Here is a 144,179-nt window from a genome sequence, read left to right as displayed (position 1 = left end):
TCTACTGACTTCAATGGGATTTGGACTGGGCTTTAACTAAACAACGAAAATTTTACCCCACCTCAATTTATGTTTAGCTTCCTAGCTATAAATGTTATGTCTTTCATCTTTATTCCCTATATCTTTTTTCATGATTTTTCTTGTTATTTTAAGGAAGCAGTAATATATACAGCATCTATAAACATAGATTTTACAGAATGTAATATATACTCCCTGAAGTCCAATGGATTTTTCTGCATGAAAGAATGAATATTTTAACTATCAGACACTTTGTTCAGGGTTCATCCAGAGTACATAGCCACTCATTACCTTGTGGCCTGGATTCAGTCAAAGGTATATTTAATACAGATTTTAAATTATTGTTTTAACAGTATGAAACTATAACTAATGCTCCAGAAAAGAGATGTAGGTGTTACATGTAATAACAAATACTTTGTTAATGGAATGTCAAGCGGGATATTCAAACTTGCAAAATATGGGAAATTCAAAGCTCACACAGACACAGAAAGTGGAGAGTACAAACCTATTAACTCATCTAACACATCTACTGGGCAATGCAAGGTTATTCCCTGTAGTACATTTTCTAGTGCTTAGTCTCAGAGTTAAACAACTTTAACTCGACTCCCTTGCATATGTGCATTATGCTAAGGCCTTTCATTACAAGATCACATGAAACAAGGTATATTAGCTTCTCTTTTGCAGTATGCCAGATTAGCTTCTGTCTTTGAATTATATCATCATTGGCATGCTCTTCATTAGCTGTTTTTACTATGACACAAAGTACTATATGTTATATAATGTATTCTGCCCTATGCTGACTTTCATTTTCATCTTGCAAATGTAAAGATATTTCCAGAAAACATTGCAAATGATGGCACCCCAGAAAGGCCAAGCAGGTTAGAGAGTCCTTCAACTATTCTGGCCTAATGTGGAATGCTTAAATACTGAGTTTCTGAAAGGAGGGATTCGTTAGTCTTTGAGAGAGAATACGTAATTTCACATACTTCAGAAAAACTCTCACTGAAAAGTGCAAGCTTTAATGATCATCCCTTTCATTTGGAGCAAATTCAGGGAGCAAAGACAGTAGTAACACATTGGCTTCTTGAGGACTGGTGGACTATTCCATTTGCTTGCCTTCTCTCAAGGAGGTATTGACTATCTCTGCTAGTGATTGTCTCAGATAGCCTCCATATGACATCACCAGCCAAGAAAGTCAGAGGTTTTTCTTTTATTTCCCCAATTGATTCCAATTGTGATAGAGACTGGTGAGGGTGGAGTGTGCATGGGTTGTCTGTTTCTGAGATTCTAATTTCTCTGATCCTGTACATCCCCGGGTATGTTGCTACCTTTTATCTTCTTTGGTCAGTTAATCAGGTCAGTGGCTAAGGAAAAGGTGTAGTTGCTACCTCGATCTAACGTCACCTGATATATTACGAATTCGGATATAATGCGGTAAAGCAGTGCTCCGGTGAGGCAGGGCTGCGCACTCTGGTGGATGAAAGCAAGTTCAATATAACATGGTTTCACCTATAACACAGTAAGATTTTTTGGCTCCCAAGAACAGCGTTATATCGAGGTAGAGGTGTATTACTCTTCTGTCAAGTGGACTTTGTTTTGGTAGTTCCCAAAGGTGAACTCCTGAATTATTTAATTGGATAAAACTCCCACTGATTTCAGTAGGAGATTTTACCAGAGTAAGGTGTTCAGAATTTGGCCCAGTGCTCTTAATCTTTGTGAATACAAAGGCATAACTAAAATATGAAGATTCTGCAACTGGAAATCCTGAGGAAGGCTATACATACTCCTATTCAGATAGAACTAGGTAGATTATTTTTCTTAATGATGACAATCATTCACCTAATTGTGGTACTTATAACAGGCATGAAGGAATTACTTTCACTTCCTATTCATGAGGATAATGAGTCCTCAAGGATAAAATCTAATGATTCCCCTGCAACTACTTCATTTGGAATATCTATCTGCTTCCGTTTGATTCAATGTGACTTTATTGGCATGACAAGTAAGGGGGCTACCCTTCTCAGTTGGAGCAGCAAGGAATGTATAAGGGGAGAGTGCTGATGAGGAAAACATAGTACGAAATCCAGCTCAGTGTGTTGTGAACGAATTAAACTGACATGGCAAAGAATGTGAAAAGATACTTTTCAATTGTTTATATACCAATTCCAGGAATCTGAGTAACAAGCAAAAATATCTGGGAATTCTCATTGATGAAAAGAAATTTGATATAATTGGCATTATTGAAGCCGGGTGGGATGATTTGCTTGATAGAATGTTAAAAATATTGATTACAATCTGTTCAGGAAGGATAAAATGTGTAAAAGAAGTGTGCGTGTTAGGGGTGGCACTCTAGATTAAAGACACCATTGCCTGTTTTAAAGATACTGGTAACTCAGAACCACAGGATCTTGAATGCATATAGTTCACAATGGTAACTAAAAAGCCCAGGAGGGGGTGTTGGTAGGATTCTTTTACAGACCACTGAATCAAACCAGAGAAAGGGATGAGTTTATTTCTTAAACATCTGCTTGTAATGTGTGGAAAGAAAATTTGTGTTGCTATGGGCCACTTAAATTTGGGAAATGTATGCTGGAGGTCTCAGTCAGTAGTAAAATATCATTAGTAAAACATTTCTAATGGTACATCTACACTTTGAGCTGGAGGTGTAATTTCCAGCTCAAGGAGACATACACGGCTAGCTCTGATTGAACCTGTGCACAAAAAATAGAAATGTAGCCTCAGTATATTAAGCAAGCTGCCCAAGTACTACCCTCTCTGAGGGCTGGTCTACACTACTGGGGAAAATCGATCTCAGATACGCAACTTCAGCTACGTGAATAACGTAGCTGAAGTCGAAGTATCTAAGATCGAATTACTCACCGTCCTCACGGCACGGGATCGATGTCCGCAGCTCCCCATGTCGACTCCGCAACTCCGTTGGGGTTGGTGGAGTTCCGGAATCGATATAAGCGCGTTCTGGGATCGATATATCGCATCTAGAGGAGACACGATATATCGATCCCCGAGCAATCGATTGCTACCCGCTGATACAGCGGGTAGTGAAGATGTAGCCTGAGATTCCAGGTACATACTCAGGCGGCTAGCCCTTCCCACCATTCACACCAGCTTGGTACTCTTCTATTTTTAGCATGCTAACTCACTCAGAGCTAGCATGGTTATGTCTCCTCAAGCTGAAAATTACACCTCCAACTCAAAGTATAGTCATACCAAGAGTTATAGATAATTATTTTCTAACACAAAAGGTATTGCACCTAGCACAAAGTAACTTCTTTTGCACCTCATTACAATGAATAAAGATTAATTAATTACTGGTTATTGGTGGTTGCCAAGTGATCATGACATGAATTGTGATGTGTACCCAAGTTATGACTCAATGCTGCCCTCAGATACAATACATTTCTCCCTCACTGATAAAATCAGCTATTATAAGCACAGTAATTAATATTAAAAATGCATAGTGATGCTTGCCTGCTTATTAGCATGTGGAAGTGGACTCTTAAATAACGTTATTCAACATGTCAACATGACCACAGTAGTGTCTGTGATCTTGATCCTACAATGAACTCCATGTGGGCAGGGTCCCATTGCTTACTTCGAGGTCTGTTGGTACATAGTTCATTGAAAGAACAAGGCCTGGTTGCTTATTCAGGCATCAGGGAAAAATGTGCACTCAACTCTCGTTGAACTAAATTGACCCAATGGCAGGTATACCACTTAAGCCTTCAATTTCACCCACTGAGACCAGCCTTAAATACGGCCCTCTTGGTCAAATTGTTTTTATTAAGGATAGAAATAATCTGAATGGAGATCCATAAGAAGAGGTTATCACTGAATCCCTTTCTTGTGTATGGTGCCAGAAATTATGTTATATCTTTTTGTTTCCTTATTTGTATTAATATGCCCCTTGTAATAGCTAAATATTTATGTACAAAGTTTGTTTATATATGGTTGTGTGTGTGTACGCACATACACACACACACATATGCACAATTATAACACATACAATTACAGAGTGCACCTTGCCATGCAGATCAACAAATGGTGGTTTGGCCATGCTAGTGTGAGAAGCAAATTTCAAAGCTGAAAGTCCTTCACTGAGAATTCCATGCCAGCAGCCTACAGGCATTGAAACCTAGAAACCGTAGTTTGAATGTCTCAGCTGACCTTAACTGTCACATTGGAGCATGAGGAAAAAGGCCATTCCTCTGATACCTAGGACCTAAACCATATAGGATTTTATATATCTATATTAGCACATCAAGGTGCAGCTCAGCCAGAGCCAAGGGTTACATAAGAACATACGAATGGCCGTACTGAGTCAGATCAAAGGTCCATCTAGCCCGGTATCCTGTCTACCAGCAGTGGCCAATACCAGGTGCCCCAGAGGGAGTGAAGCTAACAGGTAATGATCAAGTGATCTCTATCCTGCCATCCATCTACACCCTCTGACAAACAGAGGCTATGGATACCATTCCTTACCCATCCTGGCTAATAGCCATTAATGGACTTAACCTCCATGAATTTATTCAGTTCTCTTTTAAACACTGTTATAGTTCTAGCCTTCACAACCTCCTCAGGCAAGGAATTCCACAAGTTGACTGTGCACGATGTGAAGAGGAACTTCCTTTTATTTGTTTTAAACCTGCTACCTTTTAATTTCATTTGGTGACCCCTAGTTCTTGTATTATAGGAATAAGTAAATAACTTTTCCTTATCTACTTTCTCCACATCACTCATGATTTTATATATCTCTATCATATCCCCCTTAGTCTCCTCTTTTCCAAGCTGAAAAGTCCTAGCCTCTTCAATCTCTCCTCATATGGGACCTGTTCCAAACCCCTAATCATTTTAGTTGCCCTTCTCTGAACCTTTTCTAGTGCCAGTATATCTTTTTTGAGATGAGGAGACCACATCTGTATGCAGTATTCAAGATGTGGGCATGCCATCGATTCATATAAGGGCAATAATATATTCTCCTTCTTATTCTCTATCCTTTTTTTAATGATTGCTAACATCCTGTTTGCTTTTTTGACCACCTCTTCACACTGCGTGGACATCTTCAGAGAACTATCCATGATGACTCCAAGATCTTTTTCCTGACTCTTTGTAGCTAAATTAGCCTCCATCATATTGTATGTATAGTTGGAGTTATTTTTTCCAACGTGCATTACTTAACATTTATCCACATTAAATTTTATTTGCCATTTTATTGCCCAATCACTTAGTTTTGTGAGGTCTTTTTGAAGTTTTTCACAGTCTGCTTTGGTCTTCACTATATTGAGCCATTTAGTATCAACTGCAAACTTTGCCACTTCACTTTTTATCCTTTTCTCCAGATCATTTATGAATAAGTTGAATAGGATTGGTCCTAGGACTGACCCTTGGGGAACACCAGTAGTTACCACTCTCCATTCTGAGAATTTACCATTAATTCCTACCCTTTGTTCTCTGTCTTTTAACCAGCTCTCAATCCATGAAAGGACTTTCCCTCTTATCCCATGACAACTTAATTTATGTAAGAGCCTTTGGTGAGGGACCTTGTCAAAGGCTTTCTGGAAATCTATGTCCACTGGATCTCCCTTGTCCACATGTTTGTTGACCCCGTCAAAGAACTCTAATAAGTTAGTAAGACACGATTTCCTTTTACAGAAACCATGTTGACTTTTGCCCAACAATTTATGTTCTTCCAGGTGTCTGACAATTTTATTCTTTACTATTGTTTTGACTAATTTGCCTGGTACCGACGTTAGACTTACCAGTCTGTAATTGCCAGGATCATTGGGACCTGAACTGTCTTTTTAACAAAAAAAATGATCAATTTTGGTAATGGAAAGAATTGTACACCCCTTAAAAAAGGAACTGGAGCTAGGAGACTGGTTCAGTGACTGATAAGGAAGGGAAAAGAGTCAGTGACCTCCTTATTCATTGCACAGGATGGACCTGCTCTGGGGATGAATTGGTGTTGTGGAAATAAATGAGGCTGTTTTCTGTAGGACCCCAGCCCCCTTTGTTGCAGAAAGTGGAAGGTGTGTAGTGAATGGGGCAGTGGGCTGAAGGACAGTTTCACAGTTAAGGCAGTAGAATGCTTCCCTGGAAATTTTTATTCTGTCCCTACTGCACCAAAATTTTCATACTTAGTAACTATTTTGCATTTCTCACTTTCTGAGATACCTGGGGTCTGATTTGCAGAAGTGCTGGATGCTCACAACTGGAACTGAAGTTGATTGGAGCTATGCTTTGAATGTTATAAAGTGATAGAAAAATGCAAAGTAGTCTGAAGACTCAGGACCCTGGTGTCTCAAGTTAGGCACCCAAAATTAGCAGCCACATTTTACAATTTGGCCATAATCTCTCCTTGTCTCAGTTCTCCAGCTGTTAAACAGGAAAAACAATAAAACGTATTCATAGAATCATACAATATTAGGGTTGGAAGGGACTTCAGGAGATAATCTAGTCCAATCCCCTGCTCAAAACAGGACCAGCACCAACTAAATCATTCCAGCCAAGGCTTTGTCAAGCCGGGCCTTAAGAACCTCTAAGGATGGGGAATCCACCACCTCCCTAGGTAACTCATCCCAGTGCTTCACCACCCTCCTAGTGAAATAGTGTTTCCTAATATCCAACCTAGACCTCCACCACTGCAACTTGAGACCATTGCTTCTTGTTCTGTCATCTGCCACCACTGAGAACACCACTGAGAACAGTCTAGTCCCATGCTCTTTGGAATCCCCCTTTAGGTAGATGAAGGCTGCTATCAAATCCCCCCTCACTCTTCTTTTCAGCGGACTAAAAAACCCCAGTTCCCTCAGTCTCTCCTATAAGTCATGTGCCCCAAACCCCTAAATAATTTTAGTTGCCCTCCAGTGGATTCTCTCCAATTTGTCCACATCCCTTCTGTAGTGGGGGGACCAAAACTGGACGCAATACTCCACGTGTGGCCTCACCAGTGTCCAATGGAGGGGAATAATCACTTCCCTCAATCTGCTGGCAACGCTCCTACTAATACAGTCCAATATGCCATTGGCCTTCTTGGCAATGGAGGCTAGTGACTCATATCCAGCTTCTCATCCACTATAATCCCCAGGTCCTTTTCTGCAGAACTGCTGCTTAGCCAGTTGCTCCTCAGCCTATAGCAGTGCATGGGATTCTTTCTTCCTAAGTGCAGGACTCTGCTCTTGTCCTTTTGAACATCAGATTTCTTTTCGCCCAATCCTCCAATGTGTCTAGGTCACTCTGGACCCTATCCCTACCATCCAGTGTATCTACCTCTCCCCCCATCTTAGTGTCATCTGTGAACTTGCTGAGAGTGCAATTAATCCCATCATCCAGATAATTAATAAAGCTGTTGAACAAAACCAGGACCCAGGACCAACCCCTGGGGCACTCTGTCTGATACCAACTGCCAACTAGACATCGAGCCGTTGATCACTACCCATGGAGCCCGACAATCTAGCCAGCTTTCTATCCACTTTATAGTCCATTCATACTTTTTTAACTTCCTGGGAAGAATACTGAGGGAGACTATGTCAAAAGCTTACCTAAAGTCAAGATATATCACATCCACCACTTTCCCCATATCCACAGAGCCAGTTATCTCATCATAGAAGGCAATCAGGTTGGTCAGGCATGAAACTTGCCCTTGGTGAATCCCTGTTGACTGTTCCTGATCACCTTTCTCTCCTTCAAGTGCTTCAAATTGGATTCCTTGAGGACCTGCTCCATGATTTTGCCGAGGACTGAAGTGAGGCTGACTGGTCTTTAATTCTCTGGGTTCTCTTTCTTCCCTTTTTTAAATATGGGCACTATATTTGCCTTTTTCCAATTGTCCAGGACCTCCCCTGATAGCCACAAATTTTCAAAGATAATGGCCAATGACTCTGCAATCACATCAGCCAACTCCCTCAGCATCCTTGAGTACTTCAGCTTTTTCCACCTCATCAGTCACTATGTTGCCTCCCTCATTCAGTAAGGGACCCACACTTTCCCTGACCTTCTTCTTGTTGCTAACGTACCTGTAGAAACCCTTGTTGTTATTCCCTCCCGGGTGTTGTGAAAATAAATTCATTAATGCTGTGAAGCACTTGGATAATATGGTCAGAGAACCACAGAAAAACTCACAAGGGAGTTAATAGTTTTGTATTCAATGTAGGGTTTGGATGGTGTATGTTAAATAAGGCTTGGGGCACACATTGATTGGACTAGATGACCTCCTGAAGTCTCTTCCAACTCTAATATTCTATAATTCTATGATTGAATGAGGAGGATTAAAAGAAATATTGAATACCTACCCATTCACTGCATGAGGCAGGGATTCTGTGGGAACATGTGTTCTTGTAATTAGAGTCTTACAATGCATATCCACAAGTGGGACAAATTCAGGTTTCACATGCAACCTTTATTCTGACATATATCCTAACTTGAGTGCTTGACTTTGCAACCTTAATGTTTTCTTAATGTTCCTTTTTGGATGTAAGTATAAAATATACAGTAACAAACATTTTGATCAAACTGCTGTGATGGTTCTACTTTGTCGATATGTAATTTGAATCTCTTAGAGTCAGAAAACTAAGGATGTCTTTGGGCAAGAGTTTATTTTAACAATGAGAATCATTTTGAGAAGGGACTTCATTCTATGATGCACCTTGCAATGGTGACACAAAGGTTTCAGTTATGTTTTGTGCATGAAAGACTCACCGGTACCAAAGTACTCTGGAGCATGAAAGTGTACATGCACACACACTCACACAGATATGGAAGGGGCTTATTAACAAAGCTGCTTAAAACAAATCTAAGACCCCCTTTAAAGTCATGTGGCTGAGGCCCATATCACATATGGCCCAAAATTTTGTTTGTGACCTACTGCCTCACACTCTATTTTTATATGGAGGGTGATATATTGAGTCCAGAAGATGGGTGCTGAAGGGAAAATAATAATGTATCTACAACTGGTGTGACTCTTTGTGGAGAGAATTAGGGAAATAGTTTCCAATTACATCTGAGGATGGAGGAATCTTCAATGCACCTTAATCAGGGCCATGATAAAGGGTGACATCCTATTTCAGACTTAGCACCACACAGCACTAGAATTTGAACAGGAAATCACACATTAAAATCTGTGGGAATTCCTTGTGGCTGCAGGTTTTGTAGCATTTTCCAAACTGGCCATGATTATTGTTATTGGAGGATACTAGCCTCTTTTGGGAAATATCATATAGAAGGATTTACTTGGAAAAGTTTCTGGAATTATTTTCTGTACAGGGCTTTGACACACATGGGCAGAAAGCATAGCAATATAGTTCCCTTGAGCCTGCTTCCACTGAAGTCAATATAAAACTCTTACCGATCTCAGCAGTGCAGGATCTGACCCATAGTTTCAACCTCTAGTTCAGAAAAATGACTGTGTAAATATGTGCAAGAAACTTTGTATCAGCACTTTAAGATAAATGAATTAAAAGTATTGTCTTCATATCGATCATTTTTAGTCTTTTTAAAATTTTGATCAGTATAGTTTAAGGCACATAACATACGTACAGATATATTTGGGGTATATGTAATCCTTTGTAGCTGCATGAATAATGGCCATGTTAATTTACTAATATTTCACTTGTTCATTAATATGAATTTCCGCTTGAAAACTTAAAAAATAAATTTTAATAAAATTAAAACTAAATTTAAAAACATTATATTGTGAAAAATATATCAAGAAAGCTACAAGTTAGATATGTTAATATAATTCCCTAAACAGAATGAAAATCTCAACTTCAGCAGTGTCAACAAAAACATGTTTCTCTTCAAATTTAATTTCCATGAGAAACTGTGTTAAATTAAAACCTTCCAGTGCAGTGTCCTTCCATTTTTTGAATTTTTACTACCTAGAGATCAAACAGTTTGACACAGCAAAAATTCAAGTGAGTTAGTAAGAAATGCTGATTGGTTTGTTGGCTGGTGGCCGGGGGAATGTTATGACCAAGTAATTATGTGTTCTGGACAGATGTATTAACCAGGCTTCGGGCTGGAGCCACTGGATATTATTTTAGTCATAAGGTTAGGGGAACTGAATTATTTTCAAAGCGCTGGCTGGCTGACACTGTTTTAGTGATGCCTGTTCCAATGACTCTTTGGCAACAACTTCCAACGATGCACTTATGACACAGTAAACAAGAACTACATTAAAGGTTTGTTTTTTAATCATAAAGGAGTTCAACATTTCCACTGAGCTTTTTTTTTTTTTTTTTTTTTTTTGCTATTTATCAAGCAGCATTGAAGGCTTTTATAAAGCTTCCATCCCCATTTTTCTTACCAAAGGACTGAAGCCATTTAACAAAAGTGTTGTAGATCTTCTCTACAAAATAATAAAAATTCTTCAGAATTCAAAGTTTTTATCACTTCACTGATTGGACCTTATCACTAAATCCACCTGGCCAAACTTTACTAATTCACTCACCTGAAGTGAGTAGTAATTTTTGACTGGCTTGTATAAAGTAAGGTTTCGGGGGTTACTTGTTTTTCATTATCATATTTCAGGTGAGTGAATTTAGTCTGGTGCTGGTAAATATTAAAACTATTTCGTGAAGTGCTGAGATCCTTTATAGATGGGAACAGCTAAAGGAGAGAAAAGGAAAGAGACATCTACCTTAAATACATTCTAAGATGAAGCTCTGCCAAATTCGTTACCTCTTTCATTTGTCTCCCCTCAAAAAAGAGTTTTCTTTATGTAAAACTTCATAAATTTTAAATAGATATGCTAATAATTATAAGACATACTGCATATAATGTTTGACACTTCACAATGCACTGTAAAATATGTGTGATATAATGACAAGGCTATCAAAAATTATGATTTACAGCCTCAAAAGAAACAAAAAGTTCATTGATTTTTTCCCAAGGTATTTAGTTCTCTCAACTAATTTGAAAATAAAAATTGACAGATTTTATTTCTTTTAAATGTAACTATATCACTGGTAGTTTTCTAGGGAAACAGACTAGAACAACAATGGCACTTCAAAATAATCTGTAGTAGAAAAGATTCCATTGTTCTGACTTTTCTCTACTATGATGGATTATGAATGCAAACTGTTAGGTGAGGTCATTTTGAACATTGCCCTGGAGGCAGAATGTCAAGTGAAGCATATATGTCAAAGCTTTTTTTTATTGGAATTAAAATGGATTCACCTGAAGTATTAAGGCTTATTTCTCAGGCTGCAGTATCTGGTTACTATAAGATATGTAATGATGCATACACATAGCCTGGACAATGGTTTCCGGATCATAAGAATGGGTTCTATTTTCGGTTCTGTCACTAACTTCTTGTCTGATCACAGCCTCTTTGTGCTTCACTTTCCCTATCTGTAAGATGTAGCTGATAAAACACTTTGAGATCCAGAGATGATAACTATGTTGGTGCTAGTTATTAGTTGTTAATGTTATGTATTTAATGAACAAATTCTGAAGAGTGGAGTGAGAAATGAGATACCATGGGTAAATCACTTAATAGCAAAAATCATACAAGAGAATCAGGACAAAAATTCTGCTCTGAGATCTGCATGGGACCCAGTTATTCTGCTTTCCTTTCATCCAGGGATGTCTCACACCAGTGGGAGTTCTATATCTGTTAAAAGAGAGGGTCTCACAATTCAGTGGGCCCTGTAGAAGTGACACTGACTGGGAGTTGCCTTTCCCTATGCTCCTGCTGGCAAAAGTGGGATCTGGCAGCAAGCTTGCTTTTCATCTGATTCCCCTGCCAAAATTCCAAAAGCTACTGAGCTTTCTAGGGATAGGGATTGTGTAAACGAGCCCTGAATAATTGCTAATTTTGTTTGTTCTTCAGGCCAACCATGCATGTAAGGAAAGCAGAATACTGGAGTCAATATCCACTATTAAGATCTGAGAGCAGGATTTAGATCTGGGTAAGGAAGGAGAATGTGAATTGGGCTTTCCTGTAAGCCATTTGTTTTTTAGCTTTCTTGCTTTTATTTAAACACTTTTTAATAAACTGTTTCATGTTGCCAGTGCTACAAAAACATAGTAGTGAACATATCCTGTATGCTGAATATTGCAGAAAATACAAACACACTAGTTCCACTGGGAATCTTTTCATTGACATCAGTGGGATTTGAGTCAGGCCAAAGTGCCAACAGACAGAAGCGGGGAAGGGCTTAAGTCATCGAAAGTGAACAGATCAAATCCCGCTACCATAAATAAATGAATATCTGTTTGATCTATGTGTATTTAATAAGTACCCAAGAGCAAATTATGCTTAGCACCCTTCCTCCCAATAAATTAAAATGAGCCTCTCCTGAGCTGGTGATCTTGGAAAATTCATACAGCTTTTTGAGTTATTATTTAAGAAAGAAAATGATTAATTTAGCTCTGATAAAAAATTATTCTCTTGGTTAACACACAATTTCTTTACTAATACTTGACTTTCAGAATGGTAACCTTAAAAAGTATTATAAAATATGGCCCTGATTTGACCTTGCACCAGTTTGACACTGGAATGACTCCACTGATTTCAACAGTAATTATCTGATTTACTCCAGGAACAAACTATGAAATACTGAGATCAGAAAACATATAATACAAATACTGTACATTAATCTAAGGTAAAATCATCTTATTCATACTTTGGCTACATGTTAAAAACAAACTAGATCAGGATGTAGTAAAGTTAGATTTTAAAGACCAAAAACTGATAGGTCCTGTGATTTCAGAGCACTTTTTATTACACTGACATTTATGGCAACTATCCATAAACACTGCAAACATTATAGTACCATAATGTGTTAGCTGACTGATAAGTAAACAGGTGCAAATGATACAGACTGGAAGATACACGTTTGATGGTAAAAATGTTGTTAAATTGCATTATTGTAGCATTCAGGAACCCCATTCCGGGTCCAGGACCCTGCTGCGCTAAGTGCAGTACAAGCGGAGAACAAAAATGCAGTCCCTGTCCCCAGGAGCCTACAATCTAAGACAAGAGACCACAGATGGATACTGACTGTCAGGGGAGTACAAGGAAACAATGAGACAATATTGTCAGCATGATACAGTGGTCTCTGTACACTAACATCCCAGTCATTGTCAAGTTGTTTATAAAATTCCCCGATATGAGTGCTGCCACCCAAAATGTATGGGCTGCAGTTTGCAGCTAATGTAAACAAGAGCATCCTGTGCCTCCCAGCAGCCATGTACTTCTGACTGCATCTTACAAGTTAGATATGCCTGTTGGCTGGCAGACCCCTTAACTTGTTCCATGGGCTGGTGTAATCCCACATCATCTTTTCTAGGGGAAGATCCTGCCTTGTTACTCCACTGTGCCTTATTTCCTCTCGCTTCAAAGCTTGAGGGTTACAGAGGTCAGTATTTAGCCCTTTAAAACAAATACTAACTGTAGGTAGCCAAGAAAAAGGGTCTGGTATGTTTAATGTAAATAGAGAGTGCAACTACTGAAATCAATGGAGTTACTAGTGTGAAAGAGAAGAGGAGATTCAGGCCAGGTATATTTCTATTTTCTACATACAGAATTATTTGCACACAGAGGACTTGATTCTGCTCTTGCATGCTCCAGTTTCATATTGTTAGAACTCCAGGTACTGTTGCACAGTTAGTATTAATATACACTGATATGAATGAGAGCAGAATTAGATCTAGGATTTTCCACTCACACCACAAGAGTGCTCCGTTTTTTTGTTTTAAAGACAAGGAGGAAAGAAAGGGGCAGGATTTGACGATTACTTGCCAGCTATGTTTATGTGATATTTCAAGTAAAACAAAGGAAACAGTCTCATCCTTTCTAATTAGTAAATGTTTGTAAAGCACTTTGAAGATGTGAAGTGCTAAGTGTTAATCATTAATTTTATTTCAACCAATCTATAATATTTCTGCATGTATGACCGCAGAATAAGTTTCAATCAAAATGTATTTGAACTACCAAGACAAAATTGCTTAAAAGCTTTTGATCTGCTTATACATCACATCTCTGCAGACCTTTTTCTTTCAACCCAGAGTTACATTCAAAAGCAGAAAGATATACAGCTGACATTTCAAACTGAATGACACTACGATAAACTAGGGTTTCTCTAGAAGATAAAATACATCATAAATCGGTGTAACACTTACCTCACTTTAAATATTACTGTCTCCTTTTATCAGGTAACACTATATAACCTCCCCTTGCCTCCTTTCTTCCCATATTTTATTTGGGATTTTAATTCCGAACAATGATCACAACCAGAATTTTTTAAATTAAAATAAAATATATGGCTTTAGAGGTTTAGGTTATCCGATAAAAAGATTTAATTTAAAAAAATACCGATTCTTTTGAGTCCCTGCTAAAAGTGATAATAACTGAAATGTATGGTGTAAATCTTATTCTGTAGGTGTCTTTTTAACAAAATAATTATTCCTTTCCTTAAAAAAGAAGTCCACTCAACTGTTGGACCTCTTTATTGCAAGTTTCACAAAATCATACATTTATTCAAACTACTTTAGGGCAATAGAGTGGAATAACAACAACTACTTATAGGGAAATATTCCAGTCTATAGAAGCAACTGATTTTTTAATTTCAGAACACTGTACATGTACATTAACATGACACTTTATAAAAACACACAAATCCTGGCTTCACTGAAATCAGTGGCAAAATTAATGTCAACGGAGCAAGGATTTTACCCAGATCTCTGCCCCAAGGATCTTGCAATCATATTCAGATAGACAAATATAAAACAAGCAAATAATTTGTACAGAAGTAAGTAAGGGGCAATGTAATCCTAGACATCATCACTGTAATGCTTTATTAATGGGGTGCGTTTAAATGACGCATTAGAAAGACATTTCAGACTCCATCTAGGGTTGTTAAGCAGAGGAGATCTCAAGAACCATTAATTATCTGACTGTGGTCAATACTAAAATGAATCAAGGTCTCACACTGTGATCTTAGGTACGTGTTGGCTTCAAACCATGAAAACTCATTTGCTTGTGAGATTAAAAAGATCAAAAACATAATTCAAGATTTTGAAAGTGGGAACCTATAAAATAGTCACAAAAGTCCATATAAGTGGCTTGATTGTCAGAGATTCTGAGAACCCACAATCCACCATTGATTTCTCACAAGTTTAAAAATATTGGCAAAAAATGTTGTCAACTTCCTATCTGAAAAAAAATGGGGATAATATGCCTATTCCTGAAATGCAGTCAAGAAAATATGGTGAGAATTAATTAGTTAATATTTGTACAGTCCTTTGTAAATCTAAAGCATGATTTAAAAGTAGAGTAGTTATTATTATTATTATTATTTATTAAGTATATACTGGTTTGCTGAAAGTGGAGCGAAAGTATAAAACACTCAGGGCTGCCTTGCATCTACAGTAAAACACCTTATGTATAATTAAATCAAGACATTTTTGACCATGTAAGATATAGATATGTAAGCATGAGTTGTTGAAGTACTAGTTTTTCTTATATTGTTGCATCTAACCAGGAAACTGGTTGGAATGTCTTTGAATGAACTAGCCAAATTAATTGTTAAGATATTAAGTTTTTGTGCTTATTTTATAAATCATTGCAGAAACTTTGATCACTTCAATAATAATGATTTCTGTTTATTGCTACCATTCAGTTCTTTAATATTAAATTGTCACAACTGGGGTAAGTAATAAAACAAGTGCTAGACTATTTTCTGAATACAGATAGTTGGATTTGGTTATATGCAGAAAGTCAAAAGTTTTATACACAATATTTTTTCAGATCCCTACCTGGTTGGTTAATTTTGGTTCCCCAATTGGCTGATGCTGTGCAGTCACTTTATGCACTACCTAAGCCAGTTAGAGGAAAACAATGGTCAGAGACAGGGAAGAACTGTGTGCACTCCCTATTACAATGTAGAAGGGAAGAGGTTTTTTTGACACTACTCAAATATTTATGTGGGCTATAGAGGTCAATACTCATCTATGGTAGCTCATCAAGGATGCTGAAAAGAAGTGTGGGCTATACATCAAGGCCGTCAGAAGAAGAGCCACCAGTTCCTTCCTTTCCTAATCCTAATACTTTTTTTAGTCATTTATATAAGTAGCCTAATTTTCAGAAGTGCTGAGCCCTGAGCAGTTTCCTGTGAAGTTAATGGGAGCCACTGGTATAAGGCGTTTTTTGAAAAACAGACCAAACTTAGTTAGGTGACTAAATAGGGTCTTCAGGCCCAGCTTTAGGCATCCTTTTTGAAAATATTGGCCCTGCATCTTTATTTATCCTATCTAATGAAGTGTAAGTCACCTTGTTATCCATATAATGGCAAATTGTTTTTTAAAATCTTGTTAGCCTCTTGGACTCAGTGATACCCTGTTTCAATGAGTTCCATAGGTTGATTATGTATTATGTTAAAAAGGTTTCTTTTTCAGTTTAAATTTCTCTTCAGTTTCATTATTATTATTATTATTAATAATAATAATCACGTTTATTACATTACTGCATAGAGGCCAGCTAAGAATGCGACCATCATTAATTGTTCCCTTGTTCTTGTAATAGGAAAGAGGGGTGAATAGAAGTTCTCCTCTTATTTTCTGTGTACCATTCATTAGTTTATATACCTCTATCATGTCTTCTCTTCTTCATCAGCTTCTTGAAAAGTTCTACCAGTTCTAACAGATTCCCTGTTGAAAAGATTGGGAATACTCCAAAAACCAATGGAATCTTACAAACTAGTGGAACTTTGTAAATGTGCCCACTATATTGGCCCCCTGCTGGCAGGAAGAAAGTTTGATTTAATAGGTCAATGATCTCTAAGCCACTATTCTTATAAACAAATTAATAGCTGTTTCATATTTTTTTTTAATTCAGGACCTTTCTGTCCCTTAATGTCGTTTAGCTATTTTCATGTCATTACTTTAGCATTTGCCTTCCTAATATCAACAAAAAAGATAAAAATAGACTGCAGCCAACAGAATTCAGGAAGAATTTTAGACAGATGGGAAGAACTGTGTGCTTGCTGTGGTCCATGCTTTAAAACTAACACTGATCCAAGAAAGACTGGGGTCATATTTTTTAGGATTAAAGACTTTTGTTGTCATCTGATAAAAAAATACACAGGAAAAGCCTTTTACTCTCACATTTCCATCTTTCTTAGATATGGAAGTAGTAAAAATACATTAGGAATAGTGTACAAAATCTTTCACCTCTAGTTCACTAGTGTGGATTTGGCTCAGGTTTGTAGTGGTCAAAAGTTCAGTGGCACCTAGCCATTCTTCCATCATTACTATTAGTGACTGTCAATGATCTCCAGGCCTTTCTTACTGGAAAGGTATCCACATCTCCCAAACCATCACAATCATTAGGATTATATGGCACCTTTGGGGCCACTCTCAACAAAATGACTAGTGTAAAATAAACATGGAGATTGAACTATTGTCTCTCCTATCAGAGTGCTCCCTCCACAAAAGGGCTGATGGCTGATGTAAAGAGGCATGCATTGTTCAGTAGGTAAACAAAGGACTTGCACTGTCTGTTTGGCACTTTTCATACACTGTGTTAAAATGTATTTCCAACTTACTATATCCACAGAGAAGCAGAATTTTTTGTTTCAGATATTAGTACAATAAATAACAGACAGTGCAGTCTCTGTGATGATTTACAGCCATGTTTTCAAAAGTGTTGTTTCTTTACTTCATTCAGTTTTGCTCATGTTCAGCCTACATGCAGATATGCTGTATGTATTCCTCTGACTCTCATGTACATATAGGTATGTGGTGTATAAACCAGCATTATACACATGACCATTGGAGAGAGCCTGCTGTCAACAAGGCCAGGAAATTCATCATATTCTAAAAAAGAAGCAATAAGTATATTTATTTGAGGGATGTTCATAAGAGATGTTCTTGCCTGAGAGAGGTATGTGTTTCTGCTTGCCCTCAGCTTTCCAATTCTTCATCTCAGCAACTTTCAAATCATTAATCATGTATATTTATAACAGGTGGAGAGGGAAGGCTTTAAAAATGATTGGGTTCCTTTTGGACCCTGGTATTTGGGTAGCTGACTTTATTCAAAACACTTTAGCCGACACTGTTTTTGACATAGCGATTTCTGTAACTAAGGCCCAGTGCTGCATGCCCAGTGCACACAGCAACTTTTCAGGATCAAGCCTTAATGTGTAGTCAGCTTGTTCATGCTTAGAGGATATCACAGTCCCATGACTCCAGGAGTATTTTATGGATGACTGTGTTTATAAACAGAACTGATAAGGTATTTTCATATTATTGATCTTATCTTCTAAAAATAACACTACTTGGATAGAAAGCATTAATCATTAATACACTAAGTTGTTTCTTGATTTCTCTATTTTTGTGAACACCTACTTTTATGCTGGAAAAAAAATCTCTCAAAATTTCTGAAGACAATTGTGAATTGAGTGGACAAGTATCTGCACTATGCTGGATACATGGAAAATAAAGTTGTAAACATATTGGGTTATGTATGCTGATATTTTTTGTTCAGAATTAGGGGAAAGAATATCTGATTATTAAAATATTCTTCCCTTTTAAAATAGAAATAAAGGAAGTTACTCTTAAATATTACAACTGAAGTGTTTATATTTTGCATTTTCTAAGTCTCTTAATTCTATAAATATCACCCTCTTTTCTTTTCCAACCCTTTTAAAAAAATCTGTCTTCTAACTGCTTTGTCACTTCTAAATCTTTGAAAATTTAACAAGGAAACACGGGCTCACTTTACTGTTAAATGTATTACTGAAGTGAAATGTTAAAATACCATAACGGTATGTTGGAAGCATTTAATTTTGATAGGCATGATATACAGCTAGGGAAGTAAGTGTACTCAAATAATTATGCTGTCTTTGAAAGACTAGGCTATTTAAAAGTGGATTAGCCAATGAGACTGAAGTAGTAGTTGTCAAATTTTCAGGAAGTAATTAAACAAGCAGAGGTCCTCTCTTTTTACTGGCTGTTTCTGGGTTACATAGGGATTATGAAGAGAGACAAGAAAAATGACAGACCAGGCTAAACAGCCAACCCCTACCCCAAAGAAAATTGCTTTTTTCTCAGTAGATCAGCTTTCTCATCTACAAATAGTTAAGAAACATTTTGCAATATTTTGATCATAAGTGTTTCAGAAAATGTGTCCTTCTGAAAAACAATAATCAGATATGGGATTTTAGATGCTACATAGTGGAATATGTGTCCCCAAAAGAATTATTCCCTGGTTCTTTTTTTGGGGGGGGGCATATTTAATCTTCTGCTCTTTTGGTTGGCTGTCATCTGGCACTTTGCCCTTCATTTCAGAAATAAGGTCCTCAATTGTTTCTACAGCTGTTGTCAGTGCTGCATAATTCCTTGCAAATAGCTGATTCTGTGCACAGTTTCACATCTTTCCTAGGATATCTCAAACTAGCAATGTACCCTCCCTTGCTTCACAACATTCTGTTTTTCAATTTACACTGTGTAACAGGCAGTAACTGCCTTTGGGTTCACAGCATAAGCAGATCTAACAGTAAAGAATTGTTCATCATCATCATCTTCCCATTACACCTCTGGAACTTAGGGCAAGTCTTTCAATGGTTCCCCAGCTGTGCCCCAGGTTTTCCCGCTCGACTTCCACAGCTCTTCGCCATGTTGTTTTTGGGAGGCCTCATTTTCATTTGCCTTCAGGTGGCCATCTTATTGCTATTCTGTTGATGGAATCAGTTTCCATCTGAAGCACATAACCAATCCATCTCCAACGTCTCCTTGCAATGAGGCTCCTGTCCTCTTGGCTGCACTGTGTCAATAGATCTTGCTTTGAGATTGTTCTGGGCCAAAAGATAAGGAGGATTTTTCTGAGGCAGACTGTATGGAATGTTCACTTGGTTTTATTCCTTGTTTGCATAGATATGATTCAAGAGCCACTCAGCAAAATAATAAACATGGAATTATTCATCCCCTTGTTTAAATTCATTGTTAGCTTAGCGCAGGTACTTAGTGCTGTATAAAAACCTAAGATGGGGATTGTGACTTCAGGACAATGAGAAAATTATTAATTGTATGCAGGGTATGTGTTCTGGGATATCTCTAATAGTATAATGCACCTTGAGGTGTCTTTCAATAGAGAGAAAAAATGGCAGTGCAGTAGCAGCTGTGAGATACCATGAAACCTCTTGCTCCTTTTTCCCCTCCCCACCTGCCATACCAAACACCTCTTGCAGTGAATGGTGCGGTTGTAAGTATAGGGGATTCCGCGAGGAGAGAGGAAGGAAATGACCTGAAATTCAGCTCAGGTTTGAGTACTTTGGTCATACTGGTCTGAGTTTGGGATACATAATAATGGAACCAAGCTCAACTTGCCTAGTTTCAGAATTAATTCTGGAAGTTTTGCATAGCCCTAGTCCTATCGAATATATTCTTTAATAACTCTGAGACATTGTATGTACTGTGCATACAAAAAATCTGACATTTTTCCAAATCAATTAAATAAAGGCCAGAACTTGGCTTTAGTAAGTAATACACTCAAGGGATTTGTTCCATTGTAACTGAGAGAAGAATCTAGCTCCAAATAAATTAATGAATTTGGCAATGATAGTGCATGAAAAGCCCCATAGTGTAACAACTCATGTTTCAATTCCAGTTGTCACCTGTTGTGTACAGGGTCTAACCATAGAAGATACATCCTAAATTTGTATTTACCAGTTTTGTAAAAAGGTGGATCTTCAGAAATAAAAGTAAATTAAAAGAGCAGCAAATAACTGTAAAATTATATGGCATACTATACCAGTGAAATCATAAATAAAAGTAGCCCTGATGACTCTTGTGATGTGGGAATCTACATAAGTAACTCAGTCCCCTTTGCAGGTATTATTTTAATCAATCATTTTAAGAAACCAATAAGAAAAGGAGATCAGGGCTCAAAGGGGAAAATGAAATTGGAAGCAGCAAATTATTAGCGGCTCTCAGCATCTCCATAACTAAATATTGTCAGCTTCCAACAGGGTTGCTCTGAAGGTGAATCAGATAAACAACCATAAGAGGTGCCAAGGTAAAAGGTACACATAGATGCATAAATTCTCCCATCTTTCATCCCGTATGAGTTATTGTAATTGGGTCATGCTTGGCACACCAAAATCTTCATGGGAGTTACAGGAACTGCCAGAAAATCCAATGAAACTTGATAGCTGCTCCCGATTTCCAAATAGTCTGTGTAAACTGCAGTCTTGGATTCTGGTTTTAGTGTTTTTTATGTTTGGTTCCTACCTACTGAAGTAGTCTGATTACAGAGAGATTTATCCGACCAGGAAATCAAGTAGCTATTTAAACTGCTAATGTAGCACCTCCGGTGGTAACTGCATATTAGGACTAACTAGTTCATTTTAGATTCAGTGAGAACTCTGAATTTGACTCCATATAAGCTATTTTATATTGCATAAATAAATAATTCCATGACATTTAAACCTGATTAGCAGATCAAAATATTATATTCTCCTTAAAATAAAAATTAGAAATAACAATCTCTCTTTCTTCCTTTTCAGCCTCTGGAAAAAATAATACACCATGATGTTGACAACTTTTCAGCAAAGCCAAATAAGGTAACACTCCCTGTGGGGTTCCCCAGGAAACTGCATTTTGGTCCCACTCCTACACTGTGACCTCACCTCTGTTTGGGTTGGAAGCCACAAAAACCATATGCTGGGGAACCCAACATCACTTGTCTTTGGGCACACTGGGGCTGCCCCTTTCCACAGACCACTGTGCTCTGTCATCAATCCCCACTCACCCAAGCAGAAGGCCCCCGTCCAACACCACCCAGCAGAGCCATGATGGGGTGCCAGCAAAGAGAGCCCCCTTCCGCTCATATAGAGTACTCTCCTGAGGAGGAGTAAGTAGGGCATGCCCCCCTCCCTAGTGCGTTTGAGTGAACACTGTATTAAAATGAATGGAGCACTTAAACCTGTGATTTTCATCTTTCTGCAAACCCTGGCAGACATCACTTCACCAGTTAGTCAAGTTATGCTTTTAAGCTTTTCTTCATGGTCTTGAGGGTCACAAGGTGGTGGCCCTAATTGCTATTTGTGCTTCTATGACTACTGCTTGAGTGTATGGGGCAAATTGTTGGAAGGAGGGATGCAAGTGAGTAATCAACCTAACTGAAATAGTTGGTGGGCTAGTAGTACACCACAGAATAGCAAGGTTGCTCACCTCCCCACAGGCCTGAGTTAAGTTTCTATCTATCTAGAAGACGCTTACATGGTCCCCATCACTGTAGTATCTGAGCACCTCAGTCTTTTAAATGTAATTAACTTAACAACAAGCCAGATATTCTCCACATTTTACAAATTGGGAACTGAGGCACAAAGAAATTAAGTGACTTTCCCAAGGTCACAAAGGAAGTCTGTGGCAAAGCAGGGCACTGAACCAAGACCAACACCCCAGCCACTGTGCTATCCTTTCCTCTGCTGATATGTTGATTAAGATCTGGGAGTGCAGCAACCAGACCCAGGAAACTCAGCTGTTGAACTAACTACTGATGACAGAGACAGGATCTCTCTTTATTTCCTAATAGTTGTAAAAAGGCATTTTTCTTCTGTCTCTTGGGTGCTTCTCATTTTTGTGGGAGATTAGGTCCTTTTTTTTTTTTATGATGTTAATTGTAGCAGTTATGATGTGACGTGTTTGTGCTGTTTCTGCTAGAAGATGGGAGCAGACACATGAAACTGAGGAGCCAAGGCTCTCTGAGCATGAGCAAAATGCAAACCCAGCCATCAGCATATACTTACCAGCATGGCATACACTTGTGGAGATATGGTGCATCAGCCAATGTATTAGCTAACATCTCTCCTAGCTCTCTGACTGTTATGGGATGGAGATCCTGTGCTGTTTGCACAGGAAGAAGAGGCTCTCTACACCTTTTTTCCTACCTTTCAAGTACTAACATAAGGCAGGATTTAGCCGTAAGGTTTTAGGAGTGGATCTTTATTTAAAGAATGCTCAGATAACAATCCTATCTTCTTATTAATTGCCTCTTGATTGAATATGCCATACCTTAGACTACTTGTAGTAAGTTCCTGATTAACAGAACTCACTTTATTAAATAACATTCTGCATTATCAATTATGGTGATTGGAAGTCACTGATACAGTCTCTTTTCTTATCCAAATGCTCCTATTTATACTATAATTATCTCTATTGCAACACTGCATGTTAACTGACAAGCCCATTTATAAGAATTTAACTGTACAGATTTCTTATCCATGTTAAAGCTTGGCATTCAAAAACTTTGTTCAGGATCAATTTTCTTTTTAAATTTTCTAAACAATTTGCTTCACTTTAAGTGTAATGGTTTCTCTGTGCTGTAACTTGATTGTGTTTAAGTTGTTTTGTTTAAAGAAAAACTTAAAGCTAAATTATTACTTTTTATGTTTTATTATTTTTAAAATGCAAAGATTTTCAAGATCAAGAAAATTAAGGCATAATATAATTATTGTGCATACAAGTAGTAGCTATTTTTCATAAGATTTTCTACTATTTGTTTAATTTGAACCTATAATATGTAGATTGGACCTGGGCCTGGGAGCCAGGTAATCGGCATTCTTTTATCTTCACTGTCACAGCTATTCCGTGTGACTTCTAGCCAGTCACTTATTCTTTCTGTGCCGCCGTTTGCTATCTATAAGTATGAAATAATAATACTTCCAAATTCTTTCACCACATGGTGTTGCGAGGACAAATTCATCAACATTTTAAAGCACTTTTTGCTCCTCAGATGAAAGACACTATCCAAGTGCTAAGTGTTACTATTACATTTTATATATTACATATATACATATATACTATGTACAGCATTGTTTGTGGTCATTCAGACCATAGGCTATAATGATTCTGATGAGAGACATGTAAGTGGGAGGATGCAATGAATGTATGTCAAGAACAGCACACAAACTATATACCAGAGAGGTGTATGAATGTGTATGCTGTTGGTAATGGCAAATTACCTACAGAAAAGGAGTTAAACCATTAAGGCTAAAATGGGAGTAGAACACTTAACTCCCTTTGGCTTCTTTGAAAAGCCCAGCCTCAATGTATGTTAAATAATGTTAAGACTGTAACCTTAACTCAAACAATGGGCCCTATAGTGCCAAAGAGGGCTCAATCTACTTTTCAAAGGAAGGTTTTGGTACACAGAGAATGGAGGATAAAAACCAATATGTAACAAAAGACAAAATGGTACACAGGCAATTCAGTGAAGCTCTTTTTTGTGGTGATGCAGAAAATATATTACTTGTAAAGTTTCCTACAATTTAAAATATAGATGTTTGTGGTGGGTATTTTAAACTATTTTCTATTTTTAAAAACTGATACAAGAGTAGGGGACTAATATTGCTCCCTTTGGTTAATTTTATCCTTGACTTTAATGGGAGCAGAACCAAGCCCAAGGTTGAGATGAATGTACAAGGGGTGGCGGGCGTAGGGGGGAGCTATCCCACAAAGGAGCTGACCCTGTCAGCACTTTGCAAACAGAATTCCTTTTTGTTCCAGTGGAAGTTTGGAACATGTGGGACTTGCAGGATTGGATCAAAAAGAGAAAGATTTGAAAATTGCTCTGTCAGTGCATAATAGTAACATTAATGCAGCTTGTAGGTATTCTGGATAGTAGCTTAAATTATATATAATTATTGCAGCATAACTTGGAAGAATTGTTTTGCAATAATCCATGTATTAAATTATCATGATTGATTACAATTACTTCACATATCGACAAAAGGGATTTGAAACAGAGAGAGAACTGTATTTTTGGTTGGCATGTAAAGTAGCATTCTTCTTGATTAGTTGCAGTTTAATGTGGAAATGTAGGGCCACATTCCTGCAAACATTTGTGCATTGGAGTAACTTTATGCATGGGAATAGTTCCATTTTGTTACCGGTTGTGTCAGTGAAGATATTAATGCATATACATTTTTACAGATTTGAGGTCTTAATTATAGAATTGTCATCATTTTATAGGGGTAAAAATGAGGTTGGGTAAGAGACAGAGTGTCTACATATCTTCCTCTCCAGGCAAGATCCTGTAGTCCTGATTAATAGGAAACAAGGAATTGCTATATTGGGGCAGAACCAATGGTCTGTATAGTCCAGTGTCCTGTATCTTACAATGCAGTACCAGCTGCATCACAGGAAGATGGAAAAACCCTGCATGAAGTGGTTATAGAATAACAGTCCCCAGAGAAATTTTCCCCTAACACTCAATAGTTAGTTTGACTTATGCCCCAAGCAAGGTATGAACATTTGTATCCTTTCCAAAACACTTGTCTATATTTTAACCCTTATTATAACATCCCTGCGTACTCTCCTTATGTACAGAACTGTCTAGTCCTTTTCTGATGCTCTTCTATTCATTGGCATCTTGAGTATAACAGACTAATTGGGAAATAAAGTATTTCCTTTTATCAGGGTCAGTTGGTTTGTTTTTTGTTTTCCCTGGATGTTCCCTTGTTGTATAATGAGACGAGGTGAATAGAAGTGCCAGTCTAATTCTCTATACCTTTCTCTTGTCCCATCTTATTCCTGTCCCCTCTTCAAGCAATCAGTCTCTGTTTTTCCAGCCTCTCCTCCTACGTTACGTTTTCCATGTTTCTAATCCTTTTCCCCTTGTCACTAAATACTCCACACCCGCATTTCTCCTGAATCTTTCTCTGAGCTAGAGCAGAAATAGAGGGTGGGCGGAAAGCTCCTCCTGAATTCAAATTCCTCTATGAAAAGGCAAGATTCTAATCCCACAGTAGTAATGGCACTAATCAGATTTCAGCTGCCAAACAGCGCTTCGTTACATTCGTTCTGCAAATAGGGAAGCGCAGTGAGGATTGGCAAGAGCTGGTTCCATCCCAGCTGCGCACAGACACGCTGTATCGACACGCATGCGTATGCACTGCCAGTTGTCTCATGTCATTTGTGTTCTGTTTTTCTTCTTTCTGAAGCACTATTTATACAAACGGCTTTCTTCTTCCTTTCAATTAGGTAACCAAGATTTATTTGCTTTTCTGTTCTATCATCCATACACGTAGTTAGAGTTGTAGCTCTTGTCAGGTTTATTTTTTAACTTATTTGTTTTTATTTCTGATGAGGCAGCTTTAAATCAAATGTCAGTGTCAAGGAGACGGCTGTCACGCTAACGTCATAAAATAACCAGACCTCTCACTATTTGATTTAATATGCCCTGTGTAACGTGCGGGTGCTGGAGGTTGTTTTAATACGTTTGAAGCTCATCTTGATAGGTGGACATTAACATTAAACAAACAAAACACAAATGCCTTTACACAGCAGGGAGTCATGATAGCCGTCGGCAGAGTTGGATCTCGCTGCAAAATAACAAACGTCTCAGATCCAATGTAACAACCTCTTATCACTAAAATAGAGAACCCTCTCCAGAACAGAGCTAAAATGCCGGGAGTGGCAAAGAGATGAACACAGAGTTAGTTGCCTGTGTCAAGTGTCCTCAGATTTCTGAGATAGGTATAATCAAGGGAGCAGAACAATCCTTGAATCCGTGTAAATCAGTCTATACAATTGTTTAAACAATCTTGAAGATGCTAATGTATGCTGGGCTCTGTTTTGATATTCTGTTGCTTCTTAGTGCTTTGGAGTCGATTTAAAGTCAGACGAACGAATTTTCTCTGGGCTGCTGCAGCTGAACAGGGTTTCTACGAAAGGAGGGAGCATCAGCCAGTGGAAATAATAATAATAATAAAATATTGCTAGCAGAGTGCCGGGATTTAAGTGCATTTAGAAGATCTAAATACAAAGGAACTTTGTGACAGCGTTTGGCATAGACTTGGTTGTCTAAACAACTGATGGGTTCCCAGAGTAGAAGCAGACTGTTTTCCAGGAGTGCCATATATGGGAAAGGGAGGGGGGCTTTATTGTACTGTCAAAATGCAATGAACAAAAATGAAAGCATGTGTGTAGTGAGGGAAGCTGTTAAACATTTAATTTAATTGTGTGTCATTCTAGGTGACAGAGGGACATTCTAGAGGACAGAGGAGATCTCCAAGGAAAGCCGATGTCGCAAGAGAGGAGAATAGTGACAGTGGTTCCAAAGAATAAAGGTAAAAGTGATTTCTCTCGACCATGGTCTCACGCAGAATTTTCGGTATAAAAGAGTTAGCGCGAACGTGAGTTTGCCAGCGAAGACTGTATATAGTGATCTCACCTATTGCTGGTGCTAGACAGCTTTAATATTTAGAACAAAACTTTCCCTCATTTCACCCTATCCAAAAGAACCACTAACTAAAGGGGAAGAAACTTACAAAGTTATAAATGTTGCATTTGTGCCTGACAGCCAGAGCCCTGGTTGGCTGTGTGTCCCCAGCATCAGTGACAAAAATAAGAAATTCACTCCCTCTGTAAAGCTAGAAACTTCACTGTTCAGTTAATTGACTGGCATGGAAAAAGTTTGCTCCAAAATAGTTTTAGAAAGTAGCTCCATGGTTTGCAGTCTACGATTTGGTGCATAATCAAAACAAGTTTATAGCATAATTATAGCGTGCAGGGAGCTTGTTAAAGAATGAAATGTTCCTTCATGGAAATAGTATCTACTCTCTATTTGAGCTTGTTTTCCATTTTCTTCTTCTGTCTGACATTTAATGTGATGATCCATTGCATAAGGGACAGGTAATATAATATGGAGCAGCAAGACAAACTTTTATTTTCAAATTGGAGCATAACCTTAAAACTTGCTCTAAGTGAATAATGGGAAAGCATTCGGAGTCTACATGATGTCACTTGTCTGTACAGACAGTACTGCTTGCCTCGGTGCCGCTGAGTATATGTTTTCTGATCCTTTGAAGGGGGAATTATTGCCAGACTTCGGTTTTTTTCGGATTCTACGTTGCTCTTGTCCAATATATTTTACCCTAAACCATATAAATAAAACTGGTGGAATCAGAGATCAGAATCTTTCTGCTCAAAAGCCCCAGTGTAGTAAACGCTTTCCCCTCCTCCTTCCCTTTCCCTGGAAATTAATGTAGGATTTGAGAGGGGAAAATAACAAAACCCGGGCCATGATATTTTGCACACGTTCGCTTTCTTGATCTCCGGCTTGGCAGGCAGGCAAGAAGAATACTCGGTCCTGACATTGATTTCTGAGGGCTTGATCCTGCACTACTGAAGTTTTGGCATTGACTTCAATAGGAGTAGGATGGGACACAGAACCTATATGCAGCAAACATTGAGGCTTCAAAGATCCGAAACGCTGCAAACATCGTCCAAATGCAGAATATTCACCTGCCCCTTCAACGCTGTGTTCAAATGTTTTCCTGCCTGAACAACGAGAGAATGTTCTCTGTACTCACCACACTACAATTTGACTTCAGTAAACAAACTGCTTGAAATACATACACACCGTTATTTCCTCCTTTGTGTTCACGGAGCTTCATTCTCAACAGCTGGGTACGTGGGGCACTGTGGACCCCCGTGGCTGTGATGGGTCCTGATGCCAGTGATTGATGCGCACCTTGAGCAAATCATTACTAAGAATGGAATTAGTTCTTCATTATCTATAAACATTCAAACTGGAGCAAGTAATAATAAAATCAGGAAAGAAGGCATTGAGCAAAATAACATGAAAGATCCATTCAGATATAGTGTGTACTCCAAATACACTTTTAATCTAGCTGTAGTAACGTTTTATTAGTAAATGGGAAGCAACTAGCACCCACAGATTTGGCATTAATGACCCAGTCGGTGGATGGAAAATATACTGTCTAGCTCTACCTTATGGACGAGACCCCCTGGGCAAAGGGCATTGGTCAGCAATAAAAAAACTGTTTAGAAAACTGGCTGCTGGTAATGGAGGGCAAGGATGGAGGATTTGATTTGTAGAGTAAAATCTTTAGTCTAATAATTTTTAACGAGGAAAGAATATATTTAAAGTCAGTAACCTCTCTAGTAGCAGAAAAATAACTCCTGGCCAGACTGGGATCTCCCTCCGCAGACTCACTCTCCTCTTTTTGAATCAAGACACTTCTATGCTAGGAATAGAATTTCACCCTAAAAAAGCTACTATTTTAAAAATAACTGCACCCAAATCAATTGAGGCGATTTTTAAAACGCCCGTTAAAAAGTGTCAGGACAGAAATCTAAGCAGCTGGTAGATATTTCAAGTAGAACATCTGTAATGTTCTTATTAACATCATTCTCAGCTGCAAAGAGTACAGAGATGTTACTCTTCTGTAGCTGATCCTGTGGCTTTTGCAACATGAAAATTATTGGTATTTTATTTGTTCGCAGTCAAACGAAGTAAGCACTGATTAAAGATTTATTCACATCTGATTTCTGCCTGAAAATAATAGAGTAATAACAATGTGGGCTAGCTGTTTATTTCGCAGGGTTCCCGCCACACACACACTCTTCAATTTAGAATTTAAATATATATTTTGTATCCAGATTCGTTGAAATAATTTAGCTTGTGTCCATTAAAATTAACCGTTAAAATTAATTAATTAATAGACTTATTCTGTAAAATACATGGAGACTGAACAGTTAATTTTGCAATGCTCCTGGAGACATACTACTACTACCAATAATAATAATTAATAAACCCTTCCTATTCTGAAAGCTCTAATTGTTTGGAGGATGAAAATAATTTCGGGCTGTAAATATATACACCTTCCAGTATTTTCGAACGAGTGGGTTAAAAAAAGAGAGCACGGATCTTGTGATCAAAACTATGCCATAAGCCATTTTTCTTTCTGATGGTCTACATAGAATTCAAAGAGAGTATTGAAGGTCGCTGTTAATAGTCTCATAAAGTTAAAAATTTCCTGCGTGTGTTTGTTAAACGTTTGAAGTGTAAATATTTCTACGTCGTTGTTCTGCATTACAGAGGCAAATGAAAATACTAACGCTCTTGAGTCTCCTATTAAAAAGTGGCCGTGAATTTTACACTTGTTTAAAACACTTTATTTGAAGTACAAGGGGACGAAAAAGTGTCAACGAAATGGTCTGTAATCAAATTAAGGGAAAAACTATCTGCTGCTTTTAAAGGTCCCGCTTGCCCTTTGGGATTATTGCTGTGTTAAAAATGAAAAATGTGGTTTGCAAAAATAAATACATACCTAAATAAAAAATCTTTAGTGCACCGCCTTCCTATTTTGGTTTCATTGCTCTAGGCCGAGACATAACAAACAAACGATTACAGGTTGGAAAACACACTTGAAAACAATAAAGTCACATTACGACAAAGCTCTGGGCAGTATTAATCTGGTGTTTGGAAAGCGGCTGACAGTTGAGCTTTTTTTCCCCCTAAATTGGTCTTAAAAATAAACCTGAAGGTCCCCCCTCTTAAAAATATAAAATAAAATCCCGCTCTGCTTTCCTCTTGCAATCAGTGTGAGCATAGAAAGAGTTGTTTGTTCTTTCCATTCATACTCTAATCGCAAAATCCCCCTTCTAGTGGGAACAAATTATTTTAACAAAGTCCACGTGAAAAGATCCTATATTTCTTACGCATTTAACGCTCTCAGGCAGCCGGACCTAACGTATTGCACCTTGGTCCCTACTCTCATCTGGAAGAAGTGCTCCGCACTAAGCAGGATAAAGAACCATGCGTTTCTAATGGGAGGTTTTTTTAGGGCGCGCAAGGGTTTCACCTTATTGAGCCACTTATTGTAGCAAATTAAGGATGAAATCATGCGGCCTTTACTTGGTCCTTACTCACGCAAAGTTCCTAGTTGTCTCAGTGAAAGCTTTGCTTAGTAAGGATCACAGGCTCTGGTCCTTTATATGGAAAAAGCCCAATATATAACATGTTTCTTCTTCAGAACCCCAAATGTGCCCTTCCTGCGTTTTGTATGTGACTGCTGGGAAATTGTAATAATCAAAACTGTCTTTTGTAGACCTTTGTATTTGGGGTTCTTTTTTATCACGAGGATCCCCCTTCCCCGATCTGATAGTGGAGATTTAACTCTTGATTGTCCCGAATCGGAGACCCTAGCTTGTCCTCCTGCTCTGTGAAGGTGAAGAACCTTTTCTCCCCTTGTCTAGGAAGGCAGCCCATGGGGTGGGGAGGAGGTACTTGTAAGGTTATCTGGTGTCTGGCACCCTGATACCTGGCTATGCTTGCTTGAGATTCCTCTTATCTAAAATTCCTGACCTGGAGACTTCAAACAACCCATCCGAATGGAAGAAAAATGCAGGGTTATTTTATATATTCTCATTTCAAATAAACAGATAAATACTCGAGACATCGCCAGATTACCCCGTCCATTTACACATGGAAAACAGAGACGGGATGTAATTGGCTCTGATAACTGCACCAGAAGTGACTCTAGAATGCATGGGCTGCGCGGCAAGTAATCTGGTGCTAGTAGCTCTGATTTGCTGTGCAGTTAACTCCAGCCGTGCCGAAACGGTTTGTCCTGCTGTCCTACTGCGGCGGGAACCTAGGCAGTGATTTATGTGCTGGTGACACAGGCGAAATGACCATAAACCTGATGTTGTTTTACAATAGTTAGACCTGCAAAAGATCTAAGCAGGCTCTTAGATCGCAGTGAGAGCTTGGTTTTTCTTTAATCCAATCTGAATTTGTACCTTGACAAATCAAATAAACAATGTGAAATCTACATCGCTGGTGCCTAAGTAGGTCAATTTTTTTCCTGCGGCGTGCAAGTTATTTCATGGCTTCTGCAGATTGGCTCAATGGAGCATAGCATAATAAAGGTAAAGCACAAGGGAGTTTGGGGGAGAGTTTTCAAAAAAGTTATCATCAATATCACCTGAGAGGGACAATAATTGCAATATAATTTACCCTATCTGCAGCCACTTAAATGGTACTAGTTGAGACCTTACATTTGTTCTGAGATAAAAACAGAATAAATGGGCTTTACATGTGAAATTTATCTACCGAATAGTCTTCAGAGATAAACTATCTTTTACTGCTCAACTATGCTGTTCGGATTCTTTTGTGGCTTACATCTGAGATCAAACAGCAGCTCCCAGGGCTTTCCCTAATCGCAGTGAAAAGATGAATGCGAGCTGTCTGCTTGGAAAAGGAAAATGGTTCCAGTAATTCATTATTACTAAATTTCACTTTCACTGAGAAGGAAACCAACAGATTTGCATCTCAGACCAATTTTGACTGACGAGGCCTTCAGTGGGATCGCTAGATCTCAGTTTAGCTTGTCTTACTCTCAGTGATTGAAATGTCCTTTCACCATCATTAGCACTGCACACAAATAGCATTCTTTTTTTTTCTGTTTTGCAATTTTCTCCTAATTTAACTGAACAGTTTCAGTCCAAAAGTCCTGTGCCCGAAGGGGTGACATGATCTTTCTCTCTCTTCCTACATTATTGCCTTGCAGATGAAGAAAGGTGGCTCTTTTCTCATGCGGTGTCCTGTATAGAAAGAGTGCGTTCTCTTTCTATAAGTGGTGAAAGCCTGCGTTGCATTCCTTGAGCAACCGAATAATCCACCTTATCCAGTTCTTGGGTGGCTTTTCGCAGCTAGATTCCTTTTAATTATTTTCGGGGCAGATCCTCAGCTATTGTAAACTGCCATGGCACCATTGGATTCAATGGACGCTTTACATCAGTTGAAGATCTGCTGAGACTTGAGTTGCTACAGCATTGCCAGCGACAAGAACATTGGAAAGGAGTCATGCCCTGACTCCGCGGGAGAAAAGTGTACCAGATCCCGCCGATTTGCTTGGGAAATGGGGGATTTTGCCGGTGCAGGGAGTGAACAGGAGGAGCAGGGTAGCAGGCGGCGATGGAGCTTATTTCGCTTAAGAAGAACGATTCCCCTGCACAGGAGAAGCAGCGATGCGGAGGTGCAGTTGTGGTATCATCTGAACTGGGAAACAGGACGACAGTCGTGCACGTGTAATTACATGGATTCTCTGTCGAGGAGAAGCGTATTGGAAATCATTCATTGTTAATGGATTTATTTCAATGTACATGGCTTAAAAAGTGCCCCAACTCTTAAAAGAGTGAAATATAAAGCGAGAAGTCCTGCACCTTCCCCACTTCAGTTAGGGGTTCCCCCTTCTTTATTCTCCAGGAAATGCCCTTCCCAGGCTTAGAGTTTGAGCAAGGACAGGTTGATTAATTTTTTCTGGGTAACCCTTTAAATCTCCAAAGGTTGCATTGCTTAACTCTGCTTTATTGCAACTTCTCATGTCTCTGATGCTACAGCAGATAACTGGCACAGACCCTCTCTTCTTAAAGGTATAGTACTGTGTGATAGGGAGGTAAAATTCACACCGTCAGGAATATTCTATGTGTCTTCATAGGTTAGAGAAGACCACAAGGGCAATCAAGTCTAACCTCCCTGCCACAATGCAGAATTTGTTCTGTCTAAACCCTATAGAGGAATATGATTGGCAACAATGTAACTCTCCTTTTGATTCTCTTTGAGAGTTCAGATATCTACAGGTAACTTACTTGTAAATTAGTACAAAACCCATTACATAAAAAAACCAACACAAAAATATCCTGTGCAGAGAGCCTAAAATATACTTGGGGCATAAGCATTATTCTGCCCACCCATTTAAAAGTTCTAACAATGTTAGCATTTTTCCCTCTAAAATTATACACCTTTCTAGAAGAAACGCTACATAGAAAGAGCCAAAGACCAGCAAGATGTACAAATAAATAAATAAAAATCCTTTATTATGAAGTCCGTCTTCTGTAAATGTTTTCCCTCTGCTAAGGGATACACACACACATTTGAGCGGGTTGTGCCTTTTAATTCTCAGTGATATTTGTATTGGAGAAGACAGGAATTCAAGAATAAACTGCTGAAAAATGTTAAATCTGGGAACTGTGAAATGCTTTATAATATCATTAGAACTGATCAAAGTTTACTGGAGATTCCAGTCAGAAAAGGAGTCTTTGTATTTCAGTCATCTGTAAATTTTACCTTAATTTGAAACATATTTGTAATTGAAGGCTACAGTTCTTGCTAAATATAATGCTCTGTTTTTCCATTGAGAAGATTCAATGGCAAAGAAATATATGTGCCTTAGAGAAAACTTGTGCACTTCTGGGAGTCAATGAGAAGTTTTTGTCTGTGGAAGGACTTCATCATCAGGGCTTGGTTTATCAAACAGAATTCACACCATAAAACTGTAACAGGTTTGTGGCATCAGAAGAGCACTGGGATAATATTTCCCCCTCCAAATATGAAAATAATGGACTTTGATTTGGGGTTAGAATAGAGGGCCAGATTTTCAGCTAGTGTAAATCAGCATAGATCCACTGATGTCAACAGACCTATTATTTAAAATATCTTAAGATCTGGCCTATATGTATATTACTACCAGTATGAGCTAAATAATAGAAATACATGAGGAGGTGCTATTCATGAGTTGGTTTATTCTTATCTGAAGTAACTAAAACTTCCTTTATTTGGTTCCCCAATTGTATATACTCTGAAGATCCTCAATAATTGCATTGCAGTATGAGCAAGAGAGAGAACAAGTGGCACACCCAATGTGAGCTAGCAGAAATAACAGTAGATTTCATGGTCATGACATCACCACCAGTTAATATTTAATGGCTGTAATGTTAGCATCATAAAAGCCAACCAATAAAATTGCACTCTATATAGTGTATTGCTATCACACAAAAATGAAAATGTGCAGAGAAATGGGTTCTTGGGCTAAATTCAGATCTGGTGTAAATGTCTGCCACTCCATTAAAGCCAATGAAACTGCACACTGTTCCACCATTTCTGAATCTGCCCTCTTGACTCTATAAGTACAATTAACAAATAAGAACCTCTAATCCCATACACTGTCTGAATGCAATTTCTGCTCTTGTAAACTGCATAAAAGTCACACACTACTTCAAAAAACAATTGCTTAACTCTCATTATAGTAATCACAACTAATCCCCAAAACACTGTCAACATGCACTTTGATTTTTTTAAAATCTCATCTACATTGTCAACCAGTTCCCTCGGTCTCTTTCTACATCTGAAGATCTGAGACCTAAATGGTAACCCCTTGGCTCCCTGTTACAGTGTGATCACAGTTATGTATATTTCTCTCTCTCACACACACACACACACACACACACACACACACACACACACACACACACACACACACACACACACACACACACCCAGTTAAATATGCCAGTTTTAAAATCAGAGGAATCCCATTTTCTGTTTCCAGGATCATTAAGTAAGATATGACAACTACAAGCCCCAAAATTCACCAGTTCCATTCCCCAGAATCTTACTGCATAATTTAGACAGATATCACAGAAAATAATGAATGCCAACTATGGTGAGTAGGAATCAAAAATAGAGAATATGACAGAGAAAGCATTATCTTACAAGGAAAGCAGTTTATATAAGTTGTTCCTCTTTGAAGATTTCTTGTGTGTTATAGCATTTATATAGATAGATGTTTCGTTGCATATCAGGTACCACAGAAGGAGTGGACAGTACCACTGGAAAGATTAGAATCAGATTGGTAGGGATCTGAAGAGGAACTTGAAAGGGAGAAGCTACTTAGCATTCATGAAAAGGGGATGCTGTTACAGGAGCAAGGCACAGCACCTAAAAAGGCACATAGCACTGAGAGGTGAGGGAGAGGAAATAAGAGCTGAGGCATTACTATTTTTAGATATTTATAGAGGACAGATGGGGTGCATCATTGTAATTTCTGTGCACTGAGGCATGCATAGGACAAGGAATAAACTGAGTAATCAATAGCAAAAATTGAACCTGTGTGCTCAGATACAGAAATTAATTTGTTTTGGCTTGTTCATTCTTTTTGTGTTCAGTTTTGCAATATTTGAGCAATTGAATTTTACTTGCATGAATGCTTGTAGAGACCAAATTTTATACATGTATGCCTGAGCTCTTTGGCATAAGACATTTTGAAACTCACATTGGTATTTGCTCTGGAGAACACCCCCCCACACCATTACTTATTGTGAATGTGATGACAGAAAGTTAAATTCTGTATCCAGATAATTGCTCTTACAGTGGTTTCATATTTATAGGAATGATGCCTTGGGGAAGGCCTGCATGGGCCAGAAAGGAAAAGGCTTAACAATGTCTCTCTAATTGTGTTTATTCACTGTCTCAAATTCACACTGGTTTCAAACCTTCTTGGCTCCTCCTGGGTATCTAGTTGAGGAACAAAAACACCATGTGACTTATATAACCAGTCATGACAAACGAATACAGACTGGATGTAGCCTTAGGGCCTTTATTTTCAGGTTAACCACATTTCTATGAAAATGTCCCCAGTTTGGAAAACAAATATTTGGGTTTTACCCATTTTTAACCCAAATTTTGCAATACTGTCTGGAACTCCCTGCACCTGGGTCCTCCCTTGCAGAGTCCTCACCGAATGGCACAGTGCAGAGTAACTTCTGCTTGATGTTGGCTCCTTTGCAGAGGGGGAGCAAGCCAAACAGTGGGCTGGGTCCTGGCAGCTGAGAAGGGCTCCCTGCCAGTCTCACAGTGGTTGATGGAAATGGGTGATAGTTCCTGACTGCTATCCCTGCTGGACAGAGCTCCTTCCTCACCCCAACCCTTCAACTCAGCCCCATCTATTTCTTCTGTGTAGCAGAGAATGAGATCGGCCAATAGCCAGATCCCAGTAGCTAATACTATCTGACCACTTAAGCAACAGACCTACAGGTAATGGAAGACACCCATCAACTCCCTTCCCATTGCTCTTTCATTTTCAGTTTTTGCTGATTTTCATCCATTTTTAATATTTTTTATAAACACCAATAAATCCCCAGGAAATGTTAAACAAAATGAAAACCAAAAGGCCTTATCTCCAGTGCATTATGGCTACTTTTGTGCCATGCTACCACTATCTGTCCCCCATGTACTCCCCAGGAAGGATCTCTCCAGTGCAAGGGAAAGCCTATGGTTGTGTAAAGCTAATTTAGGGGCTGGAATGCCACATGTTCTCTCCATTCCCAGACTAGTAAGGGGAAGGGGATGTTGCTGCAGAAATGGGGGATAGGCCCACCAAAGTGATCCTAGGCTGTGTTTTTGATATTCCCTAGCAATTAAAGGCTGGCATAAATTAAAGGAGCCCTCAGGCTCCTGTAACCCTGCCAGGAGGAATAGCATGCACAGAGCAGAACCAATATTAGGGCAATGCAGAGGACAGAGTTAAGCTACTTTTGCACACTGTGTTCTGACTTGTGTTCTATGCATTCTGTCTGTACCCAAATACCTGATTCATTGAGTATCAAATACTCCCAGTAAACTCTTTGCCATCATTCTCTAAAAGTAAAACAAAAATACCCAAGAAAAAACCCCAACAATACAACTTACAAAAATTAGTCATGTGCATTTGACTAGTGAATTAATTAGAAGAAATTACAATATACAGTCACTGCTCTGGGCCACAGCTTTCTCCTTCTGTAAAACGGGAATGGTGATAAAGAGCTTTGAGGACAGTGCAAACAGAAGTATGGTCCCATCCTGCAAGCTGTTCCAGATTCTTGAAGAACCCTTGCACTCACCCAAATGGAACTACTTGCAGTTAATTTGGCCTAGCTCCAGAAGGACTCAGGCTACTATCCATAGACTGGTCCAAACTCTGTTTCTTTGTGATCATATTCCTTGTATAGAGGCTTTGTCCAATTTGTTCTCATTTCATTTTTATTTATTTCATTTTATGGGCATTTCTATCGCATATATCAATGTTCTATCATTCTCATTTGCTTTCAGTGGCCACCTTTTGAAATACAAAACATAGAGGGCCTGATTCAGCTCCCATTGACTTCAATAGGATCTGCATAGGCACTATAAACCCAGCTGCAGCAAAGCACTTTAGCACATGCTTGATGTGACGAGTTTGATCTCAGAACCCCCCTTGGGACTGTCACCTAATGTGCTGAGGCTACCTCTGAGCCTGTTTTCTCTGCCAGTTTGGACCTGTAGAACCCTGCATTGTTGAACTAGATATGCCACTCCGCTCCATCACAGACCCAGGTTCTGAACTATGTGCCCCAAAGCTTCAGACTTAAGTGAAAACAGCTGAAGAAGTGCTCCTATCTCCAGCACCCAGATACCCAGCTCCCAATGGGATCCAAATCCCAAATGAATCCGTTTAACTCTGTATGAACAGGGTAAACTCATAAATTGTCCGCTCTCTATAACACTGATAGAGATCACAGCTGTTTGCTCCCCAGGTATTAATCACTTACTCTGGGTTAATTAATAAGCAAAAGTGATTTTATTAAGTATAAAACCCTAGGACTTAAGTGGTTTCAAGTAATAACAGACAGAACAAAGTTACCAAGCAAAATAAAACAAAACAGGCAAGTCTAAGCTTAATACATTTAACAAACTGATTACAGATAAAATTTCACCCTCAGAAATGTTCCAATAAGCTTCTTTCACAGACTGGACTCTTTCCTAGTCTGGGCCCAATCCTTTCCCCTAGTACAGTTCTTGTTAGCTCCAGCTCAGGTCACATGGTAACTAGGGTACTTCTCATGACTGGAACTCTCTTTGTTCTGTTCCACCCCCTTACATAGCTTTGGCACAAGGCGGGAATCGTTTGTCTCTCTGGGTCCTCACCCTCCTTCTAAATGGAAAAGCACCATGTTTAAGATGGATTCCAGTACCAGGTGACGTGGTCACATGTCCTGTGAGACCCCAAGCCTTCATGCTTCCTGGCCTGACTCACAGGAAGGCTTTCAAGTAAACAGAGCTATTTACAGCCAATTGTCCTAGTTGATGGGAGCCATCAAGATTCCAAGCCACCATTAATGGCCCACACTTTGCATAATTACAATAGGACATCAGAGTTATATTTCATATTTCTAGTTTCAGATACAAGAATGATACATTTATATAATTATACTCAGTAGATTATAAGCTTTGTAATGATACTTTACAAGAGACCTTTTGCATTAAACATATTCCAGTTGCATTATAGTCACACACATTAGCATATTGTCATAAAATCATATGGAGTGCAACGTCACACTTGAGTCTCACTGGCTTCAGTGGGCCTTAACCAGGTGCTTAAAGCTAAGTATTTGCTTTACTGAATAGAGATGGGGTTATTCACATGCTTAAATCTATAGTTAGGGAATTTACTGAATAAGAATTGGATGCTGAAAGTTGAGCATATTTTCCTGTGAATAAAATATGCTGAATAGAGGCTATGAACATTTTGTCACAAAAATCTATATGTGAGACTCTTTTTACCATTCAGCATCACATAAGGTAGTGTGACAGAGCTCAATGTATTATTTACCAGTCTTGTTTGCTGTAAAGTTGGTTGATGATTGCTATAATATTTACCATAGCAATGGATTATATGGCATTTTCATAGCTTTTGCTATAGAAATAAATCCTTCATCTTACTCTGCTGAGGCCCAGCTGTGGGACATAATGTGGAATGAAAACTCATATTCAAGGATGCAATTAAAATAGTAGATGAAAACTCTTGAAATAATTAATAGCATTGACAAAAGGGATGCTTTATAAAAGCACATCACTATTCAGCATTCTAATTGTTGATGGTCGAGAATAAAAAGGCTTATGTCTGCATGTGAGTACAATGGAGATAAATTTGTGTCTAAAATGAAGTACATAGTCCTTATCCGCAAGTATCGTTGTGACAATTCACAGGAATGGAATTTCAATATATTGTGGGAAAATAGTAGTAAGCCATGTATCTTTCACCATTGTAGAGAGAGAGAGAGAGATCTTCATTAAAGATAAAAGATAGACAAGAATGATAAAAATGGGGCAAGATCTTGAAGTTATTTCCCCTGGTATTTTCCCAAACTTTAAAATGCTTCTATCTGGCAGCATGGAAACAGCTGGTGGATGGCTTTCACGATTTCAGTATGTTATTAACATGTACTGATAATGTGTACAGTTTGATTGCTAACAAACTTAGTCCAAACCTCCTATGAAGAGATTTAAGATCCAGATGCAGGCTCTGACTTTCCTTTAGGAACAAGAACAGAGGCGCTTTCAGAAAGACTAGGAGATTTGAAAACAAACTGTTCAAGCCCAGGCTGAATATATCATTATTTATGCCTTGTCCTGTCAAATTTTCAATGGGACTTTGGGGAGTAAAAAAAATGGGTGAAAGGTGAATATTAGACATATTCCACAGCATAAGGGAGGGGGAAATTATATTTTTACCCCACTTAAGCTCTTGAGCAGAAGCTCTAACACCTGATGATGTGACTGGTGGCAAATACCTCTCTCGAAGATTTTATTTTGTAAAGATTCATTCAGAGACCATCTGGTAGTCAGATTGTCGGTCAGAGTGTGCATCATACTGGTCAGATATACTGCTGATTGGAGTGCTCTGTTTGAGCCACAACATTCCCACAACATTCCTAAAGATGACTTGTTACTGCCTGTGAGAATGTGCATCAACTTTCTTTTGATCAGAAGAAGGGTCAGTCTTATAGCCCGGAACTCCAAAGTATGTATGTGAGATATGGATTCTTTTGGCTTTTGATATTGGGTTATCAGCTGAGTGCGCCTATCAAAGTGTATATCACTCACTTTTTCTTTCACATTGGCCAATGTGACACTGTACAGAATATGTAAGCACTTTATAATATTAACATCAATATTACAAAATTGCAACAAATCACGCCAGATATGCCATCTAAGGTATCTGTGAAAAATGTTATAATTGGCCAAGTATGCTAATCTTGTTTATATGTTTGTATCACCTTTGTATTATGAGTTATACATATGGTATATCTATGCGTTTCTTGGTGATACCCTCAGACAGATTGGCATCAGCGCTGAACCCGCTGGGTGGCATATCAAGAGTCATCAGCTGTACAAAGAATCCATTGAAAGAAGCCAGGGGTTACACCTTATGAGTCATCAGGACTCGAAGGGGCATGCTTCTGGACAGGGGACTCCAAGGTTTTTCCATGCCATGTGCTGTGAAGCTTGGGACACAGGAAGTACAAGCCACATAGCAAAAGGAGTATAAAGGGCAGCTGCATCATTTCCATTTTTCATTCATTCCTGTTTCTTACCTCTGTAGCGACTTTTTTACAGATAAAGCTCTGAACAAAGGACTGAATGACCCATCCAAGCTGTGGGTGTATTCCAGAGAGATTTTAAAGCCAGCAAACTCACCAATACTGCTAAGAACCTGATATATGGACTTTGAAGTCTCTGTATGTATCTGAGTGCTTTATCGTTGAACAACTTTTTTCTAGGTCTTTCTTTTTTCTTTATAATAAACCTGAATTTTAGACACTAAAGGATTGGCTGTCAGCATGGTATTTTGGGTAAGATCCAAACTAATATTGGCCTGGTAACATAGCTGACCCTTTGGGGTCAGAAGAACATTTTGAATAGTGAGCAGAATTTTTAAATAACTTCTCACTGTACTGGACCCATGTGCTGCTTGGGAGCCAGAGAATTGGAATGCAATGAATCGGGCTGTGTGATTTCTTTTTTCATTCTCTTGATAACCAGGGGTGGGGGATCAGAAACACAGTTTGTGACTGGTTGGTGAGTTTACAGTGTTACTACCAAAACTAGTGGTTATCTGCTATCCCTTTTGCAGCCTGCCCTGACCTTGTCATTTTCAGTGAGCGCTGTCCCAGTCATACAAGGTCACAGCCAATGCACTGTTTTGTCTGTCTAGTTTCACAGAGTTTAAGACTAGAAGGGACCATTAGATCTAATTTGACCTGCAGAGCATAAGTCATTAAAAATTTCACCCAATGACCATTGTATTGAGCCCAATAACTTGTATGTGTGACTTAAGCATATGTTGGGTTTGGCAGATCTTCCAGAAAAGCATCCAATATTGATCTGAAGACATCAAGAGATGGAGAATCCACCACTTCCCTTGGTAGTTTGTTTCAAGAGTTAATCATCCTCGCTGTTAAAAGGTTTTTTTCAGAGGGTGCAAGAAGTCTGGTTCTATAGTTACTGGGATTATAGCAACGTTAATCTACTTATATGGTATATAAAAAAAGAAACAATCTTCAAACAATGAAAGGAATGCTGCCAGGGAGACAGATACTTAAATTACTAATCAGTTTTTACTCACTCCAAACACAGAGTGTATAATCCTAACCCATTGCAGACAATGGTAGTTTTGCTATTGACATCAGTGGGGCCAGGATTTCACTTGAGGAGATTTTTTATGCAGCATAAAAACAACTCAAACTTATTGAGTTTAGTTCCTACTTGTTGTTAGCATACTCATCCTCGAAAGTAGCACAAATTCTACATGAGATGCTTCAATGTTGCTGTATTGTACAAAGTAATGGATAATCCTTTAAAACAGATACAATTAATAATCTTGCGTGGGTGATTTTAATTAGATATTCTTGGTATAAAACAACAATTATATGAATTTTTTGGTTATTAAAGTTATTAACAGAAAGATGCACTGGTTGCAACATTTATTTGTATGATTTTGGTAAGGAGAACTACGTCTTATATCTGTAATTTAACTTACCAATACTCATTGTAAAATAATTTTACATTTCTTACATTTATTGCTCTGTACTCTGTAGATGAACAACAAAATATATAGAATATAGTTTGTATTTTAAAAGGAGCAAGATTGTTAAGGTTATTTATGTGTTGTGTATTCTAGGCCATTATCCTCTCCACATTCAAGCTCACTACTTTCATGATGCCCATAAAAAGTGAACAAACAAAACAATATTATAACTTAAAACTAATCCTTCTTCTAGGCTTTCCAGGACATTCTGTCTTCTCCATTTTGTCTCTTACGATCCATGTTTATTCTCCTCAGTAACATTAAACATGACTCTTTTTGGAGGATCAAGCCTTTATACTGTAAGCATTTCAAGTTTTTTTCAGGAAATTCACTCCTATCTAGAGGGCCACTACAAGGCCTGTGTGGTATTTAAATCCTCAAATTAAGTCTTAAGTACTGTGAATATTACACTGTGGCTTATATAGCACTTAGTACATTGTCAACACTTACATAATAATAATGATAAATACCAATAAAAGGAAATAATATTAATGGGTTTATAAAAAGGATGGTTGAAACAGAAGTTGCCAAAAGAGTTAGATTACTAACTAAAAGTTCTCTATTTTATTAATTGTTTAGACCTTATCAGTAAAGGTGAAATTAGTCAATTCTGATATTTCTAATAAGACTTTTATTGTACAGTTCTAGTGTGGAGTACTTTTCCTATACACAAATCTTTCATTGACACATCACATGAGAAATGGAAGGCACCTGCCTGTTACAAATATGACAGATGCATTTAATTAAGTGGAGTCAATTAATAAGAACTTACATGTCATGTTACCATGTGGAAAGTCTTAGTCATCATCAAGAAATATATAAAAGGAGAAACAGTTTTGCAGTTAGATGGTTTCCTTGTTTTTGCTTTGTCACACAGATGATCCAAGCTGTAGAATGCAAATGTAAGTCTTGTTATGAAAAATGTTTTTTGCAATAACTGTGCTGTTTAGGACATTGTCTGATTATAGAAGGGTCAGATTGACCAATGATATAAAAGGCAAGCACAAAGCCCTCCATTGTGCTTGACTCATATGGGAATGCATCAGGAAACTGGCCAGCTGAGTGGCTGGGAGAACTGGTCTCTGCAAGGTCAGAATGGAAGATCCATTTTGTGATGGGTTAGGGAAGGGGAACTGTTGTTGCATACGCATAAAGATATAATGATTTCAGTGCCCCATGAAACTGGCCAGGAGAGGCTGCTGTGTGAGTGCCCCTAACCCTGACTCTGGAATGAATTTTACGTCTCTAGCCTCTTCACACCTTATTTGTAAAGAGTCCAAACACATAGGCTTTGTGAGGGCAAAGTAAAATTTGTGTGCAAAAGAATAAAATACAAATCACAGAAGATGAGAAAAAGAATTTTCTTAAACAACAGAGCAAAAACAAAAAAGCGCCCCCCAATGAATTACTCATTTTTCTTAATGCGGTTATTGCATAAGTGATCTTTATAGGATTATGAAATAGATTCTGACCACAATGTGTGGGCATGTATAACTCTGCCTGACTTAGGGCCTCATATGGCAAAACTTGACTTATGGTCAGTAGTTGCTTTGGCTGCAATAACCTACTCACATGAATTAGGGGTTGTAAGTTTCAAAATCTCCCATTTATAATCAGAAATGAAACAGGTTGCTCCAGAAAAACATATTTGAACAAGTTTTTTAACCACTTTGGCTTGTTCATCCTTCCTTTTTAATTAAAATTTAATTTCTGGGGATCTAATTTTTTTATATAGTTAAAAGTAAGTTAAACATCTGCTATGAAAACATCTAAAATAGAATATAGTTGTATCCATTTTCAAAACCAGACTATTTAAATAATGAATGATGTTCACTTCCTCAGAATGTGTAAATGTCCTTTACTTAGAGTTAAACTGTCAACAGCTGAAAGACAATACCATTGACATGTACCTGGCACTAGTTACTCAGGTTTATTTTTTCCTGGAAAGCTGTTTGGGGCGACAGAGTGGCGTCCGGGTTTCCCAGGTTGTTGTGCTGACAAACTGCAGCGGTGGTAAAGGCAGGGAGTCTGACAAAATCTCATTAATCATTTTAAATTAAATCCAACATTCCTCTCCAACACTGCCAAGAAGAAAGCTAAACTTTTACAAATGAAAATTCCCTCTGAAAAGATTCGATATCCTGTTCTTGTTGCTCTCTAAATAAATATATTTGACACACACACACAGAGGAAATAATATTATTTCTAATCTTAAAAAAACAACTGTGGGGCTGATTGTCAGACATGCTGAGCTCCTTCAGGTCCTGCTGATTTTAATGGGAGCTATGGGTGCACAGCATCCCATTTGAAAAGCAGATCCTGTTTGTTTAGTTAATATTTCCACAGAATCACAGTAATAAAAACTTTGAAAAAGCTCTGAAGCAAATATGGAAATTTACTTTTTTTTTAAAAATGGAAAAACTTCCACATGAGGATAGGAAATCTTCTTTGTAACAGTTTTATATCCCCCCTATTTAGTTTGAAGGAGTAAGAAAGGAAAATTAGAAACCAATTAACAATGTTGGCATACATTTTAAAATGATGTTGTAACAGAAATGTGTATATTTCAAATACAGGAAAGAGATTTTTTCCACAGCTAGTGTTAGCTGAAATATATTATGCTTTTACTCATGCATATTCTATACTAATAAAATATATCTTAAATTTTCATCTGATTAATTATATCAAAAGGTTTAGAATGTTTGTTTTTTATTTTAGTTGCTAAAATCTCTATTGCAGGATTGTAGATAGATCATACAATTTTGTATATTATAGCTCTTTAAACCAAAAAGAAATCATAGCGTGCCTATGGGAGATGCAGGAAATCCTTCAAGTCTGTCCTTTGTCCATTTTAATAGTGCTTTTGAGATTAGAGTGAAAGATTTTACAACAGCAGAAAGCTAGTCATCAAACTTAATGCTTATTAGTTTTGATACTTATTTCAAATATGTTAAAAGAAAAAATTTTAAAAACCTTTACTTTGATTTTTCAACAGTATTTCAATAGAAGGGAAGTAAATCTGATTTTTAAAATACTTACAGCTGTGTAACTCTGTGCTTTTTCTAAATGAAAATAGTGCATCAGTGTTGCCAAGGATTGAAAATGGTTTCAGATTTGCTTCTTGTAACATAGTTCACTTTATAAAAAGGAGTAGATTCCACAATGACAAGCTTAGATACAAAACCCCCACCATTATGAAAATAACAATTCTTGCTGACAAATTAGTGTATGTAAATGTATTGTGTATACATTACAGAAAGGAGTTAGTGATGCTTATTTGCTGAGTTGGGCATTTCAGTCTTCTAAATGCTTATCTCAAATTGTTTACAATTTTCTCAATGATTTTCAGTGTGGGCAAATATTGTTTTATAACTGGTCTCAACTGAAACGTGATTTTTATTTCAAAGTTTCAAGAAAATTGAATTGGTTTTGACTGGCAACTTCTATTCCCAACCGCAAAATAGACCTATTTTATACTTAAAATATGTTCATGGTTTTTTTGCATCATGATAACACAGACAGCTTCATTTTATTTTAGAATGTCAAATTTGGCATGAATCTGTGATCTTCAGTGATGGATAGTAGCCATGCAAGTTAGTAACAAGTGGTTTTGAAAAAAAAAAATCTTAGACATTAGAAGAGATTGAAGATGACATACTGAGCATGTGCAGTACATCATATTCTTTAATGAAATAAGTACATGACATTCCACACTGACACACACACTAGTTTCATCTGGATGTATGCAGAACAGTTGTGCTTGTGCCACATTCGAGTGTATGGCTGAAGCCACCATGGTGAAAGATTTAAAACGTGGTCTCTCAGAGCATGTTTTATAGGGCTCTGACCTGGGTCTTGCTTTGAATCCCCTCTCCCCGTCCGTGTACCAGAACTTTCACTCAAATTTAGTGGTACTTTCAACCTGGTCTAGCTGGCAGAACTGGGCATATGGATTAAAGAGAGTGTTACTCACCCTGTGCAGTAACTGAGGTTCTTTAAAATATGTGTCCCTATGGGTGCTCCACTGTAGGTGTGGCAGCACCCCCTGCACCTGGGATCAGAGATCTTCACCAACTGTGCCTGACGGACTTCACATGTGCACCTCCCCTCTCCTGTGCTGTGTGTGGGATGTGTATATAACACTATATGGTCTGACTGCCCCAGTTCGTTCTCTGCCGCAGAGCTTTTTTTTTTTTTGCCTTTAAAACAGAGGGGAGGAGGGTGGGGAGTGGAGCACACATGGGGGGGCACATCTTGATGAACCTTAGTTACTGCACAGAGTGCGTAACTTTATCTTCTTTGAGTGGTGTCCCTGTGGGTGCTCCACTGTAGGTGACTATAAAGCAGTGCTCCTTTTTGGAAGGCTGGGATTTGGATCAACATGTATTGCTGATGATCTGATAGCATGTCCAAGGAGAATGTGCATAATAGTGCAGTGCCAGGCGAACGTGTCTGTCGATGCCCATGTGACAGCCTTACAAATGTCATCAATGGGGACATTATTAAGAAAGGCAGTTGAGGTAGATAATGATCATGTGGAATGTGTTCTGACTGAGGTAGAACATTGTCTATCATGGAGTTCGTAAGATAAACATATACACTGTGACATCCATTTAGAGAGGCATTGTTTAGATATAGTATTGCTTCTGGATCTTTTGGTGGTAGAGAGGAATACTCATGGCAATTTCCAGAAGGGTTTGGTTCTGTTCAAGTAGAAGGCTAAAGCACACCTCACGTCAAGGGTGTGTAGAGCAGCCTCCTGTTGATTACTGTGAGGCTTCGGAAAGAAGCAAGGGAAGTGTATTGTTTGATTGAGATGAAAAGATGTTTGGACCTTAGGGAGGAATCTTGGGTGTGGGTGTAGTAACTTTGCCTTTATAAAGCACTTTGTATGGTGGATATGCCGGGAACGCCATGATTTTGCCAACTCATCTAGCAGAGGTGATGGTGACAAGAAAGGCTGTTTCATTGATAGGTAGATGTAAAAACAGGTTGCTATTGGTTCAAAGGGGGCCTTGTCAGAGAATGTAGGACTAGGCTGGGGTCCCAGGCATGGGTCAGGTCTTGTATGTGGGGATAGAGATTTTGAATACCCCTCAAAAAACGCTTTGTGAATGGGTGCGTGAAGACAGAGTGGCAGTCAATGGGTGAGTGAAAAGTAGTCATTGTCACCAAGTGTACTCTAATAGAGAGCTATTGGCCAATCTTGACTTTTGAGGTGTAGAATGTAGCCAAGAATAAGTGGCAACATAGTGTGTCTGTATCAACCTGGTGTGAGGTGCATCAGCAGTGAAATCTAGTCCATTTGTGAATGTAAGTGCCTTTGGTCATGTCACATCTGTTATTCAAAAGTATCTTTTTGACTTTGTCTGAGCAGGTAATTTCCAGGCCCCAGTACCATGAAGGAGCCAAGCTTTGAGGTGAAACATCTGTGGACTAGGATGGAGAATGCATCCTGTGTCCTGTGAGTGGAGCCATGGTGTTAGGTGGAGAGAGATCAGTCAGCATACTATCATGCGTAGAAGATAAGTATACCAGACATGTTGTGGCCATATTGGAGCTATTCATATGACATGACCTCAGTCATCCTGTATTTTGTGAAGTACTCAGACTAGAAGGGGAAAGGCATAAAGGAGTGGTGTGTCCCAGCGATCTGCATCCCAGTCCTACTCTGGAGCAGAATTGAGGGCAACGGGAATTGTGTTGAGTGGCAAAGAGATCTATGGTGGGAAGGCCCCATCGCTTGAATATATGTTGAAGTGCTTGCATATCCAGCTCCCACTTATGATTGAGTGAGAATGTCCTGCTCAGTGCATCTGAAGTGGTGTTCTGGTATCCCAGGAGGTATGCAGCTGACATGGAGATGTTGTTTTCGATACACCAGTTCCACAGTTTGATTGCCTCCAAGCATAAAGCGTGGGACCTTGCTCTGGCCTGCCTGTTGATGTAATACATGCAGGTAAGATTGTGAGTCATCACTCTTATGGTATGATGGTTGAGAAGAGGTAGGAAATGTCAGCAGGCATTGCAGACCGCTTGTAGCTCTAGGAGGTTGATGTGTAAGGTGGATTCAATGGACAACTCTGCACTGCACCTTCACTGTGGCTTTGATGCATGACCCTGCACTCTGTGTTTGTGTAGATGTGCTCCCCAACTGATCCTGATGGCTGCAGGAAAGGATCTCTAACACAGATGTTGCTGGGCTGTGTCCACCACATCAGTGAGTCCTTGATTCATCTCAGCATGGATAAAAGTTTGAGAATACTGTTTCTGTGGGGCGAGGTATATGGTACAGATCCATGCTTGAAGACATTGCATGTGTTCTGCCTTGTGGCCTAGAAGCTTGTGCAGAGATCTGGGGGCAGACTCGTGGCGGATACCAGATCTGTGATAGCTGAGAATCTGTAAGGTGGTACGAAGGTCCTGGCTTGTATGGTATCCAACTGTGCATCGATGAATTCCAGCTGTTGCACTGGCATTAGAGTGGACTTTTCTAGGTTCACGAGGAGGCCTAGCTTTGTGAACAGGTCCATTGTTACGTGGACAGCTTGGAGAGCATTGATTTCAGATGGGGGCTTGAGGAAACAGTTGTCCAAGTATGGAAAAATGATGATATCTTGTTTCCTTAGGTAGGCCATGACTACTGTGAAGACCTTGGAGAACACCCAAGGTGCCATGGATAGTCCAAGGGTAGTACTTTTTAATGGTAGTGGTTGGTGCACACAACAAACTGGAGAAATAGTCCATGGGCAGAATGTATGGTGTGATAAGGTTCTTCCTCTACCTTGGTGGGTCCCATGCTTATTGGTGGATTTTTCTAGCCTTAGAGATTCACGATAGCCCTCAGTTTGGCCACTTTTGTGGCTCAAATCTGCTGATCACTCAGATAACCTCATCACTGACCAGTATGGGGAAAAAGAGTAAGACCAATCCCCACAGTTTCTGCTGATCCACCATGTGGGTTGGGCAACAGCCTAGAGAGCTTCCCCTCTGGTGGAACCTCCTGTGTTGGATTAGGAGTTGGGAGGTTTGAGGGGAACCCTGGCCCACCCTCTATTCCGGGTTCCAGCCCAGGGCCCTGTGGACTGCAACTATCTATAGTGCCTTCTGGAACAGCTGCATGACAGCCACAGTTCCCTGAGCTACTTCCCCATGGCCTCCTCCCAACACCTTCTTTGTCCTCAACACAGGACCTTCCTCCTGATGTCTGTTAATGCTTGTATTCCTCAGTCCTCCAGCAGCATGTCCTCTCACTCCCAGCTCCTTAACTAACTGAAGTGAGAGCCTTTTTAAACCAGGTATCCTGATTAACCTTAATTAATTCTAGCAGCTTCCAATTGGTTACAGGTTTCCTAATTAGCCTGCCTGCCTTAATTAGTTCTAGAAAGTTCCTGAGTGTTCTGGAATAGTCCCTGTTATCTTACCCAGGGAAAAGAGACCTTCTTAACCTGGAACTAATGTATCTACCTTCAACCACTCTCTTGTAGCCATCTGGCCTGACCCTGTCACAATGGAAATATGAAAGTATGCATCTTGATGGTTGAGGGCCGAGAACCAGTCCCCCTGTTGCAGTGCTGGGATAATAGTGGAGAGGGTAACCATCTTGAAATGTTGCAGCTCAATGAATTTATTTAGTTTGTGAAGGTCTAGGATGGAACGCTAGCTGCTGGACTTTTTCTGAATCAGAAAATAGTGAGAGTAGAAACCCTGTCCTCTTTGCTGCGGAGGGACCTATTCCATGGCTCCCAGTTGCAGAAGCTGACTTATTTCTCCTTGTAGAATGGACTTATGAAAGGGGTCCCTGAAAAGGAATGCAAAAGGGAGGGATAGATAGGAAGGAAATGGAGTATCTTCCCTTCACCAACTCACTTGTCTGAGGTGATGAGACTCCAAGTTGGGAAAAACGGAGTTAGCTGCCAAACTGTTGGAACGTTAGAGATGCTAGGGATGATGGGAACAAGGAAGGACTTCTCTGGGCCTCGACCTCACCTTCAAATTTGTTGTTGCCGATAGCTCCTTGTTTACATTTAGTCGGAGGCCTTTGTCTATGGCGTTGGGTGTTGTAGTGCTGTTGAGGAGTGTATTGTTGAGTTTGGGATCATGGGGTGAGCTGCTACTTCCCTGAGCATCTCTGCTGCTGGTGTGTATATCCTGAGAGCATGAAGTGTAGCTTGGGAGTCTTTAAGGGAGTGCAGAGAGTTATCTGTCTGCTCCTAGAATAGTTTCTGGCCTTCAAATGGTAAGTACTCTACTGTGGTTTCTACCTTAGGCAAGCCTGAGAGGTGGAGCCAGGATGAGCACCTCATGACCACAGCAGTCACGATGGATTGAGTAGTGATGTCTTCAGAGTCTAACAAGGCTTGTAGGGCTGTATGGGCTAGGAGTTGTCCCTCCGATATCAAGGACTGGAGTTGCTTCTTTTTGGTCTCTGGTAGATCATGGCAAAGTTTCTTCAATTTGGAGTAGTTCAGATGATTATACTTGGCCATGAGAGCTTCATAATTTGAAATCCTAAACTGTAGTGTGGCTGAAGAGTATGACTTGCATCCAAATAGGTTGAGGCATTTCCAATCTCTGTCTGGATGGCTAGATCGAGATTGGTACCTATGCCCCTCTCTTGCACAGCATTCTTTGCTGGAAAATAATATTTTCTGTTGGCGCATTTTCAGGTCAGAGGAATGGAAGCTGGGGTCTGCCACAGAACCTTTGCAGGTTTGAGAAGAGCCTCACTGATCAGTAGTGCGATCTTTGAGGAAGATGATATGCGGAGGATTTCCAGCAGTTTATGCTGCTGGTCTTTGACTTCTTCCAATGGCATCTGTAGGGAGTCTGCAATCCAATGGAATAGATCTTGAGAGTGTTTGAAGTCAACAGCAGATGTAGGGGGTGCGGGCATAATTGCCTTGTCAGGCGAAGAGGAAAAATATAAAGTTGGGGGAGCTTTCTCTTCCTCCTCAGTTGGTACTGGGGGCAGTTCGACTTCCTGAGGGTGAGAGACCGATGGAGAAGGGAGAGGTGTAGGTCTCTGGCTTTGCTTTCGGGACGGATCCTGAATTGTGTCCTGTACATGGCCCAAGGGTCCCACTGTGGCCAGTTTGGTGGGAATGGCACATGTGGCTGCATCCATTGTGGTCTCTGCCAAGATTGGGGGCCAGAGGTAGTCTGCATATAGTGAGGATAAGCTGGTGCAATTTGTCCAGTAGTCAAGGGAACAATGCGGCCCTTATCCTCCTCTTCTTCCTCCTCCTCACTGGGGAAGGGAGATGCCATCTTCAGCAGAGAGAGAGAGGAATGTTGTGAGTCTGGATAGGTAGGTAGAAGTGCGGGGACCTCCCATTGAAGAAGCAGAGACTCAGGAGTGTCAGATACCAGCAGGTCTTTAGGGTATCTAAAGTCTTGTAGAAGGGGAAGGAGCATCATTGGTGCTGTTGTAATACACAGTGCCGAAGAGAGGATTTATGTCCCTGGAATTTCAGAAGATGGTGCCAAAGACTTGGCCATACCAAAGACTTGGCTGGTGCTGAAGATTTTGGTGTCGATGAGTTCGTCATCGCTGGTGACTTGGTTGATGCCGATGATTTTGATGGTGCTGAGGTCTTACTCTGTGTCAATGGCTTCATAGGTGCCAGAAATGGTGTTGGTGCCATAGCTCCTGCAAGTGGACTGTCTTGGTGGCCAGAGCTGGGGAATGGTGCGCAGAGTTGAAGGTCTGCCCAGATAGGCTCTTTAGACCATTTCTTTGAGCCAGTATACTCAAATGAGCCCTGGAGCTATGTCCCCTGTTGGATGAGGTTGAAGCCACTGACCTAGTCAGCGATGTTCTGATGGGCTGCACCACAGTGGGACCCTTGTCATCCACATGATCACAAAATGGCTTTCTCTTCACAGAGCATGGCAGACGACTTGGAATCTTTGGGGAAAAATCTAGGCCAGGGTCCGATGCTGGAGAAGTTTCAATCTAATGTCCCTGTCATTTCTGGCTCTGGGTTTCAGGCTGAGACAGTGGGAACACTTTTGTGGGATCTGTGCCTCTCCCAGACACACTGCAGGTGGCCATCTGTTATTGAGAATGTAGCCCCGCATGAAACACACCTCTTAAACCCAGGAGAGCCAGACATAAGGGTGAAGGGAAAAGGTTTCGCAGATGGGAAGGACAAGAAGTGGGAAAAATGGAAACCTAAGCTATGAGACCTGCAAAGATAAAGTTAAAACAAAAACTTTGTTTTTTTTTAAATAGGAGAAAGAAGAAGAAAAGGGAAAAAAGGTCTATGGGGGAATAGGAGAAACAGGCTTTGCTAGTGGATTCCGTCCCAGACCAAAGGCAGCAGAGAAGGAATTGCAGTCAGACCACACAATGCTATATGTACACATACAGAGTGCAACACGAGAGAGGGGAGGTGCGCATGCGAGGTCCGACTGGCACTGCTGGTGAAGATCTTCAATTCCAGGCAGGGGGTGTTGCCAACCTCCAGTGGAGCACTCATTTAGACATCACTTGAAGAAGAGTGGATTATTTGCAGTGAAGATGAAGACTAAATCTAGTGCTGCTAGTACTCCAATCCCTTCCACAATTGCTCCCATGAACTCAGAAAGACAAGTTCTCCCACAATTCATGGGGAAAGAACTATAGAGTGACTTACTGCATCACAAAGAACCATTATGCCCCCAGAAATCCTAGTGCTACTCATGGGAGAGTCACAGGACCAGGGAAGAGACAGAGTGGGTTCCACAAAACTCATATTCAGCTGCCACCTAACTCTGTAGGTGCTTAAACTCAGTGCTTAAGTTTCTGCAATAAAAGTTCCCAAAGTGACTATGTTGCTACTTCCAGGCATCTAGTCCTAGGCATACCACCCCTCAGATGAGTGTGCTACCTCTTGGGCAATGGGATATTCTGATATGGGACTCCTCCAGTTTTTCCTGTTGAAGTTGTTCCACTTTTTAAACAACTGAGTGATTATTAATTGGACCAGAGAAAGAGTTAAAATAACTCTATAGCCCAGTGGTTAGGGCACTCACCTGAGAGGTAGCAGATCCCTGTTCGAAGCCCTTTGCTTCATTAGGCAGAAGGGGGACTTGACCCAGGGAGTTCTTACATCCTGTGTGAGTACCCTAGCCACTGGGGTAAAGGTTATAAAGGAAGTCCTCCACCTCCCGAGTTTCATGAAGTTAGGCAACCTCTGAGCATACCTACCAGATCAGGCCTACATGACTCAGGCAGTGGGACACCTATCTTTCCCCAGTTCATGGATCACTAGCAGCAATAGGCATCTCCCTGCTGCCCAGACTCAGGGCATGTCTACACTTACTTCTGGAGTGATTGATCCAACAGGGGTCGATTCATCACGTCTATTGAAGAAGCAATGAATCAACCACCCAGTGCTCTCCTGTCGACTCCAGTACTCCACTGGAGTGAGAAGCGTAGGCAGAGTCGATGGGGAAGTGTCAGCAGTCAACTTACCACAGTGAAGTAGTACTTAGTAGATTTAAGTACGTCAACTTCAGCTACGTTACTCAGTGTAGACCGAGCCTTAGGCACCTACATCCCAGAGTGGGGAAGGGTGTAGGATACTCCCTTCTCACCAGCATCTCCCAGGGGCAAGCTTAGGTGGCAATGAGCTTGTGTGCTGGTTTTGTAGATTGCAGTGTTCCTGTGATTTTTCTAGGTGTCTACTATTTTTTTGCCTCCAGGCCACCATAACTTGAGTAGGTCTTCGCAATGTGGCTGCTTGCACCCAGGCGTTGATCACCTGGGCTACTGTGCAGCAAAGACATATTCTAATTCTCAGTGTCTCTGTTTTTGGGTGTTCAAAATTGAAGGGCTTGATTTTCAGAGGCAGTCAGAACCCAAAATTCCAGCGAAAGTCAATGGGAGCTTTGCATGCTCAGGCCCTTTGAAAATCAGGCTCAAACTATTTCAAGTCAGATATGAAGAAGCTGACACCAAGAACTGTGGCCATTTTTGAAAATGTTAGTTTGATTATCTATAGTCACATTCTGATGGGCTACTTGAGCCTTTATGTTACACCTGTGCACCAACTCCCAGTAGTCCGTGAATAGAATTTCATCATTGACCCCCACACAATGTTAAATTGTGTAGGACAGTTAATGGAGTGGAGAGATGAAACATCCTCTGAGGATTGGGGGAGGGAGGGAGAGATAGTAAAGAGATACAGTTAGGAGTGCATTGGGAGTGAGTGAAAAAAAGGGACAGTTGGTTCTGTCCTGCCTATGGAACTCTGCATTATGAGGGACTGTGCCCTCACACAGCTTGCGGGGGTAGGGGAGGTATGATGGCAGAGAGCAGCTAGGACAATATTCTCACTCCTCTCCCCATTCAACTGCAACCCTCAGGATTACTTTCACAAGCAGTGCCATATGTGAGTGAAGTACTCCAGGCTTTTGAAGGGCCAACAGACTCCACAGAGAGATGATCTCTTCTGCCCAGCCTGTTACTCCCAGTAATATCTGAGACAGCAGTTAATTCAATTCAGCAGGTACTCCCTGTTTGTGAGGTTTCTTAGTAGAGTTGAGATTAACCTGTCATTGCTGCATCTGCTCTTAGGTCTTCTGAAAGAGGATGTGCTAATGGACCTGGCATACAGAGAAAAGTAGTCATGTGTAGAATAGAACAGTACTGTAGAACTCAGGTGGAAAGACCCTCTGCAATACCAGTGTTTCTTGTCCTTTCTGGTGTAGGCTGCATAAGTACAGCTGGAGTGAAGGCTTGTTTTGAGGTAATGTATTTGAACCACACCCGCAATATCTGGGTGCATTTTTGTATGTGGATGAGAGATATTGGAAATATTATAGACACTAAATATTCACCAATGGCAGAACTATCTTTACTTTATTTTAAGTAGCCCGTATGCAGCTTGACAGAACTTAAAGAAAGTGGCGCTGTGGTTAAGGCAGTTAACTAGACCTCAGGAAATCTGAAGTCAATTCCTAGCTCTATCATGGGCTTCTTGTGTGACCTCATCTGTAAAATGGAAATAAAAATACTTACAGATCTCACAGGGGACCCCAGGATAAATTCATTAAATGACTAACACAGACAGATACTGAAGTGATGTGACTATACACATCATCCAGAAAGAAAATTAAGGAACAAGTAAACCTCATGCATAATAAAGAGAAATGCTGTATTGAGAGTTCCTTGGCTAACAGCCATACAGTTCCCCATTGTAATGGAAGTTGCAAAGCTAAAAGTACACTTTAAATTGTAAGGTAGTACATAACTGAAACTATATTCCTGAGTCTAGAACCAATTAGAACCTGCCTACATGACCACTAGACTAGGAAAAAGATGCTTTTAAAAACTGAGTTAGCTAATATGAATGCTATCTATAAATATATCAGAGGGAGGGACAGGAATTATTTAAGCTCAGTACCAGTGTGGGCACAAGAACAAATGGATATAAACTGGCCATCAGGAAGTTTAGACTTGAAATTAGACAAAGGTTTCTAACCGTCAGAGGAGTGAAGTTCTGGAACAGCCTTCCAGGGGGAGCAGTGGGGGCAAAAGACATATCTGGCTTCAAGACCAAGCTTGATAAGTTTATGGAGGGGATGGTATGAAGGGATAGTCAAAGATCAATTAATTGCCAAAATTAGGCTATTAGCAGTAAATATGCCCAATGGCCTGTGATGAGATGTTAGATGGGGTGGGATCTGAGTTACTACAGAGAATTCTTTCCTGGATATCTGGCTGCTGAGTTTTGCCCACATGCTCAGGGTTTAGCTGAACACCATATTTGGGGTTGGAAGATTGGCAGAGACCCTGGGGTTTTTTTCGCCTTTCTCTGCAGTGTGGGGCATGGGTCACTTGCTGGAGGATTCTCAGCACCTTGAAGTCTTTAAATCATGATTTGAGGACCTTAATAGCTTAGACATAGGTTAGGGGTTTATTAGAGGAGTGGGTGGGTAAGAGTCTGTGGCCTGTGTTGTGCAGGAGGTCAGAATAGACAATTATAAAGGTCCCTTCTGATCTTGAAATCTATGACTCTAATATATCACTTCATGTAGGTACAATTTAACTGCTTTCAAATTGTGTTCATTCACTGTGTTTATCCCAAATTCTCCATCAATGGAATATCTGGATTGGAAAACTGGTCGAGGTAAGGTTAAGGTTAGCAAGAACACATTAACTTAACCTTTATCATGTGCTAGTCTTGACATGCCCCACCTTATCTCACAATGAGCTAACACAATTGTAACTGCATCTATGCTATGTGTTAAGGCTGCTTTCAAACCTGAATGTTAAAAAGTCAATTTTTTTAGTTTATTCCTCATATAGACAGGTCTTCAGGATTTGTTTAACTTGAGTTAATAACTGACTGCCAATTAATTTAAGTTAGCTAATGCAATAGTAAATGCTAGTTTCAACACTCCACTCGAACAAACTTTATTGATGGAGTGTCATGACCAGCATTTCTCTTTAACTCAGGTAGCTGAGAAAACCACCATCATGAAAACAAGAGCAAAGTTTGCAATATAAAAGGAAGAAATACAAGACTATTTTTAAGAGAGAAAAAGAAAAAACTTTAGTTAAAATATTTTACAATAAAATAATTATGATTATAAATCTCTTTAGTTAAATATGTACACGTTACATGGTATTTTAAAAAAGAATGGAACTGGTTAAAGTTTTCAAGCAAATCTAATGCACAAATCCACCATCTTGTCAGCTTTAGATTGTAATGTCAGTTTAACATTCATAAATGGCTGTGTCAGACTAATGGCATGGTTTTGTGCAAAACAAACAAAATTAAGATTTTTTTTGCAAAATCCTTCAATTCCCATGGTAAATTGCTAAAAAAGATAGTACATACAACACACATTGTGATTGTATACAGAGGTTAGAATGACCAGCACTAATATAACCCCCATATCTACAAAATAATTAACTCCTTGGGTAGCTTTAGTTTTTGTAAACTACAAATTCTTAGTCCTAGCAAATTGTGCTTTTAGGCAGCCACATGGCCAATAAGGTAGATGTTGTCATAAAGGTGCCCTACAAAATCTTCACTAATGTTCTGAGCAGCACGTCGTGTGTTTCGGATAAATTCTCTCTTTGACATTTTGTTCTTCACATGAGGGCTGGTAAGATCAATGGAAAGCAGAATCAAAGAGTAGCATAGTACATAAACTGCATCTAAAGAAAAGAGAACATTATGAAGTTATTGTTTAGAGAACCATAAGTATGGATGGCACTTTACAGGCAATTAAAATGACCAGTCCCTGCTCAAGGTTCTTACAATCTTAATGGCTTCCTTGAATAAATATGCACATGAGTAACTTTACTCACGAGTAGCTCATTGAAAACAATTTATTATTATTAAAAAGTTATAATGATAACGCAGTGCTAAATAAACACCAATGAATGTATTCATATTTATATAGTAATCCAAAGTGTGCAAAATTCTTTACAGACATGAAGCTAGACAGATCCTTGCCCTGAAGAGATTTCACATTAAGGCCCCGATCCTGCAAATGCTATGCACATTCTTAACACTAAGGCCTTGTCTACACGAGCGTTTAAACCGATTTTAGCAGCGTTAAACCGATTTAACGCTGTACCCGTCCACACGAGGCCCTTTATATCGATATAAAGGGCTCTTTAAATCTGTTTCTGTACTCCTCCCCAATGAGTAGCGCTAAAATCGGTATTACCAGATTAGGGTTAGTGTGGCCACAAATCGATGGTATTGGCCTCCGGGCGGTATCCCCACAGTGCACCATTGTGACCGCTCTGGACAACAATCTGAACTCGGATGCAGTGGCAGGTAGACAGGAAAAGACCTGCGAACTTTTGAATTTCATTTCCTGTTTGTCCAGCATGGAGCTCTGATCAGCACGGGTGGTGATGCAGTCCCAAATCCAAAAAGAGCTCCAGCATGGACTGTACGGGAGATACTGGATCTGATCGCTGTGTGGGGAGACAAATCTGTTCTATCAGAGCTCCGTTACAGAAGACGAAATGCCAAAGCATTTGAAAAAAATCTCCAGTCTATGATACAGAGTCCACAGCACAGTGCTGCGTGACATGCGTAATGGAAAGCCAAAGAATCAAATGGACGCTCATGGAGGGAGGGAGGGGGTACCGTGGACTCAGCTATCCCACAGTCCCTGCAGTCTCCGAAATCATTGCATTCTGGCTGAGCTCCCAATGCCTATAGGGTCAAACACATTGTCCAGGGTGGTTCAGGGTATATCTCATCAATTTACCACCCTTCCCCCCTACCGTGATGGGAAAGGGGGAAAAATCGTTTCTTGACTTTTTTATATGTCACCCTATGTATACTGCATGCTGCTGGTAGACATGGTGCTGCAGCAGTAAACAGTAGCATCCTCTTTCCTCCCCTCCCCGGTGGCAGACGGTACAGTGCAGTAGGACTGATAGCCGTCCTGGTCATGAGCCCGTGAGTGGTCCTGGCTGGCCTCAGGTGAGGCCGGCCGGGGGCACCTGGGTAAAAATAGGAATGATTCCCAGTCATTCCCAGTAGATGGTACAGAACGGCTGGTAACCGTCCTCTTCATAGCAACTGGGGGCTGAGCTCCATCAGCCCCCTCCCTTTCATGTGTAAAGAAAAGATTCTGTCCTGCCTGGACTATCCTAGCAGCTGGAGGCTGCCTCCCCCTCATTTTATCTCAGTAACAAGTCAGTGTTTCTTATGCCTGCATTCTTTATTACTTCATCACACAAATGGGGGGGACACTGCCACGGTAGCCCAGGAAGGTTTGGGGAGGAGGGAAGCAACGGGTGGGATTGTTGCAGGAACACCCCCTAGAATAGCATGCAGCTCATCATTTCTGCAGGATCTGACACGGAGCGGCTGTGCTCTCTGATACACTGGTTCTCTAGTACACTTGCCCCATATTCTAGGCAGGATTGACTCTATTTTTAGATACCATAAAGGAGGGATTGACTCGGGGAGTCATTCCCATTTTGTCTTTGCGCCCCCGGCCGACCTCAGCCAGGGGCACCCATGACAGCAGCAGATGGCACAGAACGACAGATAACCGTCATCTCATTGCCAATTTACAATGGCACAGCAGACTGATAACCATATCTGCTGTCATCCAAAGGCAAATGAATGCTGCTGTGTAGCACTGCAGTATCGCCTCTGTCAGCGGCATCCAGTACACATACGGTGACAATAAAAAAAAGCTGAATGGGCTCCATGGTTGCCATGCTACGGCGTCTGCCAGGGCAATCCAGGGAAAAAGGGCGCAAAATGATTGTCTGCCGTTGCTTTCCCGGAGGAAGGAATGACTGACGACATTTACCCAGAACCACCCGCGACAATGATTTTTGCCCCATCAGGCAACCCAGAATTCCAAGGGGCGGGGAAGACTGCAAGAATTATGGGATAGCTACGGACCATGGACGCACACCACCGAATTAATGTGCTTAGTGTGGCCACGTGCATTCGACTTTATACAATCTGTTTTACAAAACTGGTTTATGTAAAATCGGAATAATCCCATAGTGTAGACGTACCCTAAGTATGTGAGCAGTCTCACCGGGTAAAATCCTGGCCCAACTGAAGTCAATGGTAAAATACTCATTGACTTCAATGAGGCCAGGAATTCACCCTATTTGCTTCAGTGGGATTATCACAGAGTGTAAAGTTAAGCTATGTGCAAGTCTTTACAGGATCAGAACCTCTAGGGAAGACAAGGGTGAAGGGAAAAGATCCAACACAACAATTTTCTAAAATCACTTTTTGTACATGGAAGTTGTTTGTCTGTCTGGTATGTACAAGAAGAAAATCATTAAGTCAAAAAGTTTTTTTTTTGGTTTGTTTTTTTAATTATGATTGTCTGTACTACTGTAGCTCCTGACAGAGAGGAGTTTCTATGTTTATTGTGTACAATATGCGCAGACCTGACCCTCTCCCAAGACTAATCTTTCTACTTTTAGAAAAATTTAATTAGACCCTGATTTAAACCCACTATGAAAAGTAACATTTTCCAAAGTATATGTAGATAAATATAGACTGATTCACTGCATAGAAGTCCTCTCTTCTTACCAGGGCTAAGGCCAAGTTCTCTCATCAAATCAGGATTACAAGCACAGAATCTGTGTGAGAACTTTGTTATAAGAGTCTCAAGATACTCCCCACGCTCCTCAGGGGCATGAATGTGTTTGAAAAACTCTCTCAGTGCATTTGGCAAGAACTGATTTCTGAAGTTGTGCAGTGTCACAAGGTCATCCAAAACATCTCTCCTGGTTGAAAAAAAAAAGAGAAATTTATTTTCTACTGTTTAAACATGAAACAAGATTTCAGAAATTAAAATGAAGATTTCTTAAAGAGTCTGAATTATAGGTATTTTCTGTCATAAGAAAATGAAGAAAAAAATCCAACAATGATAAAACAAGAATAGGAAACACGTTCCTCAGACTGCTACCACAGTAGTGTACAGTTCAGCCTAATACTTTAGAGAAATTATAATAAAGCAATATTCTGAATTTGCACACATGGAGTACAGAAGAAATTGAGGCTGCAACAATACCTGACAAAGCTAAGGAAACCACAGTAAAAGGAATAAATATACAATATGCCTTTCAGGGCCTATGTACATTAACAAGCAGTTAAGGCAGCATTCTGTTAAAACTAGGCTCAACTAAGGTGACATTCAGTCATGGTGCATAGGCCCTCCACAACACTTAGTTTCCATGGGAGTGCATGCTCCATCTATCCTCTGAATATCAAAAGGGCTTGGCATGCAAAGGAAATCTGGAAGCAAGCCAGGGGAGAGGCAAGAGATCCAAAATGTACTGATCCAGTGGCTGAAACATCCCAAGTAGGGGTTGTGGAGCATCAGCATCCAGAATTCCAGCCAATGGTCTACTCTTCTGCACATCTACAGTTCCCACATCCTAGTCTAAACATAGTGTCTTGCTTAAAGCCTGGTTACACATTCTTTGGGGAGGAAAAAGGTGAATCTTATTCTTAAGAAATAGGAAAAAAATATACATAGCAAAATATTAACAACATTCCAATGTTAGACAGCACAAAGATCTCCTACGTAAGGTGACATTCTACTTACAAATATAACTTAAGGTTGGAACTGAAAATGTGGAAATAAGTACACTATCTGACCGCTACTAGATAAACACAGTATGCTTATATATAGTGGTGCATACACACACATGCTAGAACTGAGTAAATGTTCTGCTTCAGGAATAAAATATTTAGCTGAATCTCTGTGTTTGCTCTTTACTTCAGATTTTTCTGATTAAGATTATTTTTCATTAGCTTAGAACACGTAAGAAGAGTGATTACAGAAAGGTGTTACAGACTGAAAATGAATCCAGCATTTTTCCTCATTACAGATTCGAATTACCTTTCATCAAGATAGATCCTCAGTTTCTTCCAATTTAGTGTTCTTGTACAAAAGATAAACTTAGCTATTTCCTTTGGTGAATCATCCAGTATACCCTTGGACATAAAGTAGTTAACTCCCTGAGACAAAAAAAGGACATTTGTATATAAATAAGATTGGTCTTAACAATTCTTTTATGGGAAAATATTGTAATGCGTAATATTGGAACATAAGCCTGCTAATGTTTTAGCATGATACCGCCTTCATCCTCTAAATGGCATTTCAACATGCACAATACAAGTTAAAATTAATATAAATCAAATGCAAATAAAATTAATGCAACATTATGGTTGAGATTTTACATGTACCAACAGTAGGAAATTCAGAATTACATATCCCCACAGCAAGCATAATTTGTCTCTGTTGTATTTTCTCTTACTAATTTCTGTCATCATATGTATATACATGGTGATTAAATAATGTTTGTTGTAGGGCCCATAATTTATAGTTTCCTAACTATGGTGCATGTAAAAATCTTTGCTATAATGTGCTTTTTGCCTTTAATTTCTTTTTATTTAAAGCATTGATTTCAATGTTCTTCCACGTGTATGGGATCACATTCAAATAAATGCACTATATACATTTAATTAAATGTATAATAACTCAAATAAATGCAAGTGTGTATATTTAAAGTGCAGATCCAGATACATACACATATACGTAAAGTACATATGTATAAAAAAAAAATCCAACAGCACTCTGCCTCTATCTAATTAAAAAAAACTAGTTTAGAAAGTGGCAGAATGAACATATACCTCTATTCACTTATTTATTACTTCTACATTACAACCATTTTTTCACACTTTGCCAAGCACACACTTCTCACTGAGAAGTATGCACATGCATGTACATGCCAAATTTGAACATGCAAATACAATATTTAAAATCTTTTTTGGATGGTTTTCTTGAATTTAGGTATCTCAAAGCATGAAAACTACTTTTGTCATGGTCTTATAATTCAAAAGCAGCTTACTGGATTTTAACCAAAAATTTTAGGGAGGGGTGGGGAGAGAGAGAAAATAGGAGAACAGCCGTGACAAATTTAAACTCAGAGCATAACTTTTTTGGAAAGCGGCTTACACCCAAACTGCGTCTTCAGCAGTAAATAAGGCATCACTACCGTGATAGTATAATGCTGAAACATGTACAAATGTGCAATCTAATGCAGTCTCTTAATTTGCTTTAGACATCAGTGTATCAGTGCAACTCCCTACATCACCAAATAAGATAACTCTTACAATTTTTTTTCCCCCCATTATATATCTTCCAATTCCAGGTACTTTACAATATATTTCAAAATTCCCCTTTTGGTTTAAATTATATCTATAAAGACACAGTGGGGGCAACCTAGCACTTTGTTTATAAGCAACCTTCACAATGATGTCAATTGAAGTTCTGCACAAATAAGGAGTGCAGGACTGAGCTTTTAATCTGGAAAGTTATTTTATAAGAAGTGAGACAGTTAAGCAAGACAGAAAAACTGAACCATGTCAAGCAAACATGAAACTAGAAAATAAATCTTGAGATGACCAGGGACTTCACTTAATAGACCTATAAAACACAGGTGAAGGACTAGCACACATAATATGCTACTTAACCATTTTTTTTTCTGGTTCATCATTTGTTTTTATATTTGTGGAAAATGTTACCTGAAGTAACATAGTTCTTTGGTTATAGTCAAAACAATGTTTTAAATATATGCAAAAAATTAAATATATGCAAACAATTTTCTGTTAGGAACAAGGAATCTAGGCAACTTTAGGGCCTGATTCAGGTAAGCATCCCTATTCAGGGCAGCTTGCGTTTAAATTAAAGCATGAACTTAAGTAAGGGCTTAATACCCATTGACCTAATTGGGATTTATCTGAGCTTTTCTAAATACAAATGGCCTTAAACCCATGCTTAAGTGCTTTTCTGAATCAAGGCTTAAATGGAAAACTAAAATGGATTATCAAAATGATTAAAATTGCTTACTGATGCCTCAAGTATTTTGACAATTGCTCAGATATGATAAAAAGTAAAACAGCAACGCTATAGTATCTCATTACATCTTCTGTTTAACTCTGCCTCCTTAATCCTGCATCCTGATTCAGCAAAACACTAAAGTACATGCTTAATTATAAGCATGTGCTTAAAGTGTTCAGGTGAACTGGGGCCTTGAGGAATAATCCTATTTTTAAATAAGCGTGTCCTCAAAGCACTTACTTCTCTTACTACAGAGTGTTACTAAAAGAGGGGGACACTGGACAATCTGAACAGAGGGGATTTACCATCTACCTTCTCAATGAACAAAGTCACCTGTTCTATAGAGATAATCTGAATTTATCTCCCAGAGCTGGGAGATACTGCAAAACATTCTGTGCTATAAGGCTCTTTATGATAACGGTGTGTTGCTGGTACTCATTATACAAGCTACCAGCTTCCTCATTTGACATCCTCAACTCACCCTAGCTTGCTTCCTTCTTTTATTGTATCTTCTGTTAATGCCATCTCCTCACCTCATTTCCTTTTCCTCTTTTTCACACACACAAGGTGGATTGTATATCATTCCAACACAATAACGTGCCACTTTGAGTTGCTGTTATTTCTCCCTAAATAACAAATATGTTGTACAAAATTGAAATGGGTTCTTTTAAAAGATTTTACCCAATTTTTTGTTTGCTCCATTAGTGAAGGTTATTTTAAGGACACTGGACAATCTGCTCGCTAAATGTGTAAACGGTTGTATGTTTATGATCTCTGTCACCTTCCTCCCTCACAAAATAAATCACCTTTATTACTTTATCACCTTAGATAAGCACGTTCAGCTATGAATGCACACTTTTTGAAGGGCATAATTCTACAAGGAAGCTAAATTAAAGTGTAGATAATCCGCTTTAAAAGTCCCATTGTACTGATCCCTCTTAAGCAGGCATCTGAGGATTCCCCCAGCAAAGGGGAATCCTTGGCTGGAGTAAATCCAGTCTATTGAGCTTTATGTCACCCGTTTCTCACCAAGTTTTGGGCAGGAGTGATTTAAGGCTGGTGGGGGCACACTGGGGGAAGGGGAGCAAGGACAATATGCTCCGGCAATAATGGTCCAGTGAAATGGTACTTAGAAGACCTTTCCAGCAGCCATGCTTTACAGCAGTTTCCATGGCTGCTCTAAATTGTGTCTGTAGCCAGCTATATCCTTTGGCTATCCTCAGGATTGGGGGCTTAGAAAGGTGATTTAGAACTACCCGTGTCTTCCTTCACCATTGTGCTGTTTATTGAGGTCCGCAAAGCCCAGGATGCAATCCTAAATTTAAGAAGGCTATGCAACTAACAGTCATGATTGTGGGCTATGCTTGACTAGGGAGGCAAGTAACTATCACAACAGGTTCTAGTTTATGGTCACTAGTTGTTCATGCCACCCTTTCTCGTGTTACCAATTAATTCAGATGCATTACACCAGTTCTCATTTGCATTCCTCTGATCGCTCCTCTTTTTTCTTTAGAATGTCTCCAATCTTTCCCGGGATGGATGTCTGAAATTGTGTAATATAGATTTAATTTTTCTTCATCAGCATTCACCTTCACTCTACATTACTGCAGTACTCCCAGCAGTTATTTTCTTCACTACCATAATATTTTCAATATCGCTTGTTAAACCATTTTAGTCTACTTTTCATTCTCTGCCTTAGGGTCCAGCTTCCATCACACATGTACAATGATGCAAATTCTATGCTGGTACCCTTTGAACACTGACTTTACCTCAATTTAGTTTCAATGCTACTCAACATGCCAAAGCTAGACTACTCAAGATTCATTGGGCATAGTATTTCTTGTAGCACATGGAAATGGATTAAAAAGTATAGAATGCACAGCAGGAGAGTGGACAATTTACATGTGTGAGGGGGCTGAGGTACTCTTTGAAGCACATCTGGGTGATTATTGGACTGCATTGCCAAGGATGTGTCTTGAGAAAGGGAAGATCAGATTGGAGAAATTTATTAGAGATGCCACTCAGCGCTGTAGAGAATTTGATTACTGGAAAGGTGGCCACTGTGGACAGCTTTTATTTTTATCATTTGTTTACAGCTCAGTACTTTTCCTGTAGATATATCATGGTAGGAATCTTGTAGCAATTAATTATAGATAATTAAGGTTGCAAGTGGTTTACATTATAACAGCTCTGTTTTTACATGCCAATAACTTTCTGCAACTATTCCCTTTTGGGCTAAAGTCTTCTATGCTTATGCCTGATTATTTAAAAAAAAATTGAACAAAATTAATTGACAGTTCTGAGTTATGAGACAGTAAAACACATTTTTGCCAGGGCTTTAATCACCCTCTCCCCCCCTCTGTTCACACCCCAAAATACACCCTAACTATACTTCTCTTATCAGGGTTAATGCAAAAATTTGGTAAAGTTTAACATTTGGCATACATAGTTTTGAGTTTGTGTATTTGCTTAGCTCTGGATAAATGTTAAAATACAAAAAGATGACTGAAATAAAGAATCACTACTGTGCAGGTCAGCGAGCATCTGCTAAAATTTTTAGCACATTTTCATTAACTACTTCCATATGTGACAGCACTGGACATTCTCTCTGCTGGAACTCATTAGAGAGTTCACATAGGAGCAGGGACTGCTGTTCTCAGTCTGCTGCTAACACTATTAGTATGGGATAGATTGTAAATGCATCATTGATACATACAGCAAAAACTACAAAGTATGTTCTCTCCACAAGTTTTACTGCACTCTGCAATATTTTGCAGACTGTAATCTCTTACTTTACAAAAACTCAAGAGACTACCTGACTGGGAGTCAGGACAGCTGGGATCTAGTCCCAGTTCTGCCATTAGCTCACAATATGAAGCTAGGCAAATTGTCTCCTCTCTGTGTGCTTCATCTGCGAAAAGGGGGATAATGATCATAGAATATCAGGGCTGGAAGGGTCATCTAATGCAACGCACTGCTCAAAGCGGACCAACCTCAACTGATGTTTTATCTGCCTTTGCTAAAGCACTTTGGGATCTTGGCTGAATACTATATACATATAAGCTTATTCTACTGCACTATAGCAAAGATACAGCCAGTGTAAAATAACACTTGCAGTGTGAACTGCTGTGTTAGGCTTCTGCAAGAAGGGTTATCTTCAACTAAAGATAGCCTGATTCTAGTAAAGCTAAGCATTGCCTCCATTAACAGTGTGAAGCATTCTCAACTCCACTGAGGTCCAAATGGGGACATTCATGCCACCCCCATACAATTACCTCAGTATGTTGTATATTTGAAAGCTAACTGGAGAAATTGAAATAGTAAATCTAGGTATTTTCTATTTCCCTTTATTTATTTATTTAAAAAGACAAAGATTTCAAATGCAATACCATCTTAAAACTTAGGGGCAGTAATTTTTTTTAAAAGTTAGAAATAGGGAGGTTAAGCTTCAATAGTAAATAAGCTCAACTGCTTACACTGTAAGCTCTTTAGGGCCTTGTGTACAGTGCCTAGCACAGTGGGGTTTCTCCCTGACTGGAATTTCCAAGCACATCTGTTCTCCTGGTTAAATGTTAAGCTTAATACATTACTGTTTAGTACTAAAAACGTATTCCATTAAACATATAAACAGCATAATGTGTCCCACGATATTAAAGATTATTTATATGGGCATATAAATGTGAGAAACCAATCACTCAGGAGTCACAGAAATGCACAGATAATGTTGAACATTCAATTTGAATACTGCCTCCTTGTGCATATGCTTTAAAACTTAGTCATTCAACATGGGAGGCAGAAAAAGTAAGGTACTAAGTGGGACTCGTAGACCTGGGTCCTACTCCCAGCTCGTCACTGGCTTGCTGAGTGACCTTGGGCCATTCACATCCCCTCTTTGTCAATAAGTCTGCCTATATGTAAAATGGGAATCATCTTCATCTATTTATAAATGCTTTGAGATCTACAGATAAAAAGTGATATATACATATGTATGTTATGGATTATTTTTAGCCCAAAAATTAAAGTTACACAGCTTTCCAGAACTGCAATTTCTTAGATCAGAGCTTTTCGGCTTGACATCTCTTGAATGTAGAAACTGTGGGTTCAGCACTCTACATCACTCTGCTTTTCAGTGTGACATATGACATTATCCTGGCAGTATGCTTGTAGCAGGGGCAGTCACCCGCTCCAATCAGAAAGGGGTTAAAAGCAGCCAAGGGAGGCTAGTTGGGTAGTCAGCCACAGTGTGGTTGCACCCAATTAGGGTACAGCTGGCCCTGATAAAAAGGGCAGGCTGAGAGAGGGACTCTTGCTCTAGCTAGGGAGCAGAGAGGACCAGGCTGTCTGGGAGAGCAAGCAGGGTACTTGAGACAGAGCAGGGCTGGGAAGGGCAGGCAGAGCTGAGGAGCTCTGTCCTGTTGAGTTTCCAGGCTGAGGCCTTGCTAAAGGCCAGGGGAGGTACTAGAGCTGCAGGGAGGCAGCTGGGTTAGAAAGGCAGCAGGTCCAACCCTTGCCAGTGATGAGTGGCCATTTCAGACTGCAGTTTGCCCAAGAGAAGGGTGTAGATCAGTGGTCGCAACTTTTCAGAAGTGGTGTGCCGAGTCTTCATTATTCACTCTAATTTAAAGTTTCGCATGCCAGTATTACAAGTTAATGTTTTTAGAAGGTCTCTTTCTATAAGTCTATAGTATATAACTAAACTACTGTTGTATGTAAAGTAAATAAGGTTTTTAAAATGTTTAAGAAGCTTCATTTAAAATTAAATTAAAATGCAGAGTGCCCCAGACCAGTGGCCAGGACCCAGGCAGTGTGAGTGCCACTGAAAATCAGCTCGCGTGCCGCCTTTGGCACACGTGGCATAAGTTGCCTACCCCTGGTCTAGATGATGACTGGCATAGTCACTGAGGCAATGTGGGTATAGGGGGTTGGAGTTCCCCTGGGAGGGGAGACTCAGAGTGTGGGGGCATTGCTGTAGGGCAGCACCCCAGGGTAAGGGGCACCAAGGCCAGAATTGACATGGGGCCAGAGGTGGTGGAGACAACAGGGCAGGTAACCGAGGGAGAGAAACTGGCCAGAGAAGGGTGCTCCTGAGCTGAATGAGCTAATGCCCAGACTGACCAGTAGGAGGTGCTGTGCCAGTGAGTTGGTGCTCTGCTACATATGGTGGAGAATGTGCGCCTTTACGGTCCACTCTGATAAAAGGGGAACTGTGAGGCCTGGGCAGAGTGTGCCAATATAAGTGAAGGGAATGGATCCCGCCTACATAGAGGATTTTTTTTTTTTTTTTTTGCAGAGAGCTCTTATGCCATCCCTGGCTGGGCTCCAGCATCGATGCTCCAGCGAAAGGGGACTGGTGAGCAGTGGGGAAGACTAGAAACTCTGCTACAGGTGAGCCAGGAGGGACAATGGGAGATCTATTGGGCCCTGCAGAAACAGAGGGGCAGCTGCTTGTGAACAGCGGGCCCTTGTAAGACTATTGAGGAAGGAATCCAGGAGAGACCACAGAGAGCGGTGGGAAAAGCCCTGCACCAGGAGGCCAATGGCAGAGTACTGGACTTGTTATGCCTGCAAGAGGCATGGATATTTAAGGAGAGATTGTTCCTATTGGGATTGGGGCAAATTACTTCACCCACAGCAGGGGAAAGGATAAGACACTGGGAAGGCCCGCTGGGTGAGCAAACCCAGGGGATGATGAACATGTTGGGCCTATGGGCAAAGCGGACACCTGCACTGGGAGTGCCCAGGCTCAAGGTGGAGGTTCCTCTTAAGCTCCAGCGAGAAGTGCGGACCCAGGACAGACTATAAGAGGCCCAAACAAGCAGATGGGCAGGGAGTATGCTTGGGCTGCCATGGGCGGGGCCATATTAAGAGGCACTGTCCCCTCAGGGAAGGGTGGCCGAAGGAGGTGCCTGAGGACCCAGAAGGGGCAAAGATGAGTGTGATCAACACTGGAGTCAAGACGGTAGACCTGCCAGAGAGCCACTGGCACGAGGTGGCAGAAAAGGGGACTGAGACACAGGCTGTGACAGAGCAGGCTATGACGGGAACCCAGGCCTGCCAGACAGCAGAGGCAGAGCTGGAGAAGGTGAACAAGGAGAAGGAAGACCTGGGCCTGCGGTTGAAGGAGAGTGAAGAGAAGCGAATGCAACTGGCAGGACATCTCCACATCACACGGGCTAGAGGACCACCCCCATCCCCTGGGCGTGGGATGTTGAGGGGTGTGTGTGTGTGTGTGTGTGTGTGTAGCAGGGTGGTCATCCCGCTCCAGTCAGGTGTGGTTGCACTCAATTAGGGTACAGCTGGCCCTGATAAAAGGACAGGTGGAGAGAAGAGACTCTTGCTCCAGCAGGGGAGCAGAGAGGACCAGGTTGTCTAGGAGAGCAAGCAGGGCACCTGAGACAGAGCAAGTGTACAGGACCTTTGATCCAATGGGGAGCCTCACTCTCAGGGAAGAGTTGAAAGATCTTTGGCCCATTAAGACCCCATAAGACACGGATGCTGTTCTTGAGCTGAAATTGTGAAGAATTTATGACCATAGGAAATGCCTGTGCGGGGTTTGAAGGACTAATCACCATCCAAAGCTTTTGTTGGAGTTAGGGAGTCATCTCTGGTCAGCTTATCAGCACACATGTAGGGGATTTTTATTGTTAATTTTTTCTGTAATGCTTTCACCTTAAGAATAAATGTGCTTGCTTAGAAAGAGCTAAGTGTGGTTACTTAACTGTGGCAATTACACTGTGTGCTGTCTCTGATTAGAGAAGTGATTCAGGCCTGCTTAGGAAATCTGTCTTTTGCTGCACAGTACAGTATGGGGACTGTTCAGCCTGGAAATGCCCTGGTCAGGAGGGATAGAGAAGCAGTCTCCACTTAAGAGAGGTGACATCTGAGGACCCTACAGCCTAACATGGTTGCCCTTGTGGGATCATAGAGGAGTAATACAGGTGCAGTTGCCTTGAAATGTGACATTCAGGTCAATTAAATATTAAACTATGCAAACCTGATATTCCATTTTCAATTATCATAACTTTTAGACAGCTGAACATTTCCCTCTAGCCTAGCTTATTCCTTAAAGATGTATAAAACAAGCCAATTTGATGTTTTTACCATGAGCTGTTGAATAACCTTGCACAAGAATTTGGACAGACACATATGGAAAAGGGAGTATTTTCTGCACATAAGTTTAATTTATAAAACAAAACAAACTAATAAATTTTGCTCAAAACTTCTGAGAAAAAAAAATCACTTCTAAACTGGAAAGCATAGAAAATCCCCCTCACCAACCAAGTCATGAATTAGTCTGACAAAATTAGGAGCAATTGGAAAAAAAGGGGAAGATAAGAAAATAAGCAATGTCAAACTTAATTACAGATACACTATACTCACTACAATTTAGAACATTATTATATTGTATGGGTGAAATCCTAGGCCCACTGAAGTCAGTAACAGTTTTACCATTGACTTCAGCAGGGCCAAAATTTCACCCTTTATCCACGAAGGAAAACGTAAATAAAACAATTCAGTTAAGACTATTAACATTAGGAGTAAAGAGAATTGGACATCTTTTCTGAGGCAAATGTTCTCCCTCCCATCACCACTTACAGTTTCAGTGCATAACTGTGCCTCATAATAATCTTTAAAGCATACTTTATGATTATGACTTCCTATTTCAGAGAAAATTAAATCTACCCATGACACCTCCAAACTTTGAGTTATAACTCTGCATGATATGGAATGAGTATTGTGTGGGAAAGTTTCACACACACTGTACATTATTTAGAATAATATATGGCAGAAATTAAGTTGGCCGATTATAAAAAATAATTCTTAAACTCTTAAATCTTGATACACTTGGAAGTAAAAACAAAATAGATTTTAGCTATGAGGATGCTGCCAATGGAATAAAAATAAAAAACAAATCTTGCACATGCATAAGGAGGTTGTCATGTTATGTGTAAACATGTGGTCAGATACATCCTTCAACAGAATGTGGTCACCTGCCATGAATTATGTAAGCTCATGCACACAGTCAATACAGCATATACAGCAGATTTCACAACGCCATGCACACAACAATGGTGAACTAGATAATCCTACCACAAAGTGTGCAGGCGCTCTCCCCCACCCCGTGAGCCACTGATAGTTCTGGAGCTGTTGCTGTGGAGCTTGGTTACCCATTTTCATGACATGGATGGTGTCCTTTGGAGAATCTTGCTCCTGTGGCCATAAGTATTCTTATTTTTATAATATTTTAATCAGGTCTGTTACTAAATGTAAAGCAGAGTTGGGCAGGAAGTTTTTAGACATAGGATTTGTAATAAAGGAATGTTATTTCATATCATATCAGTCACAGTGTCCTTATAGTAATAATTCTGTCAATATCACAGTGGTAAAGAAAATAAACAAGTGAATGTTCTTGGAACTTTCAGGCCCAGAACACTTCCTGCTAGGCTATGGTGCTCCACAGAGAGAGAAGATCAGAAGCGCCTGGGAGATACAATGAAATTCCAGACTCTCAAGGGACCTGAAGCTGACTGTCCATATTTCAGTTGACAAATGGACCACTGTGAATTCTGAAGTAGCAAATGTATTATAATACATTTAATATATAAATCAATCTATGTTATAGAATATTTACAAATTATTAATTTTCATGTAATATAAATTACTTATTTGTATATAGTACGTTTTATTCTGAAGAATCCCAAAGTGCTTTACACTATACAAAAATTACTTCACTGCTAAATTGGAGTGTAACTGCACATTGCAGTTTAGGACAGGATGTGAAGGATAATATTATATCCAATTAAAACTGAGGGGGAACTGTATGTAGGCAGAGCTGTTACCAGATTTAGGACTTGGCCTGGCCTTAGCCTAGGGTTAGCACTTGTACTCTTGTAAACAAGTCTTAAATATCTCAGTGTAAAGTCTCATTTGTAAAATTTCATCTCTAGTAGTAGTTCCACTAAGATTATTCTGAAGATAAATATATGACTCATTCTTAACCTGAGCTGCACAATACTGATAACTTCAGTGGGATTCTAGAGTATTCTGCCCTCTTCTTGTAGTGTATCAAAAGAATTGACTATTATATTTTGTGATCTAAAAAAAGGGCATGGCTTTCACCAGTCAAATTAAAAAAAAAAAAAGTGAGCCAGGGCAAATGAGACTCAAGGAATTTAAACCAGATCATGTTGTTGTATTGGCTTATATGACTGCTTTATCATTTTGTCCGGCAATCGTACATACACATTATCTGTACGATACTGACATAGCAAATTATTTGTTTCTAAACATAAAACTTAAATTTTTTTTTTACTACTCTGGATTTATCCAATTACCACTTGTGTGTCTTTATTATATAAATATACCTAGAAAGTGAAGACTCAGTTTTGTTCAGTGTGATTTACCATCTTTTTGCAGAAAATGTGATGCATGAGGAATCTAATTTTATACACAAGGGAATATTTTCAAAATGCTGGTGGGGTTTTTACCACATGTATCCTAGGTTAAACCTGTTTCAACTCTCAAATTTCTCCTCACACAAGCAAAGATGTGGCTAGACTGGGAAAAAGCAGAAGTTAGTTTGGTTTTGACTAGTTATATGAATTAATAGTTACTTTTTTTTAGTTCTGAGAGATCGTTTTATTTAAAATGTACATATTTAACGTAACAGAATGAGATAAGTTTATTAAAAAGGAAGCATTCAGAAAAATCAAAATCACTGCTATTTACAAAAGTTCAGTCTTCAACAGTTTTGTTGCATTAGTGTAATTTTATAGGCAGGGTAAGCTAACAGATATTATCTCAACACTGGCACCTTGAAATTGGAGGTTTGTGTATTGTCTTTGAAGACTGCTTATGAACAGTGTCCCCCACCATCATAGATGCAATTGGTGTTCCGCTCTCTGGCAGGTTTCATCTGCATTTAGGGCTTGAGCCTGCTCCACTGAAGTTAATTGGAGTTTTGGCATTGACTTCAGTGAAAGCAGGACAAAGTCCATATTACATAGTAAGGTTTTTTAAATATTTATTTTTATGGGCATATCACAACCATTTTTGAAACTGCTTACTGTTTTATTTACCAGGATTCCACCTCCATGTCAGGATGTGGTTATGAATTTCTGACATCTATCTGTTAAACTGCTGGGCAGAGTACTTATAAGTCAAACAAGTAAATCATATGTCTGGGAACTGTCAGCATAAAAGATCAGTATAGGGCCATTACTTAGTATTCAGGATTCACATAGTACAACACAGTATCCATTAAAAATCAACTTCTAATGTTGCTACAAGTTCCATGTTCTCATGTACAGTTTTTTTTGTAACTGTATTATAATTACTGCAACTGTTACTGATGTTAGCAACACTCCACTTACCTCATCAGGGTTGGCGTTAAAGGTGAGACTGCCCTCATCCAGCTGCATATACAATCTTCTAAAAGAAAATCCTAGAGGTGGATTTTTATTGTATATAGAGCAGTGTCCCCAAGTGGATTTGCACAACCTACCAAAATAGGAATAAATCTAGTATGAAAATACTTGGCATATTGAACAATTGGGATAAAAAATATTGAATAGCTGCTCATTAATTGACAATCAGTCATCTTATGCACTAAATGAGGCAAGGTCCTGTGAAAAGTTATATGGGATCATGTAATTAATGACAGTATCATAATCCAAATGCACAAGGGAGCCGAACAAAGACTGCACAGATCATGTTAATTCTGGCATTTCCTAACTTTTGAATGCTTGACTTTACAACCTAAATAACATTCTTAATGTTTTGCATGTAATTGTATAATATACCTCAAAGGGAAAAACAGAAGAGGATTCAACTATATAGTACACTGCAATGCTGATTTCTTTTCTCCTTCCTTTAATCTTTATGCTACAAAATGTATACACTTTTATTGTAAGAGAAATCTTAGACTAGGCACAGATATTCCATGGAACCAGGACAAGACAACAGTAACTCCTAGTCACTAATGGACTTCATTTTAGGCCATGTGAGGGGGCTTGCAAGTTTTGGTATTTATATATTTACACAGCATCACTGGGTGCTAGGAGTGCATCACTGCACCTTTTCATTGTAAAGTGTGAAATTCCCAGATGTTTAATTCTTGTGTCCAGGAGTGGTGGTGGTTGTTGGTCCCTTACTTCTTCCTGGCCAGAGGAAGATAAGATGGCACACTGTTTTTAACAGCTAAAACAAGTTTTAAAAACACACACAATACAAAACAAACGAAACCCAGAATGGAAAGGAAAAGTAGAAGGAGCTGATTGGCTGAAGCAAAGTAGAATGGCCTATGGCACTATAAACCTGATCCCTAGCCTCTAGAAGCTCAGTCCAGGTCAGGACTCAGTACTGGCCAGAGCCTGCTTGCAGCTTCAACTAGATGTTCATTTAATTTGAAACTGGATCTTATGAAAGGATGACTTATCTGAATGTTGCAAATCAATTTTCATAGAGTTTTACATTTAAGTTCTCTATTTTTGATGGAGACAATGGATTCCTGACTTTTCTCTTCTGACTAAAAAAGTCTACAATCCACATCATCTTTACTATCACTGCAGTATGACACTTCTGCTTTACTGCATTAATCCTCTCTCTTTGTTAATACTTTTCCGTTTAGATTATATATGCTGGACTTAGACCCACTGTAACATTCTGTACAACAAAGGTTAACATTTCTATTGCCAGGCACCTAGTGGGCAATGAAAAGCACTTGTGGAGACACCAGTGTGCTAGAGGGCTTGTCTTCATTTCAGTGCTAACGTGAGCATAGATAACTCAAGCTAACTCCTTTCTAGCTTGAGTGAGAATGACAACACTGCAAACAACACTTTAGCAGCACAGCCTAGCTGATTTACCTCTACATTATCAACTCCAGCATAGCAATCACTTGAGCTTCAACTCACATCTGTTGATGGGCCAGCTAGCTCAAATTTAAAGTACCACTGAACTTGAACTATAATATTTTGCATGTGCAGAGGGTGGGGGAGCTGGGTTAGGGGCAACCCTTGATTTACACCGCAGTGAAGACAAGCCATTAGTCTTCTTTCTAGAAGTGATACCACAAATAACAGAATGTTTATAATTTTCACACAGATCTGGACTTGCACTGGGCTCAGATTTTCCCACTGTCAAGTCTAAATTGACTTCGGTAAGATTTGTTTGCAACAAGACAAATAGGAAATTCTTAAAATGTATAAAGCAGTTCATTAGCATGAGTTAAACAGTAACTTTTCACATTTGAAACATTGTTTAAAAGGGTAAACAGAGTGACAACCCACAATCAACCTAGTAATCCTCTTTATTCCATGCAGGTGACCTCACATTAACTTACCCTTGCCAGAGCAGCTCATCATTAGCAAGATCCTGCCAGACACAAGAAGCCAGGCAGAGGTCAGTTGCATTCAGATACGACAAAATGGTAAAACTAAGCTCAGGGGGCAGCATTTCCAGGTTAATGAATCCTTCTTGTTCTTTAGATTTTCTTGTTTTCAACAGATGGTAGATGTCAATTCCTCCTTGGGCTTGTTTACGATGGTTTGTGTTTGAAATGCTGTTAGTAGCTAATCTTCTACCAGGGTCTCTGGTGAGATAGCCTTGCCCACTGTATCCTTGGTGTTGCAGCTGCTGGTTCCTAGCCACTCTCCACAGCCCCTGACCCATCTGCGAGCCTGCAGGTCATAAAATCCAAATGAAAGGTTATTTATTAAAAAAATGTCAGTGGGCATTTTTACAGCTGCTAAGGAAATTAACTTATAAATTTACAGTTGCATTGGCAATTTATGAAAAGTTTTGGGAAATAGCTAGTAGGTATTGAAAAGCTGAATAAAAACAAAGGTAGAACTGACTTTCAAATAGTAAGAGAAGAATAATCTTGTCAATTATTATGCCATATGTTTATCCTCTGTCCCCAGTAAAATGAACAGATATGGAGAACAAAAAAAGTCAATAAAAACTTAAAAACTAAAATTTGCCAAACATTATTGATGCTCTGGACAGAATTACAAAATTCAGGGCCTGATTCTGTAAATAGTACTAAGCACAATGTAAGTCGCTCCATTCAAGTTAACAGGACTTACAAGAGGGATCACGATGTTTGAGACTAGTGTTTTCAGAATTATTTGTAAAATTAACTCAAATGGCCTGTCTGGAAACAATGTAACGCAGACTGAGACTATAATCAAGAGCTAATGATAAATGGCATGTGGGCAGGGCCAATGCAACCATTTAGACGGACTAGGTGGTTGCCTAGGGCGCCAAGATTTGGGGGGGCCAAAAAGCAGCACCCCCCCATTTTTTTTAAGTGGTTGAGCGGCCCGCTGCTGCTGGGATGGAGAGGGAGTCTGAACTGCCGGCAGCAGCGGCAGCCGGCAGCCCAGGGGTTCCCCTGGGTCAGCGCGTCGGCAGCCCAGGGGTTCCACTGCGCAGTCGCTGCTTCACTTCTCCCACCTCCCAGACCTGTGGCGCCAATCAGCTGTTGCAGCTCACGGAGCAGAAGTGAGCTGGGGTGGGGAGGTACCGCAGGGCTCCTCAGGCCAGGGGGTGGGGAGCTGCTGCAGGGCTGGGGAGCGGGCGCAAGGTGGAAGTTTTGCCTAGGGCACGAAACTTCCTTGCACGGGCCCTGCATGTGGGGTAGTATGTAATAAAGGCAGGGATTGGTATTAAGCATAAAACCTAATAACTTTGGAATTGATTCTAATTTAGGAAGATTGGCAATTATTGGCGAAGACAAAGTAATAATACAAAGATCTTCTACTATTTATTTATTTAGACAAAATGCTTCAAAAACAGAAGGTGGATTCATCTTTAGCTCTCATAGTTATAGATACAAAAACTTAAATTTGTGTGTGTTGTAAACAAAATCAATTACAAGTGAGCCCAAGAACTGCATTTTTTATAGAAATGCCAAATATTATCAGATTTGTGATTAAAATCAAGTACTGACAACTCTGCAACATATATTTGTAATGTGATATGTCTATAAAAAGACCAGTCTTGAGCTGCATTTAAAGAAGCACTGCTACACAAATTAGGGAGGTAATAGTTCTTCTCAGTGTAGCTCAGGTGTGACTGCACCTGGATTCATGTGCTTGATTCTGGGCATTCTACTTAAAATATATTGAATGGAAGTGAGTTCACAGAAAAACAATTATCAGATGGCTAGGCTAGAGAGTCCGAAGAAACCTAGAAGAGCTAATCAATGTGAAAGAAACCTTGAAGAACTAAGGAATGATTAAGATGAGAAACATAGTAAAGATCTACGAATATCTGAAGGATGTATTCACCATGGATAGTGAAATTATTTGATGATGATGAAAGGGGGTATAGCTAGAAGTAATGGGATAAAGCTAAGAAAAATGTAGGCTGAATTTTTAGAAACATCCTGACGGTAAAATCTTTTCTGATGTGGAATAGTTTTCCAAGAAAGTGATAGAAGCCCTTTTGCTTACAAAACTTAAAAATCAGACTAGGCTGAACACTAGAAAATGTCATTTTCTGTTTTCCTTCAGTCTCCTAGCTAACACAAGTTTTTTTTTTTTGTAAAGGTTGCAATTTATTCTTCTATGGCAAATTTTAAATATCATGAGATTTAGAAAGGGTGGCTTGAGGAATCCATTTTTTTAATGTGGAATTTATGTTCCAGTGCTAAAGAGAATCTTAATCACAACACAAGACATTGGTCAAAAGGCATCCAGGCCTTTCTTTTTATCACAACCAAAGTTGCACTAGGCTGTGCCCTCTTTTTACCAGCATCTCAGATGTACAGCACCTGTGTATGTGATGTCTTTTCTTACTTATTGCTAGTTAGTTATGTTGTAGAGTATAGTAAATGCAGCAGATTCTGAAATTTAATTCTGGAACCCTCTAAACTAGACACTTAAATCTCAATGACAAATATTTCAGTAATAACTCATATTTAAGTAAAAGAACAAGGAAAGTAGTTACTCACAAAGAGGGCCACACTTGAACTCACAACCCAAGCAAAGGAACCTTCTTTGAATTCTAGTATGTTTTAGAACTATACAGTGAAACAGTCTTATTTTTATACCCCTGCTATGATAGCAGAACATAAATTAATGAGCACTCATTCCTGAGCTCTGCAGTCTCCTGTTGCTGGCTCACTAAAAAAACCAAAACCAAAAGCAAACAAACAAAAAAACAAGACACATCTGAACTGACTTGTGCATTTGGATACGGATCCAGTAAGAGCTCACATGCATGCTTTTATTATTCATATTCGGGTAGCACCTGGAAATCAGAATCAGGGATCTATTATATTAGGGCAGACATATGAGGTAATGACTCCAAAAGAGCTTAAAAATGTAACTAGTAGGAAACTAACAAAAAGAGGAGGTGGAGGGAGAACAAGGTTAATGGTCACAAAACCAAAACATCAAATTGTTTTAGAAGTTTGCAAAAGTGGGATATTCAAACTACTTTGGTTTTTATTTCTGCCTGTTTCTACTTTTTGAACTCTTGAATGGTTTCTACTTCTATTGGAACCTCTGTTTGGATTTTTTTTCTGTTTTAAAACCTCTCATTTTACATAAACACCTCTCTCATATATATATATATATACACACACACACACACACACACACACAGGTCTTAATGGGGAGTGGGTGCTTTTAGAAGGTTAAAAAACATTGATGGAGGGAAGGGAAAGATCATCCCTGCTTCAAAGAACTACAGTTCAGAAGATATTCTCAGAGGACACGGTTATATACACTGGTGAGGATATATTAGACTCTACAAGAGGCTATTAGACTTTGATGGGCTTAAGACTTAAGTTTAACATTACTATTTATTTGTTAGCATAGTAATCTATTCACTCACAAAGACATCAGAAGTTCTGAACATAAAGAGCCTCCAACATTTGCATCTACAATTTTTGCAAGTTAACTACTTGCTGCCGATGCTCAAATTTCGCCATCCCCAGCCCCTCTCTCACCGGTCCAAAAACATACCAGTTTTCTAAGACTTGTACATGTACAGTGCCTAGCACAAGGGGACCCCTAATCTCAGTTGGTGTATCTAGGCACTACTATAATACAAACAGCAGCAGCAATGCCATATAGAGATTAATGGAAACAGTTAGTGCCTCTTAGAGTTGATCCTTCCCTCTCCTTTGTGGCCACAAAACAAATAGAGTTCCACTAGACTGCAGCAGCAGTAGAGGAGACATGGTTCTGATAGCCTACAAGGCACCACAGATCTCAGCTCCAGAGCCTCTGTGAATTAAATATTAATTAAATCACAGGACAGGAAACAGTAGAGTTGGTGAATCTGCCGCTATACAGAGCCACCAGTTATTATTCACCATGAAATAAATAGCCACTGAGCAACTCCACCCATCAGGATGGCCTCCATCCCAGAGCAGCTCCTTAACACAACTGTCTAGGTTCTCTGCTGGGACCAGGATTTAGGCCTTAAGCAGTTGTTACCTCTTGTTTCAATTTGCCTTCAGATTGAGGAAGATATATTTACATGTATATTCTCTCCACATTCAGAAGGTTCTTATTACAAGGTTAAGGACTAAAAACTTGCTTTTTCTAAATGAAATGTAAATTCTCCAGAAAGTCCTGGATAAGCCCCTTCCCACCAACCCACTTATTTCCTGGTCATTTTAAAATATTGATATGCACTGAGTTGGGCACTTTTTTCCCCCATGGTTGCAATTATATTTGTGTTAGACATTTTTAAGAAGAAAAAATTCAAAAGTATATCTTCCAAATGTGATCATTACTTGCTATTGAATTAGGCTGAAGCTGCTAACAACCTTGAAGGTTTGGGGTTTGTGTGTGTGGTTTTTTTTTTTTTTAAAGCTTAGGTGTTCCTCTCAAGAAAGGCAGGAAGTAAATTGCTTATTTACTAATATACATGCAATTGATTGTGTCACTGTATACATGCTGTGATTAAGCACTTTTAAAACAGGTGCTTAATATTTTACAATAGGATTAGTTGATTATGTGCTGGTTTACTCTGTTGTTCAGTCTAGTAAAACTCGGTAAATAGATACCCATGTTGTAGTTTTGAGAGAGTAGTAGTAGATTAAGGAAGGGAAAACTTTTCATATTATTGAACTGAGAAATACACAATTTGCTGTTCTAGTTATGTGAAGAAACAAATTAGATTTACCTGGTTAAGAAGCTTTTATGTGGAAATATTGAACTGCTTAGAATTTTTCAGAATCAGGAAATTTTATCTAGCTGATTTCTGAATTTTATTTATGGAATTAGTTTTATTACAAATCTTCACTTTCTAACTTGCAAACAGCAATTACCTATGACTGTCTTTTATCATTAAGGTTTTTAAGAAGTAAACTGGTGAAGGGTTGGGAAGGCAAGTATTTAATACAGCTGAAAAACAAATCTCATTCAGTTTTTAATTACGTTTAAAATCTAAGAAAAGTGAAGCTGCGTCTTCAAATCCATGAGACTTCTCTCTCGCTGCTATTTGTGCATTTGTCTTTGAATCAGTTATGTGACCCAAAACCTGGTGGAGCCCTTCCTGTAAATGTTGATGACCCTGTCAGTTCTAGAAGAACAAATCTGTGCTGAACATTCATAGCATCAATTTCAGGTCTTTCCTAGATTGGTTCTTTTGCTAGAGGACTTTTTTTTTAATTTGATATAGTGATATTTATAGTTCATAGAAACAACTTGTTAAAATAGTGGAAAGAAAAATTGAGTTAATGGCAGTGGCTGTAAATGAATTATATTTCAGTTTAAATAAATATACATTTGAAAACACAAATGTTACTCTTGATTTTCATATACAGTGATGGAAATGGTACTCAACTCATGAGCTGTTCAACATGTTTTATCTTTATTATTCAGTGTGTGACCCCTGCTCTGAAAACAGAATTGTTTGTTTTTCAATGGGCTTTTCTATGGTGCTAATCACTATGGTATATAAGTGCTTCACACACAAATAATTTATATTCACAACAGCCCCATGATGTGAGGGGGATGGTATTCTCCTCATTTTACAAATGCGGAACTGATGCACAGAGAGACTAAAGTCAAAAGTAGCCACTAATGTTGGACACCCAATTTGAGACAGATAGGACCTGAGTTTTCAGTGTACTTATAGCATTACATAGTATTTCATATATTTATCCACAGTTCCCAGTGAGTGAATTAAAGGGGACAAATTAATGTTGCATAGGCATCTCATATTTAAGTGTTTGACTTTGCCACCTTAATAATGTTCTTTTACTGTAGGGGATCTTTTATATAATTTCATAGGTTTTTTAAAAAAAGCAAATTTAAGATACAGAAATGTAATTAGGTGCTGTCATATTTTCATCCACATGGTCATCAGCATGTCTAGAACCTTTAGCCATTCTGCAGTGGGAGGGATAGCTCAGTGATTTGAGCACTGGCCTGCTAAACCCAGGGTTGTGAGTTTAAGCCTTGTGGGATCTGGGGCAAAAATCAGTACTTGGTCCTGCTAGTGAAGGCACGGGGCTGGACTCTATGACCTTCTGGGGTCCTTTCCAGTTCTATGAGATAGGCTGTTGGAACTAATCTGCCATTTAAGCTAATGGAGTAACTCATAGCAATAGTAATTGTGATTCCCTGTATGGACAAGTACTAGAGGGGAGGATGAAAGATGCACTTTGCCAGTAGATTTCCCATATATTTACTGACACGGCTAAAATATAAACTCAGGAATCTTGGGTTCCATTTCATTCTCTCTTGCAGTGTGTGTTCTAATAGACTCATTTCCTCCTATGCTTGACCCATTCTGCCCCATCCTCTTGACTCTGCCCCTATCTGGTCTCTTCCCCACTCCTTGTCACAGTTCCTGCCAGTCCTAGTCACCCCACCCCGATCTTGCTCTCCAAGTCCTAATCTCCATGCCTTTCTTTACTCCCAGCCTCTTCCCCTTGCTGCATTCAGTACCCTTGCCCAACCTCTCTAATTCAAAGTTCCCTCTCCCACTGCCTCCCTCTCTTCCTTCCCAGGTTCCATATCCCATCTCAGTCTCCCCCACACAGCACACACACCTCTCTCTTCCCCAGCATCTTGCTCCAGTCTTTGCCCAGCCAGTCCCAGTTATCACCCTACGTCAGATCGTTTTCAGACCTTTCTTTTTCCCCCACACTGTTTTCTAGTTCCAGTTTCTCTCCACTCCCTCAGCTCCTTGTCCAATCTCAGCGTTACCCCACAGCCAATGCCTCCAGCCCCTGCCTCCATTTCCCTCACCAGCTCCCAAACCCAGTCTTCCCTCTGCAGCTCCCAGTCCCCTTGCCCAGCTAGTCCTAGCCCTCCTCCTCTCCACCTCCCAGTTTCTCTTTCCTCCTCTTCCAGTCCCAGTCTCACCAGATTTCTTGTCCCAATCTACTCCTTTTTCTCACCCTCAACTGGCTTTTGTCCCATGTGCATTTGAGATATATGGTTTCCTCCTCTATGCTGCCAGGGTGCCAGCAGGGGTATCGCTGACAGTGCAGGAGAGACAGGCTTCAGTTCTGATGCTCATCCTAGGCTCAGAGCAGCCATTACAGGAATAATCTCCATTGACCTGTGCTGGAGCATGCTCAGTCACTCTGTGGGGATGGCACATGCAGCATCTGGTCAGCACTAGCAGGCATGAAAGGAGAATGGATTACTTTGAGTGGTTCAGTGAGGATTCTTTTGGGATTTTAGCTATTAAGCTCTAGCAAGTCTCTGCTGACCACGTGCAAACTGCGATTTTTCAGACGATTATAACTTGTTCAAATGTGGGTGGATTTTTATGCAGATCATAAAACATGCATTTCTGCTCAATTTCAAGTCCCTGATCCAAAGTATAGGAGTGCTAGATCAAAGAAAAGGCTGCCACAATTTTTTACATGGGGGAAACATGTTTTTCCTAGCCTCGATCAGAAATGGTTGAACTATTTGGCTGAAATTATCCCCCTAAAAATTCAGCCTGAGAGGATACTTGCATTTCAGTCAAAATGGTTAAAGTTTGACAAAATTGTTAGCAACTGAAAATCATGGTTCTATAGTGGAAAGTGTCAAACACCTTTAATAATAGTTAGTGCAACCAGCCCCTCCTTTCATTTTAAGATTTGCTGCTGCTCACAAACACCTTCTCACAGAGCCTGAGGAAGTGATGTGATGTTTGCGTTGTGACAGCTTTGGTGTTGTCATGACAGGTCATCACATTCTGATGCAATCTCTTGACATGGTGACAGGATCCTCCCACTCAAATACAATTTTGGAATTGTTAACTCTACCAGCTAATCTTGCAGGATGTTGACAGATATGAGGCAATTTGAGCTGTCCTTTAAAATTCAGTCTAGATGATGGCACAAGATGTCAGATTCTGGCAAGTGTCCTCCACTATACTGCCCATCCCTACCCCAATAATCTCTCAGCCATAAAGCCCACATCTTCTCATGACCTGACACAGAAACTAGATTTCTTGAATTTGTTACTTGGACCTTAGATTCCTTCAGCTTCGGTTCATGTACTATTAAATGTCCATTGAAAAGTCATTACTTGGCTGCCTCACCAGAACTTCTGCCCTCTTCCTCCCCTACTCCCTTTTCTCTGTGCCTACACTTTTTCTTCCCATCCATTTTTCCTTCCTCATTTCCCCCCTCCCTGTAGTTCTTCGAAGCAGAGATGATCTTTATTTTTGCACATTGTACAGTGCTGAGGATACTGCTGGAACTAAACAAATGATAAAATAATAATTAGATAGAAAGAGATCAACAACAACACTGAAGTGTGAAAAAGGAGAAAGTAGGGCATAGGAGAAGAATCCTCTGGGCTCTGAAAAGTGTGAGGAGAATCCAACAAATGAAGATTGCTAACTCAAGCTGTCACTTTTTCCAGTATTTCAAGACATTGAAAGACCATTTTTTTCCTGGGTCAGAGTATTCCAGAGAGGTTTACAAGTGAGAAATAAAGAGCATTATCAGAAGTAGGGCACGCCTGCTGAATTATCTAGTGGACTTTACACCACGAGGCAAACAACCGAGGTTTTTTTATACTAGCTTCTGATCCTCTGCAAAATGGATTATCTGTCTATAGGCAGTACTTGTTCATAATGGTTGCAGGTGATTAAAGCCTTTCCTTTAGCTGTAAATAAAACATGGAAAAGCAGCTACACTGTGTTTTTATACACAAATGCCAGTCAACATTTTCTTAGTGCTCCTGGTAATCTTTTCACCTCAGAAATCAGACCACAAACACTTCGAATCAATTTCATAATAGACAGTAAGTATGGCTAATATTCAGTAGTATGACAGAATATTCTTTGTGAAATACTCCCATACTTTTATGGAAAGATATCAAAGGTGAAATCTGTTTAAAAATCAAAATCCTTCATTATTTTATCATTCCTAAAATGAGTAAGATTTTAATAGGTATTTTAAGTTAAATACAAAAAGAGCAGATTTCACAGAGGGAGACACATTTTAACTAGCTAAGCACTAAGCATAAAGCCATAAGATGTAATACATTTGTAACTAAGAGCTTATTTGCCATTTGTTAGATCTGATGTCTTATTTTCCCCATCAAGCAATTCTTTTCAGTTTTGCAGTAACCAAGATGAACACTTTCTAAAGTGTTCATCTTGGTCACTATTACAACATGATGGGTAAACCCATTTCTGGGCATAAAACCATCTGAGGGAAGGAGTAAATAAGAGTCAATATGATTGTATTCTATAAAATAGTAGCCAGTTTAATTTTCTACTTGGAAGTCTCCATCTTCAATGTTTATACCAAAATAAATCATTTGGGTATATTTCCAAGACCTCCAAATTGTACAGTCCTCCCTTTTGAGACGCTGATGGATTGGCCTACCCTTATGAGTAGGGGAAAGCCACTAACATTCACTATCCTATTTACCTTTTTCTGTACAGAACCTATCACAAGCAGGCCCTAATCCTGGACATGGCTTCTATGTGCTACATTATGGTAAGTATTACATTGCTGGTGTGTGCTGCAGAATACTAAAAGTCAAATCATGGTCTCATTGATAGAAATACCATGTTGCCTAAACTGTGTGAAACTGGAAAGACATATCCTTCAATGCTACTGGCCTGTACTCACATAGTGACTGTTTTGGTTCAAGATAAATGCACCTTAGCAGAAATTGAAAATCCCACCACTTGGTGAGCACAAGGGCTAGTGCACTGTGCACCTTCCTTTCCAGTCCTGTACACAGGCCATATAGCATTATTAATATTACTACAGAATGTGGATATTTGGAAGCCAGAGGTGCATTTAATAAGAGTTTTTAAAGAGTTTTTCAAATGACTATTTTAGTTACTTAAAAGATTATTCCGTTTCCTCATGTCCATGATTGTCGCAGCTGTCACTATCTCCATGGGAAATTCAAAGTGCCAACAGCATCCCCTTTCCCTCGCTGGAGACCCCAGGTAGCCCTCACTCTAGGTTACACGTTACTCACACACACGCTGCTCGGAGCAATTCGGAATCATCATCAGCCTGTTGTATCGTCGCTTATCTCGCCCCCTGCCCCCAATAAAGCTCCCGCCCATGGACAACAAAGGAATAAAAACTATCACCCCCCCCCCAGCGCCCTTGGGAAGAAAAGGAGGTGGAGGAATTACTCGCCCATGGACAGTGAAAGGGGCGTGTGCGTATGTGCGCACGCTAGGAGGGAGCAGGCAGGCAGGCAGGCGCGGGCACTGAATGCGCGGCGCGCAGCAGGCAGGAATCGGCCGAGCAGAGGCTCAGCGGTCTCCAAGCAGCTTTAGGGTAACGCTGCTCCCAGCGCCAGCCTCTGGCTCTCATACAGACCCAAAAGGGCAAGGTAAGACCCGCCCCTGAACCGGATTGGCCCTTTCAACCTACCCCACCCCAGCCTTGACCTCTGATTGGCCGCAGGGCCCATCACTCCGCACCGACCAAGTTCGGGGGTATCTCGTACCTCTCCAAGCTCCGATCCCAACCGCCGCCGCGACGAGCCAAGTCGGTGCGTGAGCCTCGCCGGCTGGGAACGAACTCAGGCAGCACCGGGCAGGGAGAGGGAGGGAGAGGAGATGAGAGCCTCTGCGCCGCCGTTGCTGCCACCGCCCCCTTCTCGCTCCTGAGTTTTGACGTTTGCTGTTGTTGCTGGAAGTGACGTGAGCGCCGCGAGACTTCCCGGAAGCGGAAACTGCTGTCAGATTTGTGTGCGCTGATTCTGCAGGAGCTGAGCCTGGCCAGTGCCCAAGGCTAAGTAATCTTCCCTGTCCCGCCCCGGCGCGCCCGCAAGTGGCAGTCGCCCGGCAGCAGGGCCTCGCTGTGGGGTTGACCCGGCCGCTCTATGACAGGTAGGCGGCGGAGAGCGAGCGATGAATCTGCTAATGCGAATCGGGAGACGAGGTGGGAGGCGGTTCCCGCGGTTGGGCTTGAATTGCCGGTAAAATACAAACTGCTGCCGGGAGCCCCAGGTGGGTGCGGGCGCTGAGTATAGGCGAGCGGAGAATCACTGCGGGGGAGTACTAGGAAAAAAGGGGGGGTTGGTCCGAGAAAGGGGGGTGGGCAGTTTCTCTGTTTGCGACCCCCTCGCCTCTGCCTTCCTAATCCTGCCCGCCCCCCCCGATCCGCGTCCGTTTCAGTCTTTGCCCCTCCCCCCATACCGAGACTCATCGAGGGTGCGACGTTTTCTGTGCATCTTCTTTGGGGGGGAGGTGCCGAGTCTCTTTCCCCCGCGGAGGCGCAGGCTGGGCCCCGAATTTCTGCTCGCTCCCCTGTAAAGTGGCCCAGAGTGAGAGAGGGGCTGAGCACTTCCCTTGTGCTTCTCTCCAGCCTGGAGGCCCTGCTTCTCCCAGACTTACATCAGTTCCTCCGGAGCGGGACACTACCCGAGCCCGGGGTCACTGCAGCTTCCTGAGGACTTGCAAGGCAGAAAAAGGGCAACACATGCGCCTTGCCCCCCTTTGCTTTGCTGAGTCTCCTGTGGGGAAAGCAGACTCTTGGGCTGCTGACCATTTTGAGAGGTCTCTGGTCACAACCGCCTGGATGCTTCTGCCAGATAGTGAAATAGGAGAGTGTTATAATTAGCATCCTATCAAATTCAGGGGCCATTTTGGTCAATTTTATAGTCATAGGATTAAAAAAATTGTAAAGTTCATGATTTCAGCTGTTTAAATCTGAAATGTCACAGTGTTGTAATTTCAGGGGTCCTGACCCATAAAGGAGTTGGGAAGGGGGTTGCGATACCATTACCTTTACTTCTGTACTGCTGTGGTCCTGCTTTCAGAGCTGGGCGGTTAGAGAGTGGCAGTGGCTGACTGGGAACCCAGCTCTGAAGGCAGCACTGTCGCCAGCAGCAGTGCAGAAGAAAAGATGACTGGGTATAGTATTGCCACCCTTACTTCTGCGCTGCTGCTGGTAGGGCCCTGGCTTTAGATCTGGGTACCCGGTCAACAGCTGATGCCGCTCTCCAGCCGCCTAGATCTGAAGGCAGTGCAGAAGTAAGGGTGACAATACTGCGATCCCCCTAAAATAGTCTTGTGACCCCTGCAACTCCCTTTTGGGTCAGGACACCCAATTTAAGAAATGCTGATCTCCCCTGTGAAATCTGCATAGGGTAGGGTAAAAGCAAAAAAAAGACCAGACTTCATGGGGGAAGACCAGATTTCATGGTCCCTGATGCCTTTTTCATGGCTGTGGATTTGGTAGGGCTCTAGTTATAATCATTTCACCTGTACCTCAAAGCTAAGGATAGCAATTTAATGCTGCTACTTGCCATTGTTATAAATCAGTAGAACTGTTCCAGTTTCTGCTTCATCATATAAACGATTGTTTCAAACGACATGGGATGAGACAATCATTGGCAGTTTGTTACTGTTCATAGTTGATTAATAGCTTATTATCTTTTACAATAACAATATGTAACCACTGTATAATGCACAACTTTGTGTGTTGATCTCAAGTTCAAATGTTTATGGATCTATTGCTGTTTATATAGTCTGTGGCAGAGAATGATAATTTTTCCTATCCCTGCAAAAGGAAATGTTTTATTGGAAGCTAATGCCCTCAGTATTTAAATGGTGCAAAAATGGGAAGTAGGGTGAGAAAAATGGAAGGGCTAGAAAGAGCCACACCGACTGAATGCCACTGCTATTTTTCTGTTACAGATATTGGAAGGAAGTTTACGTATTTCTTCAGTAGGTGGGGATATTGTATTGATGTCACCAAGGTACTTTGTGGTTTAAAAACTACAGGTACCATGTTTCCTGTAGGATTTTACAGCAGGATATCTAATGTGCATTAGTTATCCCACAGTAAAAACACCACCTTTTTTTGCAATTAAGACATTGCCTAAATGTAAAAACAGCAGTTGGCTTCTTCCTCTGTTGGAGGTGTAATTCGTCAATGGGAACTCTGTTGGTCATATTGAATAGGTCTCTCCTCTTTGTCTTTTTGATCTTAAGAACCATTTTTTGTACAAATAGGCAGTATTGATATTCCATGTAAAATGGACCCTATATAAACAAAGGAATTTCCATTAAAATGTAGTAGTGTCATGTGTTTAAGGGATCTTTTGGCTACTTATTCCATTATTTTAATAGGCTCTACAGCTTCCCGTAAATGTCTAAAACTCTGTTAGTGTAACTTGTTTTCAACGCTTTTTTTCAGGTTCTATAGTTCCAGTGTGGAAATGGCAGTGGGAAACTGTCATCTTGTTAAATGATACTCTCAAAACAAAATTATGATTGTACCTCACATTGTAGATTAGAACCTCCATTTTTTATATGACTCTACTTTGTGTTATGTAAGAGCTAGTTTAAACTAGTGTACATATAGCCTGGTTGTAATGTATAGCAAGAGAAGGAGGAGTTGAAGCTCTTCCCAAGATGAGAAAACACTTAATGAGACATCCCGCTTGTTCCCAAGGTCTGACTTGCTCCTGAATCAATTGGCTCCATCTCTTCTCTGAAACAAAGGGGACTGTTCATGTGAATTCAGCATGGCTGGGACATTGGGACCTCACAGTGGGACTCATGATCAAAACTACTTATATGCATGAGGGCTTGTGTGCAAAAGGGAGACTATTGCTAAGAAGAGAAGATTGAGCAGGAGGAGATGGGTCAAGAGGATCTGAAGGACACTCACTGAGACCAAAAAGACTCATAGGAAAGATGAAGAAACTGAGGGAGGCTCACGAGTGCAGCTGTTTGTTGTTTTTGCTTAGATCTGTAACTAGTGTGCTTGCCTGTAAGTAAAGTGAGTAGTTAAGTTCCTATGCAAAGTCTGTTACTTGCTTTAACTGTCTTGTCTTCCCTGAGGGTTAAATTGTAAATCAGATACCCATGAGGGTGGAGCTCTGGGGTTGGCATAATAAAGCTGTCAGGGGGGCTTGTGGCATCAGTACTGGTCTTTGGGCCTAGGGCAGCTAGACTATGGGGTCTCATATCCCTAGGAGGGCTACTAGACAGGGGTCTGTACCCCTGGAGCGTGCCAAAGAGGCTGGATTTTGAGATTGTGAGGATGTTGCTCAGACCTAGTAGGCGATATCTGAAGGTTGAGTCTAGTACAGCAGTCTCTTTTCTGATCACAATGGGGAAATTTAGTCAGGGCTGTGACAGACACTTTCCCCAATTTTTAGCATGAATTTAATAGGTTGCTATAGTGTAAAATCTTATTGCAGAAATTTCGCTACTTTCACTTTTTGAAAAAAATGACCAGACATACTAGCTGCTGGAGTTAAATAAACAAAAAACTGGGAAGAATGTGTTGAAGCAGCACCACCCTTGCTAGGAATCTCAGCTTTTCTGCCCAATCAGCTCCTAGAATTCTTGTCAGTGTGCTGCCTCTAGACCTTATTTAGGGGGACCTCCATCTCTTCCATCAGCCTCTGGTTACTGGTAGGTCTGAAACTTGAATCTGCATCTCCTTTTTCCTCCAGGGGCTACAGGTAATTACAAAGTAGGGCATGAGGGGAAGATTTTAACTACTTTACCCTAACTCACCTTCCTGGCCGTTGTGGTCAGAAAGAGGTCCTTGTTACTTTTGTCTTCTCCCAGAATTTTCTGGATGGTGCAAAGAGGGAAAGCGGATTGCTGTCCCAAAGCTCCCAGCTTGGTTTTTGAGGAGGAAGGAGAGGATGGTCCTCCTGGATCATAAATCCAGTTCCTGCCTGTGGTGCTACCTATAGTTTACCCAAGTTGCATATGGTTCTTAAAAGTGTCACTGTTGTGCATGAGGTTCTGAATAGCTATGAAACTGATCAGATTCTTATTAAAGAATCTCCATGTTCTCAGTGGTACCAGATGGTAGAACGAGGAATAATAGTCTCAAGTTGCGGTGGGGGAGGTTTAGGTTGGATATTAGGAAAAACTTTTTCATGAGGAGGGTGGTGAAGCACTGGAATGGGTTACCTAGGGAGGTGGTGGAATGTCCTTCCTTAAAGGTTTAAGTCAGGCTTGACAAAAGCCCTGGCTAGGATGATTTAGTTGGGGATTAGGTCCTGCTTTGAGCAGTGGGTTGAACTAGATGACCTCCTGAGGTCCCTTTCAGTGCTGATATTCTGTGATTCTAAAGTTACCGTTCACCTGATTGGCAAAGCTATAAGCGCACGAAGAGGCACTGAGACTGCCTATTTCCAGATTCAGAGCTACGGCACTATATCGTTCTTCACTGAGTCCATGTTTGTTATGGTGAAAACCTTCTAAAAAAGGACTAGAAACATATTCTTCTAATTAAAGTTTAGATTCTGCAGAAATTTATCATATGGATCTTTTCACTCACTGGGGTCTCAACTAGTGGATTTTTCAAATCCTACTTTAAGAAATGTACTGCAGAATATGTATTGTTACTAATTAAAATTACTCTTTTTAAATGTCCTGCCCTACCCCAACCTTTCATTGATTTGCTTACTTTCTAAATTGCAAATAATCTCCCTCTCATTACATGAATTAGTGAGATTCTGTTGTATTTATAGTTCCTGGGGAAGTTGCATACCGTTTTATATAGAACTTGCCGTGCTGATTGAAAAGTATACAGTAGTAAACAAGCGAACTGGGGGAAATGCCATCTTCTATAATTTGGCACTGCATGCTTTCAGAATTTTCTTTGAACTAATTATCTCTTGGAAAACTGCCTCACACTTTTGCTAATGAAACCTTTTCATGAAGCACTGATAGAGGAATCTTGTCAGTTTGCTAATGGATCTTCTTGTGTTCAAATAATTTATGCAGAATTCTGAAACACAGACTATTTGTTTTCAGTTGGGACTTGTAAAAGTTGGGCTGTCAGCCAGCCTGTGCTTTCAAAGTCTAACCATTCTGGAGAACCACCAAGCTTAGTTGCATGTAACTTCCAAACACGTGCTTGGAGGATGCTGCAAAAGCTCTTCACAAAGCCTCTCTAAATACGTGTAGAAATCTAACATTTTAAAAATATGAAGCAATATGGATTTTTTATTAAAAAAAAAAAAAAAAAAAAGAAGGAAATGATTCAGCTTCTGTGATCCAAGCCACCATTCAAGATGAATTTCTTTTGAAGACATATCAATCAGGCATTGCTGCCAACAGCCTCAGATCTCTTTTGGCAACTAATCCTTCTAACATCTTCCTCCCATTTCCATGTAAGAATTTTCTCTGTTTCTGTTCAGAAGAATGTACAAAACAAAACTTTTTCCCTCTTCCATGTGTTCTGCTGCAAGAGTTAAATTGTGGGATTACAGGAATCTTAAGTCTTGGCTTTTCTGTGTGTCCCCTCTTCCTTATGCACAATTTTTAAAAACGTCTCTACAAGACAGGCATTTTTCTCTGGGGATGGCTACACTTGCAGCTGTACAGCGCTGGAAGTTATAGCTGTCTTCGTACAGCTGTGTAAGGAAAGCGCTGCAGTGTGGCCACACTGACAGCTACCAGCGCTGCAGTGTGGCCACATTTGCAGCATTTGCAGTGCTGTTGGGAGTGGCTGAACAGGCATTCTGGGATACCTCCGAATACCTCTAAAGGCCAATTACAGCGCTTTTGGTGGCCACACTGGCAGAGAAGTGCTGCATCACCAGCGCTGCAATCGTTATGCCGCAGGCAGAGCAGGAGTACAGCCAGCGCTGCAGCCAGGGAGATGCAGTGCTGTATATGCCTTGCAAGTGTGGACGGTGAGTAAGTTGCAGCACTGTAAATCCACCACCAGCGCTGCAACTCTCCAGCATAGCCAAGCCCTCTGTAGGAATCTCTGCTGAAGATCAGTGAAACTAATACAAGCCTTAGCTTCTTCTGGGAAGGAAGATTCACAAATCTTAAACAGTAAGTTGTCAGTTTGCTTAGAGCTTGGTTATCAGAGCCAGACCTGTCACATGCAGAGTGGGAGTGACCCTGAAATACTCAGCAGTTTTGCTTTGCCTTCTCAGGTGTAAACAGGCTTTTTAAGACGATGCAGAACAAAAACTGAAACCAAGAAAAGTACTTAATTCAATATATTTGGTCTTTTCAGAACTGCGTGATCTGGTTCCAGGTTTGTAAGAAAGCTTTTTTTTTTTTTTTTTGGCTCCTAGTCTTGCTCTTGTTGAGGCTTTTTCAGCAATTAGTGCCCCTGCAGCGCTGCTGGGAGTGCAAATTTGGCAGACAAACCACAAGGAAAGATCTTTATTGCCCATTCTTCCTTTATGGAATATGTAGATGGAGATACCACAGAAAGTGCGATGAGTAAATTAGGCCTATCTTCTGAGGCTCAACTATCGAGATATTGCCTAAACCCCCTTTTGATCAGCCTGCAATGGAGCCAAGTGCCCTCAGAGCAGTCTTCTAAGGTGGAGAATTGCTGAAAGGCGCACAAAACAGCTGTGCCAGTTTGGAATATTGCAGAACCATGCATGCTCACATCAGCAAGTTGCTGCTGCTGACTATAATCCCTCGTGGTTCCCCCTCCCCGCCACCTGCTTTCCAAATCCCAGCTGTGATGGGATGGACTTAGAAACAGTTTGCACCCAGGAAAAACAGTGGGATGAAACAGATAGCTAAGGGTTAACGTCTCTTTCACCTGGAAAGAAGTAATCTGAACCACCTGACCAGAGGACCAATCAGGAAACAAGACTTTTTCAAATCTGGATGGAGGGAACTTTGTGTGGGAGTCCTTTGTTCTTTGGTCTTCTGCCTGACTCTCTCTCGGCTATGAGGGGATTTCTATTTCCTGCTTTCTAATCTTCTGTTTCCAAGTTGTGAGTACAGAGATCATAAAAACAATAGGGGTTATTGTTTTTTTTTTCTTTTGTATTTACATGTCTATAGTTGCTGGAGTGCTTTGAATTGTATTCTTTTTGAATAAGGCTGTTTATTCAATATTCTTTTAAGCAAATGACCCTGTATTTGTCACCTTAATACAGAGAGACCATTTTTATGTACTTTTTCTTTCTTTTTATATAAAGCTTTCTTTTTAAGACCTGTTGGAGTTTTCTTTAGTGGGGGACTCCAGGGAATTGAGTCTCCAGGGAATTGGTGGGAGGAAGAAGTCAGGGGGAAATCTGTGTGTGTTAGATTTACTAGCCTGACTTTGCATTCCCTCTGGGTGAAGAGGGAAGTGCTTGTGTTTCCAGGGCTGGAAATAGAGAGGGTGGACTCCCTCTGTTTAGATTCACGGAGTTTGCTTCTGTGTATCTCTCCAGGAACACCTGGAGGGGGGAAGGGAAAAGGTTTATTTCCCTTTGTTGTGAGACTCAAGGGATTTGGGTCTTGGGGTCCCCAGGGAAGGTTTTTTGGGGGACCAGAGTGCCCCAAAACACTCTAATTTTTTGGGTGGTGGCAGCTTTACCAGGACCAAGCTGGTAACTAAGCTTGGAGGTTTTCATGCTAACCCCCATATTTTGGACGCTAAGGTCCAAATCTGGGACTAGGTTTATGATAGGCATTAAAAGGCCTATCTCTTTATTCATTTAGCTCCTTCCTGCTTCCTCTTCTCCAGTGGTTTGGCCAGCCCTAATTTCAAAGAAGGTCCTCCTTAACTGCATTTTTCAAAGTCCTCATTGGTTGAAAGTTACCAATCCATAGGATGTACTTTCAGGGGCCAGGGCAGTTCTGTTCCCCCAACACAACCAGTGAAAAAAACACCTACCCTGAACCTCTCCATGGTATTGTGGAGTGACCCTTTCAGGAAAATAGAGACTAAATCAAAAAGGAGAAGAATGTCCATCTTTTTCAGGTAGCTCTTCCAGTGAGACCCACAGGTTTTTCTTCCTTTTCCTGAATACCCACATAGCTGGAAGGAAAGAAGAAAAGAGAGCCCATCAGAAAGGAGAGAGATTCCCCACTTTCCTCTCAAAATCAGGAAAAGCTTGGCATATCTTTCCTGGTGTTCCAAATCTCTGTGTTAGAGTCAGACTGGCAATGAGAAACTGGCCAAGGCTCAGGTGGCCAGAAAACACAAACCTAAATCTTGCCATAGGAACTTCTGTCTCTTCATCAGAATCACTGGAGCCTAATGTCTTGAATCTTAGGAGATCTATAGGCGGGGAAAAAAAAAAACAGGAAAACTTCTCTTCCTCCACCTGAGAGGAGGGTCAGCTGTTGGTGTCGGAACACAAGGACCAGGAGGAAAAGACAGGATATTTGAGACACTTTCAGGTTGTCACAAGCCTAGTTCTTCCTCTGGGACAGTCCCCCAAAAGAAGAAGTGGGGGGAAAAGAGAAGGGGGTGTGGGTGGGGTCAAGAAAGAGAATTAGATTAGTAAGAATTTTTTCTCTTTGGAATACAAATTGGAATTATCAGAATTTCTATGCATGGATTACTAAAGGATGTTACTGGACCTGAATGGGAAACTTTTGCAAAAACATGTATCTGGGAAAACTTGCTAAAATATTCTGTAAATTACTACACAATAGGACAAGGCTAATGAATTGATCCAAAGTACGTATGGTCCTCTCCTGGAATGGGCACCTCTGATTGTTTAAAAAACAAATCTCGTGGCTGGGGCATATTCCTATGGAATATCTGTGAGCAGCATTCAAGTGTTTCTCCTCAAGATGCCCTTCATGTCTCCACTAGGGTAATGAAGGTAGATCAACAATTGTCTCAAGGGTCTGACCTCACAGGGTCCCAGAGCCTGGCCTCCAGCCCAAGCCTGAACATTTACACCATGACTAAACAGTCCTGTAGCCTAAGCCTGTGATAGCTGGCATGGTCCAACTATGGATTTTTAACTGCAGTGTAGACTTATCCTCAGATGGAATACAAGCCTTGCTACAAATCAGGGTAGTCTTTTTGTTGTCATGCATATGTGTTTTGTGTCAGTTGGACTCTCCTGTATGTACCTGATTGATATATACTAGTATCCAAAATACGCTAGAAAGGTTGAAGTGCTGCATGAATAGCAATTTATTTTTTGGATTAACTGCTTGTTACATGGGTCAGTAACTTTCTAGATTTTGTTTGTTTGTTCGTTTTTGTTTTTAAGTATTTGGTCTTGAGTTGCTACAGAATTGATTATGGTCTGTTTAATACCTACACTGGTCTTAATGCGAAAGATATTTCCTCCCAGTAGGGATGATTTAGAGCTAACTTTACTATTTTCCCCAAAATTTATGGTAGTAAAGTACACATTCCTCACTGAGTACTACAGACATGTGAAGTTTAAAGATTTCAGTCTGAATTGTTCTGAATTTATCAGATTGTGAAAAGGCATCAGAATAGTCCAGAGCATGGAAAACACTGGAAGTTTTTATTTGTTTATTTATTTGTTTTTAAGACCCATTCATAACTTAAATGGTTAGATTTTTCTTTAAACCTTAAGGGAAAAATATCTCTAAGTTACAGTAAGACTTGCAAAAGATTTTTTTTTGTTCACCCAGTTTTTTTCTCTACCTTTCTACATATTTCCCCAAACTGAGTTTAAACTCCATCCCCTAATGGCCACAGAACGGGTGTCTGGAACACCTTTTTGTGTTTTTATTACAGTTAAGTATGCTTTTTCAGGGCCTATGCAGCTTTTATATAAGCCTTTTTGCTTTACACACTTCCCCTTATAATACTCTCATATTTGCTTAAACAGCTGTTGTTTCCTTGAAATAAAGATTCATCCAGATCCCATAAGCTGGTTGTATAGAGCTGTCTTCAGACCATAATGATACAACTACCTGACATTGAGTAAAACACAGGTCTTTGTTCCACCTAAGCAAGCTATTTAGGAAGCAATAACCCAGCTATGGAATTTGAACTCTGATTTCCCTTTCTAGCAGTAATAATTCTAGTTTACTGACTGACCTATATATTCTATGCTTTTAGTTTGAATGAGGAAATACACAGACATTAATTTGTGCGGTACCTTGGCTTAATAGCATATTGGGAAATGTTATAGAATGTCAGAAAGAGGACACTGTCTAGGGGAAAAAAAATACATGAACTTCACTGGTAATCTTATTGCAGTTTATAATTGTCATGTTTGTTTTTTTCTTTTTAAGAAAGAGAATATCCTGTATTAAACTTGTCCCAAAATCTAAAAGAAGAATAGTGTGTGAAATAATGGCAACTGGAGACTTAAAAGGAAGTTTACGCAAGCTAGAACAAGGACTTCGCTTGTTAAACTATCCTAGAGATGTGGATTACACAGGGTAAGAGGCAATTAGTTATTTTGAATGCACTTGTGCTTATTCATCATGATGATCACAAAAATGTAAACAGTTCTGGCAATTGTTAATAGAAATTTCACCACAGAGTCAATATCGAAATTATGATATGTGTATGCTAATGGCAGGGTATGGTAGATACCTAGTCAGATTGAATACACATTCCAAATCATTTAATTATATAGTGTCAAATTTTGTTTCTGCACACTAAGAAATAGGTTATTCCTGTTGACAAAGCTGATAAAATATTGATGTTTCGGGGTTGAGATCGGGCTGTTGCCATTGTAGACAGTCTTGACTTTTATTCGCAAATATCTTCAACAGCCAAAGATGGGACATTGAAGGGGCAGAACTCAAAGTTACTATTGAGAATTCTTTCCCAGGTGTCTGGCTGGTGGGTCTTTCCCATATGTTCAGGGTATACTGGCTGGCATATTTGGGAAGGAATTTTCCCCCAGGTCAGATTGGCAGAGACACTGAGGAGTTTTTTTTGCCTTTCTCTGCAGTGTGAGGAATGGGTCACTTGCTGTTTGAACTAGAGTAAGTGGTGAATTCTGTGTAACTTGAAATCTTTGAATGAAGATTTGAGAACTTCAGTAACTCGGCTAGAGGTTACAGACCTGTTTGCAGGAGTGGGTGGGTGAGGTGCTGTGGCCTACAATGTGCAGGAAGTCGGACTAGATGAGCATGACAGTCCCTTCTGGCCTTAAAGTCTGTTACCTGGTTCAGCTGCAGGTGTTTTATTGAACAGTAGACATATGTCTAGATACTAATATCACCCTTTGCAGCTGTTCACAATTGCACAATTGACTTGGGACACTTCTGTGGGTTTCATTTTCTTTGAAGCTTTAGGATAGGGGCCTATGTTGGAGGCAGGATGCATTACAACTAGATATTATTTTACATATCTCTTATGGGAAATCGATCAATAGTGCAGCTTCACCAGTGAGAGCACTAGGGTAGAAAGACACTGGTATTTTTACCATTGCCCTCTTCTCAGTGCAAGTCCAGAGAGGTAGTGATAAGAAGTGTCACTGCTCGCTCTATACTAGCACACTCAGTAGTAGTAGTTCAGTACTAAGAGAAAGCACTGCAGTTCTTCCCACATTATCATCCAGACCTGAGCAGGGTCAGATGACACTGATAAAATGCTTGTGCATTTTCTACTGTAGCACTACCCCAAGTGCAGCTGAAGTGTTGAGAGATGTCACACAAAATGTTATTACGGGTACAGCCTGAGATGATTTGCCTCATTTGCACAAATAAGTTACTCTTCTCCCTAGTGAATGGATTCAGTATTTTAATAATCTGTTGAATGTACAATGTCACAATGAAAATATTCAGTATTTAATACAACAGTTATTGCACATTCAGTTTTCCTTGGTATCACCAGTCATTTGTGTAAGTAGTTGTAAATCAAGATACACTTCACTCAGTTTGTTACTGAGAAAGTTATTTGTCCTTGTAGTGAAGCAATGACTCACCGATGTGGCGCCTCCTGCTGGTTGTCTTGGGAATTAGCTCTTCACTAGCTTTAGAGCATCCTCTGCAGGCCACTGTCTCACCTGCCGCTGACTCCATGGCCCTCCCCGACTCTGGTGCCCCTTTCCCTGGGGTTCTGCCCTCCACAATACCCCTGCTCTGGATCTCCCCTCCCAGGAGAACCCCCACCCTCTATACCTACCTTGCCTCAGTGGCTACTGCTGGCCTCATCTAGCCCCCCGCTTACTGGGGCAGACTGCAATCAGTAAACCACTCATCACCGGCAAGCAGGTTTTGGACCTGTTGCCTTTGCCTACCCTCAGGCTACACCTCTGTAGGCCCTGCACAGGGCCTGCAGCCGGGGGAGTTACCAGGCTGGCACTCCCATCTCCTCTTGCCTTTCCCCAACACTACTCTACTCAGGTCCCCTTCTCTCCCAGGCAGCCAGGTCCTTCTCTCTACAGCTGGAGAGAGAGTGATTTAGCTCCTGACTCACAACCCTTTTATAGGATCAGCTGTGGTTGCTTCCCCAGTCAGCCTAGCCTTTTCTCTCCGGAGTGGGGTAACTGCCCCGCTACGGTGCTTTTCTCTCTTTAGCAATGCTTTAACATCACAAGTGACTTGGAAATACATATCCAGTTTAGGACTGATGACAAGATCCATGTAACCATGTAAACAGCAGGCATAAACGCTATAATTTTGTAACTATTAAATACCAGCTTCGCAGTGAGGGTGTAAGAATTCTGTAATATGATATATTGTCCAAATACAGAGCCAAATATGGATTTTAAGTTATTTCACTAATGTAATTTGACTTTGATATTCCCTTTCGGTAGTCTATAACTTGTGGAACCAGGGAGGAGGAGCAGCATTTTTACTAACTTTTATGATGGTTCTCTGAGCTATTGTATGGGGTAAGAAAGCTAGGGAAAAAGTTCTTGGGGCCTGATTTTTATTCTCTTTCCTACCTCCCAAAACTGACTCTCTCTTCTCCCACTATTTGGGGTCTTGCCAGCCTCAGAACAGGCATTTGGTTAGCTTAGAGCTTCTGTACACAAGCATTTCCCAAGCAACACCCCCTGCAGTGTGAAAGTGAACAGGCACATTTCATGTATGTTCCTTTTCAGTTTCACTTGGGAAAGTACTTGTGCGCAAGAGTATAGTGTTAGTGTCTGTGTGACTCCTGGACACAGTCTCCACAGGAGTCAGTAAATGGAAAAAACAACAGCTTGTTACAAGGAAAGGTGGATCCTAAGCTACTGGACTGCAGATGTGCTATATACTTGGTTGAATAAATGACACACTATTGCAAAAGCTTAAAAAAAAAAGACATAGTTTCCTTATGCTTGCTGCAGAGCTAGGCAGTTAAGTGCAACAGAATTCTAGAGGCCCAGGGTAACAGTGTGACTATTATGAAAAGTGTAACATGCAAAACTTAAATATTATCAAAAAATCCCCAAAGGTGCATGCACAAATGCAAGAGAGAGGGAGATTTTGGCATACTTGGTGATATAATTTGATCCACTGTTTACTAATTTTTCCTGTAGTGCCTTGATTAAAGTTGGACCTTTGCAAAATATCCACTTTTTCCACTGTGCTGTGGAAGCAACAGCAAGTCGCTGAAGTTGTTTATATTGAATACTTCACATTTGGCTTAAGGAAAGTTCAGCTGGAGTTTTTCATTTAAATTGATCTTAAAGCTAATGTAATTCTTTCATTTATAATCATGTTTATGAATTTTGTACAAGAGGAAAAAGCAGTACATTTTTCTGGAAACAGAGGACTGGCTTTATAAATAATCTTAGTACATTAACCAGTTCCATAAACTTAAGTGGCTCAATAAAGCAAAAATGTTGTTTAATCCCTTTGAAGTTTTAGTTCTTCAGTGATGGAGAGTAAATGTCAGTGAAAATGTATATCTTCTAATAGATATGTTAATATACAGAAGGCCTATTGATAAAGGTGGAGGGGTAATAAAAAGATTTATATGGCTACTCAGAGAGATTGAAAACAATGTTAGTGTAGAAAAGATGGTGTATGTCAATGTTCTTCTTTGAGTTATTGTCCACATCTTCCTGGTGTACATATGGCCCATGCACATGAGATCAGATTCTTACGACCTGCAGTGTGTGTTTGGGTTTGCACCTGTGTTCTATATGTCCTTGCCTGTGCTCCTCTCCCGCTCGTCAAAAAAGAGGGTATAAAGAGCAGAGCAATCCCAACCATTCCTTGTTTCATTCTTACCAACCGTGGTAACAAGACAGAAACCCTGCAGTGTGCAGTTACTTCTCTATATTCAGTGTTAGTGTTAACTAGTTAGTTTTAATCTTTTTCCTGTTGGCAAAAATACGTTTGTTTAGTCAAATATTTAGGTTTTAGGGCCTATCTCACCCCCTGCAGCGTGGGCCCGCATGCGCGCGCACACAAAATAGAGGGGCTCTCACAATATGGAAGAAGTGAAATCCCTGGAGTTTAAAACTTGACTCTCTCAAGAGAAATTTTAACAACACTTAACAGGTACTCTAGATGCTTTTGTTTGCCTAGGTGAGGAATACGTTCCATACATATTCCCGAGAAGCTGGTTAATAAAAGATATTACCTCACCCACATTGTCTCTCTAATATTTCATATATCACTTCTCTAAGTGGATTCAGAAAGCTCGAGAAAGCTCTTAAAATTGTTCCTCATGTAATGCTCTATGTCAGCCTCCATGGATGCCAGAAAGAAGGATGTAGTGAGACCTCAGTTCTCCAATCAGTCCCTCTCCATGAGCACCCCAGTGGGCCAGTATTTCACCCTGAACTTGCACACTGTGTCCACTAAGAGGCCTTCGGTCGTCTGCCTCCATTCTAGCATCAGATATGAGCTGAGGCATAAGTGCCTCCCAAGTCAGACACGAGCAAGTCAGATACCTGCTCATATTTGGCTCAACTGTTAAAGAGTGGTCCAGAAGGCTGACGGAAATCCATCTGGTGCCTCGGTATTGAGTGTTAAACGTGTATCTGCAGTACCAACAAAACATGTGGACTGCCCTTGCTCCATCATTGGCCCCTTGGAACCTGGTGTGCAGGTACCACATGTACTGGCACCTAAAGCATGTATGAGTAAAGTACAGAGTGATCTAACTGTAGGATTAATAACAGTGTCAGTGAGGATGCTGATAGCTAAGCTACCAGTTAATGAGTCATCAGTACAGCAGATGAAGGAGGTATCTTCAGGTACCAACAGCAGATGAAGGAGGTTGGCAGGTACCAACATCATCCCCTGCCCAATTAGGGAAAATACTGCAGAGCCAGAGCACTCCTGAAAGGATGGCTTTCCCACCCCACCCCTTTGGAAAGAAGTATACTCTTTCTCTTCATCCTCACTGAGACTCAGTAGGGAGTCATCTCCTACATAGCCACCCTCTCCCACTTGGGTAGCACAATATAATCAGGAAGCAACCTGGGACTCACAGGGAAGATATTGGTACCCCCCATCCCAGTACCCCCTTATCAGCCTTGGCCCTACTGGGTACCTGTGCATGTGTAGTCATATTCTCATAACCCTGTAATTTCTGCCCTTTCTAAAGTTTAGACAGCCCTTCCCAAAGAGGCAGTATAGACCAACCTAGGCAGGTCAGCTAGTGCAACCTCAGATACAGAGAAATGAGGAGGAATATGATATGGAACAACATCTACAAGGGAAGGAGCAACTTTTCCCTGTTTTAGTTTCCTCATCCTTCCCCAAGAAGGCAGTAAATCCTCATTGGATAACTTCAAGGAGTTCCAGGACTTCATCAAGCATATGGCAAAGTCTCTGGAGATATTTCTGGAAGTGGTACAAGAGAAACATGACAAGCTTCTGGAGAGCTTGCACTCTTCTACACCTGGCAGGCTAGCAATGCTGACAAATGAGGAATTGTTGGAGACAGCAGAAGACCTTTGGCAGACTCCAGCCACACCCAACTATGCAGACAGAGGGAACAAAGTCCCTTCAGATGCCTACTTTGGTAGGGCTGTCCCACAATCATTGTTTAAGTAGGACTCCTTCTACCTACCTCCAAGCAAATAGACAGCTGCTTATTATTCACCAAGAGTGGAATCTGTGTGGACAGTCACTTGAAGAAAGATTACTGTACCTTCAAGACTGGTTCTTTAAGATGCATTGTCCACCTGGATTCCATGACCTATCTTCCTTTCTGGTTATTACAGAATTCGTGCTCCTCTAGGCTTGTGTATTGGTAAAGGAATCTGAGGGATAGTTGGGCTAACCGCCTTTTATGCCCTTGAATGGATGAAGGCACACTTCTAGGGCAAAGGTGTGGCCTAAAGAATCCAGTCTCATATGTCTGCTGTTTATGCGCACCAAGAGTAGAGTCTGTGTGGGCAACAAATCTTCAAAAGACACAGTTTATCTAAGGTACATCTCTTCCCCGATATAACATGACCCAATATAACATGAATTCGGATATAACGTGGTAAAGCATTGTTCTGGGTGGGTGTTTGGGGGGGACAGGGCTGTGCGCTCCGGCAGATCAAAGCAAGTTCAGTATAACGTAGTAAGATTTTTTTTGGCTCTCGAGGACAACATTATATCGGGGTAGAGGTGTAATTAACCATTTTTTAATAGAAGCCTGAAAATTGTAACACAGGTATTGTAGCTAGATAGGTTCTTTGAATTATTAGACCTCAAGGTTGGTGGGTGGACTAAATAAGAAAATGGAAAGTAAAAGAGAATTTAGGCTTGTTTTAATAAATAAGTCAGTATTTGCATGTGTTTATGCCTCTTTGTGGCCATAATCCCTTCTGAAAAGTCTTAAATTCCACTCAGTATTCAGGCTGAGTGCATATAACTTCAGTAAGACTGGCCTTTAAAGTATTGATGAAGGAATAGTGCTTTTTGAACACTTTGTTACCCACATAACAGCGTTTTGGGTATTGCAAGTAGTAGAGTTCTTGATTAAAATAATTCTTTCATGAAACTGAAGGCAATTCATATTAGTCTCACTCTGATATTCAGTTATTGCATTCTGCTTTTATCTTTGTCATTGCAGTAGTAACTTGCTTTAATTTTAGGAAGGAAGGTATTCCAGTTACATAGTGCAGATGATAGGGCTTCATTAATTCATTGCCTTTGGCATCCTGCTCATCCACAAAAGGACTCAAACAAGAGAGAGAGAGACTATAAGATGTCTGTGCATCTGCCTTTAGTCTTTGTGGCCTGCTGAAGCTGTAAAAAATATAAAAAACTGAATAAAGAAATGCATTTCTAAATACTGCTGTTAAGCAGAGCTTGAAAAGTTTACCATTATCTGAAGTGTAATCCTGCTAAGAGGTAACAGCAAAAGATTCACATCAGTGAAAATCAGGGCAAAGTGTTTTCCCACTCGGTGGAAATCTGACTTCCTTGGATTAGCAACAAAAAACTGGAATGACATAAAGACACAAAACAAAAATAAAAATAAACATTCAGAGACACTATAAAACACTTATTACAATACTAATACCCAGATACAAAGAATGAGTTTAGGTAAGGGTAAAGGACTATATTTCAGTTGCTGAGTACCGTCTTTTTTTTCTGTTCCAGTATTTAAAAGGTAGGTCTAGATTTCTACCCAAAATCTGTTTGCACAGGAGTTATCACTGTTCATTGTGTTAGCTGTATAAAGTGTGGCAGTAAAATCATGGAACGTAGTTCAGACTTTTGTTTAATTTAAGATCTGTACTTTGTCCAAATAAGCACACCACCAATTCTCTGTGTGTGTGTGTGTGTGTGTATTTTGCATATTTGGATTGGTTTGATGGAAAAGGGAAGTAGGTGCTGCAAAAGCAAATAAATTGGGTAAAAGTGTCAGTATTCAAGCTCAGGTAAAAATGGTAATTTACACTCTACTAAACACTGGGCTTAGAACACTGTATATGAGTGTCTTTTTCTATGAGGAATTAATATGGCTTATGAACTAAATTGCATAGTATGTGTCTTGAATTTCCATTTTATAACACTGAGGGTTTTTTTAGATCTGTTCTTTTCAGGAATTATCTTTTTGCAGAGTGAGTAAAAATCTCACCCTCTATTAAAATTTTGTTTATACCATGGTTCTGTCTCATATACAAGAGTGCTTTAAACTTCATATTCAACTACTCAGGGGCTGGGCTAAAAGTTTTCTATTATATACTCCCCATAGTGCATAGTGGAATGTCTGCTGATGTCCTTAGGAAGTTTGTAGAGAGATCAAGACGTTGATATGGCCATTATGTTGTAACTAAACATTTGGCTATTTTGTTTGGTGCATTATTGTCACATTTATGGCTCAGTGACAAGATCTGCTCCCATTTGGGCCACTTTTATTTCTGCCTTTTGTTTCTTCTCTTTCCCATCCTTCCTCCTTTTGTCTTTGTGAGCCCTGAGTTGTCTCTGCATTTCCTTCTGTTCAGTAACATCCAGTTTCGGACCCAGTGTGCTTTACTTCTACCTGTTTCTGCATTCCATCTGCTAAAATGATCAATGGTAAAATACTTTAATGTTGACAGTGAAGTATCATTTTAGAGTTGACACTCCAGGGTGAGTCATAGGGAGAGAGGAGTGTGAGTCCATTTCAGGCTGTCTTCAGACTCAGGCAGATTTCACTGAATCAAGTGACCTAAATGTGAACTATATTTTTATTTCTGAAGCCAAAAGGGCTATAAACTTACTTAAAAAGGATGAGGGTGGAAGGGGAGAAGGAAGCTGTGCTTCTACACAATTTCGATATGTCTTATGTGCCATACAGATATACCTTACAGGCTGTATGTTTGACACCACTGGTTTATACTGATCACTGATTATTTACTTCCATTTACTGTGCAAAATACTTCTCCTTTTTTCCCCCAGCAGTTCTTTAAAGGGTGATCCAGCTGCGTTTTTACCCATCATCAGTTATTCCTTCACATCCTTCTCAACTTACATAGCAGAACTTTTGGTGGAATCTGATGTAGAGCTCACGGCTAAAAGCGATTTGCGTTTTATTGAAGCTATCTATAAGGTATCTAACTTTACGTTCATTGAGTTTTATGTATCTGATTACCCTGCCGAACATTTAATATGCGTTTCTGCTGGATAATAGAATAATTTTGAAAATGGCAATATTGGTGACACAATCATTTGGTAACTCCTGCACAAGAGGTTTGGGGCCTGGGTCACTTGCTGGAGGATTCTCTGCACCTTGAAGTCTTTAAACCACAAGTTGAAGACTTCAGTAGTTCAGACATAGGTCAGGGGTTTGCTACAGGAGAGGGTGGGTGAGATTCTGTGTCCTGCATTGTGCAGGAGGTAAGACTAGAAGATCATAATGGTCCCTTCTGACCTTAAAGTCTCTGAGTCTGTGAGTAAATTTATCTGGGTTGATTTGTAAAGCATATTCAAAGTGTCTTCTGCTTGGTGTCTAGAGTCAAGATTTCAGAGGAGCCATGACCAGTATGTGGCAGGTCCAAATTTTGATTTATAACTTACTTGTTTTCATTATCAGAGGGGTAGCTGTGTTAGTCTGGATCTGTAAAAGCAGCAAAGAGTCCTTTGGCACCTTATAGACTAACAAATGTATTGGAGCATGAGCATTCGTGGGTGAATACTCACTTCGTCAAGTGCATCCACGAAAGCTCATGCTCCAATACATCTGTTATTCTATAAGGTGCCACAGGACTCTTTGCTGCTTTTAATGAAAAGAGCTAATATCAACCTTCACGAATCTTTACTCTTTAGTTGATACTATTATTGTTTGTATTATTGTAGTTGCTAAGACTGCCAGTCATGGACTAGGACCTCATTGTGCTGGATTCTGTACAGACAGAACAAAAAGACAGTCCCTGCCCCAAAGAGCTTACACCAAAGTGTAAGACAAGAGACAACAAATAGGTACAGGCAGATTGACAGAATACAAGAAACAATGAGACATAAGTGGTCAGAATGAAAAGCTGTGGTATCAACATACCAGAAGCCTAGCCAATGTCAAGTTATTAGCAAATACTGTGATATACTTTTCTATTAAATTACATCTTAAATCAACAGACTGTAGATATGTAAGCTTACCTGAAACATTCATTGTACAATGTATTATGCAGCCTAAAGTTGACTGAGAGTGTGCTTTATTGCGACTGAGGAATTTAAAACCAATTCTAAGTGTTCATTTTGCAAACATCTATTCTTGAGTTGTTCCTATGATGTGCCTTTCACACTGGTAGCTATAACTCAGGTACATGCAAATTTGATCTTTTTAGTACTTGCACCATAATCTCATCAAGACTATTAGAAATTCTATACAATTCTAATATTAAAGGTACATTAGACTTAAAAATCTAAGAATTACTTGCATTGTATCCTGATTATTTTACTATTAATCTAGTTTATATTAATTGGAGAAAATACAATTTGCTACTTAAAATTGTTTTATCTCAGTTCTCATGGTGAGTACTGAGTAGAGGGAATACTGCCAAACTCTGTGACTGGATGGAAGTATGTATGGGTTAGAGAATACGTTATGTAGGAAAAACTGTGCATCGTAGATTACAATAACATAAGGAGTATTTAGGACTTGCTATTTTATATATAAAAACACATTTCAGTCTTACATGCTAATTAAATGAAAGTGAGCTGGCTAAAGCTCAGCATAGAGAAAAATGAGAAGATGATGTTGGGGTGCAGGAAGCAGTTGGAAGAGAGGGCGGATGTAATGTACACCCTACTGGCCGAGACCCTGAGCGCCCAGGGCTACAAGATCCAGATAAATGCCCTGATCATGGGAGCCCTGGGCTCATGGGAGCCCCACAACGAGCTGGTTCTGAGAGCGTGCAGAGTTGGTCGATGCTACACCCGGCTCATGAGACAGCTCATGGTGTTCGACACCATCAGGTGGTCCAGAGACATTTATATGTAACACATCACAGGACACCGCCAATACCACACTGAGTAACTGAGACTGCTGATCAGGGAAATAACCCCCTTTCTTCCCTGACAAACCAAAGGACGCACCTGACCCATGTACTTATCCACTACACCGATACTGTCTTGGACTCCTTGTTCATTCCATGGGTGGTGTACCCGAGCCCACTTATCCACTGACACTTCAAAAACCCTTGCACCCCAATCTAGGTCTATGCCTGTTATGCGATATGTATGTATCTCTTCATCCTTGCAACTGATACCTGTAACCCCCCATAGCCCAAGCCTGATCCCAGATGTACAGTACCTTTCCTCTTTAACTTGTGTATATTTCATTTTAAACATTAACTTTAATAAAATTTTTATATTGGTTTTCTTGCTTGAAAGACTGTCTACCATGAGTTACCTAGTTTTGCAACAAAGGATGATTTTGGACATCCTCCCTCCCCATAGTTGCAGTGAGGTGATTCAATAGCACTAAACCAGTCAACTTTTTGCAGTCTGGTTCTGACAAAGAGGTTATGAATTTTCCTTTTGAATACAGACCTTGCCACTGTTACCCACATCTGTTACTGTAAGATTAGACTTTTGCAATAGACTGTACTTGGTGCTACACCTTAAAAGAGTTTGTAGGCTGAAGCTGGTGCAGAATGCAATACTGGCTCAGTATTTAGCAGAACATTTTATTAGGAGCATGTGACACCAGTTTATTGCTGTCTGTTTGGTCTCCAGTTAGTTTAAGGTATTTGCTATGATCTCTAAAGTCCTAAATGGTCTGCAATCTGCATATCTGGGGGATCCCTTTTTTCCCAGTGGCATTCTGCCACTGCTGCAGTCAGCTGTGGTGCACAAGTGGGATTCCAATTTATAAAAAGAGTGGGGGTTGTGGGCGAGACATTTTGTGTGAGCTCCAGGGCTCTGGAACTTGCTCCCTCACCTTGGTCCAAAATAGCTTGATTTTGGGTAATCCTATGGGCTTTCCTCTGGCTTTTGGAGTGTGTTGAGGATATACTGCTTGCATTTTGAAGGGATGAAAAGGAGCTTTTTTATAGGTGCCTAGCCGGGTCTTTTCTGATTGCTTAATACTTCTGGTGTTACTAACTGAGGGTGTCTCTACACTGCAGCTGGGACCATGCTTCCTTGTGCAGGTAGACAGCAGGTTAGCACACTAAAAGTAGCAGTACTTGGGTGGCTAGCGTAAGCTGCTGCCCATTCTGCAGCCACACTGCTATTTTTAGGATGCTTACTTGAGCAGAGCTAGCACGTCTGTCTACCTGTGCTGAAAACATGCTTTCAGCTGCAGTGCAGATGTACCTTTAGAGCTAGGGTGCTAAGCCTGTACATGCATCATCTTTTTATATTTTTATTCTTTTAAAATTGAAATAAAATCGGAACAGTTATTAATTTTAACCTTGTCTTATATATGGTTAGGTAATATTTTAATGTAATTTGTTGCTAGCTGGTTGGTTCATGTGTGTTTCAATTTAATCTAAAGCTTGTACACAAAAATCTTCCCATCAAGTTTGTGTTCATAATGTATTGCTTTAATGAATATCCAAGATTTCTAACCTTTAGATCTTGCTGATAATTTGATTCAAACTGAATTAAATTATCAGCTTTCTTTTTACAATATTTTTTGTTTTGTTTTTCATGGAATTGAATAGACTAATTTGTCAAGTTATTTCTTTGAAAGTTTCTTTATAGATAGTTATGTAGACTTAAAATTTGGATGGTTTAAAACATCACATTTTAAACATAAATATGAAAATTTGCAGAGACTTCTGCTTGTTATATACAGACTGCAGTATAGATTTTTTCACTGGTACAGTGTGTGCAATTATCCTTAAATTACCTTATAAATATGTTGTATGCCTGGGTTAAAAGTAGGTGTGTGGTGCCATTTTAGTTAAGACACTTTACAAAGGTGTGGGGTTTTTTGTGTTTTGCTTTTTGGGGGGGAGTGGAGGCTTGATGTTTTTTACTGTGAGGGGGAAATACTCAAATGTAGGTTTTCAGTTGGGTAGAGATGTGCTGCCCATTTTAACATAAAGTAAAAATATGGTTTCAATTTTCATATTCCTGTAAGTGCCAGTTATTGTTGAAATAACATCATATTAATATCAATAGATTAAGAATCAAAATATTTGATTTTTGCAGAGCTTTATATTTAATCCGAAGAGGTTCACATAAATACACATTTTGTCCATTTTTTAAAGTTTTTGTGAAATTCTGCTTTTTATTATAGCAATGCACTTCACTACATGACACTGCACTTTGTATCTATGATTCTATATATTTTCTAACTATAAGGGTATTTAAGCACGATAATAGGTTTGTATGGGAGGTTGTGGAATCCCCATCACTGGAGATTTTTTTTAAATAGACTGGACAAACACCTGTCATGGATGGTCTAAGTTTACTTGGTTCTGCCTCAGTGCAGGGGGCTGGGTTTGGTGACCAATCGAGGTCTCTTCCAGACCTTCACTTCTATGATTTTATAATTCTCTCTAGAGCTGAAACAAACAAAACTGTTTTTAGTGTGCATTCATATTTCTAGAACTCTCCAAAACTTTTTTCCAAATTTGTTTAGTTATTTAGACACGTATTAAGTTTGGTATTTGTATTTCTTTTGTTTTTTAAAGAAGTGATTTGATTTAAGAGTGCCTGGCAGATTGGCATATGAAGGGAGTTCCAGTTATGGGGGCAGCTTAAAATATACAAAGACCAACGTTGGTGTGAAAAGATTCACTGGCAAAGCTAAGGGGGCAAAAGGGGCAATTGTGCAAAAATAAGAACACAAATATAGTTTCTACAGAACATAGAATATACAGAGGTTTGGGAAACTAATAAAGTTTTTTACTCTCTTGCAGCTGCTTCGAGATCAGTTTCAATACAAACCAGTTTTAACAAAACAGCAGTTTCTCCAATGTGGCTTTGCAGAAAGGAAAATACAGATTGTTTGTGACATTATCAGTGCTGTAATGAAAAAGCATAAGGAATTAAGGAATATTAATAAGGTACTGATCAGGGTGATACTTTAGATATGATTTACAGTATTTGAGAGAAAGATTAACTATATTTTGTAACATATTTCAGTTCAAATGTTGCTCTAAGTAGAAAAAGAACTACAATAAGGATCACTGAAGTTAGTATAGGGGGGAAAAAACGCTAAATCAGAGTCCATCCCCTTACAAATTCAGTATGTACTCTCCCAATATAGAGGATATATCAGATATTTAAGTGATTCTAAATATCTACACTTGCCGCTAGCCAAATGACCTAGACCAGGGGTTCTCAAACTTCATTGCACCGCAACCCCCTTTTTACAACAGAAATTACTTTATGACCCCAGGAGGGGGGACTGAAGCTTGAGCCCGTTCAAGCCCCGCTGCCCTGAGTGTGAGTGTACGTGGAACATAGCCAAAGGGCTTCAGCCCTGAGGTGGGTAGGAGGCTGTAACCTGAGCCCCATCACCCAAGACTGAAGCCCTCAGGCTTTGGCTTCAGCCCCACATGGTGGGACTCGGGCTTCAGCCCCAGGAGATGGGGCTCCAGCAAGTCTAACGCCAGCCCTGGCAACCCCAATAAAATGGGGTCACGACCCAGTTTCAGAACCACAGACATAGACATACTAACATTTTGTAGTGAACAGACAAAATTTCAAGCAAAGATAAACAAATTCACACCATTAACAGTAAGTTTCATGTACTCTGTTACGCTTCTGGATGTAGTAAGAATATAATTGCAAAATAGTTCATTGTACTTCTGGAAAAATTGTTAAGGTAGATAGGAACAAAAATCGAACATCTGCTCATTTGAGATTTTCTTTTTTTTTTTTTTTTTAATTTTCTGAAAAGTGTGACACTAACAGTATAGTGTTCAGAAACAAACATCTGCAACAAATTGTGTGTCTGTATATATTCTTACTACTTGTATGTGAGTTTTAGTTGGATTTCACAATACACATTTTGGGTCTTATTTATATATAGATCTTAATATGTATCGATTTAGTGTTAGGGCAGGTAAGAAATCTAGCACATCAGTTGATACTGGGTGTATGGGTAAGTTCCTTTCAGAAAAGTAATTTGAAACTTGTTCCTATTTCATACAAACTTGTAGGATGTAGGTCGGGGTGGTCAAACTGTGGCTCTCAGTTAAAGTGCAGCTCACCTCCGTGTCTCCCTGCCCCATTCTCCGCTTACCAGTCAGCGGTGTGGGGAGAGCTCAGGGTTTCTGCCCAAGGGGAAGGAAAGGTCTCAGGGCTTCAGCCCCGCTGGAGGCACCTGCCAGGGCTTGGGGCTGAAGCCCTGGCAGATGCCTTCCCCAGGGCAGAATTCCCTAGCCCTGCCTCAGAGCAGGAGCTCTGCAGGGCTGAAGCCCTGAACCCTGGCAGGCATGCCCGGCTCTTGAACTTCTGAAGGTTATCGCATGTGGCTCAGAGGATCAGTAATTTTGGCCACTCCTGATATAAATAATCATTGCATGTAATGCTAGCGTTAAGAAGTTCTATTCTATGCATTTGTAACTTGTGACCCGTATAACTATAAGGATATATTTTCCTATTATTTAATCAGTGTTAAATACCTTACAACTATTTTTTCTTTTATATCCATGGCCAGGCTAGACCCAATCTCATATGTGCAAAATGTGGTTTGAGAATGTATGTACATTAGATTCACTTTCAAGTGTTTGTTTTAGCCATTATTAGCATTCTTAATTTCACATTTTTTTGGTCAATATTTTATAATGAAAAAATCCAAACCTGTTTCATATGTATGATATTCAATCGGATCATATAGTGATAATTTTTAACTGTCATTTTCCCCCCTAAAATAAACTTTGCTAAATGTGGGTTTTTTGTTTATTTTAAAGGCTAAATCTCAAACAAGAAAAAAAACCAGGTCTTTAAAATCTGAGTCACAAGCAAATTGTGAGAAACTTCTTGCTGATCCTGTTATTTGCAGGACTGTGATTTCTCAGCAGGTATGAAAATAGAAAGAAAATAGTTTTGCTTTTTTATGTATACAGTTTAAAGTTCTTTGACCCTAGTGATATTAACAAATCAAATCAAATTAGGGCTGATCTGCAGTTGTTCAGCAAGCCAGTACCTTCCTAGAATGTAAGCTTCCATTTAAAATAAACAAAAACTTTAGTTGTGAAGATAAGTGTAAAAACAAGATGCAAACAGATGCAAAGAGTGGCTCTGAGAAATGTGCTCTGCTTCAGTTCACACTGATGTCTAATGATGGTATTTAAAGTATCATTGTAATTTAACTGTTTCATTGGTGATCAGATATGAAAGAAAGGAGAGGGACAAACATAATATGAAGACATGCATAATCTATTAATGGTGGGTAGAACTTGGGCTATGAATGTAGTTTGAATTCTTTCTAATATAACTGTAAGTAACACTACAATAATCTGTTATTAGAAATGCTTTTTGATATACTGCCAAAATCTGGATTTGTGTTTCCTTAACACATTTCTCAGTATAATATGTTTGATCTACTAACCTCTGCTACTGTTATACACCTCTACCTTGATATAACGCTGTCTTCGGAAGCCAAAAAATCTTACCACGTTATAGGCGAAACCGTGTTATATTGAACTTGCTTTGATGCACCAGAGTGTGCAGCGCCTTCCCGGAGCACTGCTTTACTGCATTATATCTGAATTTGTGTTATATTGGGTCATGTTATATCGGGGTAGAGGTGTACTGTGAGTGAGGCAAAGAGGTTTTACTCTTATTCACAGAAGATTGAATCATAGAAGATTAGGGTTGGAAGGGACCTCAGACGGTCATCTAGTCCAATCCCCTGCTCAAAGCAGGACCAATCCCCAGACAGATTTTTACCCCAGTTCCCTAAATGGCCCCCTCAAGGATTGAACTCACAACCCTAGATTTAGCAGGCCAATGCTCAAACCACTGAGCTATCCCTCCCCCACTTCCCCCAAGGCAGCAAAGTTACACCCTGCAGAACTTTACAGAACTGTAATTGTTTAGTAAATCCAGACAGTCTCTACTCAATAGCAGAACGTAGCATCACTTGCTGTTAAAATCTGTCCTCGTCACAAAGATTACCTGCTTCTGGCATAATTTACAACCTGACTCTACCCTTTCTGCATGATAAAGTAGAATGGGGAACACATGGGACTCCTATGGACAGATAGTCCACAGCTCCTTTGAAGAGAGGAATCTGTCAGCGACACTAAAATATGCATTAATCAACCAGCATAGAAGAAACCATTGATTGATACTCACAACTCTGCTAACCATTGACCATTGGTTACTTCTCTTTTTAAAACATGCTAATTGTGAAGCTAGCAGAGAAGTCTTCAATTCTACCTTTCGGCTGCCAGTGTTCTAGATCCTTTTCATTCTGGCTTTTGGTCAGTGCATGATACAGGAAAAGAGCTTATTGCTCTGGGCAGGAGTAGGTCTTCCATCATAGACAAGAGAAATAGATTCCTACTCATTTTGCTAAACTTCTTGTGACACTTGATACTATTGATCACCTAGTACACCTGTCTAGTCTCCAAGAGACTTCAGGGGAAAATGGAAATACGCTGAAATGGCTCAGATTCTTATTGTGGTGAAATCAGAAGGTCATCATGGACAGTTGTTCTTCCACTTCCAAAGCCATCACCTCTGGAGTCCCACAATGCACATGATTCTTCCCTTTATTATCGTGTTGCCAATAGGAGGCCATCAAGGGTATGTCTACACTGCAGTTAGATACCTGCAGCTAACTGGGGCTCAGGCCAATGGGCTGTTTAATTGTGGTGTATACATTTGGGCTTCGGCTGCAGCCAGAGCTGTGGGACTCCCACCCTATAGGATTCTAGAGCTGTTGCTCCAGCCTGAGCCTGAACATCTACAATGCAACTAAACAGCCCTTGGCCCAATCCCTGCAAGCCTGACTCAGGTGGTACGGGCCAGCTGTAGGTTTTTAACTGCGGTGTAGATATACCCTGAGAGATTTCTTAAAACAGGCTGAAGTGCAGGTAGTGCATGAAAGACACCGAACTCTGCATCTCCTTTAAGCTAAAATAAACAACGTTGTCTTCTTGCTTCCTCATAGTTTTGATTCAAAGCCTAGTTGAAAATATCTGGGTAAAGATATATAGAGGGAAAATTGAGGTGATGTCCTTGAAGGGAACCAAATCAGGAAGAGGAGGTGGATTTAGGCATTTCTATTACAAATAACAGAAATATCCAAAATACAAGACCTGATAGTAATGGGGAACTTTGCCCAGACATCTGTTGGAAAAGTAATACAGCAAAACACAAAATGTCGAATATATTCTTGAAGTGTAGTGGGGACAAGTGGAATGTATTAGGGACAACTTTTTGTTTCAACAAGTGAAGGAAATAAGTGGGGGCATCCACTTTAGTCTTAATTTTGACCAACAGGGAGGAATTGGTTGCAAACCTGAAGGTGGAAGGCAATTTGGGTGAAAGCAATCCTTTTGAATTATGAAGTTTACCATTTCATGAAAGAAAGGAGTGAGAGCTGTAGACTTCAAAAAGCAGACTTTTAACAAACTCAAATAACTGGTAGGTAAGATCCCATGGGGAAAATAGTCTAAGGAATAAGAGTTCCAGAGAGCTGGTGGTTTCTCAGCTATTAAAGGCACATCTGCAAACTATTCCGATGCAAAGGAAAGATAAGAATAGTAAGAGGCCAATATGGCTTTTTCAGTAGCTCTTCAATGACCTGAAAATAAAAAATGAATTCTAGAAAAAGAGGAAACATAGATAATTGGCTAAGTAGGAGTACAAAAGAATAGCATAAGCATATAGAGACAAAATCAGAAAGCCCAAGGCACAAAATGAGTTACACCTAAGTAATAAGAAGAGGTTCTACAAATTACTTTGGAACCAAAAGAAAGCAAAGGAAAAAATAGGTCCTCTACTTAGAGGAAGGAATGCTAATAATGGACAACATCAAGGAGACTGTGGAGTTTAATGCCTATTTTGCTTCAGTCTTCACTAAAGTTAATGATGACCAGATACTCAGCACAATTGATAAGGGGGAAGGAACACAAGCCAAAATAGGGAAAGAACAAGTTGAAAAATATTTACCTAAGTTGAATTTCATCAAGCCTAGGTGATTTGATTATATTTATCCTACAAGACTGAAGGAACTAGCTGAAGCAATCTCTGAACCAATAGCAATTATCATTGAGAATTCATGAAGGAAGGGTGAGATCCCAGAGGACTAGAGAAAGGAAAACAGCACCTCTCTTTAAAAGGGGAAACAAAGAGGACCTGGCAATTGGACTGGTCAGGCTGACTTGGATACCTGGAAAGATACTGGAACAAATTATTTAAAAAATCACTTTGTAGGCACCTATTGGATAATAGGATTATAAGGAATAGCTAGGATGGATTTGTCAAGAACAAATCATGCCAAACCAACCTAATTTCCTTTTTTGGCAGGGTTACTGGTGTTAGGCCTGAATAAAGATACAGCAGACAAAACCAGGTATGCCAACCTGACCAAAGTCAGGCTAACAGAGGATTGTGTGTAATCCCTGAGTGGAAAACACTGAGAAGCAGCAGCATGTCTCACAAGCGCTGGGAAAAAGTAAAATAAAAGAGAAGCTGCATTCGTGGCATAGTACCAGATGTGCTGTGTTCGGGCAGCTTCTTTGAAAAACTGATAAGAGCCCTAGTTTCCCAGCCTCCTTGTTTTCACTCCCTGGTTTTGTTCTTTGTTTGTTTTTAACTCCCCTACATCTCTAACTTTAGGCATGCATGTATACTAAAGGTGTCTAGTTTTTAGTTGTTAGAAGAAGGGGGTGGGTTGCTCCAGTAAATAATTTATGACGCGATGGAACTGTCTATATAGGCTTATACTAAGATGTAAAAAGGGGGCTGGTTCTCTCTGGAGACAAGCTGCTCTCTATTGATGCGTGCACTTGTTAATAAAGAGCTTTTGATCGGACCTTGCTGGTGTTGCCTGTCTCTCTCGCGGTCAGACAACGAACTTTGCCGTCGGGGTTAGAGTCCCTGACATCTTTGGCGACTTCGCCTCTGTCTATATTTTTTCCTTCACAGCCAGCTGGGGCCGAAAGCAGCCCCTCCCTGCACCAAGCACAGTCCGCGCCGATTCCTGACCCTGAACGCAGAGCAACCCCCTCCTTCCATCCCGGGACCAAGATGATTTTTAAATTAACCCGTTCCTTATGTCTTTTTCTTTTTTCTCCTCTCTCCCATTAAACATTTTAGTAGCAATGCTAACTACTTTAGACAAACTTTTCCCTTGCGTACCATCTGGATGCTCTCTAAATCTCTTTGCAATATCCTTTGCACATTGTGACATGAAAACCATTTTAACCATCTCCTTTCCATGATTAGTTTCAGGATTTAAATTCCCATGCTTTTTAACTTCACAAATCAGTCGAGCACAAAAGTCAGAGAGGTGCTTATCTGGATGCTGAACACAAGCAGTCACCTTGCTCCAATTTGGAGTAGCCTCCCCTGCATCTCTAATACCATTTAAAACAGCTTTTAAAAATCCATCCAACTTTGTCCTTTGAGCTGGATTATTGGGATTCCAGTTAGGGTCAGTAATTAGCCAAGGTGCATTCAAATGAGCTGCAGATTTTTCTTTTACTTTTTGTCTTTCATCTTTTGTCATGAGAGTATCTAATAACTGATTTACATTTGCCCAAGTGGGCACATGAGTGAAAAAGATTGTGCAAAACATTCTTTCCACTGCCTCAGGATTGTCCCATAAGTGAGGCATAGTGCACTGCCAGTTAAACAAATTTGAAGTTGCAAACAGGGTATGGGTAAAACCATCTCATGTTCCCCAGCAACCAGTAGAACCAGATAAGTTTTCAGCGAGGCTTGTCATATCATGGGTGTCTCAGAAACATTCTCCCTCATGGAGTTAAGTAACCTAGTAGGGGTCCACAAGGGCAAGGACGAGGGCTGCTGTAATATTGGGGGTGTTTGAAAAGCAGTCCCTGACCAAGTTTGCAAAAGGCTGGCTGGAGGCTGCACAGAGGGGGTGAGGCTGCCTGATTCTTTTGAAGATGAGGGACCATCACTCTGAGCTCCCCCTTGATTCTTCTCTGTCCCTGAACTGTCCCTAACCTGCTTTTGAATCTTTGCACTCCATCAGGCGGGGAAAAACAGGAACAAAATTGTCCTCCTCCTGGTGTGGCTCTGGGGCATATGGTGGGGGATTTTTTTTTACAAGAGCTCTCCATACAAACAGCTTCAAAAGCTATCCATCCCTCCATGGGTTCATAATTATACCATACAAACAAGTAATCCATTTGTCCCAGCCTAAGATCAACCAAAATATCCCTTAAGGAGTTCATCCTATCTGTGGAAAAGGTTTCACCCTCCGGCCAGTCTCTAGTCGGGGACAAATGAAAGGTAAATGATGGCCATTGGATCCAACACAGATTTCTCATCTTAAATTTAATTAGACCAGCTGTCTCAGAAATCTCTTTCCAATCTCTAAGTATCAGAGACAACGGGGCGTCCCCCGGGCACTTATTGCCAACTTGTCCCATTTTAATGAAGGGACTCTAACCCCTCTTTCCCGGGTCGAGGTAAAGGGACTCTAACCCCCACCTCCCCGCGTCGAGCGCTTGCTTACCTCTCCGGGGACTCAAACACCTGGACTGGGACTCAAACCCAGGCTGGGACTCTAACCCAGACAACTTGGATCCTGCGCAAACCTGGACTGGGACTCTAACCCAGACCTGGACTGGGACTCTAACCCAGACCTAAGTTGTCAGGGACTCTAACCCCGACAACCTGGACCCTACTCAAAGGGTAGGTGGACGTTGCTGGATTTCTACGAGCTTCAGCTGGTTCACAGAACACGCCTTATCGCCAACGCAGAGATCAGATCACCAGGCAAGGCTCCTCTAAACTGGAGGATGCGCGCTGCGTTGCCTCAGGGTCCGATCCCCCGCCGGAGAGTCAGACGGGTCCCGGCGGAGTCGCCAAAGATGTCAGGGACTCTAACCCCGACGGCAAAGTTCGTTGTCTGACCGCGAGAGAGACAGGCAACACCAGCAAGGTCCGATCAAAAGCTCTTTATTGACAAGTGCACGCATCAATAGAGAGCAGCTTGTCTCCAGAGAGAACCAGCCCCCTTTTTACATCTTAGTATAAGCCTATATAGACAGTTCCATCGCGTCATAAATTATTTACTGGAGCAACCCACCCCCTTCTTCTAACAACTAGAAACTAGACACCTTTAGTATACATGCATGCCTAAAGTTAGAGATGTAGGGGAGTTAAAAACAAACAAAGAACAAAACCAGGGAGTGAAAACAAGGAGGCTGGGAAACTAGGGCTCTTATCAGTTCTTCGAAGGAGCTGCCCGAACACAGCACATCTGGTACTATGCCACGAATGCAGCTTCTCTTTTATTTTACTTTTTCCCAGCGCTTGTGAGACATGCTGCTGCTTCTCAGTGTTTTCCACTCAGGGATTACACACAAACCTCTGTTAGCCTGACTTTGGTCAGGTTGGCATACCTGGTTTTGTCTGCTGTATCTTTATTCAGGCCTAACACTGGCTTAGTGGATAGGGAGGAAGCATTAGACATGATCTTGATTTTAGTAAGGCTTTTGACACAGTACCCTATGATATACTCATAAACAAATTTAGGGAAATACGATCTAAATGAAATTTAGATGCATCTGACGAAGTGGGTATTCACCCACGAAAGCTCATGCTCCAAAACGTCTGTTAGTCTATAAGGTGCCACAGGATTCTTTGCTGCTTTTAAATGAAATTACTATCAGGTAGGTGCATAACTGACTGAAAGATCTTCCTCAGAGTAGTTATCAATGGTTTGCTGTCAAACTGGGGGAGAATATCCAGTGGGGTCCACAAGAATCTTTTCATTAATGACTTGGAAAATGGAGTGGAGAGTACACTTATAAGTTTGCAGATGACACCAGGCTAGGAGGGGTTGCAAGCAATTTGGAGGAAAGGATTAGAATTCAAAACAACCTTGACAAATTGGAGAATTGGTCCAAAACAACAAGATAAAATTCAATAAAGCCAAGTGTGAAGTGCTTCATTTAGGAAGAAGAAATCAAATGCACAACTACAAAATGGAGAATAACTGGCTTGGTGCTAGTACTGTTGAAAAGATTCTCTGGGTAATGGTGGATCATAAACTGAATGTGCATCAACAGGGTGATGCAGTTGCGAAAAAGTCTAATCTGGGGCATATTAACAAGAGTTGTATGTAAGGCATAGGAAGTAATTTTTCTGTTCTGTTTGGCACTCATAAGGCCTCAGCTAGAGTATTATTGAATACTGGGCACCACACTTTAGGAAAGATGTGAACAAATTGGGGAGACTCCGAGAAGAGCAACAATGCTAAAGGATTTAGAAACCCTGACCTCTGAGGAAATGTTTAAACAAACAAAACTGGCCATGGTTGGTCTTGAGAAAAGACTAAATGGGGGACCTGATAACACTCTTCAGATATGTTAAGGGGTTTTATAAAACAACTGTGGTCAATTGTTCTCTCTGTCCACTGGTGGTAGGACAAGAAGTAATTGCCTTAATCTGCAGCAAAGGAAAGTTAGATTAGATATTAGGAAAACTTTTCTAACTATAAAAGTAGTTAAACTCTGGAATAGGCTTCCAAAGGAGTTGTGGAATCCCCATCATTGGTGGTTTTCAAGAAGAAGTTGGAGAGATCCCTGTTGGGAATGGTCTAGATTTATTTGGAGCTGCCTCTGCGAAGGGAGCTGAATTTGAGAACTTCTCAAATTTCCTTCCAGCCTTTCATTTCTATATGTTTCTGACTTCCACACTCGATTATTGTAACTTGTACCTTATAATGAAGCCAAACACCCTTGAAAAAGTTCAACTAATATAAAACACAAAAGTTACCATGAGCTCGTCACTTTGGTGTTCTGCTTTTTCAACCAGCTCCCATTGAATAGAGTATAGTTCAAGGTCTGTGTCCCCTTCATGGGCCTGGACCTAGCTACCAGTGAGCATGCCCTTACCTCCGCAACTGTGACCTCTCATGACTTCTAAGTTCTGTTGGAACAATAAAATTATTAAGCAGTAGAGAGAGAGACTTGTGAGCCTTTGAAGTCAGAACATTCAGAGGAGTAGGGCTTACACTATGGAACTCTTGCAAGAGGTAAGAGACCTTGCTGTGCTCAGAAAGAAATGTAAACTGATCTTTTGACTTGGCTTTCCCTCAGTAAGCCTACCTAGAAAAACTAAAAATAAACAAAACCACCTAATCAAGCTATTTTTCTAACAGGCTGCCGAGGAAAAGGAGAGATGTTTCTGACTTTAAATATACGGAAGCAATAAGGGTGATGGGCCATATGACTCTGAAAAGAGTATCAAGTATAACTCTGTTTTTTCACAGTTTAAATCTTTCATGATCTGTCTTACAACTGGGTGAGATCAGATTGCTTGGGTGTATAGATAAAAGCAAATAATTAAATGCAGAACATTGTGCATTTAGTTGGCAAGAATGTTTTTGTTGTAATAAATCAAACGTGGATTATTGTTTTTACATACAAAGAAACCTCAAGTGGAACGTCACCCAGATAGTGAAGTTAATGTGCATGGCTATAATACAGCCATTCCAGTAGATGAAGATAGTGAAGAAGAATCCTGTGTAGCTGATGATGTTTTGGAAGTTGTGCGTGAACAAGTAAGAATTTGAATTTTAAAATGTAGAGTTTAGTATGATAGCCTAAGTGGCTTCCAAACATCTTTTTTATTTTTTTCAAAATTAAACTTGATCTATAAGTATATAATAAACATGTAGAGAACATTGGTAGTACAATAGTACAACTTAAGAGAAAAAGAGTTCTAACATGAGTAGCAATTTAGACTTACTACATCTTATTTATTTTCAATAGTGTCCCCAATGTGCTGTACAAGCACAAAAAAGAAGGGTCCCTGCCCCATGGGTTATGTTTTTTCCTCTCCTAAAAGACCTTACCAGGTGGTCAAAAAACAGGGTAAAGGGAGAAGAGGTGCAACAAAGCTGTGGGAATAGTTATGTGGTGGTTGGTCTTCTCTTGATATTATTTCAATATAAAGCATCCCCAGTTACCCCACAACTTCAGAGTCAGCTGGCTGGTTTCTGGCAGGTGTCTCTAATGTGCATACTTTTTGCATAAAGCAGTTTACAGCAATTTCTGAAGGAAAAAGCATTCATAAGTGTAACTCATCACAATGGTTGAAATGAGCTAGTGGGGAAGAGAAAATGTTCTGTGCTTCTTCAGTTGAGTTTATCATGTCTGTACAATTGTATTTCTGCTTAAAATTAGAGAAAGTAAAATCTCTTCTTATTCTTATTTCCAGGCCACAGAAGATAATAGTCAAATTGAGCTGCTAAAGAGCCAGCTTGCTGAGTGCCAAGAAAAACTTCATAAGCTAAATTGGATGGAAGATAAACTACATGTTTTAGAAGAGAAACTGAAAGGGAAGGTGATTATAGATGAGAAGGACTGGAATAATCTCCTGAGCCGGGTCTTGCTTCTTGAAACAGAACTGTTATTGCAGTCAAAAAAGGTATATTTTACCATAAAGTTTCTATTTTATTGGGGAAGTGGAATGTGTAGAAGGGTGGAATGATTTAAACCGGGGATTTTAATCTTATTTAGCATTTGTATGTTATTTGTCTAAAGAAAGGATGATTCTCATTGGTTTATGCAAAACAATATTTTGATGGTTATAACTAAATATGTAGAACTTTAGAGTTACGAACATCAGAGTTACAAACTGACCAGTCAGCCACACAGCTCATTTGGAACCAGAAGAACACAATCAGGCAGCAGCAGACACATTCTCCCCACCATTCCTCTATCCCCCTTCCAAAAAAAGGCAGATACAGTACTGTGCTAGACATAAATAACAAAAATAAAGGGAAAGTTTAAAAAAATTGAGAAGGTAAGGAAACTGTTTTTGTGCTTGTTTCATTTAAATTAAGATGGTTAAAAGCAGCATTTTTCTTCTGCATAGTAAGGTTTCAAAGCTGTATTAAGTCAATATTCAGTTGTAAACTTTTGAAAGAACCATAATGTTTGGTTCAGAGTTGTGAACATTTCTTGAGGGGTTCGTAACTCTGAGGTTCTACTGTGTAGCCTTTACATGAAATCTAGTACTACTTTTGCTAAACAGGGAGATACACTATAACTGTTCACATTTAAATAGTTATAAAGCGTGACATACATTTATTCAAATTCTTAATTTTTACTACTTTGTTAGAGAATAGTGAATGAGGCAATTCTTTTCTACTAGATTAATTTTTTTACTTGTGATTTGTATCAAGATACATTTAGATGAAAATTGGAATGCAGTTAAAATGCGCTAAACAGCATGTAAAATGTGTTTGCTAGTTAAATACTTAAGAATTTTTTTTAATCAAAACCTGTTTTGCATTTAAAAGCAAATTGTGAAACAAAGGACGTATTATCTATAGTTAGTGAATTGAAGTGATTGTTTCTTAGACTTGTAGAGTACATCTATACTGTAATAAAAAACCAGGCCATGGCTACAGGGCTGGGTCAGTTTATAGTAACTCCTCACTTATAGTACGTCTACACTACCCGCCAGATGAGCAGATACTGATCGATCTATTGGGGATTGATGTATCGATCTTGTCTAGACACGATACATTGATCCCCGAACGTGCTCCCCATCGACTCCGGAACTCCACCAGGGCGGAGTTGACAGGGAAGCGGCGGCCGTCGATCCCGCACCGCGAGGAGGCGAACTAAGTCAGTCTAAGATATGTCAACTTCAGCTACGCTATTCTCATAGCTGAAGTTGAGTATCTTAGATCAATTCCCCCCTGCCCCCTCCCCCCCAGTGTAGACCAGGGTTTAAAGTCATCCCAGTTAATGTTGTTTCATTGTTACATTGCTGATCAGTTAGGGAATGTACTCGTTTAAAGTTGTGCAATGCTCCCTTCTAACATCGTTTGGCAGCTGCCTGCTTTGTCCACTGCTTGCAGGAAGAGCAGCCCAGTGGAGCTAGCTGGTGGGTGGTTGGAACCAGGGTGGACCGACAGCCCCCTATCAGCTCCCTTGCTCCCCTAAGTTCCCTGTGCAGCAGCTGCCCAGCAGGCTAGCAGTTCCAGCTGTCCTTCCCCCCACTGCCATGTGCTGCTTCTGCCCTCTGCCTTGGAGCTGCTAGACTCCTGCTTGCTGTGGGGGGGGTTGTCAGAAAAAGGGGGGCTAATGTCAGGATGTCCCCCTGCTCCTGCACCCCGCTTACCCCATCTTCCATAGAGCAGGGAGACACACGATAGAGGGAGCTTCCAGGCAGCAACATCTGCAGCTGTGGTCTGGTCTCAGCTTGCTGATCTAATTAACAAGGCATTGTACTTCTGACCCTACTCTTCATACTTAAAGGGGAAATGCACATCTCTCTCTCAGAGTGTGTCTGTCTTCCCTCCCTCCTTTCCTGATGCCTTGTACAGTAGAGTGTGAGAGTTAACCCTTGAGGGCTCAGCCAATTGCTAGTTCATCATTTAGCAGTAAGGCATTCCCTGGAAATTTCCCACACTCTGACTCCTCCACGTCAACCAAGCTTCACAATCATCATCACTGTGTACCAGCATTAAATTGTTTGTTTAAAATTTATACTCGTGTGTGTGTGTGTGTATATGCGCGCATGTGCGCGCACGTGCGCACACACACACACACACACACACACACACACACACACACACACACACACACACACACACAAAAAATAGTCTTTTGTCTGGTGGAAAAAAATTCCCTGGAACCTAACCCCCTCATTTACATTAATTCTTATGGGGAAATTGGATTCGCTTAACATCGTTTCGCTAAAGTCGCATTTTTCAGGAACATAACTCCTCATTTAATGTTGTAGTTACAGTACTTGGGCTTGCCGGACTTGGGTTACAAGGCCTATAGAATTGCTGCATAGATGTCCTGGCTCAGGCTGGAGGTTGGGTGCTGCGGTAAGGATCCTACCATTTGGCCCCCAGCCTGCGCCCCAGTGTCTATGCAGCAGTTTTACAGTCCTGTAGTCTGAGCCCCCTGAGCTTGAACCAGCTGACCCGGCCCAACCATAGGTGTTTAATTGTTGTATAGACATATCTGTAGGTTCCGGTCACCATATCCTTCAAGATTTTAGAGCTAGTAGATCTCATCCTCACACCTTGTTTTTATTTGTACATTGGAAGAGAAAAGCAAAGGGTTTCCTCTTCTTCAACTTACTTCTAATGACCTAATGAGTAAACTGAAATTGTTGAATAAATTGAAATGGAAAAAGTGTTCCTTCTGTACTTACAGAAGAAGTTACTGCTGTCAAAAGCTAGGTTAGCATTTCAACAAATTATATTGTTCCAGGTGACTTGTACCACTTCAGAGGCTTGACTTTCTTCACAGCTTCAGAAGCAAACATGTGCTGCTTAAATACTACCTTTTCATTATATTTAAGTGATTTTAATATATTTTTAGTAAGGTTAAGCCTGATGTAGGTTTTTGTAATTCCAAATTTCATTGTCAATAGGTTTATTTTTAAAAAGAAAAATGTATTTAATTTCAATTTTAAAATGTTTTTTATTTTAAAAACAAACATTTTCTCTACCCTGATCTGTACTAATATTTAGCAATTAAAATATCTACCATTTGTAAGGTAATGTGTGACCATGATCACATGACAAAATTTTAAACAAGACAGAAGTCTCAATTTCCTTATGAGCCCACCATTCCTCCTCTCTCCCAATTGTGCTCTCTCTCCCTTTCAGGGCCCCCTGTTTCTGTCTCATCCAAAAAAAAGTTAGTGGCTTATTTCTGAAAAGCGCACAGCTATTTCTTCAGGACTTATGGAGCAGCACTGTGCATTGTAATGGAGTTTCCCAGAAGGAGCCTGCAGACCCTGAGGGAACTACAGAAATAGCTCTGCAGTTTATCAATGATAGCCACTGTGTTAGTATGTGGTACTAATACATTTACTGAAGGAATGTAATTACTGTTTGAGTGGTTGCTATTGTAATGAAAAAATTCAGCCTGTTTAGTGGCATGTGATTTTTCTCTTACTATGACTGTCTCATCCTACCTTGTTGGATTTTCTTCCTGTAACTGTAATAATTTATGTGAGAGAGCCAAAGTACCACTTATGAAGCTGAATACTGTTTAATTTCCCAAGTCGAGGAATATTATATTTTGAAAACAGAGAATCTTTTTACAAGAGCTTCTTGAAAAGGTTAGACTTTCATTCTGTTTAGCATTGTCTGGGCTTACCACTAGACATCTTCATTTCTGATTGTAGAAAAATGCACTATTTCATATCTTCAGGCAAGCCATCTAGAAACTAGATGCAAAATTAAGAATGCAAATTCAGCAGATGGTTTGCTCAGTACTGTGGGAAACACTTCATTCATTAGGCAAGCTTATCATCTATCATCATCTTATTGATTTCTGATTTAGTGGATGGCATTTCACTCCTTGTTGGTAACATTAGGTAAACTTTCTAAATGCACATGAGATTTAGTGACATCACTATGCTGAGTATGTTTAACATGCTACAGCAAATCAGCATTTTTCCTCAGGGTAGTGTATTTTTTTTTTTTTAACTTTTAAAGCTTTTGAGGGGTGTCTTTCTGTCTATCTATCTAATAAATATAATATAATATAATGCTAGTGTTCACAGCACAGTATATGTGTGAGTATATGTTCAGGATCTTCCTGTAATGCTGTAAATTACAATCCTCAGAATACTTCAGTTATTGTGAAAAGCTGTCCAAAAGTTGAAAATTTTTGCAAAAAATACTTGACTGATGCTGCAGTTTCTTGCAGACATGTTAGAATGTTACGTCAGTCACATTATTTGTTTGGTTGTAGAAAGTTGGAGATGTCGTTATAAACATATAATCTGGTTCTCATTCTACATTTATTGAAAATGCATTGTTTATCTAAAAGAGGTTTTTTGGAGGGTTAAATGAGGAAAGCTGCCATCTCTCTCTGTGGTATTTCAGGATGCTCACTTAGTAACATTTTAAAGAAAATTCAGTGGCTCAAAAGTTGAATATGGAGCTTTTCAATTCTAGATCATGTTTGAATTTGTCTCAGGTCAGTAATGACAGAAATGTGATACCATCTTATGTCTATTAATCAGTCATTGTGGATGAATTTGTTCTTATTGCCCAGTGAATGTCCAAATCACACAACCACTGTTAACAGTTTGTTACCCTTGCTAGTGCTCTCAGGAAGCCAAGGATTGGATGAGCATAAAGAGAATTGCCCTCTCTTTCACAGGTCACTTGTTGAGGCACATTGTGGTGGAGACAGTGTGGAGAAGCTTGCCCCTGGTCTCAGCTCGCCCCGCTCTACCTGTTCTGTGGCTTGATAAATGCCTACTAATCTGGAACTTTTCAATACCACTAAATCCAATTAAAACAATAGATAAATATAGATAAATATTCATTATTTTGCATGGTACTGTGGTTTAGACTAGCCTCATATTTGTCTGCCACTTAAATATTTTAACAGTAGTACCATTTTTTGAAAACATCTAACCAGATTGTGTTTCTTTTTAGTCTAGACTTTTGTTGTAAGAGCAGGAGTATACAAAAACAAGTTTGATTTAGTTTGTGTGCATCATGGTTGCTTATTTTTCAGTACAGAAGGAGCTGGTTCTTGCAACCTTCTTTTGAGAAGCTCTGAAATCTCAAAATAATATGAACATTCTGAGACCAGTCCCACACCACCGTCAAAGCAGCAGCGACACACATTGCACTGAGAATACCTGGAACTCTCAAGGCAGCAGCAATGGAAAGGGTTGGGAAGAGGAAGCCAGTCCAAACTTCTCCCAACTCTGAGGGCAGTAATTACCGTTTACCTGCCCCCAAATTCCTGGGGAGGGGTTAGGAAAGAGAGCTGGGGTCTGTGCCCATGCAGCACTTGGGACACCCCCTGCCCACACACACTGTAATAGCCTTCTGCTGCTACTTAATGTAGTTAGCCCAGTAGCTCAAGTGGTAGATTTGTGGTATAGTGCTGAATGTTCAGAGTTCAAACCTTGCTGATCACTCACAATGGTGGAGGCCATGGTTTATTTTTGGTTTTTGGGGTTTTTTTATACTTTAAATCAAACTAGGAAATTCTGTACAAAAATCTATGTTAAAAGTTGGCACTGCAACCTTAATTCTGCCCCTTGTACGTTCCCTTTATGATACAGTCTTCAATTACATGATCATATGCTATTTTTCTACAGGACCTCTACATCATTTAGCATGCAAGATGGATGCTAGCAGGCAGAATTAAGGTTGCATTGACAGCAGTAAATCTGGCACTTGCTATCTTTTGAGTTATTAACATGTAACCAAAATAATGTTGTTTAATGTAATTTTTTGTATTAGAATATATGTGACTCTGAGACCGTACATTTTACATGTGCACACACCCTACTCCATACATTCATATGGTGCATTATTGAAATGAAAGCAGTTCTAGTCCCAGAGGGGTTTCACAAGGGTGGGGACATCCATCTGCATAGATTAGCTTGCAGGATCCAGGCCTAAATTAAACAAACATAAGTTCATGTTTCTGAAAGAAAAAACAGTAATTCTCGATGGTCAAGGCAAAATGCTAAAACTAACTTCTAATTTTCTTAACAAATTAATTCTGAAGAAGAAAATGGTCACATTATAACAGAGAAAGCAGATATAGCATTAATATTGACAATGTATAAAACAGTTTGTTATTTTTACCATTTGTATCATGAGCCAAGTGGGTATTTTAGCCAAAATTTTCAAACTTGATTATCTAAAATTAGACAACAAAATCCAGCAATAGACTTCAAATCAGCAGCCTCAGAGTCAGAGGAGCAGAGTACTTGCAGCCACCAGTAGTCAGTCATTCAGAGCTTTTGGTGTACAGTATGTTTTTAATAAACACCACTCCACCTGATCAACCAATCACACCTGGATTGTTGGGCATTCCACTGTGAAACTTTTGGGCTCAGTTTTTACAGCGAAGTTGGTATTTCAAAAGACAAAATGCTTTAATGAATTGACCTTTTTTTTTTTTAATGATATAAATGGATATACTAATATAAAGGATCACATTTTTCATTCTTTACTCATAGAAGTAGTCACATAAAGCTACTTCCATAATGCTAGAAAAATGTGGTCAGTACTGTACATAGATACATATATTCACCCATTTGATTATAATTCTTAGTACTCAGATTACATTTAAATAAGACTTGTGGCTAAGTTATAGAATTTTTTTTGTAAATGGCAAAAATAATTATTGTTTCAGAGTGACTTATCTACAGAATTTAACAATATGAGTGAAGACCATACCTCTAGTAGGAATATGACTCCAATTTCTCCTGGTGAGTGTTTGCAATGCTCTTTACTTAAAAGGTTTTCTTTTAAGCAGCTTGTGCTAACCTTGCATAAAATTGTGTCACAGTTAGGATTTTAAGTTGTTTAAATAAACACTGTCAACTTTAAAACTGACTGACTAACTAACTATATTTCAAGTTCAACTGTTTCAGGTACGAGCCAGCCTCTGAAATCACCCTCTTAGTTTTGGGGCTTTTATGTACATTTCCTATTTGATAGAATGTATTGTGTTTTCTCCCCTCTCCTGTGTTGCTGTGTCTATCCACACAATGATAATTAATTATTAGAGAAACATATTTCCTTATTTTTGTTTATAGTAAGCTCAAAAAAAGGCCTGGGGCACAAATATGATTTTATTTTTTTTTAAGTTGATTTATCTTTTTTTTTTTTTTAACAAACTGTAAAATACTAGAAAAAGTAGTGGGTAATGGCCAAGTAAATTTCTGAAGGTGTACGCAGCAAGCTTTTGAAGCTAGCTATTGCCTAAGTACAAAGGGACCCAGGAGAAAATCACACTAAGTATCTTTTCAGGTAAATAACCCTCTCTGGACAGCCCCATCACTGAGGCTAGGGAAACTGAATCAAATTTTTCACTCACTCTCTTTCTTAGACTTCATCCATATTTCCTATTCCTTCTTCCCCAAACTGTGGCTTGACTTGCCACTCCCCCAAGTCTGATCCATCCTTAGTTTCCTAATTCTCCAATTTGGTCTTCTCTGGTAATATACACTTAAAGCTCTGAGATGTGCCTACAGCCTTAACTTCCCCTTAAAGTGTTCTGTGCAGGAATATATATTACCCAGCATGGTACTGCCTGTAGTATAAAATCTTTCTCAAGTCAAAATCTTATTCTGAATGAGTCATAGACTTACTTAATTAACATAATTTTTGTAGACAGCAGAGTAAAGATAAGATTCTCTCTGACTGTGATGCCTGATAAGTGAAGTGGCAAACTAAATCTTATACACCATTCACCTCTGTAATATTTTTCTAGAGTGTCCTACATATCAAGCTTGCTCTAACACCCACAATTGTTTTGTCAAAATACCGCAGATAAATTTGTGTTAGTGGGATATATACGTTTGAATTGATTTACTTTATCACATGATATAGATCAGCTGCCATCTGGAGGTTTTGAGATCCACTATTAAATAGTGCAGTTTACACTGTTATTTTCTGAATGCAGACTCAGGACTTGTAACCTGGAGCCATAGACTGTAGCTTTAATTAAAGAAAACAAAGCCAAAAAGCAAACTCCACCTTTTTTTAAATGGGAATTTTTGCTTTCCTCAGGACCACAGGTTTTTAAAATAGTAACTTTTTTTTTTTTAAATGCTAGGATAGCATCAAGCTTTTCCTGATACAAAGGGTAGGGATTTTCTAATATGTTTGATATGTTGGCCTAGCTCTGCTCCTATTGAAACTGGCACTTACTTCTATACACATGTTTAAACCCTGATTCTGCTGAATGAATACTAACCTTAGATTATTGGAAACATTTTTGTTATAGGTCAGCTTTTTATACTGTAAATCATGTACAGAATTAAAAACGTTTGGAAAAGCTTTTCATGTTGTAGTAAAATATGTTTACAAAGATAATTACTATATTGCTTAAACTTTTTTTTTAAGTTTAAAAGATCCCACAGCTGTATAAGAGAAGTGGTTTATAGTAAGAAAACAAATGTGAGCTGTCTGAAATTATTATTGAATGTTTTTCCCAGTAATTGTACTTGCCTAAGTGTTTCAATTGACTGTAATCATGACAAATGCAACATTCCTGGATAATCTTTGTTGGAATTTTTTTTTTTTTTTTGGTCTACATCATACTGAGCATACTCTGTTCATGTTATTTTAAAAGAATATAAGAAACCCATCTTGGACCTTTACCAGTAGCCTTTTTCTTTCTAAACAATGCATTCTCTTCTGTTATTACATACTGTAAATCAAACTGTTCGATAGCTGACCCTGCTGCAAGAGAGCAAAAAGGCAAAGGTGACCTAAAAATGAATATTTCTCCACAGATATTGAGAGGAAGGAGGAGATGCCAGAGAGTCTTCATCAGTCGTCTGGATACAGTTCACTATTATCCACAGACCCATCTCCTAAAGCCGCAACCATTAATTATCATGGTCTGACAGAGATTTCAAAGGTAAGTAAAACTGGCAAATGCTTAGCTGATTTCCTTTCTAAGGTCAAGAGAACAAGTAAGCATTAGTTTTAGTTGTATATACTACTAGCAAAAAACAGCAAAACTATGCAAAACTTCATTTAGGTCTGTCTCATAAAAATCCTTTTGATATGTAAACAGTGCTTAAAGTATTTTTTTGCATGAATTCTCCAGGTTAAAAGTCCATTTCTGAAGATTGTTCGCTTTGAAGAATTTCCTAAATATGTTGCTTTTAAATTGCAGGAGACAACAAGACAAAGAATGGAAAGGATAAGTAAAATGTAAGTAATAGAAAAGGGCAGCAGGAATTCATTTCCCAGTAGGGAATTGTACTGGACTAAGACATATATAGAATGTGCATATGTTTTCCAAACCTCAAAGGTCTCTACATCAGGTGTGGCATTTCCTTATGACTCGACTGGATAATAAATCCACTTACAGTTCTGTGTTTGTGGGCTGAGTCACTGTTTTGGTTTATAACAAACAATATAATGCATTCTTAATGGTATTAATTAGGGATTAAAGAGTCTTTAGAATTTGGTTGACAACTAATAGGAGTATTATCTGTCTTCTGATAAGAGTTTACTGGAACTACATAAAACTTGTGTTCAAACTTGGAAGTGAACTATTAAATGAAAAGAGCTAGACCAGTTTCAGACCAGGCATCACATAAAGATACCCAAAATAATAAGCAGTATCTACTGCTGGGTCAGAGATTTGTAATGAAAATTTACAGGTAGAAATAACTTTCATTACACTTGCTGAAGTAAAATGAAATGGATCATCACAGTGAAACTTCTATTCAACAAGATTTCTGTATCATACAAATGAGTTACTTCAGGAAGCTGAAGTCATTAATCTTGTCTGCCACTTTGCAAAAACCTAAGCTTTCTGATGGTGACAGCCTCTTTAAGGCTAATTTGTGATATACAAAGTGTCAATTATCTCCTCCATTAACTTTATTTTTGTGAGTTTTGTTCCTTCTCTATGTATATTTTTTAAATGTCTCTCAAATAACAGCAAATCTAATAGCCTGACCAGTGTAAAAACAAACAAACAAAAAGTCAGGAATGCTGCTTTGTTGCTTCAGCTTCATTCATTAGTAGTAAATGTTTGGTTTAGTCTTTCTTTTAACCAATTTTTAAAATATTTGTAGGATTGAAGAAACTTCAGAATTGCTGAAAAATTCAAAGTAGCACATCGTAGACAATTTTCTGTCTAGACTTCTGGATCTCAAAACTATTATGTATATTTGTACAATTTTAAAGTTTTGAATATATTAGTTTTAAGGACTATAATTGTTTTAAAATTGTTTTTATTTTTACTTGAATAAATGTTTTCTAATACCTTTTGTGTCACGGTTACATTAATTTTAACCTTTTGCTATAGAAAATTGCATGAGTTGAAGTCATTACAGCAGTGTATTTTTGTGTTGACATTTGTTGGCAGTGTGCTAAGTAATATGTTTTTTAAAGTGCAGGCTTGAGGACCATGGTTTACATCCTGTTGGAAACACTCCAGCTGGGACTTGAATATTGCACCCAAGAGACTTTCATACATACCATCTTGCCATCTGTACTGTTCAATAAGACTTAATGAAAACTTAAATGCACATATTGTAAATGTGTACCTTTTTTGTTTTGTTTTTTTAATTATAAATTTTCATGGTTTAGTCAGAAAGCACCCCAACACATTATGGCTTCCATTAACACTGACAAAGTGAGGGTCATTTGGATCCTAAACACTAAAATGTGTAAGTAAGTCCACAGACTTTGACTATGAGAGATGTGGTGAGTGTTTTAGTGCTCTATTACCCAACACATTTTAAGACCAGCAGCACAGATGGAGACCATCCAGTGTACAAAGACATACAACATTTTTATGATTTGAAACTATATAAAATTTCTCTTTTGAGACATAAGTTGATGTAAGACTTCCATAAACATGATATAGTCAAATCAAAGGTGTGAGTGTGGGCTGGGTAGAGAGATGGGATTTCATCCTTCTTTTTTAAATTATTGGGTATTTAAAGTGTTATGTAAGGAAGCTTTTTACAACATGCTGTAGCTATTCATATTCCTTTGATTCACATGAAAAGATCAAAAAATGACATTGCAGCAGCTGAAGATATCAAGATTTTAATGGTATAATTTTCAGATGGAACATCTGTTTGTTCTTCCTTTGTAAAAATGATTTATTTGATTTAATAATCATTATGAATATGTTCCTCCATAAATATGTGGTTGATTTCCTTTTACATATCCAAACTGAGTAACATACAATAATCTGTTGTTGCTTCATAAACTTCATAAAGCTTAGGATCTGAAAACACTTGTAATAAACTCCCATTTTTTTCCAGTATACTTAAGTTGCAGATTCCCTGGGAAGCAAGCTTTTACACTGGTGATGGCAACTTTAAAGTTTATTGGGAAATACCCCTTGTTCACAGCCCACTACTCCACTATCCTAAAGAATAATTGTTTAAATTGTTTCTTCTAGAGAAGAAAAATTTCCTACTGATCTGAGATGGTGTGTGTTGTGTGCAGTAAATAGAAATTATAGCACCATCTTGTGGTGCATGTTTATATGAAGTATTTTTCAGTGTAGAATAAAATTGTTTTGATACAGACTACCCACAATCACTGTTGGTTTGAAATAGTAATGACAATGTTTTGAGTATCAACTTTTCATTGTTTACTATATTGCATTGAAGCAGGCTTCTAACTGGTAATTTAGGGTGGAAATTACTGCAAACAAAGTGGCATGCTCCCAAAAGTGCAACTGCACTGTTCTCAGCAACAACAGGAACACTAGCATAGATGAACAATGCCACTTTTATCATTGTGGTGACTAGAGGTAAAAAAATGCTAGTATCCCATGTATACTAACACAGTGGTAGATCTCCATGACTGGTAATGAAACTGTTGGCGATTCCCTCCCTCCTCCCCCCCAAAAAAAAGTTAGAAAAAACATTCTCTAATGTCTAACAGCTTTTATCATGACTAGTTTCTTTCAACTTGCCTAACAAGAATTCCGGGGTTTCAAAATGGGGATGTTTTACATGACGACTATTTTTATCTATTTACTGTGCTACTATTCACATTTTAAAGTTCTTAGAGATGATTCTTTAAAGGAGAAGAAAAATCAGTCCACTGCAGAACAGACACTCCTTTCCTGAATACCTTTTTTCTTAATTTATATAATTTAAAGAAATTAATTGGAGACTGACTCTCTCTTCATAGATCATACAAAAGAATCCAACCTTTCAATTCTTATGACACTCATGATCATGCAAGGGATAATGAAGTATATTTGTATTAAAGTGGAACACCTAAGCCGGACCTCTTCCTAAAATGGCAGTTGATCTTGGACTGGGTTCTAAATCTTCTAGTAGATGTGAACTGAAGTATGCATGCTTGTTTGAAGAGTCAAAGTACCAAAAAAAACCAACAACTCCAGGACCATAACAATCCAATATTTTAAAAAAATTATTTAGAACTTGCTTAGCTTGTGTAATAACCATAAAAATCTGTCAAGTATCAGAGGGGTAGCCGTGTCTGATAGTTACTGATATATAATCTGAGTCACTGCCCTTTTGTTAATCTTGGGGTTGCTGTAGAGAGCTTCTTGGGTTTTAATATTTGAATGCTGTGAAGCATAGCTAGTAAGGGAACAATTGCAGTATATGGCCTTAGAATGCACTTTAGGCTTTATCATATTGCCTTAGTTATTCTAATAGAGAGGACAGAAACAGTATCTCGCTAAGGGCCTGACCTAACTCCCCTTGACTTAAATTATCTCAACACAGTATTTTTTTTTTGGGTGGGGTGGGGGGCAGGATTTAATTCTTAATTCTCTACAGTAGCTGTAATCTGTGCATATGTGGCGGGGGGGTTAGTCATTATTAGTAAGTATGTCCCACCTTCTTGTTTTTATGCTGCTTCTGTGAATTACATTTCATAACTTTACACTGGTCCTTGGGGAGAAATATATTTCTTCCTTGTATTATTGAGTAGCTCACCAGCTGGTGAGAAAATGCTGGGTTTATGAAACATTTCAGCTTTCCAAAACACACACAAATGTTCATGGGGAAAGTTTTTGGGGTCCAGGGTTCTTTGGTCACTTTCAATGACAGAGACTAACATATTTCATAGGTTGGTGATGTTTAGGCTACTGGCTTGGGATGTGGGACACCCAGGTTCAAATCCCTGCGTTGCCTGATTTAGAGTTTTTTTTCCCTCCAAGATCACTGAATCAGGCAAAGCAGGGATGTGAATCTGATTCTCCTAGTCCCCCGGCCAGAGCCCTAACCACCAGGCTGTAGAAGGTGAGAGTATACTCATCCTCAGCTCAGGTTGTGAACCCACAGTGGATATTTTGACAGAATTCTGTTTTTCAAAAACAATGGAAAGGTTTCTGTTTTGTTCCAACGTGAAATGAAAATAAATTCTAAACCCTAGAAAGTTGCCATGGAATGGAATTATTGTCTCCGGACAGCTCTACTGGGAAGAGAGATCCTTTTTATATACTTTGTCCATTAGTGTTTGATTTCCCCATGATGTAATCTTCTGGAGTAGTGGTTTTCTGTAGCACTCCATAGATGATGTGTAGAGCTCGTGTTGTGAATTCTAAGAAATGGATATTATGCTGCTCTTTTAACCTGTTAACATGAGGTACTGGTGCAGCTTTGAAAAAACACTCCGATATACAAATGCTCTCTGCATCTTAAGCGCATCTGAAACTTGTTCCCTGGCAGTGTCTATTTGTTCCATTGGAACTGCACTTTTAATTTCAGTTTTTTTTTTTTTTTTTGTTTTCAGTCAAAGAAAAAAGACACTTGAGTTATGGGAAAAACTCCAGTGGGAAAATAAAGTGACATCACTGACAAAGCTAAAATTCTGGTGCAGTGGAGCTGTTTTTGCCTGCAATCTTGAGGGGATACATGTTGAAATTAGGACCAAAAATTGATGGCAGTTGGGCAATCTCAAATGCAATAAAGAATATGGCTTTTGGTGACACACCCTTGGGCCATCAGAAAGACAACTGTGGCCGTATTGTGTTCGTAATGATTTATACAAGACATAACATAGTGTTTAATCATTGACTTGCAATAAGTCACTGAAAGTATATTTTTAACAGATGTGTTTCAAGACTATCCATGAATTTTAATCTGTGTATCTGTTCTAGTATTGGTCATAAATTGAACAGAATTTAGAGATAATTTGTTTGGGATTATTTGTGAGCCTTGAGTATTGGTTAATGACTCTTGATTTCAGGGAGAGAGAAGCTGGAAAAAGCTTTTTGTGCAAAGTCCTGAATTTTGCTTATACAAGAAAAAGTATTTCTTTGTTGAGTCACGCCCATGGTGTATATACGGCCGCTGCATCTGAGTGGGATCCACATTGTCAAGGTTTTCTCCCCACTTTTGAACTTCAGAGTACAAGAAGTGGGGACCTGCATGAACACTTCTAAGCTTAATTACCAGCTTAGGTCTGGTATGCTGCCACCAGCCAGAATTTAGTGTCTGGCACACTTCTTGTTCCCCCAAAACCTTCCCTGGGGAACCCAGACTGAAACCCCTTGGGTCTTAAAACAAGGAGAAATTAACCATTCCCCTCCTTTTCCCCCCAGACTTTCCCCTCCCTGGGTTGCCTTGAGAGGCTTCACACCGATCCAAACTCCTTGGATCTTAAAACAAGGAAAAATCAATCAAGTTCTTAAAAAGAAAGCTTTTAATTAAAGAAAGAAAAAGTAAAAATTGTCTCTGTAAAATCAGGATGGAAAATGCTTTACAGGGTACTCAGATTCATATAGACTAGAGGGACCCCCCCCAGCCTTAGATTCAAAGTTACAGCAAACAGAGGTAAAAAATCCTTCCAGCAAAAGAAACCTTTACAAGTTAAGAAAACAAACATAAGACTAATTCGCCTTGCCTGGTTATTACTTAACATTTTAAAACATGAAAGACTGATTCAGAAAGATTAGGAAAGCCTGGAATGATGTCCCGTCCCTCTCAGTCCCGAGAGCGAATAACGAAGAAAACAAAAAGCACAAACAAAGACTTCCCTCCACCAAGATTTGAAAGTATCTTGTCCCCCTATTGGTCCTCTGGTCAGGTGTCAGCCAGGTTTACTGAGCTTCTTAACCCTTTACAGATAAGAGACATTAACCCTTAACCATCTGTTTATGACACATGCACAGAACATCTTGATGCATTATTTACTATAAGGTAAGAAACTGTTGTTGTATAGTTGAAACTTTATATTTAAACTGATCAAATGAGAGCAAATGTTTGCTTGGAAGACAGTGTGAAATAGGATTATCGCAACCTTAGGTATATAGGGAGGTATTTGTAAACTAAATCCAGCAGTTTGTTTTATGCCAAATTTGTAGTAGTTTAACTATTAGCAACATATATCATGGCGTATAGGTGGAGTTCTGATATGCATGTGAATAGATGATAGTGGTGCATTTGATTTTGTTTGGTAGATAACAGATATAGTACGGGTGTGCTTGATTGTACAAAGAAGTGTTTCCATTTCCATATTATGCCAAGTTAAGATTCAGAATTACATAGTTTTCAGCTGTATGGCCTTGGATAATTAATTTACAGTAACTTCTGTACCTCAGTTTTCAACATCTGTAAAAAGAGAGTGATGACTGCTTGTTTGCCTCACAGGAGCATTGTAAGGATTAATCGTTTGCCTTACGCTTTGAAAATATGGAGTATTAATAATTTCTCTGACATTGTAGGTATAGTTTTCAAAGTTCTTTAATTTAAACCAATCAATTCCTTTCCTTATCCACTTATTTAGGCTCCATCTTATTTGAATCTTAAATGTTTAACTCTTTTTGAAATCCTCCTCTCTAAGTACTTCAAAGTTGTACCAGTACAGTAACAAAATATGGAAGCTGGTGCTGGATGGGCTTCTTTGCTTGAGTTTCTTCATCAAACTAATATTTATCCTGTGTTATAGTGACACCAAGACCTTGCAAGGCTATCTACTTAAATTTTGCTCCCACCTTTTGTCTCTCACACTGCTGTTAAATCCTGCATTTCTGGGTACACTTCATGCTATATAGTTCAAAATGACTAGCCTGTTGATATTAAGAGTTGTGATTTTTTTTCTGCCATGCATTCTATTTCTAGCAATGCACTCTAGCAATGCACTCTTCTTCACTATTCCATAGCTCCATCTGTCTGTTCCTGGAAAAAATCATGCTCAGCAGCCAGAGTCGTGGCTTCTCAATGCCAAGGTACACAAATGCCTTGAACAGATTGTTCTTTCTGACATGATAGAAAATCCTCAAACAAGAGCACCATTACCCCCAGTTCAGAATTTTGCAAATATATACAAATTGGAAGGCTTTAAAAATAAATTAAAAAAAAGTTACAATGACCATTGTGCAATCTTTATACATTGTTTTGTGGTCTTAAGTAACAGCCAATTCATATTTTGTTTCTGATCTGTCCGTGCTGATTTGTGTTCCTTTTTTTTTCATGGAGATGTTCTAGTAGTCAGTGTTAACAAATTAACAGCTTGTGGTTAAGCATCAGAATGAGATTAAGAAAGGGTTTAACGTATTTTAAAGTGATTTCAACTTTTGCTGTTAAGATACTGCTTTGATCCACTGATCATTAATTGTCCCCACTATTAACTATCCACACATGCATTATTCTCTAGTAGTCTTGTTCTTCATAGATTACTGGCCAACAGAGATGGCATGTTCACTTCCAGTCTGACTTGTTCCCCCTTGGTATAGATAGACCTAAATGTTTGGTTTTTAAAAACCAAAAAACCTCTCTTCTTTAACATCAGCCATTTTCAGTAACTCCCAAAATTCAGCCCTTATTTTCAAACTTAATGATCTATTAAAATTTACTGAGCCATTGTTCTGTAATAGGAAAGTATGACAATAAATAGTCATCAAGCAAATCTAAACATCTTTGGTTAGTAAAAACTATCTACTGAAATAATAAGTAGTACACTGAGTGAATTATTCCAGCGCTTTTATTGCACTGTGACCATTACAGGTTCTCTCTGGGTTCCCCCATTTAGTTTGACTGTGAAACTGTCCCTTGTCAATTTGCAGCACATGCACACTTTTCATTCACTCTAGTTTCATTTTGTCTTAACCTCAGTTATTTTGAAATAAGACTGTCATTGGTGCTAGTCCTTGAAGACTCTTACAGGTTTCTTGCCCCGTTGCCTAAATTCTATATCCTCTGAAGGCTTGTTGTTATACTTTGTGAACCCTTTAATGGATTTCCAAGGTTATACCACTGTGCAGACTGCCTTGTTCAAATATGAAACTGATTCAACTGGCAGTAGGACAACTCCTCATTTTTTTGGTTGCCCCAGCTAATGAGGATCAATAGACTTATAGTGGATATTTCATAATCTGATAATAAACTCCTTGAATAACCTTGCTTAAGACATGGAGTAGTTGAAATCTGATAGATTTGACTTGCTTTTCCAATTTATTTAGCATTGCAGCTCTCAATAGATGGGACTGTTCTCAGAACCTTGAAAAGTGGCCTTTTAGTAAAATCCTCAACAATAAGCCCCACTTAATAGTAAACAAACCAATCACTCCCACAATCCACATTATTTGTGTCTTCATTCAGCCAATCGGTATTATGTGTCTGCTTTGTCTGTTTCATTTTAAAATGTAAGCCATTATAGCAGGGAGTCTGTAGTACTAGACCAAGAATACTGATTGCACTTTGTAAATAAGCACAACAGAAGTAAATATTACCATTTGGTTTTTGTTTTAGTCATGCTAGGAGCCCCTAGTGTGCTAGACATGATACATACACATAGTAAAATACACAAAAGAGTTTACACTCTAAATAAACAAGACAAAGGATTAAAGAGAATCATCCACGTTTTATAGAGGGTGAACTGAGAGATTTTGTTACTTGCTCAAAGTTACACAGGCAGTGATGGAGTGGGAGGCAGTCTACTATCTAGAGATAACCATAGTGCGGCATGCTGCAGCTGCAACCTTTCCCACAACATGCTGCCTCTTTCTTTGAAGCTTCGTGGTTGTGATGTGTAGGAACTGGTCATGCTAGCTTTGTGGTGCCTAGCTGGGGAGTGGTTGCCAGTTTCTATCCCCTTTCCATTACCTGATTGGAATAGGCCACAGAATCTGAGCCTCATCCTTTTTAATTTTGCCTAGTAGATGAGTAGAACTCAAGAGATGGAGAATAACATCTTTTAAGAAATTTCAACTCCTCTAAGGCACAGTCTACAGTAGAAGAGGGCATTTGTGTTCAAATTACTATTTCACAATACAGTACAAACATTGGTCGTCTTAAATCAGGTTGTGAAAGTGCATGAGTTACCAGCACGGCCGATCTCAAACAACATTTGAGACTGATTCTCAGAAACCAAGAGTTCAATCCTCAGTGTGCTGAGTTTACCACTAGTCAGCTGAAATGGCCTGGCATATCTGAAAGTAGCCACAGGGCTTCTCTAAGTCAGCCAGTGGCAGTGGTTCTGTAGGGACTGTTGCACTGGCTAAAGGTCAGGCAGCGCTCCATAACCTACATTTTGGCACTCCCATTATCGGTAGAAGGGGAATTCTCTACAGCCCCTTCAAAGTAGATTTTTTTTGACTGCTTTCTGCTGCTCCTGAAGCAATGCAAAGTGGCCAGGACCAAAGATCTGGTTCCATGTTTTCAAAAATCAGTCTGGAATACAGTTCTTAAATCTATTAAAACAGGGGTGGGCAAAATCTGAGGGCCACATCAGGGTTGCAAAACTGTATGGAGGTCTGGGTAGGAAAGATCATGGCTCCCAAACAGCCTGGCCCCCATCCCGACCCGACGCCTCCCACTTCCCTCCCCCTGACTGCCCTTCTCAGAACCCCTGACCCATTCAACCCCCCTGCTCCTTGTCCCCTGACCTCCCCTTTCTGGGACTCCCTGCCCCTTATCGAACCCCCCCGCTCCCTGACTGCCCTGAGCCCTAGCCACACCCCCGCCCCCTTACAGATCCCCTGGGACTCCCATGCTTATCCAACCTCCCCCACATCCCCTGACTGCTCCCTGCGAACTTCTGCTCCCTGTCCCCTGACTGCCCCCTGGGACCCCTTGTCCCTTATCCAACCCCCCCACTCCCCACCCCCTTGCCATGCTGCTCAGAGCAGCATGTCTGGCAACTGCGCTGCCTCACAAGCCAGGAGCGTGCAGCCCCGAAGCCCAGAGCACTGCCTGCGTCTCGGTGTGGCTGTGGGGGAGAGGGGACAGCAGGGGAGGGGTCTGGGGGCTCAAGGGGCAGGCAGTACAGTCCCGCAAGCCGGATGTGGCCCGTGGGCCGTACTTTGCCCACTACTGGATTAAAACATGGTTTCTTCACTGGTGGGCAAAGCAAATCTGAAATTAGTTCTGAAACTTTTAGAACATGACTGTTAACAGAACCTAAGGTGAATGAGATTTGACTCTTATTGCAGCTGTGTAATAGGGCTGTATCACACCATCAGTTCTTAATCAGAACTTCCCCAGTATTGACATCTTATTTGTGAGGGATGTGGCATAGTAAGCGTGTAAGGTTGGTTTGTTTAGCAACATGTAACAAATCCTCACAGTAGATTTAGTTATTTCAACAATATAGTAGTCTTACCTCAGAAACAAAGAAGAAATTTTATTCCTTTTTGGTTCTTGACAATGTGCATTTGTGCATCATCTGCCACCCTTGTGGGAACCAGGAAAAAAAAAACAAAACAACCAAACCTGTTACTAAAGATAACATCCTGTACTGAGTAAACTAAACCTGTTATTCAGAAATAATGTTTGAACCTGAACTTCTCAAGTCACAGAATTTACTAAAGGATAATTCTTTGTTATTGTCCCAGTAATAGTCATTATACAAAATTAATAAAGTTGCCTCTTACCACAAGTAAAGCTCTGGAAGTGTAGGTTCTTCATCTAAATGAAGCATATAAATTATAAATTTGAGTTTCCTATTTTAGTGTAGTTTATTGGCTAGCTTAGACAGAAGTGCCTACCATAATATAAACAGTTTAGTCTTTAAGTTACATTTTTTTCATACAAGATTGATATTTTCTGCTTTTTCCAGATAACAGTAGCCAACACTCTTACCAGGGAGAAGATTGGCTGTAGCCATTGTGTGCATAAATGGTCTGCAGTTGGGCCTTAGTTTTTAATCTTTTCCTAAACACAGACATATTTTTCAGCAGCCTAACCAAACTGGTCCTTGTGTCCAGAAAAATCACTGTATAGCTTAAAGGAAAATGAACTGCAGATAAACACTTAAAATGAAGTTCAAATTAAACAAAACTCTCTAACTCAGGGGATATTCCATATTTTTAATCAACTTTCTGTACCTTTCTGGCTTTGAGCTTTGGCCAAATTATTCTTTCTTGTGAGATATCACTATAGATGCCCTAATCAAGCAGCTATAATTGGGGGAAAAATTGAGTTTTCAATTGAAATGTTTTCTTCTACAAATGATTTTTATAGATACATAGATAGCAAGGTTGTTTAAGAACTCTAGAAAAATTAAACAGCATTATAAGTGTTTCAGGTAGAGATTAGGTTAAATATAACTTTAGGCATGAAAAATTTGTCATTGGGTAATAGAAGAAGCAAACAATCTTGTTGATTTAACAAAAATGTTAGTGTTCTGTGTATAATAAGATGGATTTTATTTCAGTTGAATTATCAGGAATCACTTAAGAGGAGAAAGAACTACTAAAGACGTGGGGGGGTTTTGGTCGTTTTTTTGGGAGGGTGGCTGGGAGTGGGGTAGGGAAATGTATTTACAGTATACTGTTATCACAGGTTCTGGTTTTTATTAGTTCTGTATATATGCTGGTAACATAAGCAGTTGCACAAATACTAATACCTTACATATCAACACTTTATATTGTATACCAGGAGAGCAAGGCTTCCTGAACGATCATCTTTTTTTTCTTTTAGCAAAAGAGAATGTGTGTTAAATATCCACTTATACATCTCTTCAACATTATCTATGGTGCTTTAGCCAGATACTACTACTTTTCCTTTCTTTTGACCTAATGTCATTAATGGACCATACAGATCACGTTAGCTGTTTGTTAAGCTGGAGTCAGGTGAACACAGATAGTATTCCACTTCGTGTATTCAGTAGTCGTGACTGTTAGTGAGGATAGAACTATGGCCTTGAATTCTAATACTTAGATGTCAATGGTAGTAATGCCTATGTCCTCTCAGTGAGACAACCACCACAGAATATAAGCACACTTGTCCTTTCGCCTTCCCTTACAACACTCAGTGCCTACAAAATTAACACCTGCTGTAATTTCTTGTGTCTCAAACTTCTTCTCCCCACAGTAGAAAAGGGAGATTGATAAGACTGAAATGTATCACATCAGATGCACTGAATGGGTCAACATGTTTCACAGATCTTATGCTGCTGTTATTTAGAAGGTACCTCAAATAGTCTTCAACGTATTGGCAACTTTGAGGTGAAACTCTTTCTGTGTCAAATAACTGAGTTTTACCACAGGTGTAAGAGAGATCACCCATATGGTATACATCTTTTCCTCCTGATATTTCCTTCCTTTTAGAAATGCAGATGTGTATTCTTTTCCCAAAATCTCCTCCTTTGGATTCTGGAATATATATTTGGGGATTAGAAGTTTTAGCTGTCACTGATATTATGTCTTCTAATACTACAGCTACTTCTGCTGATTGGTATTGTCCCCACAGCTCCTTTAGGTCTGTAAGTGCTGTTGCAGGGGAGAAGGAGAAAAACAGATTGTCCTTGCCAATGTTATTAGGGTCAATAGGATCATGGTCTACTCTAAGTGCACATGCAGCAAAAATATCATATTTGTT

The 144,179-nt window shown here is 39.7% G+C and overlaps 2 protein-coding genes across 14 annotated transcripts; one reads left to right on the top strand and one right to left on the bottom strand.

The window, feature by feature from the left end:
• Window positions 1-57,019: 57,019 nt before the first annotated feature.
• On the bottom strand, window positions 57,020-87,157 carry FBXO8 (F-box protein 8). 4 transcript variants are annotated; one of them, XM_030563182.1, is made up of 7 exons: window positions 86,473-86,665; window positions 76,222-76,558; window positions 74,252-74,378; window positions 71,970-72,089; window positions 61,875-61,993; window positions 60,557-60,753; window positions 57,020-57,675 (listed from the first exon to the last, which is right to left on the bottom strand). In XM_030563182.1, the coding sequence occupies exons 1-7, from the start codon at window positions 86,474-86,476 to the stop codon at window positions 57,488-57,490; spliced, it is 1,092 nt and encodes a 363-aa protein (XP_030419042.1). In that variant the 5' UTR covers window positions 86,477-86,665; the 3' UTR covers window positions 57,020-57,487. The 4 variants fall into 4 exon arrangements, with proteins under 4 accessions (XP_030419042.1, XP_030419045.1, XP_030419043.1 ...); XM_030563185.1 differs by lacking the exon at window positions 86,473-86,665 and adding an exon at window positions 86,789-87,157 and having other exon boundaries at window positions 57,022-57,675; XM_030563183.1 differs by lacking the exon at window positions 71,970-72,089 and having other exon boundaries at window positions 57,026-57,675; window positions 86,473-86,661.
• On the top strand, window positions 87,072-133,962 carry CEP44 (centrosomal protein 44). 10 transcript variants are annotated; one of them, XM_030563172.1, is made up of 12 exons: window positions 87,072-87,173; window positions 89,746-90,066; window positions 97,254-97,403; window positions 105,753-105,903; window positions 110,666-110,812; window positions 112,667-112,777; window positions 121,342-121,473; window positions 122,133-122,342; window positions 129,074-129,149; window positions 131,184-131,311; window positions 131,573-131,610; window positions 132,805-133,962. In XM_030563172.1, exons 3-12 carry the CDS (start codon window positions 97,315-97,317, stop codon window positions 132,923-132,925), a joined length of 1,203 nt encoding a protein of 400 aa, XP_030419032.1. In that variant the 5' UTR covers window positions 87,072-87,173; window positions 89,746-90,066; window positions 97,254-97,314; the 3' UTR covers window positions 132,926-133,962. The 10 variants fall into 10 exon arrangements, with proteins under 10 accessions (XP_030419032.1, XP_030419033.1, XP_030419036.1 ...); XM_030563173.1 differs by having other exon boundaries at window positions 89,746-90,075; XM_030563180.1 differs by lacking the exon at window positions 132,805-133,962 and adding an exon at window positions 132,486-132,675 and having other exon boundaries at window positions 87,088-87,173; window positions 105,756-105,903.
• The last annotated feature ends 10,217 nt before the right edge of the window (window positions 133,963-144,179 follow it).

The sequence above is a fragment of the Gopherus evgoodei genome, chromosome 5, assembly GCF_007399415.2.
Source record: "Gopherus evgoodei ecotype Sinaloan lineage chromosome 5, rGopEvg1_v1.p, whole genome shotgun sequence".
NCBI classification, from domain to species: domain Eukaryota; kingdom Metazoa; phylum Chordata; order Testudines; family Testudinidae; genus Gopherus; species Gopherus evgoodei.
Note: the sequence above shows the minus strand (reverse complement) of the source record. Positions and strands in the feature narration are given on the sequence as shown.

Coding starts and splice junctions, on each gene's coding strand:
- CEP44 (XM_030563171.1), top strand. CDS start 97,315: ATGGCAACTGGAGACTTAAAAGGAAGTTTACGCAAGCTAGAACAAGGA. Junction 105,904..110,665: donor TTATTGAAGCTATCTATAAG/GTATCTAACTTT, acceptor ACTCTCTTGCAG/CTGCTTCGAGATCAGTTTCA. Junction 129,150..131,183: donor TATGACTCCAATTTCTCCTG/GTGAGTGTTTGC, acceptor ATTTCTCCACAG/ATATTGAGAGGAAGGAGGAG.
- FBXO8 (XM_030563182.1), bottom strand. Junction 74,379..76,221: donor GATGAGCTGCTCTGGCAAGG/GTAAGTTAATGT, acceptor CTATTTTGGTAG/GTTGTGCAAATCCACTTGGG. Junction 61,994..71,969: donor GAGCGCCTGCACACTTTGTG/GTAGGATTATCT, acceptor TTTTTGTCTCAG/GGAGTTAACTACTTTATGTC.